The sequence below is a fragment of the Tachypleus tridentatus genome, chromosome 12 (assembly GCF_004210375.1).
Source record: "Tachypleus tridentatus isolate NWPU-2018 chromosome 12, ASM421037v1, whole genome shotgun sequence".
Classification (NCBI taxonomy): domain Eukaryota; kingdom Metazoa; phylum Arthropoda; class Merostomata; order Xiphosura; family Limulidae; genus Tachypleus; species Tachypleus tridentatus.
Window position 1 is genome coordinate 136,790,914 of NC_134836.1, and position 119,917 is coordinate 136,910,830.

General features: G+C 33.6%; 2 protein-coding genes and 1 long non-coding RNA gene across 4 annotated transcripts; 2 read left to right on the forward strand and 1 right to left on the reverse strand.

The window, feature by feature from the left end:
* Positions 1–24,544: 24,544 nt before the first annotated feature.
* On the forward strand, positions 24,545–35,321 carry LOC143234819 (mite group 2 allergen-like Ixo r 2). Of its 2 annotated transcripts, none has more exons than XM_076472461.1 (4): positions 24,545–24,658; positions 29,758–29,856; positions 32,622–32,797; positions 35,196–35,321. In XM_076472461.1, the coding sequence occupies exons 1-4, from the start codon at positions 24,646–24,648 to the stop codon at positions 35,274–35,276; spliced, it is 369 nt and encodes a 122-aa protein (XP_076328576.1). In that variant the 5' UTR covers positions 24,545–24,645; the 3' UTR covers positions 35,277–35,321. The 2 variants fall into 2 exon arrangements, with proteins under 2 accessions (XP_076328576.1, XP_076328577.1); XM_076472462.1 differs by lacking the exon at positions 24,545–24,658 and adding an exon at positions 25,900–26,056.
* Positions 35,322–48,989: 13,668 nt separating this feature from the next.
* LOC143234820 (uncharacterized) lies at positions 48,990–104,863 on the forward strand. The gene is made up of 8 exons (XM_076472463.1): positions 48,990–49,126; positions 78,751–78,956; positions 84,410–84,545; positions 86,710–86,843; positions 87,932–88,154; positions 90,987–91,120; positions 93,445–93,670; positions 99,389–104,863. The coding sequence occupies exons 1-8, from the start codon at positions 49,066–49,068 to the stop codon at positions 99,496–99,498; spliced, it is 1,230 nt and encodes a 409-aa protein (XP_076328578.1). The 5' UTR covers positions 48,990–49,065; the 3' UTR covers positions 99,499–104,863.
* On the reverse strand, positions 78,065–80,717 carry LOC143234821 (uncharacterized). The gene is made up of 3 exons (XR_013018813.1): positions 80,569–80,717; positions 78,727–78,836; positions 78,065–78,458 (listed from the first exon to the last, which is right to left on the reverse strand). It is a non-coding gene; the product is annotated as an uncharacterized LOC143234821 (long non-coding RNA).
* Positions 104,864–119,917: the final 15,054 nt, after the last annotated feature.

The window sequence follows — 119,917 nt, forward strand, 5'->3', positions numbered from 1 at the left end:
ACTATAGAAATCAAACAGATAGCTTTCTCCACGAAAGAATTACATCGTGGTATTGCCCATATAAATCAAAGAGATAGCTTTCTCCAGGAAAGAATTACCTCGCGGTATTGACCATAGAAATCAAACAGATAGCTATCTGCAGAAAAGAATTACATCGTGGTATTAACAACAGAAATCAAACACATAAGTATCTCCATGAAAGAATTACATCGTTGTATTGACAACAGAAATCAAACAGATAGCTATCTGCATAAAAGAATTACATCTTGGTTCTGACCATAGAAATGAAACAGATAGATAACTCCAGAAAATAATTACTTCGGGGTATTGACCATAAAAATGAAACAGATAGCTACCTACAGAAAAGAATTATATCGTGGTATTCACAACAAAAATCAAACAGATAGCTATCTGGATCAATGAATTACATCGTGTTATTGACCACAGAAATCAAAGAGATAGTTATCTGAAGAAAAGAATTACATCGTGGTAATGACAACAGAAATTAAACAAATAGCTATCTGCAGAAAAGAATTAACTCGGGGTATTGACAATAGAAATAAAACAGATAGCTATCACCAGGAAAGAATTACCTCGCGGTATTGACCATAAAAATCAAACAGATAGCTATCTGCAGAAAAAAATTACATCGTGGTATTGACAAAAGAAATCAAACAGATAGCTATCTCCAGAAATAAATTACATAGTGGTATTCACAACAGAAATCAAACAGATAGCTATTTGAAGAAAAGAATTACATCGTGGTATTCACAACAGAAATCAAACAGATAGCTATCTGCAGAAAAGAATTACATCGTGGTATTGACAACAGAAATTAAACAAATAGCTATCTCCAGGAAAGAATTACCTCGGGGTATTGCCCATAGAAATCAGAGATAGCTATTTGCAGAAAAGAATTACATCGTGATTGACCATAGAAATCAAAGAGATAGCTATTTGCAGAAAAGAATTACATCGTGGTATTGATAACAAAAAATCAAGCAGATAGCACCTGCAGAAAATAATTACCTCGTGGTATTGACCATATAAATCAAACATATAGCTTTTTGCAGATAAGAATTACATCGTGGCATTGACCATAGAAATCAAACAGATAGCTATCAGCAGAAAAGAATTACATCGTGGTATTAACAACAGAAATCAAACAGATAAGTATCTCCATGAAAGAATTACATCGTTGTATTGACAACAGAAATCAAACAGATAGCTATCTGCATAAAAGAATTACATCTTGGTTCTGACCATAGAAATGAAACAGATAGGTATCTCCAGAAAATAATTACTTCGGGGTATTGACCATAAAATGAAACAGATAGCTATCTACAGAAAAGAATTATATCGTGGTATTCACAACAAAAATCAAACAGATAGCTATTTGGATAAAAGAATTAAATCGTGTTATTGACCACAGAAATCAAAGAGATAGCTATTTCCAGAAAAGAATTACATCGTGATTGACCATAGAAATAAAAGAGATAGTTATCTGAAAAAAAGAATTACATCGTGGTATTGACCATAGAAATCAAACAGATAGCGATTTGTAGAAAAAAATTACATCGCGATTGACCATAGAAATCAAAGAGACAGCTATCTGCAGAAAAGAATTACATTGTGGTATTGACTATAGAAATCAAACAGATAGCTTTCTCCAGGAAAGAATTACATCGTGGTATTGCCCATAGAAATCAAAGAGATAACTTTCTCCAGGAAAAAATTACATCGTGATTGACCATAGAAATTAAACAAATAGCTATCTTTAGAAAAGAATTACCTCGGGGTATTGACAATAGAAATAAAACAGATAGCTATCTCCAGGAAAGAATTACCTCGCGGTATTGACCATAGAAATCAAACAGATAGCTATCTGCAAAAAAGAATTACATCGTGGTATTAACAACAGAAATCAAACAGATAAGTATCTCCATGAAAGAATTACATCGTTGTATTGACAACAGAAATCAAACAGATAGCTATCTGCATAAAAGAATTACATCTTGGTTCTGACCATAGAAATGAAACAGATAGGTAACTCCAGAAAATAATTACTTCGGGGTATTGACCATAAAAATGAAACAGATAGCTATCTACAGAAAAGAATTATATCGTAGTATTCACAACAAAAATGAAACAGATAGCTATCTGGATAAAAGAATTACATCGTGTTATTGACCACAGAAATCAAAGAGATAGCTATTTCCAGAAAAGAATTACATCGTGATTGACCATAGAAATAAAAGAGATAGTTATCTGAAGAAAAGAATTACATCGTGGTATTGACCATAGAAATCAAACAGATAGCGATTTGTAGAAAAAAATTACATCGCGATTGACCATAGAAATCAAAGAGACAGCTATCTGCAGAAAAGAATTACATCGTGGTATTGACTATAGAAATCAAACAGATAGCTTTCTCCAGGAAAGAATTACATCGTGGTATTGCCCATAGAAATCAAAGAGATAGCTTTCTCCAGGAAAAAATTACATCGTGATTGACCATAGAAATTAAACAAATAGCTATCTTTAGAGAAGAATTACCTCGGGGTATTGACAATAGAAATAAAACAGATAGCTATCTCCAGGAAAGAATTACCTCGCGGTATTAACCATAGAAATCAAACAGATAGCTATCTGCAGAAAAGAATTACATCGTGGTATTAACAACAGAAATCAAACACATAAGTATCTCCATGAAAGAATTACATCGTTGTATTGACAACAGAAATCAAACAGATAGCTATCTGCATAAAAGAATTACATCTTGGTTCTGACCATAGAAATGAAACAGATAGGAAACTCCAGAAAATAATTACTTCGGGGTATTGACCATAAAAATGAAACAGATAGCTATCTACAGAAAAGAATTATATCGTGGTATTCACAACAAAAATCAAACAGATAGCTATCTGGATAAAAGAATTACATCGTGTTATTGACCACAGAAATCAAAAGATAGCTATTTCCAGAAAAGAATTACATCGTGATTGACCATAGAAATAAAAGAGATAGTTATCTGAAGAAAAGAATTACATCGTGGTATTGAACATAGAAATCAAACAGATAGCTTTCTCCAGGAAAGAATTACATCGTGGTATTGCCCATAGAAATCAAACAGATAGCTTTCTCCAGGAAAGAATTACATCGTGATTGACCATAGAAATTAAACAAATAGCTATCTGCAGAAAAGAATTACCTCGGGGTATTGACAATAGAAATAAAACAGATAGCTATCTCCAGGAAAGAATTACCTCGCGGTATTGACCATAGAAATCAAACAGATAGCTATCTGCAGAAAAGAATTACATCGTGGTATTGACAAAAGAAATCAAACAGATAGCTTTCTCCAGGAAAGAATTACATCGTGGTATTGACAAAAGAAATCAAACAGATAGCTATCTCCAGAAATAAATTACATAGTGGTATTGACAACAGAAATCAAACAGATTGCTATCTGCAGAAAAGAATTACCTCGGTGTATTGACTATAGAAATCAAACAGATAGCTATCTGCAGAAGAAAATTACATAGTGGTATTGACAACAGAAATCACACATTTTGCTTTTTGCAGAAAAGAATTACATCGTGGCATTGACTACAGAAATCAAAGAGATAGATATCTGCAGAAAAGAATTACATCGTGGTATTGACGATAGAAATAAAACAGATAGCTTTCTTCAGGAAAGAATTGCCTCGGGGTATTGACCATAAAAATCAAACAGATAGCTATCTGCAGAAAAGAATTACATCGTGGTATTGACAAAAGAAATCAAAGAGATAGCTATCTCCAGAAATAAATTACATAGTGGTATTAACAACAGAAATCAAACAGATAAGTATCTCCATGAAAGAATTACATCGTTGTATTGACAACAGAAATCAAACAGATAGCTATCTGCATAAAAGAATTACATCTTGGTTCTGACCATAGAAATGAAACAGATAGGTATCTCCAGAAAATAATTACTTCGGGGTATTGACCATAAAAATGAAACAGATAGCTATCTACAGAAAAGAATTATATCGTGGTATTCACAACAAAAATCAAACAGATAGCTATCTGGATAAAAGAATTACATCGTGTTATTGACCACAGAAATCAAAGAGATAGCTCTTTCCAGAAAAGAATTACATCGTGATTGACCATAGAAATAAAAGAGATAGTTATCTGAAGAAAAGAATTACATCGTGGTATTGACCATAGAAATCAAACAGATAGCGATTTGTAGAAAAAAATTACATCGCGATTGACCATAGAAATCAAAGAGACAGCTATCTGCAGAAAAGAATTACATCGTGGTATTGACTATAGAAATCAAACAGATAGCTTTCTCCAGGAAAGAATTACATCGTGGTATTGCCAATAGAAATCAAAGAGATAGCTTTCTCCAGGAAAAAATTACATCGTGATTGACCATAGAAATTAAACAAATAGCTATCTTTAGAAAAGAATTACCTCGGGGTATTGACAATAGAAATAAAACAGATAGCTATCTCCAGGAAAGAATTACCTCGCGGTATTGACCATAGAAATCAAACAGATAGCTATCTGCAGAAAAGAATTACATCGTGGTATTGACAACAGAAATCAAACAGATAGTATCTCCATGAAAGAATTACATCGTTGTATTGACAACAGAAATCAAACAGATAGCTATCTGCAGAAAAGAATTACATCTTGGTTCTGACCATAGAAATGAAACAGATAGGTAACTCCAGAAAATAATTACTTCGGGTATTGACCATAAAATGAAACAGATAGCTATCTACAGAAAAGAATTATATCGTGGTATTCACAACAAAAATCAAACAGATAGCTATCTGAATAAAAGAATTACATCGTGTTATTGACCACAGAAATCAAAGAGATAGCTATTTCCAGAAAAGAATTACATCGTGATTGACCATAGAAATAAAAGAGATAGTTATCTGAAGAAAAGAATTACATCGTGGTATTGACCATAGAAATCAAACAGATAGCTTTCTCCAGGAAAGAATTACATCGTGGTATTGCCCATAGAAATCAAACAGATAGCTTTCTCCAGGAAAGAATTACATCGTGATTGACCATAGAAATTAAACAAATAGCTATCTGCAGAAAAGAATTACCTCGGGGTATTGACAATAGAAATAAAACAGATAGCTATCTCCAGGAAAGAATTACCTCGCGGTATTGACCATAGAAATCAAACAGATAGCTATCTGCATAAAGGAATTACATCTTGGTTCTGACCATAGAAATGAAACAGATAGGTAACTCCAGAAAATAATTACTTCGGGGTATTGACCATAAAAATGAAACAGATAGCTACCTACAGAAAAGAATTATATCGTGGTATTCACAACAAAAATCAAACAGATAGCTATCTGGATAAATGAATTACATCGTGTTATTGACCACAGAAATCAAAGAGATAGTTATCTGAAGAAAAGAATTACATCGTGGTAATGACAACAGATATTAAACAAATAGCTATCTGCAGAAAAGAATTAACTCGGGGTATTGACAATAGAAATAAAACAGATAGCTATCACCAGGAAAGAATTACCTCGCGGTATTGACCATAAAAATCAAACAGATAGCTATCTGCAGAAAAAAATTACATCGTGGTATTGACAAAAGAAATCAAACAGATAGCTATATCAAGAAATAAATTACATAGTGGTATTGACAACAGAAATCAAACAGATAGCTATTTGAAGAAAAGAATTACATCGTGGTATTCACAACAGAAATCAAACAGATAGCTATCTGCAGAAAAGAATTACATCGTGGTATTGACAACTCAAATTAAACAAATAGCTATCTTTAGGAAAGAATTACCTCGGGGTATTGCCCATAGAAATCAGAGATAGCTATTTGCAGAAAAGAATTACATCGTGATTGACCATAGAAATCAAAGAGATAGCTATTTGCAGAAAAGAATTACATCGTGGTATTGATAACAAAAATCAAACAGATAGCACCTGCAGAAAATAATTACCTCGTGGTATTGACCATATAAATCAAACATATAGCTTTTTGCAGATAAGAATTACATCGTGGCATTGACCATAGAAATCAAACAGATAGCTATCTGCAGAAAAGAATTACATTGTGGTATTGACTATAGAAATCAAACAGATAGCTTTCTCCAGGAAAGAATTACATCGTGGTATTGCCCATAGAAATCAAAGAGATAGCTTTCTCCAGGAAAAAATTACATCGTGATTGACCACAGAAATTAAACAAATAGCTATCTTTAGAAAAGAATTACCTCGGGGTATTGACAATAGAAATAAAACAGATAGCTATCTGCAGAAAAGAATTACATCGTGGTATTGACAACTCAAATTAAACAAATAGCTATCTTTAGGAAAGAATTACTTCGGGGTATTGCCCATAGAAATCAGAGATAGCTATTTGCAGAAAAGAATTACATCGTGATTGACCATAGAAATCAAAGAGATAGCTATTTGCAGAAAAGAATTACATCGTGGTATTGATAACAAAAATCAAGCAGATAGCACCTGCAGAAAATAATTACCTCGTGGTATTGACCATAGAAATCAAACATATAGCTTTTTGCAGATAAGAATTACATCGTGGCATTGACCATAGAAATCAAACAGATAGCTATCTGCAGAAAAGAATTACATTGTGGTATTGACTATAGAAATCAAACAGATAGCTTTCTCCAGGAAAGAATTACATCGTGGTATTGCCCATAGAAATCAAAGAGATAGCTTTCTCCAGGAAAAAATTACATCGTGATTGACCATAGAAATTAAACAAATAGCTATCTTTAGAAAAGAATTACCTCGGGGTATTGACAATAGAAATAAAACAGATAGCTATCTCCAGGAAAGAATTACCTCGCGGTATTGACCATAGAAATCAAACAGATAGCTATCTGCAGAAAAGAATTACATCGTGGTATTAACAACAGAAATCAAACACATAAGTATCTCCATGAAAGAATTACATCATTGTATTGACAACAGAAATCAAACAGATAGCTATCTGCATAAAAGAATTACATCTTGGTTCTGACCATAGAAATGAAACAGATAGGTAACTCCAGAAAATAATTACTTCGGGGTATTGACCATAAAAAAGAAACAGATAGCTATCTGGATAAAAGAATTACATCGTGTTATTGACCACAGAAATCAAAGAGATAGCTATTTCCAGAAAAGAATTACATCGTGATTGACCATAGAAATAAAAGAGATAGTTATCTGAAGAAAAGAATTACATCGTGGTATTGACCATAGAAATCAAACAGATAGCGATTTGTAGAAAAAAATTACATCGCGATTGACCATAGAAATCAAAGAGACAGCTATCTGCAGAAAAGAATTACATCGTGGTATTGACTATAGAAATCAAACAGATAGCTTTCTCCAGGAAAGAATTACATCGTGGTATTGCCCATAGAAATCAAACAGATAGCTTTCTCCAGGAAAGAATTACATCGTGATTGACCATAGAAATTAAACAAATAGCTATCTGCAGAAAAGAATTACCTCGGGGTATTGACAATAGAAATAAAACAGATAGCTATCTCCAGGAAAGAATTACCTCGCGGTATTGACCATAGAAATCAAACAGATAGCTATCTGCAGAAAAGAATTACATCGTGGTATTGACAAAAGAAATCAAACAGATAGCTATCTCCAGAAATAAATTACATAGTGGTATTGACAACAGAAATCAAACAGATTGCTATCTGCAGAAAAGAATTACCTCGGTGTATTGACTATAGAAATCAAACAGATAGCTATCTGCAGAAAAAATTACATCGTGGTATTGACAACAGAAATCAAACATTTTGCTTTTGCAGAAAAGAATTACATCGTGGCATTGACTACAGAAAACAAAGAGATAGATATCTGCAGAAAGGAATTACATCGTGGTATTGACGATAGAAATAAAACAGATAGCTTTCTTCAGAAAAGAATTGCCTAGAGGTATTGACCATAAAAATCAAACAGATAGCTATTCACAGAAAAGAATTACATCACGGTATTGACCATAGAAATGAAACAGATAGCTATCTCCAGAAAAGAATTACATCGTGTATTGACCATAAAATCAAACAGATAGCTATCTGCAGAAAGGAATTACATCGTGGTATTGACAACAGAAATTAAACAAATAGCTATCTCCAGAAAAGAATTAACTCGGGGTATTGACAATAGAAATAAAACAGATAGCTATCACCAGGAAAGAATTACCTCGCGGTATTGACCATAAAAATCAAACAGATAGCTATCTGCAGAAAAGAATTACATCGTGGTATTGACAAAAGAAATCAAACAGATAGCTATCTGCAGAAATAAATTACATAGTGGTATTGACAACAGAAATCAAACAGATAGCTATTTGAAGAAAAGAATTACATCGTGGTATTCACAACAGAAATCAAACAGATAGCTATCTGCAGAAAAGAATTACATCGTGGTATTGACAACAGAAATTAAACAAATAGCTATCACCAGGAAAGAATTACCTCGGGGTATTGCCCATAGAAATCAGAGATAGCTATTTGCAGAAAAGAATTACATCGTGATTGACCATAGAAATCAAAGAGATAGCTATTTGCAGAAAAGAATTACATCGTGGTATTGATAACAAAAATCAAGCAGATAGCACCTGCAGAAAATAATTACCTCGTGGTATTGACCATATAAATCAAACATATAGCTTTTTGCAGATAAGAATTACATCGTGGCATTGACCATAGAAATCAAACAGATAGCTATCAGCAGAAAAGAATTACATCGTGGTATTAACAACAGAAATCAAACAGATAAGTATCTCCATGAAAGAATTACATCGTTGTATTGACAACAGAAATCAATCAGATAGCTATCTGCATAAAAGAATTACATCTTGGTTCTGACCATAGAAATGAAACAGATAGGTATCTCCAGAAAATAATTACTTCGGGGTATTGACCATAAAATGAAACAGATAGCTATCTACAGAAAAGAATTATATCGTGGTATTCACAACAAAAATCAAACAGATAGCTATCTGGATAAAAGAATTACATCGTGTTATTGACCACAGAAATCAAAGAGATAGCTATTTCCAGAAAGGAATTACATCGTGATTGACCATAGAAATTTAAAGAGATAGTTATCTGAAGAAAAGAATTACATCGTGGTATTGACCATAGAAATCAAACAGATAGCGATTTGTAGAAAAAAATTACATCGCGATTGACCATAGAAATCAAACAGATAGCGATTTGTAGAAAAAAATTACATCGCGATTGACCATAGAAATCAAAGAGACAGCTATCTGCAGAAAAGAATTACATCGTGGTATTGACTATAGAAATCAAACAGATAGCTTTCTCCAGGAAAGAATTACATCGTGGTATTGCCCATAGAAATCAAACAGATAGCTTTCTCCAGGAAAGAATTACATCGTGATTGACCATAGAAATTAAACAGATAGCTATCTGCAGAAAAGAATTACCTCGGGTATTGACAATAGAAATAAAACAGATAGCTATCTGCAGAAAAGAATTACATCGTGGTATTGACAAAAGAAATCAAACAGATAGCTATCCACAGAAAAAAATTACATCGTGGTATTGACAACAGAAACCAAACAGATAGCTATCTTTTGAAAAGAATTACCTTTGGGTATTAACCATAGAAATCAAACAGATAGCTATCTGCAGAAAAAAATTACATAGTGGTATTGACAACAGAAATCACACATATAGCTTTTTGCAGAAAAGAATTACATCGTGGCATTGACTACAGAAAACAAAGAGATAGATATCTGCAGAAAAGAATTACATCGTGGTATTGACGATAGAAATAAAACAGATAGCTTTCTTCAGGAAAGAATTGCCTCGGGGTATTTACCATAAAAATCAAACAGATAGCTATTCACAGAAAAGAATTACATCACGGTATTGACCATAGAAATGAAACAGATAGCTATCTCCAGAAAAGAATTACCTCGCTGTATTGACCATAAAATCAAACAGATAGCTATCCGCATAAAAGAATTACTTCGTGGTATTGACAACAGAAATTAAACAAATAGCTATCTCCAGAAAAGAATTAACTCGGGGTATTGACAATAGAAATAAAACAGATAGCTATCACCAGGAAAGAATTACCTCGCGGTATTGACCATAAAAATCAAACAGATAGCTATCTGCAGAAAAGAATTACATCGTGGTATTGACAAAAGAAATCAAACAGATAGCTATCTGCAGAAATAAATTACATAGTGGTATTGACAACAGAAATCAAACAGATAGCTATTTGAAGAAAAGAATTACATCGTGGTATTCACAACAGAAATCAAACAGATAGCTATCTGCAGAAAAGAATTACATCGTGGTATTGACAACAGAAATTAAACAAATAGCTATCTCCAGGAAAGAATTACCTCGGGGTATTGCCCATAGAAATCAGAGATAGCTATTTGCAGAAAAGAATTACATCGTGATTGACCATAGAAATCAAAGAGATAGCTATTTGCAGAAAAGAATTACATCGTGGTATTGATAACAAAATCAAACAGATAGCACCTGCAGAAAATAATTACCTCGTGGTATTGACCATATAAATCAAACATATAGCTTTTTGCAGATAAGAATTACATCGTGGCATTGACCATAGAAATCAAACAGATAGCTATCAGCAGAAAAGAATTACATCGTGGTATTAACAACAGAAATCAAACAGATAAGTATCTCCATGAAAGAATTACATCGTTGTATTGACAACAGAAATCAAACAGATAGCTATCTGCATAAAAGAATTACATCTTGGTTCTGACCATAGAAATGAAACAGATAGGTATCTCCAGAAAATAATTACTTCGGGGTATTGACCATAAAAATGAAACAGATAGCTATCTACAGAAAAGAATTATATCGTGGTATTCACAACAAAAAATCAAACAGATAGCTATCTGGATAAAAGAATTACATCGTGTTATTGACCACAGAAATCAAAGAGATAGCTATTTCCAGAAAAGAATTACATCGTGATTGACCATAGAAATAAAAGAGATAGTTATCTGAAGAAAAGAATTACATCGTGGTATTGACCATAGAAATCAAACAGATAGCGATTTGTAGAAAAAAATTACATCGCGATTGACCATAGAAATCAAACAGATAGCGATTTGTAGAAAAAAATTACATCGCGATTGACCATAGAAATCAAAGAGACAGCTATCTGCAGAAAAAAATTACATCGTGGTATTGACTATAGAAATCAAACAGATAGCTTTCTCCAGGAAAGAATTACATCGTGATTGACCATAGAAATTAAACAAATAGCTATCTGCAGAAAAGAATTACCTCGGGGTATTGACAATAGAAATAAAACAGATAGCTATCTGCAGAAAAGAATTACATCGTGGTATTGACAAAAGAAATCAAACAGATAGCTATCTCCAGAAATAAATTAAATAGTGGTATTGACAACAGAAATCAAACAGATTGCTATCTGCAGAAAAGAATTACCTCGGTGTATTGACTATAGAAATCAAACAGATAGCTATCTGCAGAAAAAAATTACATAGTGGTATTGACAACAGAAATCACACATTTTGCTTTTTGCAGAAAAGAATTACATCGTGGCATTGACTACAGAAAACAAAGAGATAGATATCTGCAGAAAAGAATTACATCGTGGTATTGACGATAGAAATAAAACAGATAGCTTTCTTCAGGAAAGAATTGCCTCGGGGTATTGACCATAAAAATCAAACAGATAGCTATTCACAGAAAAGAATTACATCACGGTATTGACCATAGAAATGAAACAGATAGCTATCTCCAGAAAAGAATTACCTCGCTGTATTGACCATAAAAATCAAACAGATAGCTATCTGCAGAAAGGAATTACATCGTGGTATTGACAACAGAAATTAAACAAATAGCTATCTCCAGAAAAGAATTAACTCGGGGTATTGACAATAGAAATAAAACAGATAGCTATCACCAGGAAAGAATTACCTCGCGGTATTGACCATAAAAATCAAACAGATAGCTATCTGCAGAAAAGAATTACATCGTGGTATTGACAAAAGAAATCAAACAGATAGCTATCTGCAGAAATAAATTACATAGTGGTATTGACAACAGAAATCAAACAGATAGCTATTTGAAGAAAAGAATTACATCGTGGTATTCACAACAGAAATCAAACAGATAGCTATCTGCAGAAAAGAATTACATCGTGGTATTGACAACAGAAATTAAACAAATAGCTATCTCCAGGAAAGAATTACCTCGGGGTATTGCCCATAGAAATCAGAGATAGCTATTTGCAGAAAAGAATTACATCGTGATTGACCATAGAAATCAAAGAGATAGCTATTTGCAGAAAAGAATTACATCGTGGTATTGATAACAAAAATCAAGCAGATAGCACCTGCAGAAAATAATTACCTCGTGGTATTGACCATATAAATCAAACATATAGCTTTTTGCAGATAAGAATTACATCGTGGCATTGACCATAGAAATCAAACAGATAGCTATCAGCAGAAAAGAATTACATCGTGGTATTAACAACAGAAATCAAACAGATAAGTATCTCCATGAAAGAATTACATCGTTGTATTGACAACAGAAATCAATCAGATAGCTATCTGCATAAAAGAATTACATCTTGGTTCTGACCATAGAAATGAAACAGATAGGTATCTCCAGAAAATAATTACTTCGGGGTATTGACCATAAAAATGAAACAGATAGCTATCTACAGAAAAGAATTATATCGTGGTATTCACAACAAAAATCAAACAGATAGCTATCTGGATAAAAGAATTAAATCGTGTTATTGACCACAGAAATCAAAGAGATAGCTATTTCCAGAAAGGAATTACATCGTGATTGACCATAGAAATTTAAAGAGATAGTTATCTGAAGAAAAGAATTACATCGTGGTATTGACCATAGAAATCAAACAGATAGCGATTTGTAGAAAAAATTACATCGCGATTGACCATGGAAATCAAACAGATAGCGATTTGTAGAAAAAAATTACATCGCGATTGACCATAGAAATCAAAGAGACAGCTATCTGCAGAAAAGAATTACATCGTGGTATTGACTATAGAAATCAAACAGATAGCTTTCTCCAGGAAAGAATTACATCGTGATTGACCATAGAAATTAAACAAATAGCTATCTGCAGAAAAGAATTACCTCGGGGTATTGACAATAGAAATAAAACAGATAGCTATCTGCAGAAAAGAATTACATCGTGGTATTGACAAAAGAAATCAAACAGATAGCTATCTCCAGAAATAAATTAAATAGTGGTATTGACAACAGAAATCAAACAGATTGCTATCTGCAGAAAAGAATTACCTCGGTGTATTGACTATAGAAATCAAACAGATAGCTATCTGCAGAAAAAAATTACATAGTGGTATTGACAACAGAAATCACACATTTTGCTTTTTGCAGAAAAGAATTACATCGTGGCATTGACTACAGAAAACAAAGAGATAGATATCTGCAGAAAAGAATTACATCGTGGTATTGACGATAGAAATAAAACAGATAGCTTTCTTCAGGAAAGAATTGCCTCGGGGTATTGACCATAAAAATCAAACAGATAGCTATTCACAGAAAAGAATTACATCACGGTATTGACCATAGAAATGAAACAGATAGCTATCTCCAGAAAAGAATTACCTCGCTGTATTGACCATAAAAATCAAACAGATAGCTATCTGCAGAAAGGAATTACATCGTGGTATTGACAACAGAAATTAAACAAATAGCTATCTCCAGAAAAGAATTACCTCGGTGTATCGCCCATAGAAATCAAACAGATAGCTATCTCCAGAAATAAATTACATAGTGGTATTACCAACAGAAATCAAACAGATCGCTATCTGCAGAAAAGAATTTCATCGTTGTATTGAACACAGAAATCAAACAGATAGATATTTGTAGAAATGAATTACATCGTGGTACTCACAACAGAAATCAAACAGATAGCTATCCGCAGAAAAGAATTACATCGTAAAATTGACAACAGAAATCAAACAGATAGCTATCTGCAGAAAAGTATTACATCGTGGTATTGACCATAAAAATGAAACAGATAGCTATCTACAGAAAAGAATTATATCGTGGTATTCACAACAAAAATCAAACAGATAGCTATCTGGATAAAAGAATTACATCGTGGTATTGACCATAGAAATCAAAGAGATAGTTATCTGAAGAAAAGAATTACATCGTGGTATTGATCATAGAAATCAAACAGATAGCTATTTGCAGAAAAGAATTACATCGTGATTGACCATAGAAATCAAAAAGATAGCTATCTGCAGAAACGAATTACATCGTGGTATTGACCATAGAAATCAAACAGATAGCTTTCTCCAGGAAAGAATTACATCGTGGTATTGCCCATAGAAATCAAACAGATAGCTATTTGCAGAAAAGAATTACATCGTGATTGACTATAGAAATCAAAGAGATAGCTATCTGCAGAAAAGAATTACATAGTGGTATTGACAACAGAAATCAAACAGATAGCTATCTGCAGAAAAGAATTACATCGTGGTATTGAACATAAAAATGAAACAGATAGCTATCTACAGAAAAGAATTATATCGTGGTATTCACAACAAAAATCAAAGAGATAGCTATCTGGATAAAAGATTTACATTGTGGTATTGACAACAGAAGTCAAAGAGATAGCTATTTGCCGAAGAGAATTACATCGTGGTATTGATAACAAAAATCAATCAGATAGCTATCTGCAGAAAAGAATTACCTCGTGGTTTATATCATTGAAATAAAACAGATAGCTATATCCAGAAAAGAATTACCTCGGGGTATTGACCATAAAAATCAAACAGATAGCTATCCACAGAAAAGAATTACATCGTGGTATTGACAACAAAAATCAAACAGATAGCTATCTCCTGAAAAGAATTACCTCGGGCTATTGACTATAGAAATCAAACAGATAGCTCTCTGCAGAAAAGATTTACATCGTGGTTTTGACCATAGAAATAAAACAGATAGCTATCTCCAGAAAAGAATTACCTATGGCTATTGACCATAGAAATCAAACAGATAGCTCTCTGCAGAAAAGATTTACATCGTGGTATTGACAAAAGAAATCAAACAGATAGCTATCTCCAGAAATAAATTACATCGTCGTATTGACAACAGAAATCAAACAGATAGCTATTTGTACAAAAGAATTACATCGTGGTATTCACAACAGAAATAAAAGAGATAGCTATCTGCAGAAAAGAATTACATCGTGGTATTGACAACAGAAATCAAAGAGATAGCTATCTGCAGAAAAGAATTACATCGTGGTATTGACCATAGAAATCAAACAGATAACTATCTGCAGAAAAGAGTTACATCGTGGTTTTGACCATAGAAATAAAACAGATAGCTATCTCCAGAAAAGAATTACCTCGGGCTATTGACTATAGAAATCAAACAGATAGCTCTCTGCAGAAAAGATTTACATCGTGGTATTGACAAAAGAAATCAAACAGATAGCTATCTCCACAAATAAATTACATCGTCGTTTTGACAAGAGAAATCAAACAGATAGGTATTTGTAGAAAAGAATTACATCGTGGTATTCACAACAGAAATCAAAGAGATAGCTATCTGCAGAAAAGAATTACATCGTCGTTTTGACAACAGAAATCAAACAGATAGCTATCCGCAGAAAAGAATTACATCGTGGTATTGACCATAAAAATGAAACAGATAGATATCTACAGAAAAGAATTATATCGTGGTATTCACAACAAAAATCAAACAGATAGCTATCTGGATAAAAGAATTACATCGTGGTATTGACCATAGAAATCAAAGAGATAGTTATCTGAAGAAATGAATTACATCGTGGTATTGACCATAGAAATCAAACAGACAGCTATTTGCAGAAAAGAATTACATCGTGATTGACCATAGAAATCAAAGAGATAGCTATCTGCAGAAACGAATTACATCGTTGTATTAACCATAGAAATCAAACAAATAGCTATTTGCAGAAAAGAATTACATCGTGATTGACTATAGAAATCAAAGAGATAGATATCTGCAGAAAAGAATTACATCACGGTATTGACCATAGAAATGAAACAGATAGCTATCTGCATAATAGAATTACATCGTTGTATTGACCATAGAAATCAAACAGATAGCTATCTCCAGAAATAAATTACATAGTGGTATTGACAACAGAAATCAAACAGATCGCTATCTGCAGAAAAGAATTTCATCGTTGTATTGAAAACAGAAATCAAACAGATAGATATTTGTAGAAAAGAATTACATCGTGGTACTCACAACAGAAATCAAACAGATAGCTATCTGCAGAAAAGAATTACATCGTGGTATTGACCATAAAAATGAAACAGATAGCTATCTACAGAAAAGAATTATATCGTGGTATTCACAACAAAAATCAAACAGATAGCTATCTGGATAAAAAAATTACATCGTGGTATTGACAACAGAAGTCAAAGAGATAGCTATTTGCCGAAAAGAATTACATCGTAGTATTGATAACAAAAATCAAACAGATAGCTATCTGCAGAAAAGAATTACCTCGTGGTTTTTATCATTGAAATCAAACAGATAGCTATTTGCATAAAAGATTTACATCGTGATTGACCATAGAAATCAAAGATATAGCTATTTGCAGAAAAGAATTACATCGTGGTATTGACCATAGAAATCAAACAGATAGCTATTTGCAGAAAAGAATTACATCGTGATTGACTATAGAAATCAAAGAGATAGCTATCTGCATAATAGAATTACATCGTTGTATTGACCATAGAAATCAAACAGATAGCTATCTCCAGAAATAAATTACATAGTGGTATTGACAACAGAAATCAAACAGATCGCTATCTGCAGAAAAGAATTTCATCGTTGTATTGAAAACAGAAATCAAACAGATAGATATTTGTAGAAAAGAATTACATCGTGGTACTCACAACAGAAATCAAACAGATAGCTATCCGCAGAAAAGAATTACATCGTGGTATTGACAACAGAAATCAAACAGATAGCTATCTGCAGAAAAGTATTACATCGTGGTATTGACCATAAAAATGAAACAGATAGCTATCTACAGAAAAGAATTATATCGTGGTATTCACAACAAAAATCAAACAGATAGCTATCTGGATAAAAGAATTACCTCGCGGTATTGACCATTGAAATCAAACAGATAGCTATTTGCATAAAAGATTTACATCGTGATTGACCATAGAAATCAAAGAGATAGCTATTTGCAGAAAAGAATTACATCGTGGTATTGACCATATAAATCAAACATATAGCTTTTTGCAGATAAGAATTACATCGTGGCATTGACGATAGAAATCAAACAGATAGCTATCCGCAGAAAAGAATTACATCGTGGTATTGACAACAGAAATCAAACAGATAAGTATCTGCATAAAAGAATTACATCGTTGTATTGACAACAGAAATCAAACAGATACCTATCTGCATAAAAGAATTACATCGTGGTATTGACAATAGAAATCAAAGAGATAGCTATTTGCAGAAAAGAATTACATCGTGATTGACCATAGAAATAAAAGAGATAGTTATCTGAAGAAAAGAATTACATCGTGGTATTGACCATAAAAATCAAACAGATAGCTAGTTGCAGAAAAGAATTACATCGGGATTGACCATAGAAATCAAAGAGACAGCTATCTGCAGAAAAGAATTACCTCGTGGTATTGACCATAGAAATAAAAAATATAGCTTTCTCCAGGAAAGAATTACATCGTGGTATTGCCCATAGAAATCAAACAGATAGCTATTTGCAGTAAAGAATTACATCGTGATTGACCATGGAAATTAAACAAATAGCTATCTGCAGAAAAGAATTACCTCGGTGTATTGACAATAGAAATAAAACAGATAGCTATCTCCAGGAAAGAATTACATCGTGGTATTGACAAAAGAAATCAAACAGATAGCTATCTGCAGAAAGGAATTACATCGTCGTATTGACAACAGAAATCAAACAGATAGCTATCTGGATAAAAGAATTACATCGTGGTATTGACCATAGAAATCAAAGAGATAGTTATCTGAAGAAAAGAATTACATCGTGGTATTGATCATAGAAATCAAACAGATAGCTATTTGCAGAAAAGAATTACATCGTGATTGACCATAGAAATCAAAGAGATAGCTATCTGCAGAAACGAATTACATCGTGGTATTGATTATAGAAATCAAACAGATAGCTTTCTCCAGGAAAGAATTACATCGTGGTATTCCCTATAGAAATCAAACAGATAGCTATTTGCAGAAAAGAATTACATCGTGATTGACTATAGAATTCAAAGAGATAGCTATCTGCAGAAAAGAATTACATCGTGATTGACCATAAAAATCAAAGAGATAGCTATCTGCAGAAAAGAATTACATCGTGGTATTGACCATAGAAATCAAACAGATATCTATCTGCAGAAAAGAGTTACATCGTGGTTTTGACCATAGAAATCAAACAGATAGCTTTCTCCAGGAAAGAATTACATCGTGGTATTGCCCGTAGAAATCAAACAGATAGCTATTTGCAGAAAAGAATTACGTCGTGGTATTGCCCGTAGAAATCAAACAGATAGCTGTTTGCAAAAAAGAATTACATCGTGGTATTGACCATAGAAATCAAACAGATAGCTATCTGCAGAAAAGAATTACATCGTGGTTTTGACCATAAAAATGAAATAGATAGCTATCTGCAGAAAAGAATTACATCGTGGTATTGACAACAGAAATCAAACAGATAGCTATCTGGATAAAAGAATTACATCGTGTTATTGACCACAGAAATCAAAGAGATAGCTATTTCCAGAAAAGAATTACATCGTGATTGACCATAGAAATAAAAGAGATAGTTATCTGCAGAAAAGAATTACATCGTGGTATTGACCATAGAAATGAAACAGATAGCTATCTCCAGAAAAGAATTACCTCGCTGTATTGACCATAAAAATCAAACAGATAGCTATCTCCAGAAATAAATTACATAGTGGTATTGACAACAGAAATCAAACAGATCGCTATCTGCAGAAAAGAATTTCATCGTTGTATTAAACACAGAAATCAAACAGATAGATATTTGTAGAAAAGAATTACATCGTGGTACTCACAACAGAAATCAAACAGTTAGCTATCTGCAGAAAAGAATTTCATCGTGGTATTCACAACAAAAATCAAACAGATAGCTATCTGGATAAAAAAATTACATCGTGGTATTGACAACAGAAGTCAAAGAGATAGCTATTTGCCGAAAAGAATTACATCGTAGTATTGATAACAAAAATCAAACAGATAGCTATCTGCAGAAAAGAATTACCTCGTGGTTTTTATCATAGAAATAAAACAGATAGCTATATCCAGAAAAGAATTACATCGTGGTATTGACCATAGAAATCAAACAGATAGCTATTTGCAGAAAAGAATTACATCGTGATTGACTATAGAAATCAAAGAGATAGCTATCTGCATAATATAATTACATCGTTGTATTGACCATAGAAATCAAACAGATAGCTATCTCCAGAAATAAATTACATAGTGGTATTGACAACAGAAATCAAACAGATCGCTATCTGCAGAAAAGAATTTCATCGTTGTATTGAAAACAGAAATCAAACAGATAGATATTTGTAGAAAAGAATTACATCGTGGTACTCACAACAGAAATCAAACAGATAGCTATCCGCAGAAAAGAATTACATCGTGGTATTGACAACAGAAATCAAACAGATAGCTATCTGCAGAAAAGTATTACATCGTGGTATTGACCATAAAAATGAAACAGATAGCTATCTACAGAAAAGAATTATATCGTGGTATTCACAACAAAAATCAAACAGATAGCTATCTGGATAAAAGAATTACCTCGCGGTATTGACCATTCAAATCAAACAGATAGCTATTTGCATAAAAGATTTACATCGTGATTGACCATAGAAATCAAAGAGATAGCTATTTGCAGAAAAGAATTACATCGTGGTATTGACCATATAAATCAAACATATAGCTTTTTGCAGATAAGAATTACATCGTGGCATTGACGATAGAAATCAAACAGATAGCTATCCGCAGAAAAGAATTACATCGTGGTATTGACAACAGAAATCAAACAGATAAGTATCTGCATAAAAGAATTACATCGTTGTATTGACAACAGAAATCAAACAGATACCTATCTGCATAAAAGAATTACATCGTGGTATTGACAATAGAAATCAAAGAGATAGCTATTTGCAGAAAAGAATTACATCGTGGTATTGACCATAGAAATAAAAAATATAGCTTTCTCCAGGAAAGAATTACATCGTGGTATTGCCCATAGAAATCAAACAGATAGCTATTTGCAGTAAAGAATTACATCGTGATTGACCATGGAAATTAAACAAATAGCTATCTGCAGAAAAGAATTACCTCGGTGTATTGACAATAGAAATAAAACAGATAGCTATCTCCAGGAAAGAATTACATCGTGGTATTGACAAAAGAAATCAAACAGATAGCTACCTCCAGAAATAAATTACATAGTGGTATTGACAACAGAAATCAAACAGATAGCTATCTGCAGAAAGGAATTACATCGTCGTATTGACAACAGAAATCAAACAGATAGCTATCCGCAGAAAGGAATTACATCGTGGTATTGACCATAAAAATGAAACAGACAGCTATCTACAGAAAAGAATTATATCGTGGTTTTCACAACAAAAATCAAACAGATAGCTATCTGGATAAAAGAATTACATCGTGGTATTGACCATAGAAATCAAAGAGATAGTTATCTGAAGAAAAGAATTACATCGTGGTATTGATCATAGAAATCAAACAGATAGCTATTTGCAGAAAAGAATTACATCGTGATTGACCATAGAAATCAAAGAGATAGCTATCTGCAGAAACGAATTACATCGTGGTATTGATTATAGAAATCAAACAGATAGCTTTCTCCAGGAAAGAATTACATCGTGGTATTCCCTATAGAAATCAAACAGATAGCTATTTGCAGAAAAGAATTACATCGTGATTGACTATAGAAATCAAAGAGATAGCTATCTGCAGAAAAGAATTACATCGTGATTGACCATAAAAATCAAAGAGATAGCTATCTGCAGAAAAGAATTACATCGTGGTATTGACCATAGAAATCAAACAGATATGTATCTGCAGAAAAGAGTTACATCGTGGTTTTGACCATAGAAATCAAACAGATAGCTTTCTCCAGGAAAGAATTACATCGTGGTATTGCCCGTAGAAATCAAACAGATAGCTATTTGCAGAAAAGAATTACGTCGTGGTATTGCCCGTAGAAATCAAACAGATAGCTGTTTGCAGAAAAGAATTACATCGTGGTATTGACCATAGAAATCAAACAGATAGCTATCTGCAGAAAAGAATTACATCGTGGTTTTGACCATAAAATTGAAATAGATAGCTATCTGCAGAAAAGAATTACATCGTGGTATTGACAACAGAAATCAAACAGATAGCTATCTGGATAAAAGAATTACATCGTGTTATTGACCACAGAAATCAAAGAGATAGCTATTTCCAGAAAAGAATTACATCGTGATTGACCATAGAAATAAAAGAGATAGTTATCTGCAGAAAAGAATTACATCGTGGTATTGACCATAGAAATCAAACAGATAACTATCTGCAGAAAAGAGTTACATCGTGGTATTGACCATAAAAATGAAACAGACAGTTATTTGCAGAAAAGAATTACATCGTGGTATTGACCATAGAAATCAAACAGACAGTTATTTGCAGAAAAGAATTACATCGTTGTATTGACCATAGAAATCAAACAGACAGTTATTTGCAGAAAAGAATTACATCGTGGTATTGACCATAGAAATCAAAGAGATAGCTATTTGCAGAAAAGAATTACATCGTGGTGTTGACAACAGAAATCAAACAGATAGCTATTTGCAGAAAAGAATTACATCGTGGTGTTGACAACAGAAATCAAACAGATAGGTATCTGCAGAAAAGAATTACATCGTGGTATTCACCTTAGAAATCACACAAACAGCTGTCTAGAGAATGAAATTGCCACATGGTTTTGACAACAGAAATCATACAGACAGTTCTTTGTGTACAGAATAAAACTACCTTGTACCCATAGTGAAAACTTTATAATAGATTGATTATAGTATTGTGTTCTATATCTTTTCATGATCATGTTTTACTATTGTGTTCTATATCGTCACGTGGTTAGGTTTTATTATTGTGTTCTATATTGTCACGTTGTTAGGTTGTTTTATTGTGTTCTATATCTACTTGTCAGGTTACGGTGATAAACAAAATATGTCTGACTTTCTAATCGAAAACAGTATATACGACTTTCAAGTAGATAAACAAATGGACACTTGCTGGCGATGGTACAGTTGAGCCCTCAGAAATAAATAACCATGGTTATACACGATGTACCGTTTATCGATAAGTCTATGAATTAAAGATATTGTTGTTTCTTTATCTCTGATTATCAGTTTAAGTGTTTGTGTTTGAATGTATAGAAAGATTATATTCGCGTGTTGCCGGTTTTCAAATAGAACGAGCATTTTCTGTTAATATACCAGTGGTAGTTCATGTGATCTGATAGTGATTTGTGACAGGGAAACAAAAGTTAAATAAAAGAAATAAATCATTTTATTTGGGGGAAAATACAAGAACTACAGAATTAATTGAATGTCTGGTTTGTTTGTTTGTTTGTTTTAGAGTATAGCTACACTGGGCCATCTGATGTACCTACCGCGGGGAATTGAACTACGTATTTTAGTTTTGTAAGCACGTGGACTTACCGCTGTCTTATTGGTCGATAATGTTAGAAAGACTGCACACTCTAAAAGTGTTAAAAGGAAAGTGTTTCTTACATAACCAGTGTCGTGGATCACAACATTGTATATATAATATTACATTTATGGTTTATGACGCATTTTTTTTATTTACCTCAAAAATTGAAATAAACAAAAGTTTGGTGTCTTTTGTACCAAACGAACACAACCACGTGGTGTACCAAACGAACAGAACCACGTGGTCACGTGGTGTATTTAGGCTGTTTCATAGCTTTCAACATCATGAACTAATGTCATGGTAACATTGAGACTAAGAGAAGTCTGACTGAAAACGATATAAAATGGACAACGTTACAACGAACTGATTACGTCAAGTTACCGAAACGTTGTTAACGGTCGTGTGGTTTACCAAAAAAAAAAAGATTCCGTTGGTAAAAACATACTTGTCTATGACATTTATTCAAAAGAAAGCTTATATTACTATAGATCGGTAACGTTGACAGATAACTGTGTATTAAAATATAGTATTGTATTTCATGTGGTAGTAAAGTAATGATATATTACACATCTTAATAAACCTTTGTGTCCTCTAATTTGTACTGGAAAGTAGTGATATATTATATTACACATCTTAATAAACCTTTGTGTCCCGTAATTTGCACTGGAAAGTAGTGATATATTATATTACACATCTTAATAAAGCTGAGTGTTGTGTAATTTGCACTGGAAAGTAGTGATATATTATATTACACATCTTAATAAACCTTTGTGTCCCGTAATTTGCACTGGAAAGTAGTGATATATTATATTACACATCTTAATAAACGTAAGTGTTGTGTAATTTGCACTGGAAAGTAGTGATATATTATATTACACATCTTAATAAACGTAAGTGTTGTGTAATTTGCACTGGAAAGTAGTGATATATTATATTACACATCTTAATAAACCTTTGTGTCTTGTAATTTGTACTGGAAAGTAGTGATATATTATATTACACATCTTAATAAACCTTTGTGTCCTGTAATTTGCACTGGAAAGTAGTGATATATTATATTACACATCTTAATAAACCTTTGTGTCCTGTAATTTGTACTGGAAAGTAGTGATATATTATATTACACATCTTAATAAACGTAAGTGTTGTGTAATTTGCACTGGAAAGTAGTGATATATTATATTACACATCTTAATAAACGTAAGTGTTGTGTAATTTGCACTGGAAAGTAGTGATATATTATATTACACATCTTAATAAACCTTTGTGTCCTGTAATTTGCACTGGAAAGTAGTGATATATTATATTACACATCTTAATAAACCTTTGTGTCCCGTAATTTGTACTGGAAAGTAGTGATATATTATATTACACATCTTAATACATCTTTGTATCCTGTAATATAGGTTCATGTAATATATTTTCTATTTTAACATAACTGTCTAACATCCTTTTATGTCAAACACACATATAGTTCTATCAAGCGTTTTAACTGTTGTCTAATGAAAAACAAAATAACATTCTCATTTCAGAATGATAACATTCTGATAATCATATCTATCTCAACCCAACCGTATCAAGTATTAATGACGCTTTACCAGTCCAGGTGGAGTTGTTCCCAACAGCACGTTCCAACGTGGATGAAACAATGTTTGAGTGAGTGTTTGGCTTTTAGCACAAAGCTACACAAAGGTCCATCTGTGCTCTGCCCACCACGGGTATTGAACCCTGTTTTTAGACTTGTGAGTTCGCAGACATATTGTACCACTGAGGGGCATGTAAGAATGCCTAAAAATGGTAACAAGTTACAAATATATATATCTTCGGGTATGACGTATATAGTTACAGGTTATAGTTATATAGTTACAAGTGAACGTCTCTTTTACATTAACATTCCAAGTCATTAGTCTAATCAGGTTAGTAACTACAACAACCTGTATGTCACTGGTCCGATCAGGTTAGTAACTACAACAACCTGTATGTCACTGGTCCGATCAGGTTAGTAACTACAACAACCTTTATGTCACTGGTCTGATCAGGTTAGTAACTACAACAACCTGTATGTCACTGGTCCGATCAGGTTAGTAACTACAACAACCTTTATGTCACTGGTCCGATCAGGTTAGTAACTACAACAACCTTTATGTCACTAGTCTGATCAGGTTAGTAACTACAACAACCTGTATGTCACTGGTCCGATCAGGTTAGTAACTACAACAACCTTTATGTCACTGGTCTGATCAGGTTAGTAACTACAACAACCTGTATGTCACTGGTCTGATCAGGTTAGTAACTACAACAACCTTTATGTCACTGGTCTGATCAGGTTAGTAACTACAACAACCTGTATGTCACTGGTCTGATCAGGTTAGTAACTACAACAACCTGTATGTCACTGGCCCGATCAGGTTAGTTATGATGTAAAGAAATAAAACTATATATTTTTGACAGGATCTGATATACTAGTGGTATGATTTAAGTTCCTTGATTTTTTAAGCATATTTAAAAAATGTTAAGTATATATATGATAGATATTTTTATTCTCGAAGATAAGTAATTTCTGTTTTAGCATGCATACCATCTCTTGTGTACAGCAGAAGACACGCATTAAAACCTAAGCCTAACCATACTGACAGATGTTGTTAAAGTCGCGCGTCTGTGTGTTTTCTTACAGCAGAGCCACATCTAGCTATCTGCTTAGTCCATCGAGGGGTATCGAACCCCTTATTTTAGCGTTGTAAATCCGTATACTTACCGCTGTACCAGCGAGGGACGTCGCAAAAAATGTCCTTTTTTTTTCTTCTTACAAGTATGCAATTATCAGTAAAATATCTGACAGATCATTCGACGAATTTCTTCCAATAAGAAACACCCTACCATTCAAATGCAAAACATTGTTATCTACCGTACCGATTAATTCGTTGCTAAAAAACTAAACAAAAAAACTCTGCTTTCATACATGCATTGTTGCTATGACGTTCATTTTTTTTTAGTTCTTTACGCTTAGCCGAAGAATATGATAAGAGAAAGGCCTTTCGGAAGTGATATAAAGAAGCACAGGTTCAATGTTACTTCACTCACCTTGGCAGACGACAGTTTTACACGTTAAAATGGTAACGTTTCCAGGTATCGTTTTATTAACTTTAATCGCTGTTGCTGTTGAAGCTAAGACTTTGGAAAATTATGAAGTCTGTAGTAAGTGCATTAATAAGTTATTTTGTTATTCATTTTAGATATATATAATGTCGGTATTATTGTATTATTTACTTAAGAACTGTACTTTTGTTATTTATATAAATATTTTAACATACGTACGATAGAAGCACACATTTCTCTAACATCTTAAATGTTTGCAAAAAGTTATATTTTAAAACTTATTGGATAATTATTTTAGTTTTTTATAGTTCAATGACGTTCTGTAAGATAACCATAGAGGTCTTAGTTAGAGGTCTAACTGTTAGTTGAACAATCACATACGCCCTCACTAGAGGCCTAATTCTTTATGAATGAAATCTGATACTGACGCAGGTTTAAGGTAAGATTAGTTATGCCAGTAATATAAAATGATGTGTTATAGGAATATTACAAATCAGAATACTTGGTAGGTAAATAAATAGATAAAAACATTATTAATTACTTACTATTTTTTAACGTAAGATTTTGTAAAAACTTACAATGAAATAAACTATGAATTTGTTTATTTTTTATTTTCTGCTTATGAAAACAACAGGATTGGTTAACTGAAGACTGTTGAAGTTAACACAAAATTCAAGCAGAAACCAAAAATTAGTTAAATGTACCCACGAAGAAATTCTATCACACAATTATTATTATTATTACATACTTCCCTTTTTAGATAACAAAGATCTCACAACAGATATTAATTTTAAAAATATTAACAGTAAATATAATTATAGGGTAAACAGCTAGTTAACATTACCCACCGACAATTCACGTGTCGGGAGTTGACTTAACTGTTTGTTTGTTTTGTTTTTTGAAATTCGCGCAAAGCTACTCGAGGGCTATCTGCGCTAGCCGTCCCTAATTTAGTAGTGTAAGACTAGAGGGAAGGCAGCTAGTCATCACCACCCACCGCCAACTCTTGGGCTACTCTTTTACCAATGAATAGTGGGATTGACCGTACTTTATAACGCCCCCACGGCTGAAAGGGCGAGCATGTTTAACGCGACGGGGATGCGAACCCGCGACCCTCAGATTACGAGTCGCACGCCTTAACACGCGTGGCCATGCGCGGCCTGAATTAACTATTCTTAAACGCGGGCCTACGCGACTCTGTATTATAACCAACATGGTGTTAAACGCGGACCTACACGACTCTGTATTATAACCATCATAGTGTTAAACGCGGGCCTACACGACTCTGTATTATAACCATCATAGTGTTAAACGCGGGCCTACACGACTCTGTATTCTAACCATCATGGTGTTAAACGCGGACCTACACGACTCTGTATTCTAACCACCATGGTGTTAAACGCGGACCTACACGACTCTGTATTCTAACCATCATAGTGTTAAACGCGGGCCTACGCGACTCTGTATTATAACCATCATGGTGTTAAACGCGGACCTACACGACTCTGTATTCTAACAATCATAGTGTTAAACGCGGGCCTACGCGACTCTGTATTCTAACCATCATAGTGTTAAACGCGGACCTACACGACTCTGTATTATAACCATCATGGTGTTAAACGCGGACCACACGACTCTGTATTTTAACCATCATGGTGTTAAACGCGGGCCTACACGACTCTGTATTATAACCATCATGGTGTTAAACGCGGACCTACACGACTCTGTATTCTAACAATCATAGTGTTAAACGCGGGCCTACGCGACTCTGTATTCTAACCATCATGGTGTTAAATGAGGACCTACGCGACTCTGTATTCTAACCATCATGGTGTTAAACGCGGGCCTACACGACTCTGTATTATAACCAACATGGTGTTAAACGCGGACCTACACGACTCTGTATTATAACCATCATAGTGTTAAACGCGGGCCTACACGACTCTGTATTCTAACCATCATGGTGTTAAACGCGGACCTACACGACTCTGTATTCTAACCATCATGGTGTTAAACGCGGACCTACACGACTCTGTATTCTAACCATCATGGTGTTAAACGCGGACCTACACGACTCTGTATTTTAACCATCATGGTGTTAAACGCGGACCTACACGACTCTGTATTCTAACCATCATGGTGTTAAACGCGGACCTACACGACTCTGTATTTTAACCATCATGGTGTTAAACGCGGACCTACACGACTCTGTATTATAACCATCATAGTGTTAAACGCGGGCCTACACGACTCTGTATTATAACCATCATGGTGTTAAACGCGGACCTACACGACTCTGTATTCTAACAATCATAGTGTTAAACGCGGGCCTACGCGACTCTGTATTCTAACCATCATGGTGTTAAACGCGGACCTACGCGACTCTGTATTCTAACCATCATGGTGTTAAACGCGGGCCTACACGACTCTGTATTCTAACCATCATGGTGTTAAACGCGAACCAGCGCGACTCTGTATTCTAACCATTATAGTGTTAAACGCGGGCCTACGCGACTCTGTATTCTAACCATCATAGTGTTAAACGCGGGCCTACGCGACTCTGTATTTTAACCATCATAGTGTTAAACGCGGACCTACACGACTCTGTATTTTAACCATCATGGTGTTAAACGCGGACCTACACGACTCTGTATTCTAACCATCATGGTGTTAAACGCGGACCTACGCGACTCTGTATTCTAACCATCATGGTGTTAAACGCGGACCTACGCGACTCTGTATTCTAACCATCAGGGTTAATGAAAGCCGAATTTCTTCATTGCATACCCTTACACTTACTGCTGACACAGTAGTGAGTTGTGTCTGTCAATCTTTTAACCCACCCATACCTTTAACATAATTACTGTCTTTTTTTAACATTAGATCAAATAATGGTGTATTTAAAAATTACATTTAGTTTGTTTTATGTTAGATTTTATGGTATTCAAACAATGTACATCTAGGTTGATTATTGAAGAATTTCCTCACACTCATACATAACATTTCTTGAGTATACAGTTCTAGCTCCAAAGTTCTTCAAATAAATTCACAAACACAGATCATAACATCATTATAATCTTTCACGTGCGCCCCGAGACATTCTTGTGGATAGTGCGGTCAATTCGTAAACTGTATTTCGCGGGATCGAAACCTGTCTTTGAACATGCTAAGCCTTTTAACAATGAAGGCGTTATGATGTTCTGATTATTTCAAGAAATCATCGGTTGGCGGAGAGTAACGTTGGCAGTTTACCTTTCTTATAGTATACGGCCTGGCATGGCCTAGCGCGTAAGGCGTGCGACTCGTAATCTGAGGGTCGCGGGTTCGCGCCCGCGTCGCGCTGAACATGCTCGCCCTCCCAGCCGTGGGGGTGTATAATGTGACGGTCAATCCCACTATTCGTTGGTAAAAGAGTAGCCCAAGAGTTGGCGGTGGGTGGTGATGACTAGCTGCCTTCCCTCTAGTCTTACACTGGTAAATTAGGGACGGCTAGCACAGATAGCCCTCGAGTAGCTTTGTGCGAAATTCCGAAACAAACAAACAAACCTATAGTATATTACGCACTGCTAGTGCACACATTCCTCGGGTAACTTTGTATGGATTTCAACAATGTACAAACAGACTAGAAATAAAATGGTTTGAACAGTTAGATTTCATTTACCATGGTAAATGTCTGCTACCATGTCTTCCTTATATAAATAGAAGACAACTCTACACTCTAACGCTTACCATCTCATAGTTATTCAAAATAATTCTGTCTGATCATTTCTTATCCTCCATTTATTTCCTTTTCTTTTCAGGTGGTGAAATTACTGCGATACGTGTGGAGCCCTGTGAAACCGAACCCTGTTCCTTCTTCAGGGGCAAGACAGTTGTGGCTGAAGTGGATTTTGTGGCAAGTTAGTAATATCAGGACACCTCGTGTACTGTTAATTACTTAGTGTGGTATAGTGCAAGACGATTTGTAATTAGAATATCTTATCAGAGAATCGAGTGTATTAGCTTGCTTTTTGAGGGTGGCTTATTATTATTATTTTTATGTTCTAAGTTCAAACAAAACCTTTATAATTAACATTATTATGTATATTTATGTTTTAAGTTCAAACAAAACTTTTATAATTAATATTATTATGAATATTTATGTTCTAAGTTCAAACAAAACTTTTATAATTAATATTATTATGAATATTTATGTTCTAAGCTCAAACAAAACCTCTATAATTAATATTATTATGAATATTTATGTTCTAAGCTCAAACAAAACCTCTATAATTAATATTATTATGAATATTTATGTTCTAAGTACAAACAAAACCTTTATAATTAATATTATTATGAATATTTATGTTCTAAGTTCAAACAAAACCTCTATAATTAATATAATTATGTATATTTATGTTCTAAGTTCAAACAAAACTTTTATAATTAATATTATTATGAATATTTATGTTCTAAGTTCAAACAAAACCTTTATAATTAATATTATTATGAATATTTATGTTCTAAGTTCAAACAAAATTTTATAATTAATATTATTACGAATATTTATGTTCTAAGTTCAAACAAAACCTTTATAATTAATATTATTATGAATATTTATGTTCTAAGTTCAAACAAAACTTTTATAATTAATATTATTACGAATATTTATGTTCTAAGTTCAAACAAAACCTTTATAATTAATATTATTATGAATATTTATGTTCTAAGTACAAACAAAACCTTTATAATTAATATTATTATGAATATTTATGTTCTAAGCTCAAACAAAACCTCTATAATTAATATAATTATGTATATTTATGTTCTAAGTTCAAACAAAACTTTTATAATTAATATTATTATGAATATTTATATTCTAAGTTCAAGCAAAACCTCTATAATTAATATTATTATGTATATTTATGTTCTAAGTTCAAACAAAACTTTTATAATTAATATTATTATGAATATTTATGTTCTAAGTTCAAACAAAACCTCTATAATTAATATAATTATGAATATTTATGTTCTAAGCTCAAACAAAACCTTTATAATTAATATTATTATGAATATTTATGTTCTAAGTTCAAACAAAACCTCTATAATTAATATAATTATGAATATTTATGTTCTAAGCTCAAACAAAACCTTTATAATTAATATTTTAATGAATATTTATGTTCTAAGCTCAAACAAGACCTTTATAATTATTATGATATATATTTATGTTCTAAATTGAAACAAGACCTTTATAATTATCACGATGTATATTTATGTTCTAAATTGAAACAAGATTTTTATAATTATCACGATGTATATTTATGTTCTAAATTGAAACAAGATCTTTATAATTATCACGATGTATATTTATGTTCTAAATTGAAACAAGATCTTTATAATAATCATGATGTATATTTATGTTCTAAATTGAAACAAGATCTTTATAATTATCACGATGTATATTTATGTTCTAAATTGAAACAAGATCTTTATAATTATCACGATGTATATTTATGTTCTAAATTGAAACAAGATCTTTATAATTATCACGATGTATATTTATGTTCTAAATTGAAACAAGATCTTTATAATTATCACGATGTATATTTATGTTCTAAATTGAAACAAGATCTTTATAATTATCACGATGTATATTTGTGTTCTAAATTGAAACAAGACCTTTATAATTATCACGATGTATATTTATGTTCTAAATTGAAACAAGATCTTTATAATTATCACGATGTATATTTGTGTTCTAAATTGAAACAAGACCTTTATAATTATCACGATGTATATTTATGTTCTAAATTGAAACAAGATCTTTATAATTATCACGATGTATATTTATGTTCTAAATTGAAACAAGATCTTTATAATTATCATGATCAAGCTAAGAGTCCTAAGTGTTAATTTCTTATTTGCATTATTTTTCATATGTTTTATATTTATTTTCAGAATTTTTATTTTGTATATTTAATTTGGTTATATCTTTTCAAAGGAAACTTCACTGTTAATTTAGTATCAAAACATAACTTTTAAATTATATATTCAACGTTTTACATAAACTGTTTATTTAGTAATCAAATTCTTGTTTTCGTTTAGTCTGAATATTCACGTTTTGTCACGAAACTATAATAAAATTAGATATATTCATTTATTACTATACGGTTGTTTATAAGATTTATTTATTAATTACAATTTTGTATATAAACATATAAGACGTATTATTAGAAACATTTTTTCTATCGTCTTCTAAGGAACAGACTTGTAGTCATAATCTTAAAATTTTCTCTTGAAAAAAATGTTAAGAACAACTAATATTCCTGAAGTTTGATACACCTATCAAAACATAGCATACAATTATTAACAAACATTATACACAAGCCTAGAAATTATATCAATGCAAATTAATAAATGAAACATTTAATTAAGTACATATTTTTAATAATGCAAAATATTCCTAAGTCTATTAATTTTTATATACAACTTATACGACTTACAACATACAGTTTATACAATTTGTTGCTTTGGTAAAATATCCCTGAAACTGGAAGAATATCTCTATAATACAGTTAAAACATTCCGACAGATGGCACTAAGAGAAGTTCACTGACTTTTTAAATTCTAAATAATTTTCAAGTTAAAGAATAAAGCATCATTCCTTATACGTTTTGTTTAGATCAAGATTCCCAGAATCTCATCAATGACATCAAAGCTAAGGTTATATTAATAAACGTGCCGTTTCCCGGATTGAAGATGAACGCATGTGAAGACAATGGTATTACCTGTCCTATCACTAAAGGCCAGACATATACATACAGGTTCAGTCTCGAAGTGAAGACCTGGTTTCCTAAGGTACTCTGTATACCTTTAATAAATCCGTTTGTATTTAATTTAGCTTATAATTAGTTTAACAGTGGAGATAAAAGCGACCTCTATAATGGGCTTGAAAAAGTATTTCGATGTTTAGATTCTAGATACATTTAAAATAAAATATAAAATACGTATTTAGGTAGTTAATTAATATTCAATGAATGTTTAAATATTTATCGATAATAATAAAATAATGTAAGGGTATTGTTAAGCATCTTATACGTACTTCACAAACAATAATTTATCACACATCACATACGCACACACTCACATACTGTATGTCCAGAAATAATATTAACGGACCCGGCATGGCCAGGTGGTTAAAGCACTCAGCTTGTAATCCGAGGGTCGCGAGTTCAATTCCCCGTGGGGTTATTATAATGTACGGTCAATCCTACTATTCGTTGCTAAACGAGTAGCCCAAGAATTGGCGGTGGGTGGTAATGACTAGCTGCTTTCCCTCCTATCTTACATTGCTAAATTAAGGACGGCTAGTGCAGATAGCCTTCGTACAACCTTATGCAAAATTCAAACAATATTAACACAACTGTTAACTCGTATTCCGAACAGCCTTCATATGAACGATTAGGTAGGCTTCATCTATATACTACGTGTTAATTCAATGGTGCTAAGTCCTATAATATTTTTTAGTTAGGCCTAATAAAATAAGCTTATCACTTTATAAAGCTTGCGTGACGTACATTTACTACGAAAGAAATAAAATAATCAACCCAGCGAACGCGAGAATATAAATGAGTGTTTTATCGCAGATATAAATACAAATTAAACATTAGACGTTCTCTCAGTTCTATTAAATACAACCCTTAATTTTCTAATTGAAAAAAATTTTAAGCACATTCATTTATTTCAACTCATCGGTTGATGTTTGTCACATGTAGTTCTTTAACTACACGTTAAACACATTAACTTTAACTAACGTTCGCTGATGATGTTAAATTCATGCTACTAAATTAGATGTTAACACAATAGTTTCGTATATATGCTGAACTTATCTCGTGCTTATAGTATTCTTTTATATTTCTTGTATATCATTAAAGCAGAGGTTCACAGAACTGGGACAACAGACAACCGACTTGGCACCTGATGACCCAATAATTAATCCATCCTTTCTCTAGCTCGAATTCTTTTGTTTCTCAGATTGTTTCTTAAGCCATGCGCACTCCATATGGCAGTAAACTACCTCTGGTTAACAATGGAAACATCTAACTTAAAAAAAAAAAAAAAACAGAAATGCCTGAAAACAATGTATAAAACGTTATACATTTTCGTACATTATATGTTGTTTATATGCAAAAACGGCTCGTTTGGGTTGAGAAAATATTTTACATAGAAGAGCGAACAACGTTTCGACCTTCTTCGGTCATCGTCAGGTTCACAAAGAAAGAGGTAACTGACCGGAGCTGACCACATGTTTGAAAGGGGTTGTGTAACTGTGTGTCGAAATGTAGAGGGCGGTGTTAGATGTTTGAATATATAATTTTATTTATTTCACTCATTATTATATGTTGTTATACTAGAGTAACTGGTACTCTAAATGTTTGAGCAATTAAGGGAAAAAAAAACAAACATCCATCCGCCCCTAGTGGATCAGAAGTATTTGGTTTTAATTTCGTGCAAAGCTACACGAGGGCTATCTGCGCTAGCCGTCCATAATTTAGCAGTGTAAGAGACTAGAGGGAAGGCAGTTAGTCATCACCACCCACCGCAAACTCCTGAGCTACTCTTTTACCAACTAATAGTGGGATTGACCGTCATGTATAAACGCCCCCACGGCACAAAGGGCGAGCATGTTGGGTGGACTCAGAAGTAAGTTTATATGCTAAAATTCGAGTTTCGGTAACCACAGTGGGATGAACACAGATAATACTTTGTGTAACCTTGCGCTCACTTACAACAAACAAACTTATTAGTGTGCTGTAACGTAAAACGTTTGTTTCCAATTTCACACGAAGCCATTCGAGGACTATTTGCAATAACCGTTTCTAAATTAAAAGTGCTAGGCTATAGAAAACAATAATATTAACCACCGCTAACAACGCTGAGGTCACTATTTTCCAACGAACAGTCGGATTGACCACAATATTATAACGCCCTCGACAAAAAGGGCTAGCAGATTGAGTCGAGTTCCCTCACCAACAAGCCATGCCAGATCCCACAGCGTATGAATGTGTGAAGCGATCAAAATTATAATTGGTTTATCATGCAGTAAATCAATGTGCTATTTTCATTCTGTTTTAACAACCTCTCATCTTGAAGAACAAAGATGTTCAATAATTAATACAAGGCCAACATTTCATTTTGTCCAAGAAGTAACTTATTAGGTCTACAACTATTTAACAGAATGTATTTTATTTAACAGATTTCCACTACAGTCACATGGCGGGTGAAAGGAGACGAAGGAGACGTATTTTGTTTCAAAACTGATGTAGATGTCGTTTAGAAAGAACGAGAGATCTATGAATCCACAATAAAACCTTCCATGTCACTTTGTGTACGTCCAGTACGTTGTCTACTATTACAGTTCAGCTTTAATATCCTGAACACAGACATAAATAACCAAATCATCATGTCACATAAAATAATCAGAGATTTTATAAGTTTTACAGAAATAAAAATATAACAACGGCCTGGATTACTAACAATATTTCGAATTTAATAACCATAACCTGAATCTATTGACAATAGGATAAACTTACTGAGAATGACATGAATATACGAACATTGTCTACAATAACCTGAAGTTACGAACAATAATGTGAATTTATTAACAACAGTTAGAATATAGTAACTATACCCTGAAGTTACAAACAACAATATGAATTTATTAACAACAGTTAGAATGTACTAACCATACCCTGAAGTTACAAACAACAATATGAATTTATTAATAACAGTTAGAATCTAGTAACAATACCCAGAATTTACAAACAACAATATGAATTTATTAACAACAGTTAGAATGTACTAACCATACCATGAATTTACAAACAACAATATGAATTTATTAATAATAGTTAGAATCTACTAACCATACCCTGAATTTACAAACAACAATGTGAATTTATTAACAACAGTTACAATGTACTAACCATACCCTGAATTTACAAACAACAATATGAATTTATTAACAACAGTTAGAATGTACTAACCATACCCTGAATTTACAAACAACAATATGAATTTATTAACAACAGTTAGAATCTACTAACCATACCCAGAATTTACGATCAATAATGTGAATCTATAAAGAATTGTTAAAATCTATTAACCATACCTATAATTTATTAACAATAGTTCGAATTTACTAAACATACACCAAATTAAGAACAACAATGTGAATTTTTTTACAATTGTTAGAATATACCCCGAATATAAAAAAATAATCTATTAACTATTGTTATAATCTACTAACCATACCCAGAATTTAAGAACAATAATGTATATTGATTAACAATAATTAGAATCTACTAATCATACCCGGAACTTAAGAACAGTAATGTGAATTTATCAACAATAGTTAGAATCTACTTACTGTTTCCTGAATTTAAGAACAATAATGTGAGTTTATTTACAGTTGTTAGAACCTACTAACCATACCCCGAATATAAAAACAATAATGTGAATCTATTAACAATTGTTATAATCTACTAACCATACCCCGAATATAAAAACAATAATGTGAATCTATTAACAATTGTTATAATCTACTAACCATACCCCGAATATAGAAACAATAATGTGAATCTATTAACAATTGTTATAATCTACTAACCACACCCCGAATATAAAAACAATAATGTGAATCTATTAACAATTGTTATAATCTACTAACCATACCCCGAATATCAAAACAATAATGTGAATCTATTAACAATTGTTATAATCTACTAACCATACCCCGAATATCAAAACAATAATGTGAATCTATTAATAACAGTTAAAATCTACTAACCATACATAGAATTTAAGAATAGTAACGTGACTTTATTAACAATAGTTAGAACCTACTAACCTCTCAGTTCTGGTCAAACGTTTTGTTCTGTTCTTGTTTTGTTTTATTAAGTATTCAGTAGTGAAAAGAAGATTTTATAAGAAATGTAATCGAAACAACTGACAAGTAATAACACAGAGTAAATAAACAGAACAACTATCAAACAATAATATGATGTAAATATCTCAAACAACTGACAAGTAATAACACAGAGTAAATAAACAGAACAACTGTCAAACAATAGTATGATGTAAATATCTCAAACAACTGACAAGTAATAACACAGAGTAAATAAACAGAACAACTGTCAAACAATAATATGATGTAAATATCTCAAACAACTGACAAGTAATAACACAGAGTAAATAAACAGAACAACTGTCAAACAATAATATGATATAAATATCTCAAAAAGTACTAATATAGAGTAAATAAACAGAACAACTATCAATATTAGGTAAATAAACATAAGAATTAGCAATATTAAATAAATAAACAAAACAAAGGCAATGATAACTATGTGCAAATTAACAAAACAATCAAGAAATAATAATACAGTATTCTACACGTTATGCTCTCTAACACTTTTGTTATCACTAAATATTCTTTAGAATTATATAAATATTCAAGGTAGTAAATAGTGGAACTTATGTAATATTTATCAAAAGCGCAAACGTATAATATAAAAATTTGAAACCGAACACAAATAGAAATAATTTTTAACACCTTCCTCAGGAACCAGGGGGCGTCTTACACTTCAATTTGTTGAATATTAAAAGTAAGTTCAATCCAGAAACTCAGAAGGAGGGTGCTTTAGGACGTATCTTCTCGAGACGAGTTTTCGTTTATTAATTGGAAAATTTCCAAGTAAAATATAATATCCTCAAAGTCTCCATACTAGCTAGTACTAAGGTCTACCCGCTAAAAGTAAATTCATTACATATCATTAAAGCCACATTCTCAGTATCTTTAATTAAACATTTTTGTTTAATTTTCTGTTTTTTTTTCTTTTTTGTTTCGGTTATCACCTTTATATATTTGTTTTCAACTGAACTACGAACCTGTTATTCGGTAGGGAAAGTCGAATCATCACGATAGTCAGCAGTATGACAGGTAGATGGGGACACTTTGAAAGCAGCTACAAACATACATTGTACTCGACTTGCTGCTGAACAATATCTACCAACGTAGGTCTAAACAGTTCCTGAATATCTCTATGTGTTATTTGGAGACTTTCATGCTTTTTGTACTTAGCTTGTGTTATACTGACATATATTGCTCACCTTAACACTTAAATAACTTTTCACGACGTCATAACTAATAGAGTGCGGGAAATATATTCTTCTTAGCCAATAAAAATATTTTAAAAAAATTCATTTCAAATGAAGAGAAACGTGATTGGATTGTTTTTTTTTCTTTCAACATGTCTCATTGGCTTGTGAGGGGCTTGTTAAAATTTAAATAATGTGGCATCTTACTGCATTAAGTATATCAGACTTAATTAGATAATTCTATTAAATGAGATATGTGTAGTTGATAAGAAACATTCTAACATAGTTTCTTTTTGGTGAAATTCTGCTTTGAGGCTTTGTTTTCTTCCCGAGTGGATTTGATACGTTTTATTATTAGCTTTTCTTTAAGTTGGGCACGTGTTGGTTGATATAATATATTATCATTAGAACCTTACAGAAGTACTCTATTTGGCTTATAGATCGACTTTACGTCTCAACACTTGTTGCGGTTTTTTAAGTTTCTCTATGGACAATATGCGAATGGTATCTTGAAAGAATATAGAATTAAAATTGAATATGAAACAAATGCACAACACACAACATGGGGATTGTTTCTGGCCTGAAATCAATTACGACTATAATTGTTCGAGGTCATTTCTCTTTAATTTGTCTATTTCTTTACATTCGCATTTTTCTACTAATATATTTAATTATATACATACATATCTGTATGTGAGAATTAAAGTTCATGAGAAGACTTAATCCATATCTATAAATAAATCAACCCACTAAATACCAAGTAATCACCAGTAAATAGCTTAGTACCTTCCGCCATTTTGAATCACATTTCGTACAACGCACTTGACAGTAAGAACAAAACTGTCTGCACGTGGTACTTGCTAGTACGTAACTAGGCAACGGTTTGTTATCTTTAACTAGTATAAATCGTATTGGCTGTTAGATCTCTTTTCAGCTTTACATACTTGCTCTCGAGGAACCTTTATCAGTAAATAAATTTTCTAGTGTGTACTTATTAAACACTTTGATAGAAAAGATAATTAACTGAAATTCGTAAAACAAAAGTACATAATCAGGAAAAGCAATTATACTAAAGTTCAAAGAATATTTCTCAAATACGTGAAGAGTGAGGTAAAACACGTAAAGAGTGAGGTAAAGTACGTGAAGAGCGAGATAAAGTACGCAAAGAGTGAGGTAAAACACGTGAAGAGTGAGGTAAAGTACGTGAAGAGCGAGATAAAGTACGTAAAGAGCGAGATAAAGTACGTAAAGAGTGAGGTAAAGTACGTGAAGAGTGAGGTAAAATACGTGAAGAGTGAGGTAAAACACGTGAAGAGTGAGGTAAAGTGCGTGAAGAGTGAGGTAAAGTACGTAAAGAGTGAGGTAAATAACGTGAAGAGTGAGGTAAAATACGTAAAGAGTGAGGTAAAGTACGTGAAGAGTGAGGTAAAATACGTGAAGAATGAAGTAAAGTACGTGAAGAGTGAGGTGAAATCGTGAAATAAATGTTCGTAGTCTAGTTATTTATAAAAAAAATTGTAGCCATTGTGCTATATATTATGAAATATCTAAACACAATAACGTTTCACTTTTGTTTTCAAACTGACAAAATATGGTTAATCGATTTGAAACGTTCTCTTGTTTCTTTCTTCGCCGTGTATGATTATTGTTCTTTTATATATCGCTACGTCCCGACATGGCCAAGTTGTTAAGAGATACCAAACATGCTCGCCCTTTTAGCTGTAGGAGCGTTATAATGTTACGGTCTATCCCACTAATCGTTGGTAAAAGAGTAGCCCAAGAGTTAGCGGTGAATGGTGATGACTAGTTGCCTTCCCTCTAGTCTTACACTGCTAAATTAGGGACGGTTTGCGAAGATAACCCTCGTGTAGCTTTACGCGAAATTCATAAACGAACAAACAAAAACAAACTGCCAGAGAGTTGGTGAGGAAAATATATGACGAGTTAACGCTTTCAACATCACGACTTTACAGCTCAGTGTGTCCTGCTTTATAATGCTGTTCAACATATCCATAGATAAGAACGTGGGCACACACAAGCACAAACAATCTTGTATTACTCATAATTCATTTCTAAGCTCGTCCAGTTCCCCCCCCCCCCAGGGTCACAGCGGTACGTCTGCGGACATACAACACTCTGAAACCGAAGTTTGATACCTGTGATGGGCAGAGTACAGATAACCCATTGTGTAGCTTTGGCTTAACTTCATAACAAAAGTATACTCGTATTGTATTTCTAAAAGTTATTTGTTCTTCCTTCTGACACAGTTTATTAAGTTGGGATAAACATGGATCGACCTTGAGATATTTTTGGAATAATCTTGAAATAAGAAAATACAGAGAGCACAGAAATATCGGGTTTTAAACCAATCGTATAACTTCATACTTAACAAATATAGCAGCAACAAAACATTGTACTTATAACTTGTCACCGTTTGATTATAATACTGATTGTCCTTTATTTAGTCATAATCAGTGATCAGTATGATATTAATACTTTATTTCCATACTATATTGTATCAATATGAAATAATTACCACACTACCATCACAGCTGGGTATGTTACATTTGAGTACCTGACACAGTAACACTCAGGTTCCAGTAAATGTCTGAATCACCATGAAACACAACACTTGTTCTATAATAAATCACACCTGACACAATAACATGCTGACAACTATACCATTTCTATAGAGAGGTCATTACGTTATATTAAAACGATTTTGAGGAAATAGACAACAATCACAGTTGATATAAAGTTGTGGTGGAACAGAATGTATCACAACTATATATTGACATTGTTTAAGTTTTGTAAATTGTGTGATGCCACTAAATATCCTCCAGTAGTTTGTACTTAAACAAACAAATAAAGTGACAAAAACTAGATGGCTTTAGGAAAGGTTATGTAACAATTCTTTCTATCGCAAAGTGTTCGTGGAATCAGATGATAAACGTGTGTTTTTCCTGAGGATTTTGAGTTTTGGAGACGGTGATATATTTTGACCTTAATAGCATTTGAAAATAAATTAATATGGGTCAACTTGAGGTACCAGGACCATTCACAAATATACCTGAAGCAAGTCAAACCCCATCCGAGGTAAAATTCGTGTGGCGTCTTGTAACAGATAAGAATTCGTGAACACGTAGGTTAGTAGCAAATGCTTTTTACGTGCCCTTGGCAACAGTACGCAATATAATAATGACTATTTCCGTGTGTAAAAGCGATAGAAACTATGGGTACACAACTTATTTTTACAGCTATCCATTCAACCATCGCATGCCTCAAGGAGTTGGAAAATGAAAGGGGTATTAATGCTATTCCATAAGGAAACATCACACGTGATAGAAAAACCTCCCACATGATAGAAAAACCTCCCACATGATAGAAAAACCTCCCACGTGATAGAAAAACCTCCCACGTAAGAGAAAAATCTCCCACGTGATAGAAAACATCCCACATGATAGGGAATTTGTTCCTTTCTTAATTTCGCGCAAAGCTACACGAAGGCTATTGCGCTAGCCGTCCCTAATTTAGCAGTGTAAGTCTAGAGGGAAGGCAACTAGTCATCACCATTCACCGCTAACTCTTGGGCTATTCTTTTATCAACGATTAGTGGGATTGACCGTCACATTATAATGCCCCCACGGCTATAAGAGCGAGCATGTTTGGTGCGACGGGGATTCAAACACGCGACCCTCGGATTACGAGTCAAACGCCTTAACCCACCTGGCCATGCCGGACCTATAGGGATTTTAAAGGAAGTGATGAGAAACCGTCTTTTTCACTCACTGAAGGTGTCATAGAAAGTATGCAAGGAGGTATTTTACACGACAGCCTGAAAGATACGGCTTATTAGAGCAGAGATATTTTCACTGTTAAATAGAGCACGACCTAACGTGACGACAAGGGCTCTAACATAGTTATTGTGACTTTTATCTACTGAAGTGTCAACCTACGTTGCCACGTAGTTTTTATTCATTCATTTTCCTTCCCGTGTTTATTAGAAAAGAACGATTAGAACATATTTATGTCTTGTTTTATCATGATGTTCATCTAGTTCTCGTTCCTGTCTTTATGTCTTGTTTTATCATGATGTTCATCTAGTTCTCGTCCCTGTCTTTATGTCTTGTTTTAGCATGATGTTCATCTAGTTCTCGTCCCTGTCTTTATGTCTTGTTTTATCATGATGTTAATCTAGTTCTCGTCCCTGTCTTTATGTCTTGTTTATCATGATGTTCATTTAGTTCTCGTCCCTTTCTTTATGTCTTGTTTTATCATGATGTTCATCTAGTTCTCGTCCCTGTCTTTATGTCTTGTTTTATCACGATGTTCGTCTTGTTCTCGTCCCTGTCTTTATGTCTTGTTTTATCGTGATGTTCGTCTAGTTCTCGTCCCTGTCTTTATGTCTTGTTTTATCATGATGTTCGTCTAGTTCTCGTCCCTGACTTTATGTCTTGTTTTATCATGATGTTCGTCTAGTTCTCGTCCCTGACTTTATGTCTTGTTTTATCATGATGTTCGTCTAGTTCTCGTCCCTGTCTTTATGTCTTGTTTTATCATGATGTTCGTCTAGTTCTCGTCCCTGTCTTTATGTCTTGTTTTATCACGATGTTCGTCTAGTTCTCGTCCCTGTCTTTATGTCTTGTTTTATCAGGATGTTCGTCTAGTTCTCGTCCCTGTCTTTATGTCTTGTTTTATCATGATGTTCGTCTAGTTCTCGTCCCTGACTTTATGTCTTGTTTTATCATGATGTTCGTCTAGTTCTCGTCCCTGACTTTATGTCTTGTTTTATCATGATGTTCGTCTAGTTCTCGTCCCTGTCTTTATGTCTTGTTTTATCATGATGTTCGTCTAGTTCTCGTCCCTGTCTTTATGTCTTGTTTTATCATGATGTTCGTCTAGTTCTCGTCCCTGACTTTATGTCTTGTTTTATCATGATGTTCGTCTAGTTCTCGTCCCTGACTTTATGTCTTGTTTTATCATGATGTTCGTCTAGTTCTCGTCCCTGTCTTTATGTCTTGTTTTATCATGATGTTCGTCTAGTTCTCGTCCCTGACTTTATGTCTTGTTTTATCATGATGTTCATCTAGTTCTCGTCCCTGACTTTATGTCTTGTTTTATCATGATGTTCGTCTAGTTCTCGTCCCTGACTTTATGTCTTGTTTTATCATGATGTTCATCTAGTTCTCGTCCCTGACTTTATGTCTTGTTTTATCATGATGTTCATCTAGTTCTCGTCCCTGACTTTATGTCTTGTTTTATCATGATGTTCGTCTAGTTCTCGTCCCTGACTTTATGTCTTGTTTTATCATGATGTTCGTCTAGTTCTCGTCCCTGACTTTATGTCTTGTTTTATCATGATGTTCGTCTAGTTCTCGTCCCTGTCTTTATGTCTTGTTTTATCATGATGTTCGTCTAGTTCTCGTCCCTGACTTTATGTCTTGTTTTATCATGATGTTCGTCTAGTTCTCGTCCCTGACTTTATGTCTTGTTTTATCATGATGTTCGTCTAGTTCTCGTCCCTGTCTTTATGTCTTGTTTTATCATGATGTTCGTCTAGTTCTCGTCCCTGACTTTATGTCTTGTTTTATCATGATGTTCGTCTAGTTCTCGTCCCTGACTTTATGTCTTGTTTTATCATGATGTTCGTCTAGTTCTCGTCCCTGTCTTTATGTCTTGTTTTATCATGATGTTCGTCTAGTTCTCGTCCCTGACTTTATGTCTTGTTTTATCATGATGTTCATCTAGTTCTCGTCCCTGACTTTATGTCTTGTTTTATCATGATGTTCATCTAGTTCTCGTCCCTGTCTTTATGTCTTGTTTTATCATGATGTTCATCTAGTTCTCGTCCCTGTCTTTATGTCTTGTTTTATCATGATGTTCGTCTAGTTCTCGTCCCTGACTTTATGTCTTGTTTTATCATGATGTTCGTCTAGTTCTCGTCCCTGAAGAAAAATATTTAAGACCAGTTTGAAGTTACTCAACTGTTTTCTTTTGTTTTCTGATCACGTTATAAATATTTGTAATTAACTCAGGTTTCTAACTGTTTCAAATTAAATTTTATATCCAACTTTTTAGCTAGTAGAACTATCTGTCTAAACGTTATATATTTTCGCATGATGTAATGATTAATATGTAATGAGTCCCTGTATAAGGTCTTTAGTTGGGTAACCTGGCTATTAGCGGAGTTTTCGGCCTTTATCCCAAGACGCCCGACGATTGGACACATCGGTATTGTTACAGCTTTATCTTAATCCTTCGCGACTCGTTTTTTGATTTAAAAATGTGATTCATTGATTGTTTGGAATCAAGGACAAATCTACACGATGTATCTCTGCTTTGCCCATCACGGATACCGTAATCCGGTTTCTAACGGTGTGAGTTCGCAAACATATAAACAAATTTAAATTGGTAGTTGCAGTAAAAACTTATTTTTTCGAACATGTTAGCCAAACTGTGTTTAAAATTCACTATAAATGTTATTACATTTAGAAATTTCAAAAGTTGGGCAGACACACGTCTTCAAAGACCATCACAAGAACAAAATGGTCTAAAAGAAACACGTGACATTTAATCAATTAATAGATCTTAATGCAGTTTTGGTTAATAGTGACACATTTCATAAAACACCAGATCGACACGGAGCACGTTATCGTTTATGGAGTTTAATTCTAAACAAAAAACCATAAAATTCTACCTAGTCGGCAAGAGTAAATATGACAAGCAAGACATTTAGATAGTTTTACAAAGAAGATAAGTAGATCCATCCGTGTCAAAGTGGTTTATAACTATATTTATAATAAAGCTCAGGTAATGTTATGTTCTCGTCTGAGGAAACAGCTCAGAGATTACAGTGAAGCTCACTTTGTCTTGCTTCATGAATATAAATCGAAATGTTTGAAACTCAATATTCCAGGGGACAACGAAAATGAAAATTCTAAAGACAGTAATAATAAAGAGCATTTCAGTTTACAGTAAAATAGTTTAGAATTAACTACTTTTATCTTAGATAGAAGACGAGTGTTCAGTTTGACTGGAACACACTTATATCATTATGACAAACAAGAGGAGTGTTCAGTTTGACTGGAACACATTTATATCATTATGACAAACAAGAGGAGTGTTCAGTTTGACTGGAACACACTTATATCATTATGACAAACAAGAGGAGTGTTCAGTTTGACTGGAACACACTTATATCATTATGACAAACAAGAGGAGTGTTCAGTTTGACTGGAACACATTTATATCATTATGACAAACAAGAGGAGTGTTCAGTTTGACTGGAAAGCATTTCTATCATTATGACAAACATGAGAAGTGTTCAGTTTGACTGGAACACATTTATATCATTATGTTAAACAAGAGAAGTGTTCAGTTTGACTGGAACGCATTTCTATCATTATGACAAACAAGAGGAGTGTTCAGTTTGACTGGAACACATTTCTATCATTATGACAAACAAGAGGAGTGTTCAGTTTGACTGGAACACATTTCTATCATTATGACAAACAAGAGGAGTGTTCAGTTTGACTGGAACACATTTATATTATTATGACAAACATGAGGAGTGTTCAGTTTGACTAGAACACATTTATATCATTATGACAAACAAGAGAAGTGTTCAGTTTGACTGGAACACATTTATATCATTATGACAAACAAGAGGAGTGTTCAGTTTGACTGGAACACATTTATATCATTATGACAAACAAGAGGAGTGTTCAGTTTGACTGGAACACATTTATATTATTATGACAAACATGAGGAGTGTTCAGTTTGACTGGAACACATTTATATCATTATGACAAACAAGAGAAGTGTTCAGTTTGACTGGAACACATTTATATCATTATGACAAACAAGAGGAGTGTTCAGTTTGACTGGAACACATTTATATCATTATGACAAACATGAGAAGTGTTCAATTTGACTGGAACACATTTATATCATTATGACAAACAAGAGAAGTGTTCAGTTTGACTGGAACACATTTATATCATTATGACAAACATGAGAAGTGTTCAGTTTGACTGGAACACATTTGTATCATTATGACAAACATGAGAAGTGTTCAGTTTGACTGGAACACATTTATATCATTATGACAAACAAGAGAAGTGTTCAGTTTGATTGAAACACATTTATATCATTATGACAAACATGAGAAGTATTCAGTTTGACTGGAACACATTTATATCATTATGACAAACAAGAGGAGTGTTCAGTTTGATTGAAACACATTTATATCATTATGACAAACATGAGAAGTGTTCAGTTTGATTGAAACACATTTATATCATTATGACAAACATGAGAAGTGTTCAGTTTGACTGGAACACATTTATATCATTATGACAAACAAGAGGAGTGTTCAGTTTGATTGAAACACATTTATATCATTATGACAAACATGAGAAGTGTTCAGTTTGACTGGAACACATTTATATCATTATGACAAACAAGAGGAGTGTTCAGTTTGACTGGAACACATTTATATCATTATGACAAACATGAAGAGTGTTCAATTTGACTGGAACACATTTGTATCATTATGACAAACATGAGAAGTGTTCAGTTTGACTGGAACACATTTATATCATTATGACAAACAAGAGGAGTGTTCAGTTTGACTGGAACACATTTATATCATTATGACAAACATGAGGAGTGTTCAATTTGACTGGAACACATTTGTATCATTATGACAAACAAGAGAAATGTTCAATTTGACTGGAACGCATTTATATCATTGTGAACATCTGATATTATGCCGAGAGTAAGAAGTCAATAAACTTTTATCTACAAAAATCTGTGACTGGCTTCAGCCGAAATCCAGCAAAAATGGAACTGATCAAAACTGATCAGAACCCAGTCATAAACTGAGCTAAAGAGTTAACCTTATTAGTCAAACTTTAGAACAAAGACTACCATTTACACTCAACCAAAACTTTGAAGTCTAAAGTTAATACAATAGTTTCGACTAATATAACAAGAGGACCAACACATCCAAACAATTAAAAGAATCTCTTCTGTCACGTGCACTACGTAAGCCAATCACAGCTCTATCTCTCCACGTGCTTATGAAGCTGATAGTCAGAAAAGGTTAACTTAACGGTCAACAAGGCAAATATAAAAGACAGAGAGGGTCCAGTTGACAACAACCAGACAACTCATCCAAGGTCTCGTTCGCACGTGTTAAATGAAGGACTTCCTGAATATTGTTATAACTAAACCAAATTATTATTGAAAGCTCCATATATAATACCAATGAAACATACTAAACGTTTGTTGACGGTAACGGAGTTGAGAAACATAAAACCTACAAACATTATTCAGTTTGTTGAAAGATTACGACTGGTAGTTGAGTCTATATTTGTGTTTCAAAATAACAGTTTTAGTACTCGAAATATTGAACTCGTGTCTAATATACATAATATTTCCAACTACCCATTGCAACCTGTTAACGAAAGGAATATTACGTGGAAAGAATCCATCCTTCTATAACATATGTTGTGCATGTTTTCTGTTTTCACATTTGTATTTGTTTTTAATACTTATATAGGTAGTTTCTACAATATATTATTGTTCTAGGCTATGAATGCATAACACTGAAATCTGTTAGGACAAAATGAAACCAAGACCAGTACAAGTTCGTTTTCGTATTATTACCGCATTACAAGCGGAAGATAACGAATCATAGAGTAAGGACATTGGAGAATTCGGTATATCAGCAGTAAACATTTCTATGGAGTAAGGACATTGGAGAGTTCGGTGTATCAGCAGTAAACATTTCTATGGAGTAAGGACATTGGAGAGTTCGGTGTATCAGCAGTAAACATTTCTATAGAGTAAGGACATTGGAGAGTTCGGTATATCAGCAGTAAACATTTCTATATCGGTGAACGCAGCAGATAGCCCGATGTGGCTTTGCTATAAGAAAACACACACTAACATACTAAATCATTAATTTAAAAAAAGAGAATTAAAACTGATATTTGTATTTGATTAGCGTCAAACGCGCTACGAAGAAATATTTATTCCCGTAGGTAGACACAAGAAAATTTCTATAACTTGACCTCTCCTAACATTATTTGTTTAAATGCATTTCAGAACGGTTGGTATTAACACTTATTGACACACAGAACCTAACATTCCACTGGAACGCCCCCTACAATCCTGTGCCCGTTTATATCCTCGTCTCTAGAAAATGTGCCCGGCAACGGTCAGTTGCAAAACTCTCTCTTTGTTAATCTGAAGATGACCAAGGAAGGTTGAAGCGTTGTTCTCTGCTTATCAATAAAGGTGTTAATACCCATAAGATACATTTTATTTCAAGTGGGTTTCTTGTCAAAAATTATTTGTTTAAAGGTTTATTATGTTTTGAAACGAATAAGGTGGAATTACATAAATCTTGCAAGACAAGCTTTACAGGAGAGGTCGTGGTCCAGTGATTAGCATGACAGACTGTGGACTTGAGTTTCAGGAGAGGTCGTGGTCCAGTGATTAGCATGACAGACTGTGGACTTGAGTGTCCATTATCCGCATTTCATTGACACAAAGATATCGAATTTAACACTTCGGAGCCGTGGGTGTGTTATAAAAGTGACAGTTTAGTCCCATTATTTGCGTAAAGTGTGTCAAGAACTGACGGTTAGTGCTCTGCTAGCCGTCTACCTTCTAGAGATTATTTTTGTTCAGATATCTGAAACAAACAGAAAATCCCACATAAATCGTATTCTAGATTTTAATTTAAGTTTTGGTTTCTTTTCACGGCATAAAAAATAAAATTTTATCCGTTGAATTCATGCCGACTTTTGATTATTTTAATTCACATACTCACACGAGATGGCGCTCACAACGTGAAGATAGGAGTGTTGCAGTGCGGCTGACCACCAGTGAACGTCTTCGTACATCCGAAGCTGTCTTGCAGGTACAGAGAATTTCTTCAACTTACATATTTAAAAATGTCCTCCACCGGATACACTGGCTGTTTGACTGTTGTTTTCCTTCTTATCCACGGACAAGGTTAGTTTATAATAATACATAAAATTAGTTTTCCCAGTTTCTAATGAGGGAACACTATTGCATCATTAATTATGTTTCTTTTCTGTGTGTAACGTTCTAACACCTATCTGTAGATAGCTAGTGATAAGGCATGATAATCGATCGTTAGGGATATGTCTGGCTAGCGGCGACATGAAGTCGTAATCGCGGCAGTGAAGACCTCACATGCCGGGCAAGACGCTTGGACTTTCATAGCATTATTGTGTGGATTTTTATCTGCTGGGTCCTTAAATGTCTTGATGACGTACGATTGGCGTTTTTATAAGCTGTATGATTTATGTATCACAGTTTCAACCATAGGGTGGTGTTTTTAAACATAGCAAATAAAGATATTCTCAGTATTTAGACGGTAGTAAAACACGATAAAATATCGTTCAGTAATTTTAACACGTTGTAAAAGGTATAGCCGAAATAGAAGTAATAATAGTATGTTACTTGTTGTTACATACTACACAGTGGGCTATGTGTGCACTGCCCACACGGTGAGTCTTCTCAAAATTTGATTTTTAGCGTTATAAGCCAACAGATCTACAGGTGAGCAACAGCGTGACAACGAGTTCGCGTTTTTGTTTCAACCAACGTCTTCGCTTTGGTTTGTTTCTGTACAGTTAAACACACAAATAGACAATGGCTTAGTTGTGCTCTGTTGTGGTCTTGTAAAGTATTATACAGATAGGTATGCATGACGTTGTGGTCATGTGAACTTTAAAACATAACTCAACAATAACTGCAAGTTATTCCTCACATTTTAGCTCCAGCTGGTGTACAAACCCATATAACGTACCAAGTTTAGTTGTAGCTACAGCTGGTGTACAAACTAAACAGTTTGTAGAGACTGAAATATTAGTTATTGTATTTTTCTGAAGTCAAACTCAAGAAGTTACGTGTGGTGAATAGAGTTAGCGCTACTATAACACACACACACAAAGTTTATTTATCAGTGTCACGTACAATAAATACACAAGCAGTTACCATACACACGAGGTTTATTTATCAGTGTCACGTACAATAAATACACAAGTAGTTACCATACACACGAGGTTTATTTATCAGTGTCACGAACAATAAATACACAAGCAGTTACCATACACACGAGGTTTATTTATCAGTGTCACGTACAATAAATACACAAGCAGTTACCATACACACGAGGTTTATTTATCAGTGTCACGTACAATAAATACACAAGCAGTTACCATACACACGAGGTTTATTTATCAGTGTCACGTACAATAAATACACAAGTAGTTACCATACACACGAGGTTTATTTATCAGTGTCACGAACAATAAATACACAAGCAGTTACCATACACACGAGGTTTATTTATCAGTGTCACGTACAATAAATACACAAGTAGTTACCATACACACGAGGTTTATTTATCAGTGTCACGTACAATAAATACACAAGTAGTTACCATACACACGAGGTTTATTTATCAGTGTCACGTACAATAAATACACAAGCAGTTACCATACACACGAGGTTTATTTATCAGTGTCACGTACAATAAATACACAAGTAGTTACTATACACACGAGGTTTATTTATCAGTGTCACGTACAATAAATACACAAGTTGTTACCATACACACGAGGTTTATTTATCAGTGTCACGTACAATAAATACACAGGTTGTTACCATACACACGAGGTTTATTTATCAGTGTCACGTACAATAAATACACAAGCAGTTACCATACACACGAGGTTTATTTATCAGGGTCACGAACAATAAATACACAAGCAGTTACCATACACACGAGGTTTATTTATCAGTGTCACGTACAATAAATACACAAGCAGTTACCATACACACGAGGTTTATTTATGTAACACATGTGGTCTGTTACACGTTGTTTTCTGTGATCTTAGTACATGTAATATAGTATATCTCTGATATAAGTATATGTAATGTATTTGATATTACGTATATGTTATGTAGAACGGTACTGTTAGATTTCAGGCTACTTTCAAAGAACAATGGAAGGTAAATCACAGCTGAAACAAACTCTTAATTTTCATACTTAGTATGACAGAGACTCTGTGAAAGTTCTAGTTCAGTAAACAGTTTTTAATTTTCACACTTAGTATGACAGAGACTCTGTGAAAGTTCGAGTTCAGTAAACAGTTTTTAATTTTCACACTTAGTATGACAGAGACTCTGTGAAAGTTCGAGTTCAGTAAACAGTTTTAATTTTCACACTTAGTATGACAGAGACTCTGTGAAAGTTCTAGTTCAGTAAACAGTTTTAATTTTCACACTTAGTATGACAGAGACTCTGTGAAAGTTCGAGTTCAGTAAACAGTTTTAATTTTCACACTTAGTATGACAGAGACTCTGTGAAAGTTCGAGTTCAGTAAACAGTTTTAATTTTCACACTTAGTATGACAGAGACTCTGTGGAAGTTCGAGTTCAGTAAACAGTTAATATTTTGGGTCACTCTATTGATTTAATGAGTGCAGTCAGTCTTATAGGTAGAGTTGTAACATATGTAATCAAAGATTCCTTTTAGATTTTATTCCAAATGTATCTAATACACTCATAAAATCTCTTTGGAAGTAACCTTTGATTTGCCATATGTTTGATTTATCAAATCTTAGATCGACTCAGTTGGGTTGGTATGGGGCTCTGTGGGACATTGTATCATGGTAATGACTCCAGCAGCTTCTTTCTTAGTTAAATCATTTCTACACAAGTTGGATGAGTGTTTGGGGTCATTATTTTCTTGGTAGTAGAATACGTTATCTATAATATACAAGCCACTAAGTATAACATGATGGATCAGTATCTCATGGTACTTGTGCTGGTCTAATATTCCATCTGTTTTGTAAATATCTCCTGCTACCTCAGCAGAAAGGTATGACGCAAAAATAGGGGTTTCGATACCTGAAGAGGATACATCACAGATAGTTCATGGAGTTTCGATACCTGTATAGGATACATCACAGATAGTTCATGGAGTTTCGATACCTGTATAGGATACATCACAGATAGTTCATGGAGTTTCGATACCTGTATAGGATACATCACAGATAGTTCATGGAGTTTCGATACCTGTATAGGATATATCACAGATAGTTCATGGAGTTTCGATACCTGAAGAGGATACATCACAGATAGTTCATGGAGTTTCGATACCTGTATAGGATACATCACAGATAGTTCATGGAGTTTCGATACCTGTAGAGGATACATCACAGATAGTTCATGGAGTTTCGATATCTGTAGAGGATACATCACAGATAGTTCATGGAGTTTCGATATCTGTAGAGGATACATCACAGATAGTTCATGGAGTTTCGATATCTGTAGAGGATACATCACAGATAGTTTATGAAGTAGTTTAGTGGTTAGCTTTAGATTAGTTATTCTTTGAAGTTCATCTGATATAGTTTGCATTTTTATCAAACATGTCTATCGCATGTTTGTTAGTTCGTTTTAAGACGGTTTCTACAAGATACTTACACACCAATTCAGGTGTTAAGATATCTGATCCTCTAACAACATGTCTTTCTAATGAAACGTAATGTTTTCATTAATGTTCTTGCTTGACTTGAATGCTAAAAGAAAAAAGATCGTATCTCGAATTTTATTTGATGTGATGTCTCCATGAAGGACAGTGATAGAGTTGCGGAATTATAACGCTAAGATAGGGGTTCGACTCCCTGCGGGGGACAACAGATAGACCATTGGGGTTTTACTAAAACAACGTTAATGTAATGTGATTTCGATTCATCATAACGTTTTGATTCACAGTACGAGTACAGAATGTAACTTAGATGAAGAGACATTACTAATAAAACAAAAACATATGCAATAATTTTATTTGTAAAAGATTAAAAAAGAAAAATATATATATCTACAGAAGTTTGAACATCTCCTCTGTATTAGACAGATTACACACGTAACTCCTGTCTCATGATGGTCTCGAATTAAGTACATTGATGTTGTTCATTTTGATCGAGAGTATAAATGATACAGTGATATAAAGGATAATACATAAAGGATGATATAGTGATATACAAAATTATATATAAAATGATATAATGATCAGCATGCAAGCATTAAGTTTCTATTCGTCTTAAAGAAATATTTTCTGCTTGGTAACAAATCCAAGAATTAGAAGATCTTACAATGATAGTGACGTATCAAACCTCTAACCCAGCGAACATATCGTACAATGATAGTGTTAGTGACGTATCAAACCTCTAACCCAGCGAGCATATCGTACAATGATAGTGTTAGTGACGTATCAAACCTCTAACCCAGCGAGCATATCGTACAATGATAGTGTTAGTGACGTATCAAACCTCTAACCCAGCAAACATACACAGTTCAATTCTTCAACCCTCATATTGTTCACCTCACAACAAACATGCTCGCCCTATCAACCGTGGATCGTTATAACATGACTGTCAATTCCATTATTCGATGATAAAATAGTAGCCCAAAAGTTGGTGGTGGGTGGTGTTGACTCACTGCTTTTCCCATAGACTATCATTACTAAAGTAGGAACGGCTAGTGCAAATAACTCGTGTAGCTTTGCGCGAAATTCAGAACAAAAGAAACAAACAAACATTACAGTGTGAAAGATGTAGATGGAATTGAGGAGGACGTGGAAGCTGACATGTTGTCAGGGGTCAATAAGACAGTATCACCTGAAACTTTGTTATGTGTCCGAAATCAAAATAAAATATGATTTTCTTATGGTAAAATAATTATAAGTTATTCAAAACTTAAGATACAATAAATAAACAAATAACAAAGTTACTTTGTACAAAATAACACTTCATACTTGACTTCTTACTTGTTTAACAACAATGCAGATTAGATGGCTAAGTCTACGAATTGTGTTAACGTGTCCAGCAATGCAGTGCCTTTCATGGCTTGTATTAATAACTTGTTTGAAACCTTTCTTAGATTTTTCCTCGTGAATATGTTCGGGATATTTTAAAATAAGTTTCAGTTTTAAGAATCACATCTTCGAAGCTTCATCCGCATTTTTGAAAATGACATTTCCTACTGCATGATGACCTGAGAGAAAACTATATCTAAACGACATCTTTGAAAATAAACCGGAGCATACGGTAAGCACCTTTATGCTACCGTTTACAACTGCTATTTAGTGTAGACAGCAATACAAATATCCGTTAGTACTTTAACTGCTACTTCAACTCGTTGCAATAGTAGCTTCAGTAACAAAGCAGTTGTAAGGACATTGCTTTTACTTGGGTGAATAATTGTAAGTGGGCCGAGTCCTACTAGACTCGTTTAAAAGACATCTTCGCCAAAGTGTTCGCGAAAAGCTTTCTCCAGCTAACATTAGGACACACTTCCATTGCATTAACGAACAGAGTCAGTCAAAAGTATAAGTAATTCCAAGATGTTTATATCCTGACAAATTGTCAAACAGTAACAGACAAACAAAAAGTGAGTTAACAGTAAAAGGAACAAGGGACGTGAAAACACACAGATAAAGTTACATTGAATATGGATGAAGCCAGGGAAATCTGTTTTATAAACCGAGTCTCTAATAATTAGAATCAGTTTAAAACGTATCTGAACTCAGCTTAATATCTCACCATCGTACCGAAGTTTTCTGTAGAGCTACAGATAAATTTATGTTTACTAGAAGTCAGGCTTTCCACAGTTTAAAAACTATGTTTGAAGTTAAGTAGAAAACTACAAAGTGGTATATCTGTGATCTGCTCACCACGTTGTTATCTAGGGAATTGTTTAATATTTGAATATATATTCAATATAAAGCTTGATACAAATGTTCTTTCCCAAACATCATAGACTATAATATATCAACAACGTTCTTATGTATATACTGGCTAGAACCAGAAGACAGACTGGGTGATAACATTTCCTGGGCTATCTTTGCCGCCTTATCATTAGAAATGGAAATTTTGCTTTGATATATTGTCTGTTTTTAGTGATAAACTCAAAGAATTTCGCAATGGGAATTAAAACCTCGCGAGGTTTGTATTAATAAACATACAGTACTGTCTCATGGCATAGTTGACAGACGAGAAACAGTATATAATTACAAAACAAATCGCTTTCTTCTATTCAAGTCCACTTTAGTCTTCTATTATATACACACACATTTAAAAATGTTTTTTTTTTTTAATTTTGAGAGGATGGGAGTGTATCCTAAAACCACAAGCATTCCACCCAGATCCCTCATTGAATTTGTATTTTTTGTCTTTGTTGCTAAGCCCAGAGCTACACGATGGATGCTCCGTGCAGCGACCACCATGAGTATCAAAACTCAATTTTTAGCGCAATAACTCCTCAGAGTAACAGCTGAACCACTAGGTTTTGATATCTCATATAATGTACTCAACCTGAGTAATAAATCCTCAGAGTAACAGCTGAACCACTAGGTTTTGATATCTCATATAATGTACTCAACCTGAGTAATAACTCCTCAGAGTAACAGCTGAACCACTAGGTTTTGATATCTCATATAATGTACTCAACCTGAGTAATAACTCCTCAGAGTAACAGCTGAACCACTAGGTTTTGATATCTCATATAATGTACTCAACCTGAGTAATAACTCCTCAGAGTAACAGATGAACCACTAGGTTTTGATATCTCATATAATGTACTCAACCTGAGTAATAACTCCTCAGAGTAACAGCTGAACCACTAGGTTTTGATATCTCATATAATGTACTCAACCTGAGTAATAACTCCTCAGAGTAACAGCTGAACCACTAGGTTTTGATATCTCATATAATGTACTCAACCTGAGTAATAACTCCTCAGAGTAACAGCTGAACCACTAGGTTTTGATATCTCATATAATGTACTCAACCCAAGTAATAACTCCTCAGAGTAACAGCTGAACCACTAGGTTTTGATATCTCATATAATGTACTCAACCTGAGTAATAACTCCTCAGAGTAACAGCTGAACCACTAGGTTTTGATATCTCATATAATGTACTCAACCTGAGTAATAACTCCTCAGAGTAACAGCTGAACCACTAGGTTTTGATATCTCATATAATGTATTCAACCTGAGTAATAACTCCTCAGAGTAACAGCTGAACCACTAGGTTTTGATATCTCACATAATGTACTCAACCTGAGTAATAACTCCTCAGAGTAACAGCTGAACCACTAGGTTTTGATATCTCATATAATGTACTCAACCTGAGTAATAACTCCTCAGAGTAACAGCTGAACCACTAGGTTTTGATATCTCATATAATGTACTCAACCTGAGTAATAACTCCTCAGAGTAACAGCTGAACCACTAGGTTTTGATATCTCATATAATGTACTCAACCTGAGTAATAACTCCTCAGAGTAACAGCTGAACCACTAGGTTTTGATATCTCATATAATGTACTCAACCTGAGTAATAACTCCTCAGAGTAACAGATAAACCACTAGGTTTTGATATCTCATATAATGTACTCAACCTGAGTAATAACTCCTCAGAGTAACAGCTGAACCACTAGGTTTTGATATCTCACATAATGTACTCAACCTGAGTAATAACTCCTCAGAGTAACAGCTGAACCACTAGGTTTTGATATTTCATATAATGTACTCAACCTGAGTAATAACTCCTCAGAGTAACAGCTGAACCACTAGGTTTTGATATCTCATATAATGTACTCAACCTGAGTAATAACTCCTCAGAGTAACAGCTGAACAACTAGGTTTTGATATCTCATATAATGTACTCAACCTGAGTAATAACTCCTCAGAGTAACAGCTGAACCACTAGGTTTTGATATCTCATATAATTTACTCAACCTGAGTAATAACTCCTCAGAGTAACAGCTGAACCACTAGGTTTTGATATCTCATATAATGTACTCAACCTGAGTAATAACTCCTCAGAGTAACAGATGAACCACTAGGTTTTGATATCTCATATAATGTACTCAACCTGAGTAATAACTCCTCAGAGTAACAGCTGAACCACTAGGTTTTGATATCTCATATAATGTACTCAACCTGAGTAATAACTCCTCAGAGTAACAGCTGAACCACTAGGTTTTGATATCTCATATAATGTACTCAACCTGAGTAATAACTCCTCAGAGTAACAGATGAACCACTAGGTTTTGATATCTCATATAATGTACTCAACCTGAGTAATAACTCCTCAGAGTAACAGATGAACCACTAGGTTTTGATATCTCATATAATGTACTCAACCTGAGTAATAACTCCTCAGAGTAACAGATGAACCACTAGGTTTTGATATCTCATATAATGTACTCAACCTGAGTAATAACTCCTCAGAGTAACAGATGAACCACTAGGTTTTGATATCTCATATAATGTACTTAACCTGAGTAATAACTCCTCAGAGTAACAGATGAACCACTAGGTTTTGATATCTCATATAATGTACTCAACCTGAGTAATAACTCCTCAGAGTAACAGCTGAACCACTAGGTTTTGATATCTCATATAATGTACTCAACCTGAGTAATAACTCCTCAGAGTAACAGCTGAACCACTAGGTTTTGATATCTCATATAATGTACTCAACCTAAGTAATAACTCCTCAGAGTAACAGCTGAACCACTAGGTTTTGATATCTCATATAATGTACTCAACCTGAGTAATAACTCCTCAGAGTAACAGCTGAACCACTAGGTTTTGATATCTCATATAATGTACTCAACCTGAGTAATAACTCCTCAGAGTAACAGCTGAACCACTAGGTTTTGATATCTCATATAATGTATTCAACCTGAGTAATAACTCCTCAGAGTAACAGATGAACCACGAGGTTTTGATATCTCATATAATGTACTCAACGTAAGTCCACTTGTTGTCAGAATTTTCTGTTAAAAGGAAAATGTAAATTTAGTATTCATCTGTTCAAAGATTTGGTTCCGGGGAAAATAACGTAGAAAAACCATTTCAAACGTTAGACTTTCATATTAACAGTAGATCCACAACATTACAAATTTAAACAGAGCAATCGATGAAAACGTTTTAAACGTCATATAGATGTAAAAACAAATTCACTGAACAATTTATGTTTTTCTTGAAATTCTGACTTTCACTTCTCCATAAAATAAAGTTGTATTAAATATTGATTGTTTTAAATAAATTTCAATTCGTCTTTTACTTATTGAAAAACTGATTTATATATTATATTCAATGATTTGTATAAAACTAACTATATTTTAAATAAATAAATTCGATAAACAACAACATTGTAACTCAAATAAATTTAGCAAAAATGTTTCGTTTTAAAGGTCTACGAGAAACGTTAGCAGTGTTATAGGCGGTCGTTTATTACATTAAGGAAAACTATTAAAACAACTGTCTAGTTTTAAGTTGTTAGAAAATTTAAATAAAAAATTAACATTTTTGTAATCAGCTGTCAGTAAGACAAACAAACCTATATTTAGTCACCTTTCAGCATAACCCCGCCCTCAGCCCTAGTGATTTAGCAGCAAATTTGGAAACTTATAAAATTAAAAATCAAGTTTCGATACGCGTAGTGAGTACAGTACAGTAGTGAAGCTATACACTTAACAACATATTAACATTCAGTAACCTGTTTCTGACCTTGTCATTCTGCAGAAAAAACAACAACACATTTCTAACGAATTTTCTGTTTTGGAAGTAAAGAATATACTGATAAATTAATAGATTAAAAATAATTTAAGGCTTTTTTTTATCAGATTTCAACCGAAGGAAGATACAATAAAACTATAATATTCAAGTTTCGTCTTTACATTTTGACGTGTTTACCTTCATCTAATTACAGCAGTATACACAACAAAGATGTATTGAGAGTAAGGAACACTGGGTTTCTAAAAGAAATCTATCTTATGTTTGCCACCATCGTTAGCTTCATATAAAACATGTAAAATGTGTTTTATATGAACAGTTCTATTAGTGTAGCAAAACATAATCAAAGTTATTCTTTAATTGTTTCTTACTATGAGCTAGTAGGTTTAAAAATTAATTTATCTAACAAGCACAACAATATACTCACAAATAATCTTAGACCACGTGCTGTTATATGTTTATTTAGCAAAATATGAGATGACACTAAAACCTGTGATTCAGCAAGTGAAATTTCGTATATTAGACAAAACTAGAAGAATTGTGGTGAGTAGAAAGATTCTCTGTAGTTGTGACTGTTTTTGTTTGTTTATCTGGTTGTGGTCAATCGTATAGTTCTTTGGTAAAAGAGTAGCCAATCAAGTATTGGCGGATCGAGTTGACTATGTTCCTTCTATCTAAGCTATAATTTCTAAGTTAGGATCGGTTAGTGCCAATAGCCTTCGAGTAGCTTTGCACGATATTAAAAAAATAAAAACAAACAAACTGATTGTCACTTTGTTTTCTGAACAATGTTCACAAGTTTTGGTCATCACAAGAAACAAAAACTCATTAACTAATTGAGTTTCTGTAGTAAACATTGGAAACGAAAATAAATATCCGTTGACCTTTACCTCAAACCAAATTCTAAACTAATAATAATGTAACATGCGACATCGATAATAATAACGTAACATGCGACATCGATAATAATAATGTAACATGCGACATCGATAATAATAATGTAACATGCGACATCTATAACTTATTACGTAACGTAAATTACTGAAACTTCCTTATTCAATTCTCAACCGTTTTTAATGCCACTATTAAATTATAACCGTGGAAGTTTTATTTATAAGAACCAATTACCACACAAACATATATATGTCTTTAGGCTTGGATTAATACTACTGGCAGTGTGATCCAGGGCTTTTAAAACTAAAACATCTGTTTGATCAATCGAAGCATATTTTATTAGGGTTAACAAATTAAACTTGTCATACCCTTATGGCATTCAGATCATACACTCAGCCTGGTGGTTTAATTTGTAATTACAGCCATAAACGTACTTTACTTCATGACCAATGTTTATTAATGGGCAAAAGACAACAGTTGGTTTCAATACGGCGTGGATGGAAACACACTTGGGAGATGAAAAGACTTTCATTAGTACGTGCACTTTAAATAGAGAGAAAGAGATACTTAACTAGGAATTCTTAAAATTTTGAAAATAACAAAATGTTTAACCTTTGCTCTTAAAGGCATTAATTGGACGTAGGATTATACATTTCATTCATTTAGTTTAGTGAACTGATAACGTTCTTGCAGTTAGAATTTACAGCAAGTATTAAGTAGTTCGTTAACAGATTTTAATAAAAACAATTCACAAAGAAAACCCAAGATGTATATTTGAAATAGTTGCTTGGACTTTCTTCAATTTCTTCATTCTGTAAAATAGAAAAGAATAACATACATACATACATACACGATACAGAAGCACAGTGCACGTATATACATTTTATATATAAATATTCAGAAAGTAATGTTCCATTCTTAAATTAAGGCCAGAAAACTGCAAATATAACAAAAGAGGGAGACCTAAATATTCGCTGCTGTAATTAGACCTCTAATAGGCCAAGAGATGGAGCTATAAGCTATTGTTTACATGTTTGTAATTACACAATTGGCTATCTGTGCTCTACCAACCACGGGTATCAAAACCTGCTTTATAACGTTTTAAGTCCTCAAACATACCAGTGTACCACTTAGGACAGCTGCGAAATAAAGGTTTGTACTTTAACACACAAACATTCGGAGCCATTCTGTGAGCCGTTATGCCGCGGCTAAAAGCAAAGATGGTTAATAGGTGTTATTTAACCATTCGTCCAGTTTTTAATATTTCTACTGATTTAGTCGTCGTGTCTTTTCCCACACTACAATCGACCGTGACTTGAAAGATATCAAATAAAAATGTATTGTTTTCTTATCGCTTTCACTGTTCCCATTTGAAGATTGGTGTTGGCAAGCTGCCAGTTTTTGTGCGAAAAGACGAGGCACTAAATGAGGCACTACAAGTCTTAAAATCACCTTCCGCTGTTGCACAATTTTTAAAGAGACTTACTTTTCATGTTGCTTCGTGTTTTCACAGATGAACATCATGAAGTCAACACTAAGTGTTCAACAAAAGAAACAAAATATCTAACGCCCTTTCTTTGAAAAATATTATAGTCCCTAGATTGTGTTTGAGTGCACTAAAAATGGCAATGTGTCTTTGACTTTAATGTGCTGTCAAATCATCAGTAAATTATTTAACAATGCGATATTCTTCTTTGTATTGGAACAATACCTACTTCTAAAACTTGATTTTGTGACAATATAAAAAACACCTTATTTTAAAACTTGATTCTGTGACAATATAGAACAATAACTACTTCTAAAACTTGATTCTGTGACAATATAGAACAATACCTACTTCTAAAACTTAATTCTGTAACAATATAGAACAATACCTACTGCTAAAACGTGATTCTGTGATAATAGAAAAAAACAAAAACACCTTATTTTATAAAACTTTATTGTCTTAAGATTTCCTTCCGTTTGACACCCCTGTGGTACAGCGATAAGTCTATAAACTTATAGGTGATAGAAAGCAGGTTTTGAAACCGGTGGTTGGGAAGCATTAATATTACATTGTCAATCTTTGCAACTAACTACAAACAAACAAATCTTACGATTGTGTATATGTTAATAAAGAACAGAAATAAAAGTGTTTTTTTATAAAATAAAATAGAGACTGCAGTAGTGAAACTATAACGGTGTCAGAGTTGTAACTCAGTTACCTGAAATGTTGACAGACAACTGGTTTTTACGGGTTCTTTCTGAATATATACCACATTCCACATGGTATTTATCTCTTGGTAATTGGACATACCGAGGTTGTCGGGGTGAGAAAGACTAAAAACAAAGAGCCACATAACATAAATGTTTCTTTATAATACAATTTTTCCGATTGTCACTTAATTAGTTTAATAAAAAATATTTTCCAGTTTTCCTGTTATGAGGATCTGGACTGTAAAAGTTGCTTTTCTCTTAAATGTGACCTACACGGCTCGAGTCTTGGACTTGACAATACTTACGTTGCCCACTAGAATACACACAGTCCACCATACAAATCAGCTAAGTGTCTAAACCTGACGTACTTAGTTCGATAGTTCTGTAGTTGAAACACCGAATTCAGACGGAAACAGACAACCAGTGTACCTCCATGTTTTAATCACCTCAATATTTATGATGTTCAGTTGCATAGCCACTAATTTATTGTTTACGTAAACGTTTATCAAAGAAATAAAGATGCACTTGCATACTCACGGCAGGACCTTTAAAACCTTTATTTTACAGTCCCTTACTAGCTCAAAGACCTTCCGGTTTCAAATGCTAAAACCGGGTTTCGATGCTTGTGGTGAGCAAAAAAGTAGACAGAACACTGTGTAGCAAACAAAAAGAGTTTAATATTTTATCCAACTTGTTACCCATAACTACTGTTCTAAGTAGTTATGGGTAACAAGTTAGATATAGTGTTTTATATTACTAAGTAGTTATGGGTAACAAGTTGGATATAGTGGTTTATATTGGAACCTAGAACGTTGACAGAGAACTATATTCAACTTGTTACCCACAACTACTTAGTTCTCTGTCAATGTTCTAGGTTCCAATATAAACCACTATATCCAACTTGTTTCCCATAACTACTTAGTTCTCTGTCAATGTTCCAGGTTCCAATATAAACCATTATATCCAACTTGTTACCCATAACTACTTAGTTCTCTGTCAACGTTGCAGGTTCCAATATAAACCACTATATCCAACATGTTTCCCATAACTATTTAGTTCTCTGTCAGTTTTACAGGTTCCAAAATAAACCACTATATCCAACTTGTTTCCCATAACTACTTAGTAATATAAACCACTATATCTAACTTGTTACCCATAACTACTTAGTTCTCTGTCAATGTTACAGGTTCCAATATAAACCACTATATCCAACTTGTTTCCCATAACTACTTAGTTCTCTGTCAATGTTCCAGGTTTCAATATAAACCACTATATTCAACTTGTTACCCATAACTACTTCGTTCTCTGTCAACGTTCCAGGTTCCAATATAAACCACTATATCCAACATGTTTCCCATAACTATTTAGTTCTCTGTCAGTTTTACAGGTTCCAATATAAACCACTATATCCAACTTCTTTCCCATAACTACTTAGTAATATAAACCACTATATGTAACTTGTTACCCATAACTACTTAGTTCTCTGTCGATGTTCCAGGTTCTAATATAAACCACTATATTCAACTTGTTACCCATAACTACTTAGTTTTTTGTCAACATTCCAGGTTCCAATATAAACCACTATATGCAACTTGTTTCCCATAACTACTTACTTCTCTGTCAACGTTCCAGTTTCCAATATAAACCACTATATGCAACTTGTTTCCCATAACTACTTAGTAATATAAACCACTATATCTCACTTGTTACCCATAACTCTTAGTTCTCTGTCAATGTTCCAGGTTCCAATATAAACCACTATATCCAACTTGTTACCCATAACTACTTAGTCCTCTGACAATGTTCCAGGTTCCAATATAAACCACTATATCCAAATTGTTTCTCATAACTACTTAGTTCTCTGTCAACGTTCCAGGTTCCAATATAAACCACTATATCCAACTTGTTACTCATAACTACTTAGTCCTCTGACAATGTTCCAGGTTCCAATATAAACCACTATATCCAACTTGTTTCTCATAACTACTTAGTTCTCTGTCAATGTTCCAGGTTCCAATATAAACACTATATCCAACTTGTTTCCCATAACTACTTAGTTCTCTGTCAGTGTTACAGGTTCCAGTATAAACCACTATGTCCAACTTGTTTCCCATAACTACTTAATTCTCTGTCAATGTTCCAGGTTCCAATGTAAACCACTATATCCAACTTGTTTCCCATAACTACTTAGTTCTCTGTCAATGTTCCAGGTTCCAATATAAACCACTATATTCAACTTGTTACCCATAACTACTTAGTTCTCTGTCAACATTCCAGGTTCCAATATAAACCACTATATTCAACTTGTTTCCCATAACTACTTAGTTCTCTGTCAACGTTCCAGGTTCCAATATAAACCACTATATTCAACTTGTTTCCCATAACTACTTACTTCTCTGTCAACGTTCCAGTTTCCAATATAAACCACTATATCCAACTTGTTTCCCATAACTACTTACTTCTCTGTCAATGTTCCAGGTTCCAATATAAACCACTATATTCAACTTGTTACCCATAACTAGTTAGTTCTCTGTCAACATTCCAGGTTCCAATATAAACCACTATATTCAACTTGTTTCTCATAACTACTTAGTTCTCTGTCAACATTCCAGGTTCCAATATAAACCACTATATTCAACTTGTTTCCCATAACTACTTAGTAATATAAACCACTATATCTAACTTGTTACCCATAACTCTTAGTTCTCTGTCAATGTTCCAGGTTCCAATATAAACCACTATATCCAACTTGTTACCCATAACTACTTAGTCCTCTGACAATGTTCCAGGTTCCAATATAAACCACTATATCCAACTTGTTTCTCATAACTACTTAGTTCTCTGTCAACGTTCCAGGTTCCAATATAAACCACTATATTCAACTTGTTACCCATATCTACTTAGTCCTCTGACAATGTTCCAGGTTCCAATATAAACCACTGTATCCAACTTGTTTCTCATAACTACTTAGTTCTCTGTCAATGTTCCAGGTTCCAATATAAATTACTATATTCATCCTGTTACCCATAACTACTTAGTTCTCTGTCAACGTTCCAGGTTCCAATATAAACCACTATATCCAACTTGTTTCCCATAACTACTTAATTCTCTGTGAGTGTTCCAGGTTCCAATATAAACCACTATATCCAACTTGTTTCCCATAACTACTTAGTTATCTGTCAATGTTCCAGGTTCCAATATAAACCACTATATCCAACTTGTTTCCCATAACTACTTAGTTCTCTGTCAACGTTCCAGGTTCCAATATAAACCACTATATCAAACTTGTTTCCCATAACTACTTAGTAATATAAACCACTATATTCAACTTGTTACCCATAACTAATTAGTTCTCTGTCAATGTTCCAGGTTTGAATATATACGGACGTATACAACAGAACATTTTTAAACTAACGCATTGTGGCATGCACTGAATAGAACGATTATAAACTAAAAGAGAGATTAATGAATGCTACGACGTGGTTCTAGGTTGGTGATTTATGGTTCTCTAACAAAGACTTTCAGGAGACGACGCCACTTCCAGTCTTTGCTGAGGACAGCTCACAACGTTTGACCTTGGCATGGTCTATCGGTATCGTTCTACATAACAGAGGGTTTCCCAAGTAGAGTTGACGCTTACAGCTATACTCCAAATGCATTGAACGTAAGGTTAGTCAAAACCAATGACTTAACTTTTCTATGTAACGTATTTTATGTACAGGCTGTGAGAGATTAATTGAAGAGTCAATATTAGGCATAACACCGTTTCATAAACACAGGTCGTAATCTTAAATATCTGATATTAAAATCATATCGTACGTATTTGTGGAATCATTTTGTAGGTAACTTATGTTGGACATGTCAATAGTATTTTTATTTTGTCCTACAGATAAAAAATATCTTAATATATTTAACTTTATCTAACCTAAGATGGCACAGACATGGTCTGTTTGTCAGTATGAGGATTCATGGTTCGCGCGTTGCTACTGCAAAAACGTTCTCAACACTCAGGGCCGTACCGACATTGAGTACGTTGTACGAAAATGTTTTTAGACTTTCACTAGGTTACTACATTCCACGTCACTGCGTCCGGTAATACTCGACCTGACGACCGTGCATTATGAAAATAGAACTGCTTAATAGTTTCCGATAAAGAAAAATGCTGTCATATACAAAGCACACCACTCTTCTGCGAATGTTTCCATGAGTCTTCCAGTACACTCCACGAGGACGACAGTTTCAACAACCTCATCATCCAGAAACCCTTTAAATAATTGTGTAACAGATAGCATCATCAATCTCGTCTTCCTCATTTCCAATCCTCAGTTTCAGTATTGAATATGTTTTAACGATAATAACTGAAAAAAGACTATTTTATCTTCCCTAAATTATAGCACTTAACACTGATTACCAACTACACTAGTGTAGGTTTACCAAAGGCAGAAATTCTATATATCTATTCTTACATTCTTCTTTGTTCTGAAGCTGAAATACTCTAAATTAACTTGAAATTGTGTGCACAGATTCAGTCTTGGAAACTTGGGCTGTCTACTGGTTCACTGCTCAAATAACTTATCTACCGTTTCATGGGGCACTTAAATTGTCCAGTAAGTACAAGTGACATAGCTAGAACTGAGATACACTGGCTACTAAAGGGCAGAGCACTCACCACTAGTTACCACACAAAGAAAGGAGGTGATTCCAGGTTGTGTCATCCGGGTCATTTCAGTTCTTAGGTTCAATAGAATCACACGTGTCGCTTGTAGTCGTCTACACGCTAGCTGAGGGTATCCGTTCAAACAGAAACAAAAATAGTACAGAGGATAATGTTTCCATTCCTTCTCTCTAATTACCTCATTACATGTTAATTGTATATCCTGTTTTGTGGAAGGTAACAACTGACTCCCTTAACTGATTAAAAACTTGTGTCTTTAAATTCAAAGCCAATAGTTTACAAAAATTGACAAATGTGTCCTATTTCAGGGCGTTGTTTTTATCTCTCCTTTCGGGAAAAATTCTTAAAAGAAAATAGCTCATGTGCATGGTCGGACAGTGTCCAGTTTCATACACAAAATTACTGTAATAAAGCTGACCATCTATGAATGAAGGGTGGTAACACACATACATACAAAAACATAATGGACCGTCTCCGTAGCAAAATACTGTGTGTGTTTCATTTGTATTGTTTTTAGCAACACTGACGAAAACGGGATATCTGTGCTCTGTTCTTCATGGGAATGAAGTTCCCGATGCTAGCTTTCCAAGTTCGTAAACTTTCCATTGGTCCAAAGTCTTTTTACGTAATTCCTGTAATTGTGAGGAGAATCAAGCAAGGTGTTGACATCACAGGATTGTGATTGTCCCCTGTGTGTCTGTGCTAAGCTTACCAACTGTTGACATCACAGGATTGTCCCCTGTGTGTCTGTGCTAAGTTTACCAACTGTTGACGTCACAGGATTGTACCCTGTGTGTCTGTGCTAAGCTTACCAACTGTTGACGTCACAGGATTGTACCCTGTGTGTCTGTGCTAAGCTTACCAACTGTTGACGTCACAGGATTGTACCCTGTGTGTCTGTGCTAAGCTTACCAACTGTTGACGTCACAGGATTGTACCCTGTGTGTCTGTGCTAAGCTTACCAATTCATAATGCTAAGATCCGAAGTTCGATACCTGCATTAGTCAGAGCATAGATAACTTTGTTTTATTTTATCTAACAACCAAAAACAAACAAATTAAGATATCATTCCTTAACGCTATTGTTATTATAGTGCCCAGCCCGCTGGTAGCCCACCGTTAAATATGAAAGTTTATAACGACAAAAATCAGGCTTAGATACCTGCAATGAGAAAGCACGATTATTTGATTATTTAAGAACTAAAATGCTAATGTCCAAATTATAGAAGTACCAGTTTATTATAGTAAGTGCTATATTTTGTCACTTTTTGAGAAAGAGTATTCTATGATTAAAGTTAACAGTCTAAACCATAAAATTATACCAAAGTTTAATATAGGTTATTACTTCAAAAGTCTAACGGTTTCGGTGTATTTCAAAGCTGGAATTTCCTTCTGTTTTGATTTCCAACACATTAGTACTCAGCTTTTCTCGGTCCTGAAAATGCGCGCGCACCTTACTGTCTAAATGCGCATGTGCACGTACTTTCAACGGATGTAAACATACTTTTCAGCAAACATTTCGTACAACAACATGTTTAAAGCTTAAAGTTTTAAGAAAGGCCTAACGTTAGGTCGTAAAATAACAAGTTTGTTTATTGTTAGTATTAAATACGGTAATATTTGACCATAAATAAACTAAAGCAAAAACATATATCAGGTACAGTTAACACGTAGTTAACGTTAGGCCTAAGACGAATGGACTTAATAGATTCGGAGTCTGCAATTACAGTTACTTTGTATTGTACTAGAAATGTTTTACGGGTTTGTGAAAACTTCAAAATATTCAACTGCTTAGTTTTCTAACGCCGTGTTGCTTTCGGTTTATAATACAAAAGATAAGTGCATTCAGTATTAAAAACAGTTGGAAATTAAACAGTACTATTGTAGAAATATATTAATAGTGTTTGGGGGACACGTTTGTACTCACAATGCTGCGCTTCAAACAAGTACGACTGTTATGCACAGATGTAATGTATAATCGCTCCCCACTCATAATTGAATGTTAAAATCCGTAGTTGGATTCCTATGGTAAACAGATGTCATATTAACTAACTATAAAACAACATATAATTAAAATATAAATACCACTTGTAATTAATAAATAAATAAAGGATAAATACACTGGTTGCTATTTTTACTTTTATTTAAGTACATCTAAGTTAGAAATCTATTGGTCTTTTATCCATTTTATTACATGGGCCTTGCAAGGCCTGGTGGTTAGAGCATTTAACTCGTAAATTGTGGGTTGCGGATTGCATCTCGTGATTGAACGCGATCGCCCTTTCGGCTGTGGGGGCGTTATATTGTAACGGTCAATCCCACATTTCATTGCTAAAGAGTTGTTCAAGATGTGGTTGTGGGTGGTGTTGACCAGTTGCTTTCTCTCTAATCTATCACTTTTAAACTAAATAAAGCTAATACAGACAACCCTCTGGTAGCTTCGAGCGAAATTCAATCATGAAACAAAGTAACTAACAGGAAAACAGTTGACAAAACTACCATTTTATATAAGAATAAAATTCAATGTCTATCAAAGACGTCTTTAAATTAATGTATTCAATTATCCAAATGACAGTTAAAAACAAAGCGCAGGGACCGCCATCTACTGAGACCCAACGTTTATTAGATCACATAATATTACTATTACACGGATTTCTTTTCTGTTTCTCTCTGCTGGAGAAAACTAAGTTTAAAAAATTCTCGTCCTTCGTTTTGCACTCGTCGGTCTAGCTTAGTTGAAGTTATAAGAATGAGTGTTTCATAACCGGTTACTTCGTATTAGGTATATTACCAACTGAAAGTCGATATATCAGATATGTTGAATTTATTGTTTAACTTTTAGCTCTACGTGTTTTTCCTTATGTATTAGATACTATGAGAGCATAAAAATCCAATGTGAACTGATATGCCAACCGGACGTGGTATTTCCTGTCCCATAATTCAGATTTAGATATAATGAAATCCTAAAGGTGGTGATATATTAAACCATCTACATGTGTATATTTTGTCGTTACTATTATATATTTATTATAAATCCGTATTGCACAATATTAACAAATGTATTTTGAAGTTAACTAAAGTTTGGTAATTCATATTATGTTACTTTTGTTCTAAATAATCAAAAGAGTCATTAGAGATTCACATCAAAAACGATTTTTAATTGGGTAAACTCATATTGTCTGCTTATTGACTAGTCAAATATTTTATCTACTTACCGACCTTATTAATTTGAAAAAGACAAACAAACTCTGACTGTTAACAGTCATTTTGATAGTTGTGCGTCTTAGATATCTGACTGTTAACTATTATACTACACGTCACATCAAATTAGATTAACAACAGTTTATCATTATATTAGGTTTTATAACACCTTATAGGTCAGTATGTGTGCGCTTATAATGTAGACACATCATGTAGCTTCGTACTAAACAGTGAATAATGACGAAACATAATTTTAATATAAATGACATATAATGTTCCGTTTTTATTTTCATATTGCGTATGTTTACGTTATTACATTGCCATGTGAACTATCACATTATAATTACACTTATTGATCGGTGGTATATCTACCAAAATAAATGTGTAAGTCTGGGGGGGAACTAGCTACCAGTTAACCTACTAACCAGTAGTCAAAACTACGCGAAAAAAAGTAGCTGGAAACGTTTAAGCTCATCTAGAGATAAAGAAATTCGCTACAAGAAACGTTGACGAAACGGAAGAGTGCCAAACGTGAATTAGGCCAAACCAATCAAAATAAGCTCACCTGAAACCATAGAATCTTTAAGACATATTGTGAAGGTGAACCACACACGTGAAAGCGAGTACGTCACCCAGAGTTTAGATGAAAATTCCCGACTGCACTATGGCCACCTGCTGGGTTTTTTGTTTGTTTTTTATACAACATATACTGAAGGTCTTGAAATTTATGACGACCAGATCAGAACTTGGGGTAATAAACAATTAGAACAACGAACAACATACCTTATAACAATGGATTCATTGTTTTATTCAATGATTAGCGTGAAACCAGAGTGGAGAATGTTACATGTTATGCAGTTTATTTGGGCTTCGTCCACTGGTAATAGTTAACGAAGCGTACATTATTTCCAGTGATATTCTACAGAGAGCATTTTGTTTGTATTAATGTAAATATATGGTGGAAGACAATACCACATCAACATAATAAGAACTGATCCACGCTGTGCTCAGCAGTGGTTTGACTTTGGTCTGTTTCTAATAAAACTAATCCAGAACGTACACGAATGGAACTGAGAAACAGGAGTTTGTACACAAAATCTGACAACCGATTTGATGGACAACTAACGGTCTATTCTACGAGAAGTTTGTACACAAAACCTTATAATCTTGGGATTGATTTGATTGAAGAATAATTACCCCAAACCCGTTTTGAAACAGCGGTATGTTTAGGGAGTTATCATCCTAAAACTTGGGTTTCAATATTCGCGATGGGCAGAGTACAGACAGCCCACTCTGCAACTTTTTGATTAATAGCAAATACACCTAAGTGATCAAAAATCCTAAACATTATGTAATGACAACTTATATTATATACGTAAATCAGAATATAGATGTCGCTAAGTTACAGCTACTATATGATTACACCATTTAGTTGGTGTTTCGATGGGGCTTAAATTTTATCTCTTGTTTTTCTGTTTCTGTCTCCTCTCTTTCCGAAACTTTAAAAATAGTTAAAAAGGTTAAGTTCGTTGAAACTAACGTTGTTTTAAGTTTCTAATCCTTTAAATGCTTCCTGGTGGTTGAACGAGAGGTCTGATAACACCAAAATTCTTGTTTCAATACCAGCAATGGACATACGACAGACCAATTCGTAGTTCTTAACAGAAGAACTAGCATGAACTATTCTATCTTGATATAAACTCTAACAAAACTGAATAAAACTACTTTCTTGATAAGAAAATTGCGTCAAAAATTATTCTAGTTTTATTTGTACATACAGAAAACCATTTTTCATTCTTAAATAGAAAGTAATTAATGTATAAGATTCTATGATGGTTGGTTGAAACAACTAATGGAATTAACGTCGTGTCGCCTAGTTGTCTACTGAACCTATTTTTCATGCCCCAGGAGAAAACAAACACGTCCGACAGAAACACTTTGTTAGATGGAGTCTGTGTTTATAACCCACGGACCTTTTGTTCCCGCAGTAAAAGAAAACTAGCTGTCATGTCATTATGGTGCCTGGAATACTTACTGTTTCAATAGTGGTCCATCTTTAGTTTGTTTCACATAATCAGAGTACTGTAGATGTCTCTGTTTCTGGATATTTGTTTATGAAACATTCGACGTTTTAAAACAACCAACTAAAACAAATCATTAGAACAAGGTAGTACAGGTAATTCAGTAGAACATCAAGTCAAGGTCATGTAATTATATTAGGTTATAACTGTCACTCTTTAGCTGGTTTACAATGGAAAAACAAAAACTTTTATAATCCTTATAGGCCTTAAATTAGAACAATAGTGTTTGAAAACAATAATGCCATACCTCACCGAAACAGGTACAACAATAGTTTTTTGAAAACAATAATGCCATAGCTCACGGAAACAGGTACAACAATAGTTTTTGAAAACAATAATGCCATAGCTCACGGAAACAGGCACAACAATAGTTTTTGAAAACAATAATGCCATAGCTCACGGAAACAGGTACAACAATAGTTTTGATAAAAATGTTGTACATGGCAAAAGCAGGTAACATTCTGCTTCAATTAATAATAATTATAGCTATTAGAAAATATTTTTCGTTATATAAAACTAACCCCAAAAATCTTGAGAAAAATGAAATCTAGTTATGTTATTCAATCAAGAGGTCTTTCTATATTTTGACTTAATATGTGAAATAAAACTGTAGAAAAAACTATTTTACAAAAGAATAAAAACCGTAAAAATGAATCATTTGTTTTATTTACCTTTAGCTAAACCTTGTTTAATAAACCGGTTCTGTTTATCTATGTAAAACCGTAACATAAGCATTTGGAGCATAGTTTGAACTATGGAAAGTTACTTCAAATACTAATAATAAAATGTATTTTCCTTCGAAGTCCTGTTGTTATTTGAAGAAACGTCTTGAGTTTTCAGTTTGTAGAATCTGTTAGTTTGTTTCTTAGTTGAACTAAATAACATAAAAAACTTTCAAATTTATTTGGTTTGTGTCAGTAAAAAAAGAAATATAAACTGTTTCTTTCTGTCAAATCACATGTGCGTTTAACAACCGATATTTGTTTTCAAAACGTTTACCAATATTGAAGACTTTTACTGTTTGTAAAATAAACATTTTCTGAGTCACGTGCACGAGCTTTCCTTCTCCCAGTAGTCGATTTTTTCGCTCTACATATATAACGTCGATCGATACTGTCACCTCTACACTAGGCCACGTGCTACACAGTTATTAAACTGACTTGTCAGGGAAGTACTTCGAGAACATTCTATTTCTTAGTTCATTTCTTGTTGAAATTGGGGCCTGGCATGGCCTAGCGCGTCAAGGCGTGCGCTTCGTAATCTGAGGGTCGCGGGTTCACGCCCGAGTCGCGCCAAACATGCTCGCTCTCCCAGCCGTGGGGGCGTTATAATGTTACGGTCAATCCCACTATTCGTTGGTAAAAGAGTAGCCCAAGAGTTGGCGGTGGGTGGTGATGACTAGCTGCCTTCCCTCTAGTCTTACACTGCTAAATTAGGGACGGCTAGCACAGATAGCCCTCGAGTAGCTTTGTGCGAAATTCCAAAACAAACAAATTGTTGAAATTACATTTAATCGAATAATACTTGTAATACAGCAAAAAAAATATTTTCTACAGACATAAGATTAATGTAACTTTTTAATCTATCTTATATTCAAATATAAACAATATTTAGTGAAATTTTCGAAAGTTAGAAAAAGAAAAATCAATGAATAAACTCAGTATTAAATATATTAGTATAGGACACAAAATGTCGCATTTATACACTGGTAAATTATGTATCCTTAATGTGAGAGAAAGGAGAAACGTGTCTTAAAGTGTAACAAGTTGTTCATTAAGTTACACAATGAACAATAATGTGAACACAACAGGTATCGAAACTCCGATTTTTAGCATAAGCCTTTAGGTTTACCCTGAACAATTGGGGAAGCAACATATTGTAGGAACTCTATTTTTTCACTACAGTGAAAACCTTAAAAATTTCTGTATCGTTATGAAAGAAGATCTCGAAATAGTTAATACCGATTATATTACCACTTCATAACACTAAGTTAATAATTAACCAACATTTATTCCAGGAGTCGCAAATATTTAGATATAATATTCTTTATCCCAATTTTAATTACTGTTGTGTTACTATAGTTACTTCTGTATCAGTTAAGTGTGGACGGATTTCACCTATTAGCTATATCAATGTTGTGAGGTCAGGCTTAACGTGCTAGCTGTACTGTATGAAAAAGACGGAAAAGAAATGGTAAGAGATAGATACACATTTGGTAAACATAATTTCGATGAACTGTATGTGGTTCATTGATTCAGTTCGTAGATATTTACTTTAACAAAATGTGAACGTTTAACAGTTGATAGTCAAAACTGCCGTTTTGCCGACGTACACGTAAGAAGAAATGTGTTGAATTCTGTCACCTTCAATATTTCTATACAATCTTCTGTTGACGTTAGGCCTAGTACAAACTATCGGTCGGGTTACAAACATACAGTCTTCTGTTGGCGTTAGGCCTATTACCAACTGCCGGTCAGGTTACAAACATACAGTCTTTTGTTTGTGTTAAGCCTTGTACCAACTATCTGTCGGGTTACAAACATACGGTCTTCTGTTCGTGTTAAGCCTTGTACCAACTACCGGTCGGGTTACAAACATACAGTCTTCTGTTCGTGTTAAGCCTAGTACCAACTACCGGTCGGGTTACAAACATACATACATATAGTCTTCTGTTCGTGTTAATATAAAAAACTGGTAGTTTGTTCTAGGCTTAAGATGTTTTGATTTTGGATCCCCGAGCTTTAGTAAGGCCGTGTTGCCACACCCATTTATAATCTATCTGACGACCACATATCAAGAAAATAGCTCTGCAGCTATGAAAAAAAACTGTACTATAAAAATCCGTCATGGTCAAATTACAACACATCTACCTACATGCTTTCCATAATCCTTCTATGCAAGAATAGAAGATTTACCAGCAACCATTTCAACAAATCCATCTCAGAGTTTCACAGGTACTGCGTCCAGCGACTTTACCAGAAAGTTTCGTAAGGAATAGCATGAGTAACTATTTTATTTTCTAGTTGCTTGAGGCACGAGGTGATTCACTATATAACTTGTGAAATCAGCTTGTGTACACGTGGCATGTGTCATCCTCAGACAAATATTACCCAGGGTACTGTTACCCGAGTAACTTTCGCTACTAATTTGTGTAATTAGATTCTTTCTTGTTTCAAGATGAGTCGTTTTTCTTATCATGGTTGAAGTACAGTTTGCTGCAGGTCTCTTTCTGAATGGTCCTATGTCACCTCAAGTTGATCCATATTACTTCCTTCACCAACGCCATTAAGTTTAATGGATATTACCATCTTAGATAGCCCAGCATGGCCAGGTGGTTAAGGCACTCGAGTCTTAATCAGAGGGTCGCGGATTCGAATCTGTCACACCAAATATGCTCGCTCTTTCAGCCGTGTGGACGTTATCATGGAACGATCAATCCCACTATTCGTTAGTAAAAGAGTAGCCCAAGAGTTTGGGGGTAGGTGGTGATGGCTGGCTGCCTTCCCTCTAGTCTTACACTGTTAAATTAGGGACGGCTTGCGCAGATAGCCCTTGAGTAGCTTTGCACGAAGTTAAGAACAAACCAAATTATTTTAGAAATTCTAAGTCTTCGACTCTAGACAACAAAGTATATTTATGTGTCATGCAGTGAACTAAGACAGAAACTTCTTACGAATTTTATTTTTAGAATATTAAACTCATTACATTCTAGAATTGTACGACTAACGTTTTGTCATAGATTATACAACAATGACAATCTTTCAGTTTTCTCGTGCACCATTGTTTACTGTCTTTTTTGTTTATCTAGGCTTCGCGGGGGGTCGCTGTAGGCAGGTGAATATTACACTGATGATGCTGTATATTTGTGTTGGAAGTGGTTGTTTAGCTAACAAAAGGAGAGGCCTGGCATGGCCAAACGTGTTAAGGCGTGCGACTCCTAATCTGAGGGGCGCGGGTTCGCATCCCCTTCGCGCCAAACATGCTCGCCCTCCCAGCCGTGGGGGCGTTATAATGTGACGGTCAATCCCACTATTCGTTGGTAAAAGAGTAGCCCAAGAGTTGGCGGTGGGTGGTGATGACTAGCTGCCTTCCCTCTAGTCTTACACTGCTAAATTAGGGAAGGCTAGCACAGATATCCCTCGTGTAGCTTTATGCGAAATTCAAAAACAAAAGCAAACAAACAAAACAAAAGGGGATATATTTTATGCGATAGCACACTTTCTACAAACGTCAAATAATAGCAAAATGTAGTTTTGATACGTCACGTTCTATAATGAATGGCTGATTTGCATATTTAAAACAGCTTTAATATAGCGACCTCAGCCCTCTGCATAGGTGGCTATGGAAACGCCTAATAAATATTAACATTCAAATACGATAGTTACGTCAATACTTCTCTCGAATTACGAATAACTTCGATATGACATCATGCGGATATTATCATACAGATTTAGTGCATTCAGATGTACAAATTTATGTTAGGGCTACTGATATCATAAAATTATACAGTTGTCATGGTAACATCAATAACGTTGTCTGCATGGTTCCGCCTTTCTCGAAAACAGTTTTATCAGAAAAGCGGGCCAAACAAAAACAATCAAACAGAAATATGACAACATAAATTATGTGGGTAAGATAGAAGTAATCGTTTCTTTGGAACATATATTATAATGTTTATACAGTTCTTACCGACAGATAAATCTGAAATGTGGGAAGAACACGTAGTATTCATGGGTAGTAACCCATAGTTAAATTCTAACAAAGTCAGACACTTGTTAAAATCTGGTAATATTTCTAACACTAATTAACAACAAATACTTTTCTACAACTATCGAAATACGCCTGATTGAGTTTTAAACCAATAGCTTTAGTGGTTTATTATTTAGACGGCCTGGCATGGCCTAGCGCGTAAGGCGCGCGACTCGTAATCCGAGAATCGCGGGTTCAAATCTCCGTCACACCAAACATGCTCGCCCTCCCAGCCGTGGGAGCGTTATAATGTGACGGTCAATCCCACTTTTCGTTGGTAAAAGAGTAGCCCAAGAGTTGGCGGTGGGTGGTGATGACTAGCTGCCTTCCCTCTAGTCTTACACTGCTAAATTAGGGACGGCTAGCACAGATAGCCCTCGAGTAGCTTTGTGCGAAATTCCAAAACAAACAAGCTTTATTATTAAGACTTTAAACAGTTTCCGTGTGAGGAAAACAAGAACTAAAACTGATGACGTAAAAAGAACATATAATTATTAAACAACACTTTCACTTCGTATTTGGTTTAGGGTCCCAACATGGTTAGGTGATTAGGGCTCTCGACTTGCAATCTGAAATTCGCGGGTTTAGTTACAGTCTCACAAACCATGTTAGCCCTTTCACCCGTGGAAACATCATAATGTAACTGTCAGTCACACTATTCGTTGGTAAAAAAGTAGCCCAAGAGTTGGCGGTGGAATGCGACAATTAGCTACCTTCCCTATAGTTTTTTTACTGTTAAATTAGAGACGGCTAGCGCAGATATCCCTCGTATAGCTTAAGGAATATTAAAAAAAACACAACTTTCTACACATAATATATGTTGCTGTTCTAGATGGAAGCCCTTCTTAATGTGATGGGCTGTTGCCTAGGGAACTGACATTTACGTTTGTGGGTCCTTATCTGTTAGAAGACGGCACACTGTTTATCATGGCTAGGGAACTGACCTTTATGTTTGTGGGTCCTTATCTATTAGAAAATGACCCACTGTTTATCATGGTTAGGGTACGACTAGTTGCAAGTTTCTTTTTAGATAATCCAAACTCTTCTGGTTTCCAGTGACATCAAGTATAAGAAATATCTGTCTTGGAAGTTCTTAATTCGAAACAAGTGTTGTATGGCTTCAGTGGTTAAGGAGCACGACTCCTAAAACGAGGGGGCATTATAAAGTTAAGGTCAATACCACTATTCGTTAGTTAAAGTGAAGACCAAGAGATGGCGGTGTTGAATAGCTGCCTTCCCTGTTCTTATCATAACTAAATTAAGGACTTCTAGCGCACGTAACTCTTTTATAGCTTTGCATGAAATTCAAACCAAACCAATTTGATCCCATTTTTATGACCTTTATATGATAGATATTTTGTGAAAAGGTTATTCCATCCCATTCCAGAAAACGGTCAATCTTCAGTAGTTTCACACTCACCACATAATGTCAAATGATGTAGTTATGATGCATCCTGTTCCACTGCAATTTCGTATCGGCTGATTTTTATATTCATAATCACTCTGACATCACGCCTTCAACAATTTTTATTTGACAGTCTATACAAATCTTCAGCGATTCATTTTTTTCTAAAATAACAATAAAAACTTAGTTTCTCAAAGAGAAACAAAGTGCGTTGGTTATTGTAAGTAAATGAACCTTTCTAAATGAGGTATAAGTTATTTGATTTAAAAATTCGAAGTCCCACACACACAACAGTTAATTACCCATTTCCTCTTGTCTCTCATCATTTAAAAGGAACTGGTACAAAAACTCGTGTTCAACTCCAACAGATATGAAAACTATTATCTTACAGAAAAGCTTTCTGCTACAAGTTGCTAGCAATGGTGTTATTAATTATTGGCAGATAGGCCTTCTGTAACGCTAGTAATGGCTTCACTAGACTGATGACGTCCCTTTACGTCTAATTACTCTTTGTTTCCCTATAAGTATCATATATTATTGTAATTAGTAGCGAGTAATAATATTATAAAAAACAACATACGATATAAAAATTATTGTATACCACAGTAAAGTTTGTTTTATTTCCTATACTTTACCGTAATTAGGTAAATAATTTTAATTCTCACAATCAGCCGATAAGCTAATAAGTACTTTTATTTAAATAATAAATGACGTAATGACCACAGGAAATCGATATGTCATACTATTGGTTTCGGTGATAGGCGTTTTTAAATATTTGTTTCTTACGTTATTTCCATCTCGTTCTCCTAGGTGGCTGCTGTCTCAGATTGGTAAACCTGCACGTGCCTCCAGTGATATTAAGGGGTGACCCTCTGTGGTTGAACTGCACCTATGATCTAGAAATGGATGTGTTGTACGCTGTCAAGTGGTATAAAAATGACACAGAGTTTTACCGGTACATACCCCGAGATACCCCTTCTGCACAAATCTACCCCATGTCTGGAGTTTATGTTGATGTAAGATTTCCTATATGTTAGTTTACATGTTTTTACTACTGTTTGCCTTATGACAATGTTAACCGTGTTGTATTGTCTAATACGAGATAATTAGTGATAAACTTTTAAAGAATGCAGACACTTCGGTTAACTTGGTGAGAAGGTAAAAGACAGAACAATACAGTTTGGTAATAAATAAGCCACTTTTCAGCCAGTTGTCTCCAAATCCATTAATAAAGATATATAACAACAAACACTGGCTTAGCAGTAAAGTGATATAATCAGCGTAAATAATAATATTATTTCTTGGTAATAAGAATTAATATTTTACAATGACGGCAAGGAAAATTCAATGTTTTATTATTATTAATTATTTAGTTAGGTTATTATTATTATTATGTAATAATATTGTAGATATATTTAATTGAATGCTTAAATTTTTTTTTTCTAAATACGAACATTTAGTAGAATGTTTAGTTTCAACAAAGACAAGATAGATCTGGAACTATCGCGGTAATTACAAATAATAATAAGTCCGAACAAAGAATACTGACTCAGTTACCTAGTGACAAACAGAAGTGAAATCACCGATAGATGATCGAATGGACTTTTTTGAGTGACTATGGAAGTTAAACTTGTGATCCTCGTAAAAGAGAGACCAGCATTAGATTCACCTACAGGACCAAGGGGAAAGAGTCTGAACACACTAGAAAGGGACAAAGAAAGGGGCACCGTAGCCAGCTTTAGTCTTTTTATAGTGGTATAAAAAATCATCCTGGATTTGTTGTTTGATAACATTGTTTGAAAGGAGCTGTGTCTAAGAATGCTTTTCATGTGTACAGACTCTACTAATACTGAATGGTACGTTTTATACAAAGGTTCAGGACATTTCTTTTTGTGACTGGTTGAGGTCCGCTCAGAGAAGCAGTCTTAAGAGACGCTGCCTGGTGGTTAGGGCGCTCAACTCGCAATCGAGGGATTGCTAGTTCGAATACCAGTTGCCGAACATGCTCGTTCTCTCAGCTGTGGGGATGTAGTAAAGATAGTCCACTGTTTAGTACTTAAGAACAAATAAACAAGAATATTACTGCATATTGATCAAAAACTTAAACAATGTTTTTCAGCCAGACGAGAACAACAGTTACTGTAGACAAATAATGACCTTTATGTAAGGAAATCTTTTCTGGGGCTATAAAGTTAGGGCACTTGAAGACATGTGTACGTATATATGTTTAAAATTACGCTACATATTTAAAAAAACAAAACAAAAAGAGGACTCTCAGGGCACAAGCTACAACGTAGGATTATAAAATGTATCCTAGGTTTTGTAGGTAAATACGGAAGTAGGACCCACGTTGCGGTGAGGATACACCGTTAATCAGTCTTAACCTCCACTTCGCTGATCTCACATAAGAAAATTAGAAATTAGGAGAGCGAGATGCGAGTGCTCAAGTTTACAATGTCCTACATCTATATCACCCTTCACTGCTTGTAGACAGTTGTGGGAAGGTGACTGCTCTCCAAGTTAAAATAAGAAAAATATAAACATAAACACATGAAAAGAAAGAAGAAATGTGAAATAAATAATTAAAATAAGATAATACTATTTAGAGGTAAGTAAGATAAAATTTACCTCTTGAAATTAACATTCCTGACCCCAATATGACAGATGTACTAATTAACAAGACATCAGTGAACTATCAGTTTACTCTGACTGTCATGTTTTCATATGCAGCTTAAGGTATACATCCGCATAAAGTAGTGCCAAGTTTTTATATGAAGTTATTTTTAACTAAAAATGCTTAGTAATTTTTAATAGAATTTCTCTGATTGTATTTTCTTTGTATTTATTTAATACATTTTTGTATTTATTACAGAATAATTTAATAATTTTATCTACAATTTTTGTTATGAAATCCATTAGCTATTAATTTTCTTATCAGTATTTCAACATTAATAATAAAATCTTGTAATTTATTACAAATTTTACAATATCTAAATAACTATAAAGTTATAATCTTTATAACAGATGGGTATGGAACATTACTATATAAGGAGGGTAAACAATACCTGAATAATTGTTAAGTTACAATGTTTATAATAGATGGGTATGGAACATTACTATGTAAGGAGGGTAAACAATATCTGAATAACTGTTAAGTTACAATGTTTATAATAGATGGGTATGGAACATTACTATGTAAGGAAAGTAAACAATACCTGAATAACTGTTGAGTTATAATATTCATATTAGATTGATATGGAACATTACCATGTAAGGAAGTTAAACCATGAATTGGAAAATCAAAATTTTTTCTTTTATCGAAAATATTTATATTAATTCCTTTTTATCAATTACTTTAACTTGTAAATTTAAATAATGTGCATCTGTATTAGAAATTCAAGTATTTTCAATTTCTAATTCTGCTGGGTAAATAGTGTTAATAACATTATATATTTCAGATTTATTTATGTTAATTAAATCATCAATATGTCTGTAAGTTAAAGTAAAAATATTTGGATTTGTATAATTTTTCAATAAATATATTTTCATAGTAATATAAATATAAATTTGCTATACAAGTTGAATAATTAGCTTCCATTGGAACCCCTATCACTTGTTTATGAAAAATATAAAATTATTATAAATTCAGAAACTTAATATATCTTTAATATTTTTGGAACGTTTTTTTTTTTTTTTACAGTTCTATAAAAGGATAATAGTGTTGTTCTATTAATGAATTTAAAACAAATATTAAATCTTTTAATAGTATGTGGTGTATAATGTTGTAAAATCAAATGTTTGAATACTATTCACGTGATCACACTTTCTTAGACATTCTAAAATAGGTTCGTTACTTCTTATTGTCCAAAACGTCTGTTTTATTAAATACTTACATTTCTTATTTTACAAAGTAAAATATTACGTAATTTATTTAATAATATAGCCGGTTGTTTGGTAATTGTTTTTATTGAATTGGAAATTAATTTGATTGGAGATTTATGTAATTTTGGAATAGCATAAAGAAAGGGCCAATTTACATAAGAATTATATTTAGAAGGAAGTTTATGATAAGTTTTAACAAAATTATTAATTAATCTATCTTTGGATTGGTTGACAAGTTTAAAAGTTTGCGTATTATTAATTTATTTTATTATAATTAATACATAGGTTTTTTTCACAAATTATATAAATGTTACAGTTAGTTTTATCAATAAGAACTATAACATATTTTTCTTGTGGTTATTTAATCTTATGTTTTAGCTGATTAAATGCTAAACCTGTATGGTATTTTTTAAATTTATGTAGGATAATTTTATTTTTTATTTTTTAAGTGCATACAACTTCCATTCTATAAACCATCTAGATGGATAAACTGTAATATAATAAAGTTTTAAAATATATTCATCAATATTTTAGAATATTACTATTATTATATTTTGTTCCTATTCTGTATTTAGTTTATTTTTTATTATTTCATGTAATATTTTATAATATCTAAATTACCAGTAATAATATGTTTATGAAAAGTATCAACCAATAAACTATTGTCACATTCACAAGATAAATTATTAACATCTACATTTAAATTAGTTAAAAAAACTTATAATATTAATGTACCAATTGAAACTTCATATTTATAACTGACAGTAAGTCTTAAGTTTTTACAAAGAAAAATATTATTGTTTATAAATTGATGAGTAATTTTAGTAATCTGTAAATCATTTAATATTTTATGCCTAAAATTTATTATCAAATATGAAAGTTTTTACTTTCTCTTTTTCAAAACTTGAAACATTATTAATTTTTAATCAATATTTTATATTAATCAGTGATGACGAGAAAACCCACTTGTAGAGAAAAATATATATGTAAAAACGGCTGGTTAGGGTTGAGAAAATTATTTTCTTATGTAGTGGAGCATCATTAGGTTCATAAAGAAAGAAATAGGTAACTGATCGGAAGCTGACCACATGTTTGAAAGGGGTTGTGTAACTGAGTGTCGGAATATAGAGGGCGGTGTTAGATGTTTGAATATATAATTTTATATTATTTATTTTATTATTTTTAATATAGGAATAAAGGTGTTCCTTTGTAATGGTTTATTTTGGGTTTAAGTTGTTGTATAAGTAAGGCTTCTTTAATTTTGCGTTTGTTATGTTTGTTTATTTATTTAGTATTTGGGTGTTTTCTATGGTTTTGTTGTGTTTATTTGACTTGCAGTGTTCGAAAACGTGTGAAGGTGACTTTTTATGTTCTTTGAATCTGGTTTCCATTTTTTCTACTTGTTTCTCCAATATAGAAGTCGTGGCAGTAATTACATTGTATTTTATAAATAATGTTGGTGTGGTGTTTGTCAGTGTAGTTTTTACACAGTATAGACCTTAGTTTTGTCCCTGGTTTTTCAATAAATTTGGTATAAACTGGAATGTCATATTTGATTGCTTTCTTCCTGTTCACATGTGAAGTTAATGTTGGGATGTATAGAGTTAATGTGAGTGAAAAATTTAAGTGTGTGTTCTGTAGATCTGAATCCCGCAATAATGTCGTCTACATATCTGTGCATTATTCTTTGTGAACCTGACGATGACCGAAGGAGGTCGAAACGTTGTTCTCTCCTCTACGTAAACAAATTTTCTCAACCCAAACCGTTTTTACATATATATTTTTCTCTACAAGTGGGTTTTCTCGACATCACTGAATATTAGATATTACGCAAACTGAACGCTGGTAGACCTTATATGACTCTTTTCACCGAAGTGGTTTTACTCAGCGGGGTCTAACTGTGTAACGGTTCACGACAAGGCCAGGTAGTTGGGGCTCTCGAATTGCAATCTGAAGGTCGCGGGTTGCAATCAAAGTGCTACAAAACATGTTCGCTCTTTCAACTGTGGGGGCTTATAATGAAACTATCAATCCCACTATTCGTGTAGCTTTGCGCGACATTCAAAACAAAGACAAATTATATTCTTAGAAATGTAGGGCATGAAACAGTAGAAGTAAATGACCATCTTCGGTTACATAAGAAAGTGAAATAATACCACATGTAGTTTATTGTGGTATTATCGTAGTTTATTGTGGTATTTCAACTGCATGAAAACGTATAATTTGTGCTCTGATTATATTAAATTATTTATACAGAATACTGAACATACATTCTGGTGGTATACTGGAGTATTGTAACTACATAAAAATGTATAATTTGTGCTGTGATTATATTAAATTATTTATACAGAATACTGAACATACATTCTGGTGGTATACTGGAGTATTGTAACTACATAAAACTGTATAATTTGTGCTGTGATTATATTAAATTATTTATACAGAATACTGAACATACATTCTGGTGGTATACTGGAGTATTGTAACTGCATAAAACTGTATAATTTGTGCTGTGATTGTATTAAATGAACATTCTTTCCAACAATACAATAATTATTTCATAATGTTTTGTTGTTTTTTTATACAGCGTTCAAAGTCATCCGAAGGCCATGTCTACTTCTCAACTTCTGACTTGGAAACAGAAGGAAAATACAGATGTGAAGCTTCTGCAGAAGCGCCATCTTTTCAGACAATAATGGGAGAGGAAGATTTGATGGTATATGGTAAGAATATAGAAATATAGAAGGCTGTACTAAACACTCGATTTTAATAAGCCTTCAATCTGACAAATAAAACACAATAAAGTGAGCCATTTTGTGGTAAATTTCTAATACCGAATAAGAGAAAACGTTTGACTTATTGTTATATTTTATTTTGTAGTTTTGTTCCTTTTAATATCCATGTAGTTTTGTTGTCAACTTTTAACAAGTTTTGTGAAATAAGAATGACCAAATAATGAGGTAAAGTCAATATTGTTCTTTTTCTGAGTTTTAGATTTAGGAAAAGGATAAATGTCCGATGCAATCGAATATTAATGTTAAAATGAACTGGATAACCAGATAACATTTTCATCAGTGGACTATCCAACAATATTATTTAATAAATAATACTGTTCACAATCGAATATTAATGCTAAAATGAACTGGATAACCAGATAACATTTTCATCAGTGGACTATCCAACAATATTATTTAATAAATAATACTGTTCACAATCGAATATTAATGTTAAAATGAACTAGATAACCAGATAACATTTTCATCAGTGGCCTATCCAACAATATTATTTAATAAATAATACTGTTCACAATCGAATATTAATGCTAAAATGAACTGGATAACCAGATAACATTTTCATCAGTGGACTATCCAACAATATTATTTAATAAATAATACTGTTTACATTTCTCCAGTATTAAAGAGAGGGAATCATGATGGTCGTTATACACGTAGTATATATTTAGTTTAACTACACATCACGCCATCTATTACGACACCACAGGTGGTCATAGTTGTGGCAGCTATAGCAACAGCAAGCACAACAATGTCAGCGATGAAAACAGCAGTGCCTTCCACGTGCCACATTCCCTTAAAGAGCCTGCAATGGCTGCTCACTCAGGAAGGAGTGAATGTCGCCATGTACATAGTTATTAAACAATGAAAGAGAATCATGTTTAATATCATAACATAAGTAAACGTTAACTCATATAATTTTCAATGGGTTTGACCACATCTACTGTTTGACCTTAAAATGAGATATCCGACCAAAGCTGTCATTTGTTTCACTCCAAGTTTGAAGACCAAATCATTTTTACTTTCAGTAAAAGATTTAATTGTATAGAAGTGATAAATGTCCGTGTAACTTACCCCAGTCTATAACACGGAAATTAATTTCCAACAACGTATTTGTACGAAACAACAATGATATTTATACACAAAACAGCTTGAGTAAGTATGATGTAACACCGTCCTACTACATAAGTTAAATAAACTGAAAACATTAATAGTTTTGATGTAACACCGTACTACTACATAAGTTAAATAAACTGAAAACATTAATAGTTTTGATGTAACACCGTACTACTACATAAGTTAAATAAACTGAAAACATTAATAGTTTTGATGTAACACCGTACTACTACATAAGTTAAATAAACTGAAAACATTAATAGTTTTGATGTAACACCGTACTACTACATAAGTTAAATAAACTGAAAACATTAATAGTTTAAAAAGTGCACAGTAATTTATTTAAAATGGTTCGTCAAACACCTTCACCAATATCAGCAACTGATTTCCAACCGCTCTAACTTAAATCAAAATTAATATTGTAAAATAATCCACTTTGTTTCTCACAATAAAAGATTTATGTGAAGAGACCACAATGATGTCCTATACATAACTCTAGTTTAAATGTTAAAGTACTACCACATGCCAATCACTTTGAGTAATATTTATAAATATTTTATTCAGGAACATTTTATGTTATTGTCTGTCTGTCTGTTTCATTATATTTTGAAATGTATCGGACTGCAGAGTTTCCCGTTGTTACAAGGACACAACTGGTTGGAAGCAACACACCTGTTCGCTATTAATTAATTATTTTTCATTTAATTAATTATTAGTGTGTTTTTAAGTGTTTGCTCAGCCTAACATGGTTTTTGTATCTGTTTCCTTGAAAGCAAAACAAGTTGACAACTTGGTGGCGCTGTTCTCTTACACGAAGAATAATTCCCTCTACTGGTGTTTCTTTCTTTCTTTCTTGTTAATGGAACTTTGAAGTCCTAAACGAACGCTTACAACAGTGATCTTGTCTATTAATATTTATCATTTAAAATCAATATTTCTTAATCCTTTTGAATATTAAATTGTATTCTGTACGTTACAGTGTTGCCGACAGAAGACCCTGTTATCCGAAACGCTCAACCAAGATATGAACTGGGAGAAACAGTAAACGTAACTTGTAAATCAAGCCCTTCAAAACCTTCAGCGAATTTATATTGGTTAATAAACAGAAAAGAGGTAAAGACTTATGTGAATATACGAAAACTGTTTATATATTTATTATTTTATATAAAAACTATAAACTGTAAACTATTTTTATGTTTAATTTCTTATATAGAGAGAGGTATTCTATTTGTATTGTTCATGCCGTATTATCAATTACATTTTATTTTTGGACAAACAATGATTACCTTTGACCATTTCTAATTAATATTAATCGTAATTTGGCCCGGCATGGTCAGTTGGTTGGGCGCTCGACTCGTAATCCGAGGATCGCGGGTTCAAATCTCCGTCACACCAAACATGCTCGATCTTTCAGCCGTGGGTGTGTTATAATGTGATGGTCAATCCCACTGTTCGTTGGTAAAAGAGTAGACCAAGAGTTGGCGCTATCACCCGGTGATAACTAGCTGCCTTCCCTCTTGTCTTACGCTGCTAAATTAGGGACGGCTAGCGCAGATAGCCCTCGTGTAGCTTTGCACGAAATCCAAAACAAAATAAATCCTATAAACGTATATAATAACAAGTACTGTGTTATGGGCTACAACATGCACAGTTACATAATTAAAGTTATGTTCTTTGACAATATGTATATATTGTTTCCTCAAAGATTTTTTTTTATTTGTAAAAATCGCTCTACGAAGAGAAGAGAAAAGTTAGGCATAGCCCAAGGAAGAATAAAGCTGCGAGTCGGTAGAAATAAAACTTTACTGTCTTTATTTTACCACATAGAAACTGTTAAGGTAAAACACTGATAGCAGGTCTAGCATGGCTTGGTGGTTAGGGTGAGCTGTGAACTCAAAGTTAAGTTTTGCGGATTCAAATTTTGTTGTTAACTATAGTCGTCATTTCATCCTTGATGGCATTATAATGTGATATTCAATCCAACTGTTTATGGACAAAAAAAATGTCCAAAGTCAGCTTTGGATAGTGTTGACTAACTGGTTTTGTTTGCTTTTAGTCTATCACGTAAATGTTAACGACGGTGAGAGCAAATAACCATATTGTAGATGGCACCAAATAACAAACGAACACTTTCACAAAAATACTTTTTTTTTTTAAACACAGAATGATTTTTTATTGTAATAATAAAATTTCTGTTACAGGCCCCTCAAGAATTTGTGACGACGTATCCAGACAGTGAATACTTTGATGGACTTAAAATTTCTGAGTCAGGCCTAACTTTTGACACCACTCCTGACCTTTTTGCAAATGATGTATTTAGTCTTAGATGTACTTCACTCATAGGACAAAACTATTCCTTGAACAGTGAAGAACTGATTATAGAACAGGTTCAATCTTCAGACCCGCCCTCCAGCCCATACCCTGGTAAATATTTTGAACAATATTGCAACCTAGTTTATATTAATGTAAGTTTCATGCTGGTTCGGCATGTCCAGGTGGTTAAGGCACTTGACTCGTAATTCGAAGGTAGCGGGTTCGAATCACCGTCACACCAAACATGCTCGCTCTTTTACCTGTGGGGACGTTATAATGTGGCGTTGGTAAAAGAGTAGCTCAAGAGTTGACAGTGGGTGGTGATGACTAGCTGCCTTTCCTTACTTTTACACTGTTAAATTAGGGGCGGCTAGCCCAAATTGCCCTTGAGTAGCTTTGCTCAAAATAAAAAACAACAACAAACAAGTACCTTAATTAATATATTGTTGTTGTTCTGTTGTTAGTCCAAAGCAACACAACAGGACACCTGTTCTCTGCCAATCATGGGTATCAAAACCAGATTTGTAGCGCTGTAGGCACTTCCGGCTGAGCCACTGTGGGGGAGAGGGTAGCTTATGGGAATACCACAGAAATACGGTTCAAGATTTGTGTCTCTTGTCTCTACCTAGAAGTTCTGAGCGAACAACCTCAGGAGTCAGTCTTAAGATCTTTGGTCAATTTGATTTACATTAGTGATATAGATGAAGGAATGATCAACACATTAGATGTACTGATGATATTAAGATCTTGGGTGTTGTTAGCTGTGAAGAGGATGCTACTGATTTACAAAAGGATTTAGATCATTTAGTAAGTTAGACAAATAAATGGTACATGGGTTTTAATTATAATAAATGCAAAATAATGGATGTGAGTTACTATAATTTGAATGGAAATAATCTTGACAGTGTAATGTTTGATCAGTCTCTTAAGCCATACAGGCAGTGTGCTGTTGCTAGTGGTAAGGCAAATAGGATTTTAGGTTGTATCTACAGACAGGGCCGGATTACTTATTAGGCATAGTGCATAGGGCCTACAGAAACTGTGGTACATGAAAATTTTCCATAAAAGTTAATTGTTGGAAAGGGTTAAGGTAATGGTTACAAGAATGGTTGTGAAACGAGGGACAGAAATCTCAAATTGTTTTCTCTTGAGAAAAAAAAAAAGAAATGTTGGGGGATATGACTGAAGTGTTTAAGATTGTAAAGGGAAGTGATAGTGTTAATACATCATTTCTTTTCATATTTAACAATAAGAACAGTAGAACTAGAGTTTAAGATTGTAAAGGGAAGTAATAGTGTTAATACATCATTTCTTTTCATATTTAACAATAAGAATAGTAGAACTAGAGTTTAAGATTGTAAAGGGAAGTGATAGTGTTAATACATCATTTCTTTTCATATTTAACAATAAGAATAGTAGAACTAGAGTTTAAGATTGTAAAGGGAAGTGATAGTGTTAATACATCATTTCTTTCATATTTAACAATAAGAATAGTAGAACTAGAGTTTAAGATTGTAAAGGGAAGTGATAGTGTTAATACATCATTTCTTTTCATATTTAACAATAAGAATAGTAGAACTAGAGTTTAAGATTGTAAAGGGAAGTGATAGTGTTAATACATCATTTCTTTTCATATTTAACAATAAGAACAGTAGAACTGGAGTTTAAGATTGTAAAGGGAAGTGGTAGTGTTAATACATCATTTCTTTTCATATTTAACAATAAGAATAGTAGAACTAGAGTTTAAGATTGTAAAGGGAAGTGATAGTGTTAATACATCATTTCTTTTCATATTTAACAATAAGAATAGTAGAACTAGAGTTTAAGATTGTAAAGGGAAGTGGTAGTGTTAGTACATCATTTCTTTTCATATTTAACAATAAGAACAGTAGAACTAGAGTTTAAGATTGTTAAGGGAAGTGGTAGTGTTAGTACATCATTTCTTTTCATATTTAACAATAAGAACAGTAGAACAAGAGTTTAAGATTGTTAAGGGAAGTGGTAGTGTTAATACATCATTTCTTTTCATATTTAACAATAAGAACAGTAGAACTAGAGTTTAAGATTGTTAAGGGAAGTGGTAGTGTTAATACATCATTTCTTTTCATATTTAACAATAAGAATAGTAGAACTAGAGTTTAAGATTGTAAAGGGAAGTGGTAGTGTTAATACATCATTTCTTTTCATATTTAACAATAAGAATAGTAGAACTGGAGTTTAAGATTGTAAAGGGAAGTGGTAGTGTTAGTACATCATTTCTTTTCATATTTAACAATAAGAATAGTAGAACTAGAGTTTAAGATTGTAAAGGGAAGTGGTAGTGTTAATACATCATTTCTTTTCGTATTTAACAATAAGAATAGTAGAACTAGAGTTTAAGATTGTAAAGGGAAGTGATAGTGTTAATACATCATTTCTTTTCATATTTAACAATAAGAACAGTAGAACTAGAGTTTAAGATTGTTAAGGGATAGTGTTAATACATCATTTCTTTTCGTATTTAACAATAAGAATAGTAGAACTAGAGTTTAAGATTGTAAAGGGAAGTGGTAGTGTTAATACATCATTTCTTTTCGTATTTAACAATAAGAATAGTAGAACTAGAGTTTAAGATTGTAAAGGGAAGTGGTAGTGTTAGTACATCATTTCTTTTGATATTTAACAATAAGAACAGCAGAACTGGAGGACATGAATATACATTTTGAAAGGGTAAGACAGCGAAGACACTTTTATTTTTCTAAGAGGTTGGTTGGTTTATGGAATGAGTTCCCTTCGAATGTTGTCAAGACCGTAAATGTAGGTGTGTTTAATTATAAGAGCTGGCATGAGGGTTTTAACTTAACAGTTTTAGTTTAATTTAGAGGATGTGACAGCCCAAATGAATAAATATGTCTCTCATTATCTCTAGACATAATATTGTTTATTATTTTATACTGATTTTAGTGTCCACTACAGAAGAACAAATGATTATAGGAGGCGAATCATCATACAGAGTCGAAGATACAGTGGACATTAATTGTACTGCTGCACGTTCCAAGTCACCACTTCAGCTGGAGTGGTTTATTAATGAAAATAAGGTTAGGAAACACAGGGATGTGACAAACATAAAGAGAATAACTTTTTTATATCCAGATAATAAGTGATAATTCCTAAACCACAAGTTTCAGCTCCAAAAGTACATAGTATAAAAAACACAGTTGTTGTTGTTTTTAAATTTAATTATATTTAGTTAGGTTAAAGAGTATTTCATAGTTTAACGTGGTATAAATTATTACAAAAAAGTTAAATATGAGCCACAGGTGGAGTGATTGAGTAAATATATAACCAACTGCATCTCGCCTACAACTATCAGATATTTAACTAGCTGAATCTCGCCTACAACTATCAGATATTTAACTAGCTGAATCTCATCTTCAACTATCAGATATTTAACTAGCTGAATCTCACCTTCAACTATCAGATATTTAACTAGCTGCATCTCGCCTACAACTATCAGATATTTAACTAGATGAATCTCACCTACAACTATCAGATATTTAACTAGCTGAATCTCGCCTACAACTATCAGATATTTAACTAGCTGAATCTCGCCTACAACTATCAGATATTTAACTAGCTGAATCTCGACTACAACTATCAGATATTTAACTAGCTGAATCTCGCCTACAACTATCAGATATTTAACTAGCTGCATCTCGTGTTCAGCTATCAGATATTTAACCAACTGTATCTAATGTACAACTATCAAATATTTAACTAGCTGTATCTGGTGTACAACTATCAGATATTTAACTAGCTTTATCTCGTGTTCAGCTATCAGATATTTAACCAACTGTACCTAGTGCACAACAATCAGATATTTAATTAACTGTATCTAATTTACAGCTATCAAATATTTAACCAACTGTATCTAGTGTACAACTATCAGATATTTAAATAGCTGTATCTAGTGTACAACTATCAGATATTTAACCAACTGTATCTGGTGTGCAACTATCAGATATTTAACTAGCTGTATCTCGTGTGCAACTATTAGATATTTAACTAGTTGAATCTCGTGCTCAGCTATCAGATATTTAACCAACTGTATCTAATGTACAACTATCAAATATTTAACTAGCTGTATCTAGTGTACAACAATCAGATATTTAACCAACTGTATCTAGTGTACAACTATCAAATATTTAACCAACTCTATCTAGTGTTCAGCTATCAGATATTTAATTAGCTGTATCTCGTGTACAACTATCAGATATTTAACCAGCTGTATATGGTGTACAACTATGCGATATTTAACCAATTATATCTGGTGTACAGCTATCAGATATTTAACTCGCTGTATCTCGTCTACAATTATCAGATATTTAACTAGGTCTATCTAGTGTACAGCTATCAGATATTTAACCAGCTGTATATGGTGTACAACTATGCGATATTTAACCAATTATATCTGGTGTACAGCTATCAGATATTTAACTCGCTGTATCTCGTAACTACAATTATCAGATATTTAACTAGCTGTATCTAGTGTACAACTATCAGATATTTAACTATCAGACATTCAACTGTATTTTGTCTATACTATATTCTGTATCACCTGATTAATTATATATGGAGGATATAATGTATGCGTTAAATATATCTTTTATCTACCCAACCCTTCTTATATGGGCCATAGATTTATATGACATATTCAACTTTAATAAACAACATTACTTTACTTTCTTTGAACAATAATGACAGATATACCTCAAATCTAAACAGAAACGTCAGAGGTCACAGTATAACAGATGAATGACCTACAAAGATTATGGTCTGTCTGTTTCTTTCTCCCTCTCACTAACCGAAGTCATCAGAATTTCAAAATTACATATTCTGGTCGTCAGATCTGATGGTTATTTCTCCATGTTCTACTTCTGGAATTATTCTTAGACACCTATGAACTACAAGTAGGCTTAGTGTATATCCCATTGTACCCGAGCTCTCATAAACAAGTGAACATAAAGAAACACGTACACCTTACCAAAATCATGAAACATTAATGAATATTTAAAGTGAGGGTACTTGAATCTCTGCATTAAAATGGCATCTCCCCATCTCCAATGGCACAGTGCTAGGTCTAATAAAGCTAACAACCGGGTTTCGGTATCTCTAGTGCGTACATAAGAAATTGCCCGTTGTTAAGTTTTGTGTTTAACTGTAACTTTAGTTTTATGTTGTTAGGGCTACTGAATTCAGTAGGTAGATTGCAGATTAAATGAGTGAAATGATTCTCATGATTGAATATATTATTGAAGAACAGGACTCTCATTCCATTAACGTATGAATGATATAACTCTCTTTGTCACATATTTCCCTTTAGTTATACTTAAAGTTAATAAAATTTGTATTATTTCTACAGGTACAAATGCCTTATTTGGTAAAGTATCCTTCAACCGAGGACAATCAGGGTTTACAAACAACTGTTTTAGGGCTAAAATTCAAAGTGAACAAAAGGCACTTTGAAGACGGCGAGATGCGCCTGAAGTGCACCGCCATATTCTCTGACACCTCGAACATGACGAGCGTAGAGCGTATCATCGGACGTAATCTCCGAAGTTCTGGATTACAAGCTACGGAAAGTAGAGGTGAAAAAAGTTGTGTTAATATGAAATGGTGTCAATATTGATACGTCGTAAGTGTTAGTGTGAAGTGGTGTCAATATTGATACGTCGTAAGTGTTAGTGTGAAGTGGTGTCAATATTGATACGTCGTAAGTGTTAGTGTGAAATGGTGTCAATATTGATACGTCGTAAGTGTTAGTGTGAAGTGGTGTCAATATTGATACGTCGTAAGTGTTAGTGTGAAGTGGTGTCAATATTGATACGTCGTAAGTGTTAGTGTGAAATGGTGTCAATATTGATACGTCGTAAGTGTTAGTGTGAAGTGGTGTCAATATTGATACGTCGTAAGTGTTAGTGTGAAATGGTGTCAATATTGATACGTCGTAAGTGTTAGTGTGAAGTGGTGTCAATATTGATACGTCGTAAGTTGTTAGTGTGAAGTGGTGTCAATATTGATACGTCGTAAGTGTTAGTGAAATGGTGTCAATATTGATACGTCGTAAGTGTTAGTGTGAAGTGGTGTCAATATTGATACGTCGTAAGTGTTAGTGTGAAGTGGTGTCAATATTGATACGTCGTAAGTGTTAGTGTGAAATTGATACGTCAATATTGATACGTCGTAACGTCGTAAGTGTTAGTGAAGTGGTGTCAATTTTGATACGTCGTAAGTGTTAGTGTGAAATGGTGTCAATATTGATACGTCGTAAGTGTTAGTTTGAAGTGGTGTCAATATTAATACGTCGTAAGTGTTAGTGTGAAATGGTGTCAATATTGATACGTCGTAAGTGTTAGTGTGAAATGGTGTCAATATTGACAAGTCGTGTTAGTGTGAAGTGGTGTCAATATTGATACGTCGTAAGTGTTAGTGTGAAGTGGTGTCAATATTAACAAGTCGTAAGTGTTAGTGTGAAATGGTGTCAGTATTAACAAGTCGTAAGTGTTAGTGTGAAGTGGTGTCAGTATTAACGAGTTGTGTTAGTGTGAAGTGGTGTCAATATTAACGAGTTGTGTTAGTGTGAAGTGGTGTCAATATTAACAAGTAGTGTGAGTGTGAAGTGGTATCAATTTTAACGAGTTGTGTTAGTGTGAAGTGGTGTCAATATTAACGAGTTGTGTGAAGTGGTATCAATTTTAACGAGTTGTGTTAGTGTAAAGTGGTGTCAATATTAACGAGTTGTGTGAGTGTAAAGTGGTGTCAATATTAACGAGTTGTGTTAGTGTGAAGTGTTCTCAATATTAACGAGTTGTGTTAGTGTTAAGTGTTGTCAATATTAACGAGTTGTGTGAGTGTGAAGTGGTGTCAATATTAACAAGTTGTGTTAGTGTGAAGTGTTGTCAATATTAACCAGTTGTGTTAGTGTTAAGTGTTGTCAATATTAACGAGTTGTGTGAGTGTGAAGTGGTGTCAATATTAACGAGTTGTGTGAGTGTGAAGTGGTGTCAATATTAACGAGTTGTGTTAGTGTTAAGTGTTGTCAATATTAACGAGTTGTGTTAGTGTGAAGTGTTGTCAATATTAACCAGTTGTGTTAGTGTGAAGTGTTCTCAATATTAACGAGTTGTGTTAGTGTTAAGTGTTGTCAATATTAACGAGTTGTGTGAGTGTGAAGTGGTGTCAATATTAACGAGTTGTGTTAGTGTTAAGTGTTGTCAATATTAACGAGTTGTGTTAGTGTGAAGTGTTGTCAATATTAACCAGTTGTGTTAGTGTGAAGTGTTGTCAATATTAACCAGTTGTGTTAGTGTAAAGTGGTGTCAATATTAACCAGTTGTGTTAGTGTGAAGTGGTGTCAATATTAACCAGTTGTGTTAGTGTGAAGTGGTGTCAATATTAACCAGTTGTGTTAGTGTGAAGTGTTGTCAATATTAACCAGTTGTGTTAGTGTAAAGTGGTGTCAATATTAACCAGTTGTGTTAGTGTAAAGTGGTGTCAATATTAACGAGTTGTGTTAGTGTGAAGTGTTGTCAATATTAACCAGTTGTGTTAGTGTAAAGTGGTGTCAATATTAACCAGTTGTGTTAGTGTGAAGTGGTGTCAATATTAACCAGTTGTGTTAGTGTGAAGTGTTGTCAATATTAACCAGTTGTGTTAGTGTAAAGTGGTGTCAATATTAACCAGTTGTGTTAGTGTGAAGTGGTGTCGATATTAATGAGTTGTGTTAGTGTGAAGTGGTGTCAATATTAACCAGTTGTGTTAGTGTAAAGTGGTGTCAATATTAACAAGTTATGTTAGTGTGAAGTGTTCTCAATATTAACGAGTTGTGTTAGTGTAAAGTGGTGTCAATATTAACCAGTTGTGTTAGTGTGAAGTGGTGTCAATATTAACCAGTTGTGTTAGTGTGAAGTGTTGTCAATATTAACCAGTTGTGTTAGTGTAAAGTGGTGTCAATATTAACCAGTTGTGTTAGTGTGAAGTGTTGTCAATATTAACCAGTTGTGTTAGTGTGAAGTGGTGTCAATATTAACCAGTTGTGTTAGTGTGAAGTGGTGTCGATATTAATGAGTTGTGTTAGTGTAAAGTGGTGTCAATATTAACCAGTTGTGTTAGTGTGAAGTGGTGTCAATATTAACCAGTTGTGTTAGTGTGAAGTGTTGTCAATATTAACCAGTTGTGTTAGTGTGAAGTGTTGTCAATATTAACCAGTTGTGTTAGTGTAAAGTGGTGTCAATATTAACCAGTTGTGTTAGTGTGAAGTGGTGTCAATATTAACCAGTTGTGTTAGTGTGAAGTGTTGTCAATATTAACCAGTTGTGTTAGTGTAAAGTGGTGTCAATATTAACCAGTTGTGTTAGTGTGAAGTGTTGTCAATATTAACCAGTTGTGTTAGTGTGAAGTGGTGTCAATATTAACCAGTTGTGTTAGTGTGAAGTGGTGTCGATATTAATGAGTTGTGTTAGTGTGAAGTGGTGTCAATATTAACCAGTTGTGTTAGTGTAAAGTGGTGTCAATATTAACAAGTTATGTTAGTGTGAAGTGTTCTCAATATTAACGAGTTGTGTTAGTGTAAAGTGGTGTCAATATTAACAAGTTATGTTAGTGTGAAGTGTTCTCAATATTAACGAGTTGTGTTAGTGTTAAGTGTTGTCAATATTAACGAGTTGTGTTAGTGTAAAGTGGTGTCAATATTAACGAGTTGTGTTAGTGTTAAGTGTTGTCAATATTAACGAGTTGTGTTAGTGTGAAGTGTTGTCAATATTAACCAGTTGTGTTAGTGTGAAGTGTTGTCAATATTAACCAGTTGTGTTAGTGTGAAGTGGTGTCAATATTAATGAGTTGTGTTAGTGTAAAGTGGTGTCAATATTAACGAGTTGTGTTAGTGTGAAGGGGTGTCAATTTTAACGAGTTGTGTTAGTGTGAAGTGGTGTCAATATTAACGAGTTGTGTTAGTGTGAAGTGGTGTCAATATTAACGAGTTGTGTTAGTGTGAAGTGGTGTCAATATTAACGAGTTGTGTTAGTAGGAAGTGGTGTCAATATTAACGAGTTGTGTTAGTGTGAAGTGGTGTCAATATTAACGAGTTGTGTTAGTGTGAAGTGGTGTCAATATTAACGACTTGTGTGAGTGTGAAGTGGTGTCAGTATTAACAAGTTGTAAATGTTAGTGTGAAATGGTGTCAATATTGATAAGTCGTAAGTGTTAGTGTGAAATGGTGTCAATATTAATAAGTCGTAAGTGTTAGTGTGAAGTGGTGTCAATATTACGAGTTGTGTTAGTGTGAAGTGGTGTCAATATTAACGAGTTGTGTTAGTGTGAAGTGGTGTCAATATTAACTAATCTCCATTAGTCTATAGTATATACAGTTTATCCACATGTTTATCCTTTATTTGGTATTCATATTTAGTTATACACGTGATAGTTAACGATTGTATCACACACGTTCTGTACATAATTGGTTGTACACATTGGTGTGACAGTTAACGGTTGAATGACATACAATCTCTACATAACTGGTCATATATAGTGGTGTGACAGTTAACGGTTCATTCACATACAATATCTGTATATAATTGGTCATACACATTGGTGTGACAGTTAGTGATTGAATTTCTCACGATCTGTACAAAAGCAGCCCTTAATATGTAAAGATATTTTACCTCACTAAAGAATATGTTAGAATGCAAAGTTATGTGCTTCCTCTTAAGGGCGTTTTTTTGATGCCCTAATCTTGAAGAAAACGTTATGCCCTCAGTGATTTATTCAGACATACAACACTAGAAACCTGGTATCGATACCTGTTGTTGGCACAGCACAGATAGCCCATTGTGTGTCTTTGGGCTTACTTAGAAATAAATAAATAAAACGTTATAGAGGATGTTGAGGATTTCTTACAGATACTTGCGTCTGTTAAATATCTTTATATTTGACAATGAACGTAAACGAATAAATAAATTTCATAGTATGTATACATTGTGATATATATATATATATATATATATATATATAATATATATACACGTGCAATGGTACTATAACACAAACTCTACATATGACATATTTGTATATATAATAGTACTTTGTTATGTACAAAAAGAAGCCGAAACAAAAATAAAGACAGCTCTGCAACAACTGAAAGGATCCACGTGGTACAGGCTATAATGTTGCATGTGTAATGTATCCTAGGTTTTGGACGTGACCGTAAAAGTAGGACCCACATTGTGGTGGGGATACACCGTCTATCAATATTAACCTCCATTCGCCAGTCTTACATAAAGAAAAAAAAAAGAGTAGCAATAGAGATAGAAATAGAAATTAGAAGAGTGAGATGTGGGTGCTAAAGCCCATAACGTCCCTCATCTGTGTCACCCTTCACTGCCGGCAGACACTTGTGGCTAGGTGTTGTTAGTGTTAGTGTTTCCAAAGTAAAGTAGAAAAATATTAATTGAAATAAAAATAAGAATATGAAAATAAGGTCCCACCACTTGGGGGTAGGTAAGTTAAATAAACTTCCTCCTGAAATTAGCATTCAAGCCCTCTTTGTGGTAATAAGGCACTAAATAATAGCTCAGTAAGCGAATTATACTAGTATGAAGGGCCCCAACCAGTTACCTAAACAGCTAAACAGTAGTTTTTTTGTTGATCGTTTCTACAGAGTAAAGTAAGACCGATCAAGGATATTGCTGTGTTCATACATGAATTATTAGAACATGATTTTATTACTTTGTGAATGTGGTTCATTCAAACTGTTTATAGTGCTGATAAAATATTTCTGAAATTGTCTAAATAGTTGCAAAGACTAAACTGGAAGTACTAATTCTGTGTTTCAATCAAAACAGGATTGCTATGAGGGTAAAAGACATTTCAAAACACCCTACATATGCAAGGTATCCGAAAATTTCGGAAATATATGTGATTTATATCTTTTCTTGGTTTCAGATATGTCACTAGCGGGAGAAGGTTCACTTAAACTTGCTTTCATCCAGACTTATTTCTAATTGCATGCCATTAAAGCACGCGGAACACATTCTGTTCAATTAGTTAAAGTGCCTGTGACTATTAACTAATTTTTTGACGATCTATAATATACTCTACAACATTATAAAAAGCCCAGTCCTAAGCCTTTCGACTTGCCCTTGTATAGGTGTAGTGATAAGGGGTAGAATTCGTCTGAAACCAGTATAACACAATGACAACTAATAAATAGAATAAGAAACTGCGTTTCTCATTATTTTTTAAAAGCTGTTACTACTTTGATTTTAATGTGGTTTGACGAATAAAATATTTTTGTTTTATCCTACTTTTAGTGCATGGTAACAGCACTGAGACGCTAGGTGGCTGCTCTGTTTCCCGTGATGCTCTGATGACCATCTTTGTAACACTAATTATGATGGTAACCACATGGTATACGCCTTGAAGATGAAGGTTTTCCTTTCCAAGCTTACTCCAAACTAGCACTTAGTGCTAATGGTGTTTTTTACGTACAGGCTAATTTCTCCAGTTGTGTAAGTGGCTTTGTCATCAAGAAAGATAGCAAGAGTTGTAATTTATTAAATTATAGAATCATTTAAAATATTATCATGTTTATCAAAACCAATAGGAACTGTCAATAATAAAAGATAAACGTACACACATATATATATATGTAAATATATTATATCCATTCTTTTCACCTGCGATCTAAACCAAACGCTAGTGTCATTATTTTTACCATTTTTGACATAAAATTCTCGATATTAAAACTTACCTAGTTCTTAGTTCCAAGCATTTGATGAAACCCAAGCTTTTGGAAAATCTAAACAATTTATCAAGAAATTAAAATAAGTGAAACTGCATTAAACTCGTATTTACAACAAAACGAAGCGGTTCATGGGTTTCACATAAGTGTATATTTAGAAATCTTCTTTCTTTATAAGATAAAACATGAAATATTCTTCACCTGGTTATATGTTATCCTTTGTTACGCTACTTAATATTATACGAGAGGTGTTGTATAAGTATATTTAAACAAAATAACATGTAAAATATAATTATTAAAATAAACTTACGGTATACATTAAATAATTCGGCTTCCTTCTAACAAATAATCATTTTATTTACTCAGCTGTTCTCAAGTGTATTGTCTCTTCTACATAAAGTGAAGTAAGAATTACTGAAAACACATAACTTCTTACATAGTTATTGTTAGACCATAATCTATTAAACAGCATCAACTTACGCTTCGATATAAGACTTGAAAATACATAACTTCTTACGTAGCCGTAGTTAGACGTTATTCTATTAAACAGCAACAACTTACGCTTCGATATAAGACTTGAAAATACATAACTTCTTACGTAGCCGTAGTTAGACGTTATTCTATTAAACAGCAACAACTTACGCTTCGATATAAGACTCGAAAATACGTAACTTCTTACGTAGCCGTTGTTAGACGTTATTCTATTAAACAGCATCAACTTACGCTTCGATATAAGACTTGAAAATACATAACTTCTTACATAGTTATTGTTAGACGTTATTCTATTAAACAGCATCAACTTACGCTTCGATTTAAGACTTGAAAATACATAACTTCTTACGTAGCCGTTGTTAGACGTTATTCTATTAAACAGAATCAACTTACGCTTCGATATAAGACTTGAAAATACATAACGTCTTACATAGTTATTGTTAGACGTCATTCTATTAAACAGCATCAACTTACGCTTCGATATAAGACTTGAAAATACATAACGTCTTACATAGTTATTGTTAGACGTTATTCTATTAAACAGCATCAACTTACGCTTCGATATAAGACTCGAAAATACATAACTTCTTACATAGTTATTGTTAGACGTTATTCTATTAAAGAGCATCAACTTACGCTTCGATTTAAGACTTGAAAATACATAACTTCTTACGTAGCCGTTGTTAGACGTTATTCTATTAAACAGCATCAACTACGCTTCGATATAAGACTTGAAAATACATAACTTCTTACGTAGCCGTTGTTAGACGTTATTCTGTTAAACAGCATCAACTTACGCTTCGATATAAGACTTGAAAATACATAACTTCTTACGTAGCCGTTGTTAGACGTTATTCTATTAAACAGAATCAACTTACGCTTCGATATAAGACTTGAAAATACATAACGTCTTACATAGTTATTGTTAGACGTTATTCTATTAAACAGCATCAACTTACGCTTCGATTTAAGACTTGAAAATACATAACGTCTTACCTAGTTATTGTTAGACGTTATTCTATTAAACAGCATCAACTTACGCTTCGATATAAGACTTGAAAATACATAACTTCTTACATAGCCATTGTTAGACGTTATTCTATTAAACAGCTTCAACTTATGATTGGATATAAGACTTTAAAATACTTGACTTGTTAGACTTTATCCTATTAAACAGCTCATAATTAGGCTTGCATATAAGACTCGAAAAGACACAACTTCTTACGTAGCCGTTTTTAGACGTTATTCTATTAAACAGAATCAACTTACGCTTCGATATAAGACTTGAAAATACATAACGTCTTACATAGTTATTGTTAGACGTTATTCTATTAAACAGCATCAACTTACGCTTCGATTTAAGACTTGAAAATACATAACTTCTCACATAGTCATTGTTAGACGTTATTCTATTAAACAGCATCAACTTACGCTTCGATATAAGACTTAAAAATACATAACGTCTTACATAGTCATTGTTAGACGTTATTCTATTAAACAGCATCAACTTACGCTTCGATATAAGACTTGAAAATACATAGCGTCTTACATAGTTATTGTTAGACGTTATTCTATTAAACAGCATCAACTTACGCTTCGATATAAGACTTGAAAATACATAACGTCTTACATAACCATTGTTAGACGTTATTCTATTAAACAGCATCAACTTACGCTTCGATATAAGACTTAAAAATACATAACGTCTTACATAGTTATTGTTAGACGTTATTCTATTAAACAGCATCAACTTACGCTTCGATATAAGACTTGAAAATACATAACGTTTTACATAACCATTGTTAGACGTTATTCTATTAAACAGCATCAACTTAGCTTCGATATAAGAATTTAAAATACATAACTTCATACATAGCCATTGTTAGACGTTATTCTATTAAACAGCTTCAACTTATGATTGGATATAAGACTTTAAAATACTTGACTTGTTAGACTTTATCCTATTAAACAGCTCATAATTAGTCTTGCATATAAGACTCGAAAAGACACAACTTCTTACGTAGCCGTTTTTAGACGTTATTCTATTAAACAGAATCAACTTACGCTTCGATATAAGACTTGAAAATACATAACGTCTTACATAGTTATTGTTAGACGTTATTCTATTAAACAGCATCAACTTACGCTTTGATTTAAGACTTGAAAATACATAACTTCTCACATAGTCATTGTTAGACGTTATTCTATTAAACAGAATCAACTTACGCTTCGATATAAGACTTGAAAATACATAACGTCTTACATAAGTATTGTTAGACGTTATTCTATTAAACAGCATCAACTTACGCTTCGATTTAAGACTTGAAAATACATAACGTTTTACATAAGTATTGTTAGACGTTATTCTATTAAACAGCATCAACTTACGCTTCGATTTAAGACTTGAAAATACATAACTTCTCACATAGCCATTGTTAGACGTTATTCTATTAAACAGCATCAACTTACGCTTCGATATAAGACTTGAAAATACGTAACTTCTTACATAACCATTGTTAGACGTTATTCTATTAAACAGCATCAACTTACGCTTCGATATAAGACTTAAAAATACATAACGTCTTACATAGTCATTGTTAGACGTTATTCTATTAAACAGCATCAACTTACGCTTCGATATAAGACTTGAAAATACATATCGTCTTACATAGTTATTGTTAGACGTTATTCTATTAAACAGCATCAACTTACGCTTCGATATAAGACTTGAAAATACATAACGTTTTACATAACCATTGTTAGACGTTATTCTATTAAACAGCATCAACTTAGCTTCGATATAAGAATTTAAAATACATAACTTCTTACATAGCCATTGTTAGACGTTATTCTATTAAACAGCTTCAACTTATGATTGGATATAAGACTTTAAAATACTTGACTTGTTAGACTTTATCCTATTAAACAGCTCATAATTAGGCTTGCATATAAGACTCGAAAAGACACAACTTCTTACGTAGCCGTTTTTAGACGTTATTCTATTAAACAGAATCAACTTACGCTTCGATATAAGACTTGAAAATACATAACGTCTTACATAGTTATTGTTAGACGTTATTCTATTAAACAGCATCAACTTACGCTTCGATTTAAGACTTGAAAATACATAACTTCTCACATAGTCATTGTTAGACGTTATTCTATTAAACAGCATCAACTTACGCTTCGATATAAGACTTGAAAATACATAACGTCTTACATAAGTATTGTTAGACGTTATTCTATTAAACAGCATCAACTTACGCTTCGATTTAAGACTTGAAAATACATAACGTTTTACATAAGTATTGTTAGACGTTATTCTATTAAACAGCATCAACTTACGCTTCGATTTAAGACTTGAAAATACATAACTTCTCACATAGCCATTGTTAGACGTTATTCTATTAAACAGCATCAACTTACGCTTCGATATAAGACTTGAAAATACGTAACTTCTTACATAACCATTGTTAGACGTTATTCTATTAAACAGCATCAACTTACGCTTCGATATAAGACTTAAAAATACATAACGTCTTACATAGTCATTGTCAGACGTTATTCTATTAAACAGCATCAACTTACGCTTCGATATAAGACTTGAAAATACATAGCGTCTTACATAGTTATTGTTAGACGTTATTCTATTAAACAGAATCAACTTACGCTTCGATATAAGACTTGAAAATACATAACGTCTTACATAGTTATTGTTAGACGTTATTCTATTAAACAGCATCAACTTACGCTTCGATATAAGACTTGAAAATACATAACGTTTTACATAACCATTGTTAGACGTTATTCTATTAAACAGCATCAACTTAGCTTCGATATAAGAATTTAAAATACATAACTTCTTACATAGCCATTGTTAGACGTTATTCTATTAAACAGCTTCAACTTATGATTGGATATAAGACTTTAAAATACTTGACTTGTTAGACTTTATCCTATTAAACAGCTCATAATTAGGCTTGCATATAAGACTCGAAAAGACACAACTTCTTCCATAGCTGTTGTTTGACTTTAATATATTAAACAGCTTGAACTCAGGCTTGGTTATAAGACTTGAAAATACTTAACTTCTCACACAGCCACTGTTAAACTTTAATATATTAAACAGCTTGAACTCAGGCTTGGTTATAAGACTTGAAAATACCTAACTTCTCACATAGCCACTGTTAAACTTTAATATATTAAACAGCTTGAACTCAGGCTTGGTTATAAGACTTGAAAATACCTAACTTCTCACACAGTCATTGTTGGACATCAGTCTTGGTTATAAGACTTGAAAATACATTGCGTCTTACATTGGAATTAAACAATTACATTAAACAACTTGAATCTGGACGAGGACATAAGCTTGTATTTCGTTAATAATTTAAAATGTTTAAAAACATTTACTTTTATATATTAATTTTTATTTATTCTGATAATAAATTATGTAAATAATGAATTTATGTAAAATAATTTTAAACTGAATAAATTTGTTCGATGTTGTAATAGTAGGGTATAAAATTAAATATCTCGTATATCTCCCCAACCAGGAGAATACAAATTTCTCTAAACAATCACATTAAAGTGAGGAAAATATACATCTCTGTACACACTTGGAAGCTTCGAGCTCAAACAGCAAAATCTGTTTATTCAGAGCAGAAATCTTGATACAAACGTTACAGATCAATCATTTATTACTATTTTGATATTTACCAACAGTTTTGTGGACGATACAGTTGTTTGTAATTAAGCCCAAAGTGAATATGTAATCCTAGAAGCATTTGTTTGAACTTTTTACAACGTTTTCAAAGTACTAATGTTGGTAGACTCACGTTCTTGTGGGACATCAATAGATACGACAGTCTTACTTTGTCTGAACTCTAGGTAAGTCCGTATCTTTATAAGGATGTTTTTACTCACAGTATTTCGTATCTTAGTTCGTAGTAAATCTCTCTCAGGACCTTAATATCCATGGCCGTTATTAACTCGGTATGGATATTTGGAACAATCTGTAGGGAATAGTGTAAGAAACTGAAGAAATGGTTCTGGTATACATAAATATGTTTCGCCACAAACATTCTGTTTCTGAAAATGATAGTAGAGGGCGCCACTATAACACTTGAGGAGCAGATGATGAATTTTAGCAATAAACTCTTATCTTCAGAACCCCCCTCCCACGTAACCAGTATTCAGCACAGAGAACAGAAATTAAATGTTGAAGACTGTTGAGGGGGGGGGGAATTAGAGGTGATGTGGTGTAGCTGATGAGTACTGGTTCAGGGAAGAAGATCAGGGGTAACTGTTGGTCAGATGTGGTGTAACTAATGAGAACTGATTCAAAGGGAAGAAATTAGGGGTAACTGTTGGTCAGATGTGGTGTAACTAATGAGAACTGATTCAAAGGGAAGAAATTAGGGGTAACTGGTGGTCAGATGTGGTGTAACTCATGAAAACTGATTCAAAGGGAAGAAATTAGGGGTAACTGGTGGTCAGACGTGGTGTAACTAATGAGAACTGATTCAAAGGGAAGAAATTAGGGGTAACTGGTGGTCAGACGTGGTGTAACTAATGAGAACTGATTAAAAGGGAAGAAATTAGGGGTAACTGGTGGTTAGACGTGGTGTAACTAATGAAAACTGATTCAAAGGGAAGAAATTAGGGGTAACTGGTGGTCAGACGTGGTATAACTAATGAGAACTGATTCAAAGGGAAGAAATTAGGGGTAACTGTTGGTCAGACGTGGTGTAACTAATAAGAACTGATTTAAAGGGAAGAAATTAGGGGTAACTGTTGGTCAGACATGGTGTAACTAATGAGAACTGATTCAAAGGGAAGAAATTAGGGGTAACTGTTGGTCAGACGTGGTGTAACTAATAAGAACTGATTTAAAGGGAAGAAATTAGGGGTAACTGTTGGTCAGACATGGTGTAACTAATGAGAACTGATTCAAAGGGAATAAATTAGGGGTAACTGGTGGTCAGACGTGGTGTAACTAATGAGAACTGATTCAAAGGGAAGAAATTAGGGGTAACTGGTGGTCAGACGTGGTGTAACTCATGAAAACTGATTCAAAGGGAAGAAATTAGGGGTAACTGGTGATCAGACGTGGTGTAACTAATGAAAACTGATTCAAAGGGAAGAAATTAGGAAGAATAATAGCCAAGCATGACTTTCCACAAAACCGTATTTTACAGTTTCCTCACAAATCCTTCCAAGTACTCGTATTGACTTCATAACCATCCCCCATTTCAATACCCATTGTTAAAAGAAGTAAGGGTATTGATATGACAGACTTTCGGTATGACATTCTGAAATTGTTATTAGTTATTTTGTAAAGTCTGAAGCTGCACTTAACATCTGATACAACAACGTCACTAGTTAGAGTGTGTGATGTCATCCCAATAATAAACTCTTTATCGAATATGTTCTTTATAAACTAGACTCAGGAGAAGACGAGAAAACATTTTATATAAAAATACAAATGGTTTTGCATATGTCTAATTCCTCATAAAAGACATAATTTTGAAAATATTAATAACGGTAAAGCCATTCAATACGCAGCTTGTAGGCTTAGTGTCTGTAAGAATTTGTCCAACAAAAAATGGAACTAATTTGATTTTATATGTACATTAGATGTACAAACTGTTGTAAAACTGTATGAAATTGATCAGAATCCACCGAAATATTAATGTTGCTATTAGTAAGATTACTAGTTTGGGTGTTGTTATTACTTACAATATTCTATTATAAATTCTGACTTTTTGAACGTTTTCTGATAGCATTTAAATAAACATTTTCGATATATCGAAGTATAAATTTAAATCTGAGGACTGAACCTTCATTACAATATTCAGTTTCTCTTAAAATTTACGACGCTACTAAAGTATGTTTGTCTTGATAGTGAAACCTTTGTGTTTTGTTGCTAAAACGTCTGTTTATTGTAAAACTATCGAGATGGTAACAGTGTATATCATAATTACAGTATGTTAATGTTTTGTAAATAGCTATATGATACTGTACTGCCTGTGTGTTTATAAAACAATGTATGTGTTAGCCAACACGTACGGTCCGATATCTGCAAAATATTATTTGGTATTTATTATAACAAGCTGCTTTATCAGTTAAAAATCAGATTACGTTTTACTGGTTTGTACATAAATTGAATAAAACAGATTTAATTAATTATTGTCATTAGACTGGAATTATTCATTTTGCTCTTTTGAATAAACTAAGAGATTTACTGCTCTATGGTTAGTGGTACTAGTATTACTAATTAATGAGTTATAGCTCTGTATAAAGTTTTACTGGTTTGTACATAAATTGAATAAAACAGATTTAATTAATTATTGTAATTAGACTGGAATTATTCATTTTGCTCTTTTGAATAAACTAAGAGATTTTCTGCTCTATGGTTAGTGGTACTAGTATTACTAATTAATGAGTTATAGCTCTGTATAACCGAGGAAGTAAGACTCGAAGCAACAGTGACTGATATCCGAAAATAAGGATCAAACTTCTAGAATAATTTATACTTTAAAATGTACACATATTAAAGTGACTGTATATAAAGTCTATAGTCAGGTTTTTATGTTGTCAAACACAAAACTGCAAAATGATTTAAAGGGGGTATCGAAACCCAGTTTTTGGCATCATAAGCACAAAATACCTGTATTTATTTTAATTTTATCATTAACTTAACATTTAGGGCACTGTGTTTTGTAACCACCTCTAAGCTAACTGCTGGAACATTTAAATCTGTGTGATTTGTGTTAAACAGGTTTGTAACAATTTCTTGTTCCGGTATTATTATTCTAAATTAATTAATAGGTTGAACAACCACCAAGTTTTTTGTGTTTTTATTATTATTTAAAGATTGTTTGGTTGGTTATTTGAAGAAAGCAGCGAGGCTATCTGCGCTTCATTTAAAGGTAAACGTTTCGAATCAGCGCGTTTCGTCAAAATACCACACCTTATATTCTGTGAACGTTGTGAACTTAACAATTCAACTTTTTAAAATATTTTAATAATAGAACGTGTTCTAACTGTATGTTTGTTTCCATTTCCATTGTAAACACATATTGAGTTAGTCACGAATTATCGGATAAACTGTTGAGAAATGTGTCTTTAGCATCGCCCCAAGAGAGTTTTCGATATCAACAGTTAGGAAATACAAACACTGGATATTAGCATTCAGGATATGCAAACACTGGATATCAACAACTAAGATATACAGACATTGGATATCAACAGTTAGGAAATACAAACACTGGATATTAGCATTCAGGATATGCAAACACTGGATATCAACAACTAAGATATACAGACATTGGATATCAACAGTTAGGAAATACAAACACTGGATATTAGCATTTAGGATATGCAAACACTGGATATCAAAAGTTAAGATATACAGACATTGGATACCAACTGTTAGGAAATACAAACACTGGATATTAGCATTTAGGATATGCAAACACTGGATATCAACAACTAAGATATACAGACATTGGATATCAACAGTTAGGAAATACAAACACTGGATATTAGCATTCAGGATATGCAAACACTGGATATCAACAACTAAGATATACAGACATTGGATATCAACAGTTAGGAAATACAAACACTGGATATTAGCATTTAGGATATGCAAACACTGTATATCAACAGCTAAGATATACAGACATTGGATATCAACAGTTAGGAAATACAAACACTGGATATATATATATAGGTGACAGTTCAACTATAAATTGTATTTTAAACAACTATCAGTATACTGTTATAAATTCTTATTGTTTGTATCACTAAACTAGAAACACATTCTGTCGAAATAATTGTTTAAATTTGTTTTCATTTTCTTAAAATAAATTATTTTAAACTATCTGAATAAAAATACATCTCAAATAAACAGTAAGCTTTTAGTGGAAGACCTCTGTAAACAGAATATTACACAGTGAATATAGAACAAGTGTTCTAATGACTCTAATAGCAGAAGCTATCACTTATTTAACATTAACAGTAGAGGGACTTAATTAGGAGAAATTTGTTTGTAATGCACTTTCGCATTAGCTTGAGACGCGTATAAAACTTATCTAGGTGCACATTAAAAACGAGAATTCATGGGGAACTTCTGTTTAATTCATGCGTTATTACCGAGTTCCGTCTCTGTGGTACTACTACCACTAGTATATACCGTATTGTTACTGTTTTTCTTACTTATTAGAATTCGTTATAAATTATCACATATAATCTAATACGTATAGTACTAAAATGAAATAAAATCTCCAATATTTCAGGGACGTTGACAAAATTACGTTATTTCAGTGACGTAGGTATTCGAGAAGGCAGTGGGGTCAAAGGCCTCCCCTTTAGCGTTGTGATAAAAACAATGTGAAATTTAAAGACCTTGAAGTCGCCCCTTACATCAGCTAAAAACATTTGGTAGTTCTAACCAATAAAACCTATAGCTACGTTACTGTGTCGATTAGATTTTTAAATGTACTTAATATACGGCAACTTTAAAATACGTCATACATAATTTGTTTCAAAACAAGCTTTAGGCAAACAAAGTTATTAATTACCTTACGTTAATAAGGAAAAATATAATCGAAATATCGACTTCAAACTGAAAATAATGTAATGACATGTCACCATGGTAACGTTATTCTCATAAGCCCAAAAGTACAAACCTATGGGAACAACTACAGTCCGTTTGTTTCCTTAAACATCTGTTAATTTGATGTTCTCGTAAATGTTTAACTAAATTATCTATAAAAAATAGTTCGAAAAAAGTTAAAGTTTTCAAGACATTGAATGGAAATATCTGTAGTGAAAAAGTCAAATATTAGTTTTGTTAGTAATAGTAAAAATACCTACAGTACACTATGAATACCTACAGTACATTATGAATACCTACAGTACATTGTAAATACCTACAGTACATTATTAATACCTACAGTACATTATTAATACCTACAGTACACTATGAATACCAACAAAACAATGTGAATACCTATAGTACACTATCAATAACTACAGTACATTATCAATACCTACAGTACATTGTGAATACCTACAGTACACTATGAATATCTACAGTACATTGTGAATACCTACAGTACACTATCAGTACCTATAGTACATTATCAATACCTACAGTACATTGTGAATACCTAAAGTACATTATAAATACCTACAGAACACTATGAATACCTACAGTACATTATGAATAGCAACAGAACACCATGAATACCTACAGTACACTATCAATACCTAAGGTACATTATGAATACCTATACTACATTATGAATACCTACAGTACACTATCAATATCTACAGTACATTATGAATATCTACAGAACACTATGAATACCTACAGAACACTATGAATACCTACAGTACACGATCAATACCTACAGTACATTGTGAATACTTAAGTACATTATGAATACCTACAGTACACTATCAATACCTACAGTACACTATCAATACCTACAGTACAATATGAATATCTACAGTACATTATTAATACCTACAGTACACTATCAATACCTACAGTACACTATCAATACCTACAGTACAATATGAATATCTACAGTACATTATTAATACCTACAGTACACTATCAATACCTACAGTACACTATCAATACCTACAGTACAATATGAATACCTATATAACATTATAGAACACAGGTCCCTAATGTTGAAGCAATAGAAAAAAAACTAGTTAATAACACACACCGCTAACTCTTGAGCTACTATTATACAAACTGAAACTACGATTGACTGTCACTTAACAATTCTCTCAGTAACGAAGTGACGAGGACTTCGGAGACAGGTTTCAATCCTGTTACCTGCAGATTGCGAGTCGAGTGTCCTGAACAGGTTTCAATCCTGTTACCTGCAGATTGCCAGTCTAGTGTCCTGAACAGGTTTCAATCCTGTTACCTGCAGATTGCCAGTCGAGTGTCCTGAACGGGTTTCAATACTGTTACCTGCAGATTTCGAGTCGAGTGTCCCAAACAGGTTTCAATCCTGTTACCTGCAGATTGTGAGTCTAGTGTCCTGAACAGATTTCAATACTGTTATCTGCAGATTGTGAGTCTAGTGTCCTGAACAGGTTTCAATCCTGTTACCTGCAGATTGCGAGTCGAGTATCCTAACTGCCAGGCATTTTACTCTCGTCAACAGTGAAGAGAATACAGGAAACATTCCGGAACCAGAATCTTGATATCTTTTAAACAATTGTTTAAAAAGGCGAATTAAATATGATATAAAAATTACTGAAAATTCACAGTTTCAAGTGTGACGTCAGACAAACAGGTTTCAACTCGTTCAGTGTTGTGCTTTTTAACTTAAAACTAGTAAACAACAACTAAAGACTACAATATTAATAATGCTGGTTTCATAAAACACTTTAGAATAACGCGATACGAGTTAGTTGTCAGCATGAACTTTCAAAATCACCAGCATAATGTGACAGGGTATATGTCGTTAAATATATTGTTACCCATCAGCATAACGTGACAGAGTATATGTCGTTAAATATATTGTTACCCATCAGCATAACGTGACAGAGTATATGTCGTTAAATATATTGTTAATTACCAGGATAATGTGACAGGGTATATGTCATTAAATATATTGTTAATTACCAGGATAATGTGACAGGGTATATGTTATTAAATATAGTGTTAATCACCAGGATAATGTGACAGGGTATATGTCGTTAAATATATTGTTAATCACCAGGATAATGTGACAGGGTATATGTCATTAAATATAGTGTTAATCACCAGGATAATGTGACAGGGTATATGTCATTAAATATATTGTTACCCATCAGCATAACGTGACAGAGTATATGTCGTTAAATATATTGTTAATCACCAGTATAATGTGACAGGGTATATGTTATTAATTATATTGGTGCTGTAAAAACTATATTAATAAGACAAATGTTGTCAATGAATCCAATAATATCTACTTTATCACGATTCTTAACCTACTACGATGCCCGTATTGTTTGTTTGTTGAATTTTGTCTAATGTCACCCAAGGGCTTATTTACGGTAGCCCCTTCTACTTTAGAAGTGACTGACAAGAAAGAAAACAACTATTTATCGCCGTCTACCGCTAACTCCTTAAGTATTCTACCGCTAATTCATTCAGTATTCTATCGCTAACTCCTTCGGTATTCTACCGCTAACTCCTTCGGTATTTTATCGCTAACTCCTTCGGTATTCTACCGCTAACTCCTTCAGTATTCTAGCGCTAACTCCTTCGGTATTCTATCGCTAGCTCCTTCGGTATTCTATCGCTAACTCCTTCGGTATTCTACCGCTAACTCCTTCGGTATTTTATCGCTAACTCCTTCGGTATTCTACCGCTAACTCCTTCAGTATTCTAGCGCTAACTCCTTCGGTATTCTATCGCTAGCTCCTTCGGTATTCTATCGCTAACTCCTTCGGTATTCTATCGCTAACTCCTTCAGTATTCTACCGCTAACTCCTTCAGCATTCTATCGCTAACTCCTTCGGTATTCTATCGTTAACTCCTTCAGTATTCTACCGCTAACTCCTTCAGTATTCTATCGCTAACTCCTTCGGTATTCTATCGCTAACTCCTTCAGTATTCTACCGCTAACTCCTTCAGTATTCTATCGCTAACTCCTTCGGTATTCTACCGCTAACTCCTTCAGTATTCTATCGCTAACTCCTTCAGTATTCTACCGCTAACTCCTTCAGTATTCTATCGCTAACTCCTTCGGTATTCTACCGCTAACTCCTTCGGTGTTCTTTTGCTAACTCCTTCGGTGTTCTATCGCTAACTCCTTCAGTATTCTATCGCTAACTCCTTCGGTATTCTATCGCTAACTCCTTCAGTATTCTACCGCTAACTCCTTCATTATTCTATCGCTAACTCCTTCAGTATTCTACCGCTAATTCCTTCAGTATTCTATCGCTAACTCCTTCGGTATTCTACCGCTAACTCCTTCGGTATTCTATCGCTAACTCGTTCGGTATTCTATCGCTAATTCCTTCAGTATTCTATCGCTAACTCCTTCGGTATTCCATCGCTAACTCCTTCGTTATTCTATCGCTAACTCCTTCGGTATTCTATCGCTAACTCCTTCAGTATTCTACCGCTAACTCCTTCGGTATTCTATCGCTAACTCCTTCGGTATTCTACCGCTAACTCCTTCGGTGTTCAATCGCTAACTTCTTCGGTATTCTATCGCTAACTCCTTCGGTATTCTGTCGCTAACTCCTTCAGTATTCTACCGCTAACTCCTTCAGTATTCTACCGCTAATTCCTTCAGTATTCTATCGCTAACTCCTTCGGTATTCTACCGCTAACTCCTTCAGTATTCTACCGCTAACTCCTTCGGTATTGTATCGCTAACTCCTTCGGTATTCTATCGCTAACTCCTTCAGTATTATACCTCTAACTCCTTCGGTATTCTATCGCTAACTCCTTCGGTATTCTAACGCTAACTCCTTCGGTATTCTATCGCTAAATCCTTCAGTATTCTACCGCTAACTCCTTCGGTATTCTATCGCTAACTCCTTCAGTATTCTATCGCTAACTCCTTCAGTATTCTACCGCTAACTCCTTCGGTATTCTATCGCTAACTCCTTCGGTATTCTATCGCTAACTCCTTCGGTATTCTACCGCTAACTCCTTCGGTGTTCAATCGCTAACTCCTTCGGTATTCTATCGCTAACTCCTTCGGTATTCTGTCGCTAACTCCTTCAGTATTCTACCGCTAACTCCTTCAGTATTCTACCGCTAATTCCTTCAGTATTCTATCGCTAACTCCTTCGGTATTCTACCGCTAACTCCTTCAGTATTCTACCGCTAACTCCTTCGGTATTGTATCGCTAACTCCTTCGGTATTGTATCGCTAACTCCTTCAGTATTATACCTCTAACTCCTTCGGTATTCTATCGCTAACTCCTTCGGTATTCTAACGCTAACTCCTTCGGTATTCTATCGCTAAATCCTTCAGTATTCTACCGCTAACTCCTTCGGTATTCTATCGCTAACTCCTTCAGTATTCTATCGCTAACTCCTTCGGTATTCTATCGCTAACTCCTTCGGTATTCTACTGCTAACTCCTTCAGTATTCTACTGCTAACTCCTTCAGTATTCTATCGCTAACTCCTTCGGTATTCTATCGCTAACTCCTTCAGTATTCTACCTCTAACTCCTTCGGTATTCTATCGCTAACTCCTTCGGTATTCTATCGCTAACTCCTTCAGTATTCTATCGCTAACTCCTTCGGTATTCTGTCGCTAACTCCTTCGGTATTCTACCGCTAACTCCTTCAGTATTCTATCGCTAATTCCTTCAGTATTCTATCGCTAACTCCTTCGGTATTCTACCGTTAACTCCTTCGGTATTCTATCGCTAACTCCTTCAGTATTCTACCGCTAACTCCTTCGGTATTCTACCGCTAACTCCTTCGGTATTCTACCGCTAACTCCTTCCGTATTCTACCGCTAACTCCTTTGGTATTCTAATGAAACTCCTTCAGTATTCTAATGAAATAGTGACGTTGACAGTCAATTTTACGCGATGCCAAAGCTTAAAGGGTGAGCAACTTTTGTGATAGGGTCCTATCCTGCGACCCGCAGACTGCAAGTCGAGTCAAGCGACTTAACACTAGGCCTTTAAAACTGTGGAGTTTAACGAAAGTAAAACATGAACAAATAATTTCATATTTGACGCATCCCGTTTTACTTGTTTACATGTAGTTAGGCACAACGTTATACAATCGGGATATCTGTGATGTGTATAGTTATTACGGGTATCGCAAATCACTTTTTAGCATTATAAATCCATAGAAGTATCGCTTCGCCACCTAGAGATCAATACAGTTATTAAATGCATTTATATGGAGGCATATTTGAGAAAGAATAAAACAGATGGTGCTAAGAAATTTGTAACAACAACAATAAACAATCCGATATTTCGAGATTAAACGTGATTTTAACAACATCATCTTAATATATTTATATTATAAATAGTGAACAAAGAGAGATAGACAGACACTAAGAACCTAAAGTAAAAGCTTCAGTGAACGACGGCTGTCCTAGTGTTAGTACTGTGTCGCCATCTAGTACAAACTTCTGTTATAACTGTAAAAACATGAGTAACTGGTGATAAGTTCAATTTCTCTCGTTCATAATAAAACACATATATCAATATTAAGTCAGCCAGCAACGATAAAAATGAGTATCAGCTGTACATCATATTGTATTTGATAAGTGATACTTTCTTAGTTCTCTGTACAGGAGAGTAAACACCGTTCTCTGTACTTCCAACACTTAGATACACTCTCGTGAAGGTACAATGAAACATCAACCATTTCTTATAAAACTCGTATTAGTAATGCCTGAATACTAGTAACATGTTTAATACCAACTGAGCTTTACTATTATTCAAACAGTTCCAATGGTAAGTGAAACAAACTGTGAATCAAAGGTTCATGGTTTGTTACCTTCGGGAAAAAAAATTGCACTTTACATTTTCGGGCCGTTGGTGCGTTATAAGAGTTTGTAAAAATTCTCTCACTATTCGACCAGTTAGTGAGTTTGTTGTTTGGAATTAAACACAAAGCAACAAAATGGGCTACCTGTTCTCTGCCCCCAACAAGTATCGAAATTTGGCTTTTAGCGGTGTAAGTCCGCAGACATACCGCTTAGAGTAGCCCGTGTATTAGTAATGGGTGATATTAACTGATTTTCATTCTTTGTCTTCTGATCACTTCAAATCCATGGACGGCTAAAGAACGTTGTCTTAAAGTAACTTTTGAAATAAATTAAACAAAACGTATTTTCGTTAAGAACTGGGAATATATTTATTATTATTTTCAACAAGAAATTCAAAAGTATGACCGACTGTAGGAAGCTATTATAGACTTCAGTGATGTCGAGAAACCCACTTGTTGAGAAATTTATATGCAAAAACGGCTCGTTTGGGTTGAGAAAATATTTTACATAGAAGAGCGAACAACGTTTCGACCTTCTTTGGTCATCGTCACTTTTTTTGTGAACCTGACGATGACCGAAGAAGGTCGAAACGTTGTTCGCTCTTCTATGTAAAATATTTTCTCAACCCAAACGAGCCGTTTTTGCATATAAATTTCTATTATAGACTTAATTCATTTGTACGTGACGAAAAATATCTCTTTTAAGCGTTATATATGCTCAGCATAGCCAGGTGGTTAAGGCACTCGACTCGTAATCTGAGGGTCGCGGGTTCAAATCCCCGTCATACCAAACATACTCGTCTTTTCAGCCGTGGGGACGCTATAATGTGACGGTCAATCCCACTATTCATTGGTAAAAGAGTAGCCTAAGAGTTGGCGGTGGGTGGTGGTGACTAGCTGCCTTCTTTCTAGTCTTACACTGCAAAATTAGGGACAGCTAGCGCAGATAGCCCTCGTGTAGTTTTGTGCGAAATTCAAAACAAAACAATTAAACGTTATCAAAATAATTATCAGTTGAAATGAAAGATTGTCACTCAGGCTAAAGGTTGTGTTTTTAATCAGGCACAACGGGCTATCTGTGCTGTGCCCACCACGGGTATCAAATCCCATTTTTGATTGTCGTAATCCAGCAAACTTGATGCTGGCGGATCAATTTAAGAAACTGTAGTCTCTAACAATAATACCTGTAATATTGTTGTTAATTCCAACAAAGAAAATTATAAAACATTGTGTAATCTATAGTGTTTGTTTTATATAACATTTGTTGTTACGTCATAGAAAATATATGTTAAAACATTACACCAAGGGTAAGTTGTTCTTATGGTTTACTATACATTAGAACGAAAAAATTGTTTTACCTTTTGTAAAACTAATAACTGCAAGGATGGAACTCTTTATAACACCGCGGGTTCTGAACAACTTATGAAACCGAGGGTTGGGACCATTACTACACTAAACCCCCAAAACAAAGACATTTTTATATTCGTCTTTTGATTAAAATAATAGAACACTAAAAACTGAGTTTCGATATCAGTGGTGGACATAGCACAGATAGCCCATCGTGTAGCTTTGTGCTTAACTTTAAACGAACAAAACGCTGTGTAGGTATCGTAATTACTCTAGAAAGATTACTCATGAGTATTGATCAGTCATTAGTTAGATAAATTGTAAACCCGAGAGTCTCTTGTTCGAGTCCTATTGCCACACAGATAGCCCTCGTGTGGCTTTGCGCGAAATTCAAAACAAAACAAAACCTATTACCACAAAATCGCGTTTCTGAATTAGGAGTGTGAGCTACATTTCACTGTTGTATAAGACTTGGCGTTGGGTATTGTTGTCCAACCTGCCTTACTTCTAGTCTATCAGTTCAAAGTTAAGGACGGCTAGCGCAGATAGCCATTGCATACTTTTGCACAAATACCTGAAGTGAACAATCACGTGACTGCCTAACTTTCAATGTTCTTGTTTTCCCCAGTTAATTTTTGTAACTTAAAAAATGACAGGATTAAGTTAAAATCAGAGATAAAGTTAGGGTTAAGTTAAAATCAGGGTTAAAGTTGTGTTACTTAATTTTAAAACTTTTGTATTCGTCTTCCGAAACCGTTTATAAAAATTGTATGCTGTCTACACGAACACGTCAAGACACTTTTGCAACCTTTTTCGTACACAGATGAAGTATGGGGCAGAAAAACCCCTGAAAGCAATATATATTCTGGGATGTAAAAACCGAATAATTTTTATGACTTTTGCATATCGAGCTGTATGATTAATTGTTATCGTTGTATATATCCGTGTGGGTAAAATATTCAAATGAAAGTTCTGACACTAATATCATGAAAGACTTCCTTGAGACAGTCAAGTGTAGCCCAGTAATCAGTATAAAGGTTCATGGTACTAGTCCCTTTGTTACAAAAACGAGATTTTCACTCTGGGACTGTGAGTGTATAATAAGAGTGATGGTAGAATTATTCAGTTTGACAAGAGTATTCCAAGAAGTGGCGGCAGGTGTTGTTGAGTAGATTCTTTATCTACTATATCACTCCAAAAGAAAAGACTGATAGCACACATGGTCATCGAATAGCTTTGCGCGAAATTCATGAAGCAAAAATAAGTTCCTCGGTACCATATTTAATTGTAAGATTAATATATAATTTGTGAGATTTTACTTCACAATTAGCAAGTTAAATTACCTATTTATTAGTGAGTTAAGGCGTTCCACTCGTAACCTGAGGGTCGCGGGTTCGAATTTCCGTCGCACCAAACATGCTTGCCCTTTCAGCCGTGAGGGCGTTATAATGGTACGATCAAACCCACTATTCATTTCTAAAAGAGTAACCCAAGAGAGACGGCTAACGCAGATAGCCCTCGTGTAACTTTGCGCGAAATTCAAACAAAGTGAACCGACCAATATATAGATCTAATACTAGTCATAATCTCTAGTTGTTTTCAAGTATAATTAATTACACTTCTGTAATTAATATAATTACTTCGTATAAATAATTTAAGCATACAAGTATGAATTTTTCCTTTTTCACTGGATTGTATAAATTTTATTTACTAGCCTCTCCATAAGTTCAAAAATCCGATTTAGACAGAGTAAACTTAATAATGTTATCTCTATTCATTCGCTTGTGGATCGCTTTGTAAATATATTTCTCGAAATATCCAACAGACGGAAATAGCGTCACTACTTATCTTTGGCAAAAAACAATTATTACTGTGTCAACACGGCTTTCATGTTTTGGCGCAGAGATATAAGGCATAGGACTGCATTTTTCGTCAAAACATATTGTTGTTTATTTGTTTGTTTTATTTTGAGTTTATCATAAATAAGAATTTGAATTATAGGAGATTTTAAAAAGATAAAATCCGATTGAAGATCAAAGTTTTTTTGGAATAACTGACCACCAGACTCTCAATAGTAGTATTTAAGTTTTATTTGTTATAAAACTGCTTGTAGTTACAAATGAAAAGTATTACTGTTATAAACACACTGTAGCTTTTAAGAGAACTGCTTATAGACCTAAAAAGAAAATTTGGCATTAAAATACACTGTCTAGTTCTTAGAGAACTCCTTGTAGGCATAAATCAAAATTATCACTGTTATAATCACATATTAAATTTTAAAGAACTAATTGTAGACTTAACAAGAAAGCTCATTTTCATAATACACTTTATAGCTCTGAAATAATTGCTTGTAAGCCTAAGTGAAAAGTATTACTATTATAATTATCACAGGAAATTCTATTTATATAATATATCTTTTAATTCTGATAAATGAATTTATCTTAAGGTAAGATAAATGAATTACTGTTGTAAACACACTGCAGTTTTTAAACAGCTGTTTATATGCTTCAAGAGAACATTTTTTTTTTCACATAACTTTACTTCTGGGAGAAGAGCTACATGTCAACTTGAGTTGAAAGTATTACTGTTATAATTACAATGTTGTTTTGGCAGCTGCTAGGCCTAAGGTGAAAAGTTTTATTCTCATAATAAATTTATTATTTCTGAGATTACTGTTTCTTAGCGTAAGTAAAAATACTGCTGTAATAAACATAATATACAAGGAGCTTTCATATTACAGTTTCTAGTTCTTAGAG

What these genes read in the sequence shown, in the direction of transcription:
- LOC143234819 (XM_076472462.1), top strand. Translation starts at nt 25,927, where the DNA reads ATGTTACTTCACTCACCTTGGCAGACGACAGTTTTACACGTTAAAATG. An exon ending in GGAAAATTATGAAGTCTGTA is followed by an intron (nt 26,057 to 29,757) that starts GTAAGTGCATTA and finishes TTTTCTTTTCAG; the next exon opens with GTGGTGAAATTACTGCGATA. An exon ending in TGAAGTGGATTTTGTGGCAA is followed by an intron (nt 29,857 to 32,621) that starts GTTAGTAATATC and finishes CGTTTTGTTTAG; the next exon opens with ATCAAGATTCCCAGAATCTC.
- LOC143234820 (XM_076472463.1), top strand. Translation starts at nt 49,066, where the DNA reads ATGTCCTCCACCGGATACACTGGCTGTTTGACTGTTGTTTTCCTTCTT. An exon ending in TGTCTGGAGTTTATGTTGAT is followed by an intron (nt 78,957 to 84,409) that starts GTAAGATTTCCT and finishes TTTTTTATACAG; the next exon opens with CGTTCAAAGTCATCCGAAGG. An exon ending in GGAAGATTTGATGGTATATG is followed by an intron (nt 84,546 to 86,709) that starts GTAAGAATATAG and finishes TGTACGTTACAG; the next exon opens with TGTTGCCGACAGAAGACCCT.